General features: G+C 52.2%; 3 protein-coding genes across 5 annotated transcripts; all 3 read right to left on the bottom strand.

The window, feature by feature from the left end:
- Positions 1-2,452: 2,452 nt before the first annotated feature.
- TCEA3 (transcription elongation factor A3) lies at positions 2,453-37,191 on the bottom strand. The gene is made up of 11 exons (XM_037032844.1): positions 36,895-37,191; positions 31,701-31,763; positions 30,828-30,933; positions 30,221-30,365; positions 24,927-24,989; positions 15,392-15,558; positions 15,164-15,220; positions 12,297-12,451; positions 7,297-7,443; positions 5,782-5,853; positions 2,453-3,627 (listed from the first exon to the last, which is right to left on the bottom strand). The coding sequence occupies exons 1-11, from the start codon at positions 36,961-36,963 to the stop codon at positions 3,619-3,621; spliced, it is 1,053 nt and encodes a 350-aa protein (XP_036888739.1). The 5' UTR covers positions 36,964-37,191; the 3' UTR covers positions 2,453-3,618.
- A 3,525-nt stretch (positions 37,192-40,716) lies between these two features.
- ASAP3 (ArfGAP with SH3 domain, ankyrin repeat and PH domain 3) lies at positions 40,717-84,290 on the bottom strand. Of its 3 annotated transcripts, XM_037032840.1 has the most exons (26): positions 84,044-84,290; positions 62,464-62,536; positions 62,221-62,366; positions 59,905-59,979; positions 58,812-58,861; positions 53,270-53,428; positions 52,927-53,038; positions 52,604-52,689; positions 52,089-52,164; positions 51,821-51,907; positions 51,536-51,645; positions 50,353-50,422; positions 49,933-50,020; positions 48,789-48,837; positions 48,482-48,672; positions 48,258-48,391; positions 47,935-48,029; positions 47,527-47,704; positions 46,271-46,356; positions 45,987-46,102; positions 45,105-45,172; positions 44,912-45,019; positions 44,585-44,780; positions 43,561-43,786; positions 42,882-42,978; positions 40,717-41,957 (listed from the first exon to the last, which is right to left on the bottom strand). In XM_037032840.1, the coding sequence occupies exons 1-25, from the start codon at positions 84,170-84,172 to the stop codon at positions 42,882-42,884; spliced, it is 2,805 nt and encodes a 934-aa protein (XP_036888735.1). In that variant the 5' UTR covers positions 84,173-84,290; the 3' UTR covers positions 40,717-41,957. The 3 variants fall into 3 exon arrangements, with proteins under 3 accessions (XP_036888735.1, XP_036888736.1, XP_036888737.1); XM_037032841.1 differs by lacking the exon at positions 42,882-42,978; XM_037032842.1 differs by lacking the exon at positions 53,270-53,428.
- A 10,718-nt stretch (positions 84,291-95,008) lies between these two features.
- On the bottom strand, positions 95,009-117,214 carry E2F2 (E2F transcription factor 2). Its single transcript, XM_037032896.1, has 7 exons — positions 116,663-117,214; positions 111,275-111,380; positions 109,239-109,458; positions 108,314-108,472; positions 104,625-104,739; positions 102,597-102,789; positions 95,009-98,279 (listed from the first exon to the last, which is right to left on the bottom strand). The coding sequence occupies exons 1-7, from the start codon at positions 116,912-116,914 to the stop codon at positions 98,008-98,010; spliced, it is 1,317 nt and encodes a 438-aa protein (XP_036888791.1). The 5' UTR covers positions 116,915-117,214; the 3' UTR covers positions 95,009-98,007.
- Positions 117,215-124,086: the final 6,872 nt, after the last annotated feature.

Here is a 124,086-nt window from a genome sequence, read left to right as displayed (position 1 = left end):
AGGAGGCATGGAGAGGTTACACAAGGTGTCCAAGATGCCCAGCTAGCAAATGCTTAAGGACTAAGAAATGATTGTTGACAGACACTGCCACACAAAGAATCCATCGTTATTATTATCATCTTGGTAGCTTGCAGTATAATTACTAGAGTTTCACAGTGCTCTGGGACTTCTGAGGGGCCAGAAGACTTCACAGTAGACGTGCAGTACATCTGAGATGAGCCCTGAAGAATAGGTAAGATTTGGGTGGGGTTGGAGCCAGACAATCTGGGAAGGCCCATCAGGTTTTCAGGAAGAGGGCAATAGCTCCATTAGGCTGGAGAGAATGGGCAGTGAGGATAGAAGGTAAGCCACCAAGGGCAGAAGGTAGATGGAGGGGGACTTGGAAAGGCAAACCAAGGAGTTTGAATTTTCCTCAGTAGCTGGTATAAAATCCACCAAAGGTGACTGGGGAAGGCCCTGGAGGGAAGATGCAGGTAAGGTAGGGAGTGCTTTGAATTGGGAGATGCGCAGAAAGTCCAAGAACAAAGCAAGCCGGAAAGACAATGTTGATAGGGATGGCAATGGAGAGAGGGGTCAGACAACTGGGAGACTATATAACTGGTAACGGAAAGGGAAGAGGGCAAGGGAAAAGGGTCAAAGATGGTGCAAGTAACGAACTAATAGTTGAGAGAAAAAAGGCAGAAGAGCGGATTTAAGAAAGAAGTTGTGGGACGGGGGGCGGGCAGGGTTGGGAATATAAGACAGAAACCTGTACTTGAACAAGAATTAAATAAAAATTATATTTAAAAAAAAAGAAAGAAGTTGTGAGTTTATTAGTTTCAGATTAATTGTATTGAGGGGGTGGGGAGGGGGGCACTGTTCTTGGGGGAGATATCCAGATAGGCACTTGGTGGCTTAAGTCTTGAGTTCAAGAAAACTCGGGGCTAAAGGTAGAGATCTGGTAGTCTGGACTACTAAGAAAAACTTCTGATTCCATATAGTATTTCAGGTTCCTGTAACCTTCTGAAACCTCTTCTAAATTTGTCATAGGATCTTGAATGTACTTTTGTTTTCAAGTTCTTTGGGCTGTAACACTCCTGGTGAAACCTTCTCTCCACCATCCCAAACCTGTTGCCTCTACATTCACCTCCCCTGACCTTATCTTTTTCCTCCTGTAAGGCAGCCAACTGCCCTCCCTAGAAGGCCTTCCTGGGTGGCAGAAGTTAGTGCTAACTCCCTGGCAGCTCACACCCTTGTCATCTTTGAGATCAGGCTGCTTCTGGATGGTCTAACACGCTGGAGGCGGTTTCTTGGATAAGAAGGTGAAGATGGAGTTAAACTGTGTGTTCCAACCAACGGCGTGTGCAGACTGTGAGGGGCATGGCATGGCCAGTGTGGCTAGAGTACAGCCTGTGGGGGCGGGTCAGAGGCCAGCCCCTCGGGGCCTTGCAGACTCTGCCAAGAACAGTAGGGAAAGAAAGGAAGGTTTTAAATGGGGGTGGTAGAGTCGGAGGCTATAACGGGCCAGATTTTCAACTTCGGAATGCCTGTTCTGGTCTGCGCAGTGGGACGCAGGAATTGCAGTGCGTCGGGGCGGGGTGGGGGGGACACAGGAAGACTGGGTGGGAGGGTATTGACACTTGCTGGTGGGCACAGTCTGAGGCCTATTCATACTTTTCTGGGTCTTTCTATGAATGTCAATGAGTACTATATAGATGGGCAGACTGGAACCAACCAGTTCTTTTGCTGTTTATTCTGACTCATCTCCTCCTTAAAGAGTAAGGTGGTTAAGGGTGGACAGTCAGTTCTGTATTTTTTCCTAGGCTGTAAATCCCTATGACATGGGTAGCACAATGAATATTACACCTTTAAAAAGCCCGAGAGTGACATGTATTGACATTATTAAATTGATAGTAGTTACTCTTTTATTCTGCTTTTGTTTTCTAGACATTTAGATGGAAGATTAGGTAATGCAGAGAAAAATCTGGATATCTAAACCCTTACTACTCAAGTGTGGGCCAGCGGCATGGACATCACCTGGAAGATGGTTGGAACTGAGAAGTCTCAGGCCCCACCCCAGACCCACTGAATTGGACTTTTAACACAACCCCCAGGGCATTCCCAGCCGTATTAAAGGTTGAGGAGCTCCTGGGTGTCCAAGCAGCACCTCTCCACACGTCTACAGGTAACATTCATACCTCCTCAGACATACATCACATCCCATCCGGTATGGAAGTCTGTGCCTGTGATTTCTTTTCCCACCAGGCTGGGAATTCCTGGAAGGTACACAGCAACCATTGTGTATGGCCCTGGGTCTCTCATTGCATCGAGCACAATGACAGGAAGCAGAAGGCCTGGGTTTCGGTCCTGCTTCTGCCATTTAAAGCTTATGTGTGTTGCATCTTCTGTGAGAGGATTTGAAGCCTTCCAAAGGACACACCCCAATCTGACTATTGAAAAACCAAAGATGGTGGCAGATTTCTGTACACAGTTTATTCACAGGCTTCGTCTAGGAGGAGGTACTTGGTGGGTGGAAGGAGGAAGGTGGTCACCATTTCAGAGTGGGTGATGCTCAGGGCATGTAAAGAATTCTGGCTGAAGTTCCTCCGGGAAGCTGTCCTAAGGATGTACCAAGGCAGATGGAGACCCAGCAGCCTCTGCACAATCACCCTGCGAGGTAGGTACTAGCACCACTCCTGTTTTTACAAGGAGGGAAACAGCTCAGAGAGGGTGAGTGACCTGCCCAGGCTCCCAAGAGCTCATGGGCTCCTGCCCGTGAGCCATTTTAGGAAACACAGCACCCAGGAGGCTCAGGCTGGGGCTGCCAGAAGGCCAGGGACAGTCAGAGAAGGAGACCCCGGGCAGGCCCACCAGACCTGCTCCCAAGCCTTTCCCAGAAGCCTTTTGACTAAAGCACCTTCCTATCAGCTGAAAAAGCAAGCCGATGTCACCGTGGCAGAAGCATGACATGGACCCTTGCCCTGAAGACCTTTTTCTGGAGCTTGGGCCCCAGATAGCGCAGGGAGGATGCATTGCCAGGGCCAAGGCAGACTCTGGGGCGTGGGGCTCAGGACCTTCCAGGGGCCACGGAACTGAGGGGCACCACTGTACCCTTCAGGCAGAAAGACTCAGTTCAAGATGATCTGGTCCCTGACTCAAAGACCCCAAAGCCAGCTATGAACAGGGAATAACAGAGCTTGGGAAAAGATGCAGAGTAGGGGAAAAAATCTTCCGGCATGGCATGGAAGTCATGTCCGCCTGAGCCAAATTGCGTGCAAGGGTTCTGCGTGCGTGACCCTGGGGTGCAGCAAAATTTGCATCGGTCTTTCATTTTTCAACTCAAAAAAGGCTGAGAAGTTCAGATGTGAGGGAAGGGACCCAAAGCAAAGGTCTGCCAGCTACTGTCAAAGATTTGAGACCTTAGCATGGTAGCCCAGTCAGGCTCCCTCTGTTAGCCAGTCGTTATCAGCAACCGATGATTAATCTGGGAAAGGATTCTCCCTCTGATCCCTAGTGCCCCATTCAGAGTTCAGCATTTTTTTTTCAGTTTCGTTTTTATTTTTTCTCCAGTTTGATGGCTTAGTGCTTTCTCTTTGTTCTTCCCCAACTTGTTCACTGAAATCCTGGCTGGCAGGTCTGTCAGCAGAACTACAAAACCAGAAAGGCGACACAATTTTAGAGCTTTCCCTGTGTTACCCGAGGCAGCGGCTAGGGGCAGAGGGAAAGGACATGGAAAAGAAGGTAAGGGCTGGATTCATTCACAGACCAGCGTCCGAATCCAAGCTCCGCCATTACTAGCTGCGTGACTTCGAACAGATCACTCATCCTCAAATGGGATCATAATGCCAGCCAATGGGAGAAGGGTATCAGGTAATGAATGAATGGAAATCTGATGCCAGACATGTGGTGGGCCCTCCATTCATGGTCAAAATACCACTGTGATTATCACTAATCACTTGATTAGACTTTAGGCCCTCCCCATGGCAAGGGACACTGTCTGAAAATGGTGTCAGAAGCCATGGAGCTGCTCCCTCGAGTGGGCCCAGCCTCTCCAACGAATGGGGATAAGGGGGAGGAGCTGGTTTTGCAGCGGGCAGACTGTCCTTTGTCCAACAGAGACAGTGGCGAGGGCCATCGCTTAGTGAGCACTCGTTCTGCGATAGGCAGCGTTGGCATGTATTAACTCATGTCGTCCTGACCATTTCCCTGGGAGGTGGGCGCTGTGCCGCTCCCATTTTTCACCGGTAAAGAAGCAACTCAGGTTAAGTGATTTGCCTAAGCTCCCACAATGCTAGTAGGTAACAAACAGAACAATAAGAGTGGTGGTTGCCATGTGCCAGGAACGTATGTGCCCAAGGCTTTTATTATGGTCGTACAGGTTGTTCACCACACGAGACAGCCTGGCAAAGGGGCAGCGAGCTGGGGCTGAAACTCAGCCTCTGCTCTGTTTGCTGAGCTCTGCACCCTGGTGCAAGGCTGTGTCTGCCTGGAAGCAGGGGCACCTTTTCCTATTTTGACAAAGATAACATATGAGCTATCAAAGATCCTATTAATGCCCCATGGACATTATTTCCCTAGTCCCCAAAACACCTCTGTGAGCTAGATATAAACACCTCCACTTTAGAGAGGAGGAAATCCAGCCCGAGAGTGTTCAGTTCACTTAGCCTAGTCACTGTGAGTGATAAAACCAGGATTTGAACCTGATGCCGAAGCCCACGCTCTGAACCACTAGGCGGCCCTACTGGCCCTGTCCCTCAGTGCTCAGTGGACGAAGGGAAAACACATAGTCGCCTGGCTGTAGAAACTGAGCTGACCAGGACTTTGGAGCCTCGTCTCTCAGTGCTCCCAACTGTGTGTGACCTTCTGCTTGTTATGCATTTCGGTAGCTCAGTTTCCTCATCCAAAAGTGAGAGTAGTATGGTAAAGGAACACTTCTCACAGCTGTTTGCAATGTGTGCGTGCATATGTAATCGTCTTCACATCAGTCCTTGGAGAAAGGCATGGGCATCACCCTTTTGCTCAGGGAGGTGAGTATGAAGCTCAGGGTCACACAGTGAGTAGGGCTGAGTGGAGACTTGAAGCCAGGGCTTCCGCCTCCCAGCCTCATGCTCAGTCTGGGGCTCCTTGCTAAGTACCTTCGAATTTTGGAGTGCCCGCAGTCTGCCCAGTGGCCGACACCACGCAGAGCACAAGCAAGTCGGGTGGTCCTGGAAACTGACATTAATCACGTGACCATGTGGCAGGAAGGAGCACCCTGGAGGAGTTTTTGCTTGGTCCCCACCTCTGAAAACAAAACCTCTGTCTTCCGGGGAGCTGGGGCAGCCTAGTGTAATGTGAGCTTCTCCAGGGCTGCCTTGGGAAGGGAGGATGACTCCGTAGTGAGGGGTGGGGGTGGGGGGGTAGCCAGGTTCAGAGAAACAACATCTGTTAAAACACTTTGTAAAGAGGTGTGGTCCACAAGCAGAGCACTATTGTTTTTCCTCTGTGGGTGGGGGGTGGGGGTGGGGAACGACTGATTCCATCTGCGCTGAGAAGACAGTTTTGCCCATCCTCTGATAAAAGGAGGCTGCTGCTCCCATCCCAGCTGGGTGCCTTCCAACATGAAAACGTGCTCGTGCACTCTCTCCCTGCCTCACCATCACCAACCCGCCGCGATCTCTAGCTCTGCAGACCCACTCTGCACAGGCTGCTAAGCCCCCTGTGCACGAGGCCCCTTCTTGGCTGTGGGTACACTACTCCTTATGGGGGGCAGCATCTGTGGATGACGAGGTTGGGGGTAGGGAGACGGAGAAAGATACAGACCTTCCAGCGATTGCCACACTCATTGCATAAGACGAAGGTAGTCATGGGCTCATCAGCGCTCCGTGTCTGCACCTGAGACAGATCACGCATGAAGTCACTCCCCTGCCCCGGGACCTGCCATAGCTCCCACTGTCTGCAGGAGTAGGTCCAGCTCCCAGAGCTCGGCACTGGTATTTCCACCCCACTTTGGCATTCCCCTTTATCACTGAGCACTCTGTGATGGGTATTAAGGTGCATTTTCCTGTCCTCCTGCAGGCCCGTCAGCTCACTCTCAGTAGCTCACTGGCTGGCCTTTGTGCTTTCATTCTTGTTGAGCCTTCTGAACTGATCTCACTTCTCTTGCCTCAAGACTCATCTCCTACAGGAAGTGTTCCCCAGCTCTCCCCTGCACACGCCGTACTGGGTGAGCTGGAGGCACCCCCAGCGATCATGTAGTTCACTCAACCGTGACTGATGTCAGCTGGGAGTCTATGGGGTGGGAGGTAGCCCCCCAGCTAGTGAGTGAGCACAGCCAGAAGGACATGACTTAGCACAGCCTTGTCCCTGGAGAGCAATGACACCTGAGGAAGGATGACATCGGGGTTCCTCTGTGCAGAGAGGGGTTCCTTTGTGCACTGCCACAAACAGTGCACTTGTGGCAGGAGGGCAGGCGCAGGAAGCCCGCCCCTCCACAGGGCAGAGTCTTGGAGGAGAGCAGGAGCTTGCACAAACATCTCCGAATTCCTGAATCGGCTGAATCGGCGTTCTCTGGGGGATGATTCCTGAGTGGTGAGGCCACCTGGCCGGGTAGCCACAGGTCCCCACTGGCAGGGTGCTCTTGATACACCTTGCTTGCTGAGCAGGTGGGAGATTGAATCGACCATAGTCCAGGATGACTAGGTACCAATTAGAATCCAAGACCATTGGTGCCCCAAGGTCATAACGTGTGCCACCCAGAAACGGGTTTCTGGTGTTTAAACCAGAAAAGTGGCCTCCATAGCCTACATGGCTCCCCATACGGGGGCAGGGGGCTTCATGCTCAGGGCTCAGGGCTAAATTCCTCAGGCTTTACACAACGAGTTGGGTGTAATGCAGGCAGAAAGGTCCAGATCTAGATTTATTACTAGCTTTGCCACCAACCATATCTGCCATCTTGGACAAAGCTGCAAAGCTTGTCCCCTGTTGGGGCCTCGGTTTCCCTGAGTGTGAAGTGAGGGAGCTGAGTTGTAAGGTGCCACATTCCCTTCCAGCTGTTGGCGACTCTACAGTTCTGTGCCCGGTGAGTCTGGTCCCTCCTCGTCTTGCTTCAGGCCCAGCCAGAACACGCTGGCCAAGCCTCCCTCATGCAAATCTGGGTGACTGTACATGCAGAAGAACATTTTCTAGAAGCCACACTGGTGTGCAAGACTTGCCCTTTTCTCTGCAGCCTGGAGTGTTAACCCTTTCCCCCTCTGGCTCTTCCCAGCTCTCTCTGGTTCATCATCTCCATGGCCCTGTAGCTTCCTCCATCATGGGCCTCTCCCTTCTTCACCTCACCTGGTTATAGGTACAATTCTTCTTCTTGCATTTCTTGCACTGGAAGAGGTCAGTGGTGGTGCCGCCTGTTTTGGCCATCTGGTGCTCACGGATAGCCTCCTGGGTCATGGCATTCCTCAACTCCCGCAGCTCATCGCTGGCCATTTCCTGAAGAGAAACAAGTCTGCCATTCAGGGCCAGGGGGTCCTAGGGGTCCTGGCCCACATTTGGTTTCTAGACAGCCTGAACAGAGGAGGGGGGACATGTGCTGGACGGAGTACAAGGAGCTGGACGGAGGCCTGGACTCCTGGCCCTGCCCCAGCTGGGAAAAGGCTGGACCCAAAGAGTCTCCATTCTGCCTTTGGGCGGAAGGGCAAACCTTGGGGGTGTGGCTGGGCCGAGTGCAGAAGGGCGTGCACAGGAGAGCAAAAGGCAAACAGCTTCTGCTCTGGGTCGATACTCTTTCATATGTTTCCTCAGAGCTGGTGCTCACCCAGCCTGCCAGGGCCTCGGGCACCTGCCTGAACCCTCCTCTTGGAGCTGACTTGACTGGTGACCATCTGATCTCTGATGTTCTCCTTATCCTTCCAGTCCAGACATGACCGAGCTATGATCACTGTCCAGCCCATTCAGCCTTGTGGGAACCATGGTATCACTGTGACTTGCTGTTGCTGTCTCCACCCATGCAGCACCTAAAGCACCTGGGTTCACACCATGAACTGCTCACCTGTCAGTGTATCACAGAACATCTTTAAGTTCCTACAGAACAGACTCTCCTGTCTTGTGTCAAACACACTGCGGACACCCAGTGTCCTCATTATCCTGGTCCTTCCTTTCTTTATCCATCTCCCTTGCTGTCTGACTCCTCTTCTGCCTCTGCCAGAGGAGAGCGGAGAGGAGGACACTCAAACCAAACAGAGTTCAAGTTCAGGTTGGTTTGGGGGAAGGAGGATGGCAGAGGCTAATGCTAGAATGAGTGAGAATTTGGTAGTGGCTAAACATTTTCATTGTTGCTTTCAACCTTGACTCTTTAAAGATTTTATTTATTTTTAGACAGGGAAATGGAGGGAGAAAGAGAGGGTGGGAAATGTCAATGTGTGGTTGCCTCTTGTGCACCCCTACTGGGGACCTGGCCTGCAACCCAGGCATGTGCCCTGGGAATTGAACCAGGGACCCTTTGGTTTAGAGGCTGGCTCTCAGTTCATTGAGCCACACCAGCCAGGGTTACCCTAACTCTTTAAACTGAGAATGGAGTTGTCATGAAGGTCAAATAATTTTAGTGGCCACTAAATCTAATGCTGACCACTGCACGAGAACCACTGGCCTTCTTGATAAAATGCAGATTCCTAGGAATCTAAAACTTGAAGGGCAGGCCCAGGAATATGCATTTTTATTAGTGTCCCCAAGTTATTCTGGTTCATACAAATGTTTAAATCCTACTGTGTCGCCCTGGCTGGGTGGCTCAGTAGGTTGGAGCATCATCCCATACACCTAAAGGCTGGGGGTTCGATTCCCAGTCAGGGCACATACCTAGGTTGCAAGTTCGATCTCTGGTCAGGGTGTGTACGGAAGGCAACCGATCGATGTTTCTCTCTCCGTTCCCCTTTCTCTAAAGTCAATAATAAAAAATATCCTCGGGGGAGGATTAAAAAAAATAAATCCTACTGTGTTAAATCCAACAAATAGGCCCTAACCCATGACAGGATATACAGAAAAACAAGTCAAGCCAAAGCGATATAAGCAAAGGAGTTTCTAATCTGGGGAGATTATAACCTGACTTTAATCTGGGGAGGTTCCCCAGAGCATAATGCATTTGTTCAATCAGAATCCACCGGAGGCCAATTTATTGAGTGTCTTTAACTGCATTGGTGTGCCAGTAAACCAGTTTTGACTGCAGGGGTGGCTGATCTGTAGTGTTCACCAATTTCCGTGGTGTAAATATTCCCACCACAGCCAATCTCCAGCTACTAATGCGATGTGACTCAGCGCAGAGTTGGGAATAGCTGCACACAGGCATCCTACTGAGCTGCAGGAGCTGGTTCCCCCGCACACACTGCCTCTAAGCCCTCAGGATTCAGATAAGCTTTGGTTCCTGTCCCCAGGTAATGCTAATCTGGTGGAGTAGCCACGCATTTGCACAAGATAGCAAGAGAGCCTAGGAAGTACTGAAACAAAGGCATATAGAGTGCTGGAAAGCACCTGCCCACCCTGGGGTGGGAGCTAACTGCTTGGGAACAGGGTAGGCTCATTACAGAGCTTGACACCTTACCCAGTCTTGATAGATACACAGGATTTGTGTGTGTGTGTGTGTGGGGGGGGTGGCATATTCTAGACATAGAGAATAGTCCATGCAAAAGATCAGAGGACAAGAATGACATGTTTGCGGAAGGGCGTTTGGAATGGCCTCAGGATGAGGAGTACAGGAGACAGGGCTGGGAATCCAATACGAAAAGACAGTCTTCTGTGCCCCCTAAGAAATAAAAACAAGCCCTGGCTGGTGTGGCTCAGTGGATTGAGCACCAGCCTGAAAACCAAAGGGTTGCCGGTTTGATTCCTGGTCAGGGAACATGGGTCGTGGGCCAGGTCCCCAGCTAGGGGCGTGCAAGAGGCAACTGATTGATGTATCTCTCACACATTAATGTTTCTCTCCCTCTCTTTCTCCCCCCATTCCCCTCTCTCCAAAAGTAAATAAAATCTTTAAAAAAAAAGAAAAAGAAATAAAAACAGGAGAAAAATGTGTCTGCTCACTAACCCATTTACCTACCTCTGCCCTGACTCATTTACAAGGAGGCAGCACCAAAGACACATGGAGTAAGTACAATAACGTATAAAGTAAGAAAGAAAAACGAGGGAAAGGAAGGTAGGAGAAGGACCCCAAGGGTGAACTCCGTAAATATTTGCTGCGCACTCATGATGTGCCGGGCACTGGTCTCAGTGCCAGGTGAGCAGTGAGCAGCCAGTACACTGCTCAGCAGTTCCCATGGACATCTCAGAATCTATGCCAGTCTTTGATGTGTCTGGGTAGGGAGGAGAAGACGGAAAGGAGGAGGGAATCTTGTGGATAAGGAAAGAGATGCCGAAAGGGAGTTAGGGAGACACAGGGACGCACGGAAGGATGTCTGTCTGTATGGGCATCACTGTCTCAGGCTCTCCCTAATGGAAGCACACTGCCCTCTAAGCCACAGAACAAACAGCGAGCAGCCCAGCTCCATGCAGTTATTTTTCTTATTGGAGCAAAAATGGTCCTATATTTCTTGTAGAAACTTCCTGTCTGGAGCAAAAGATGACCCCAGGAGGAAGATCTTGGCATCCATGTTGTCTGGGTTGCTGGTGGTGAGGCGGGGGTCCTTGGCAGCTGGCCCTGGCAGCGCCTTGTCTGCGGCCTGCTAGATTCCTGGCTCACTGCCCTTGGCCTGGTCAGCCTCGTTTTGGGCTTGGGTTGATGGCCTGATTCTCTTGCCCTGTTTTAGTGAACAGTCCTTGGGTGGGGCCTGACTTCATCCATGTGTCTGGCTTGGCCAGTTGCTTTGCTGGGACTTCTGGGGCCTGTCTTTGTTCTAATCCAGACACTTAGCTCTGTTCTGACCTCCAGCTTCTGGGAACTTGCAGGGTTTGGCTCAAACCTGTGCCAAGCCTTGCTCCTGGTTCTCCTGGGCTTGCTTTCCCAACATGGCTCTGGGACTGCCTGTAAGACAGTCTCTTGACAGGATTCCCACAACACACACACGAAGAGAAGCAGAAGGACCCAGAGCCACAGAGCAGGGCACAGAGAGAAATAGGCACAAGGCTGGGCTGCCATAAAAGTCACAGCTCACCTCGCAGGGAAGGAGCAGACACTGTAAAGCCAAGTTGCGATTTGTAACTCTGGGCATATATTGCTATTTGCCTAAAAAGATCAGATATTTCAAATCAAGCAGAACTAGAACCCTGGTCTACTTCGGCCAAGTTCCCCACTTTATTCTAAAGCCAAGGGTATTGTCTTCCTTATTTTGGGTATTTGAGGAAGTCAGTGAACCCTCTCCTCAGAAAAAGGTACATACACACTACATAACACGCCCCCCCACATTTACATATGCCCCGCACAGACTAACACACACCAGATACACAGACTAAACACACACGTCACACACTACACACATCACGCACGCCGCACAGAGGCCCACTCTGGCCAACAGTTTTTAGAGGCTCGCCAGACGCACTAGCACAGCCAGACTCCAGGATGTCACGCATTTCCCCTCCCTCCTCTGGGCGCCTTCCTTTCAGCGCAGGAGCGCCCTCTCCAGGTGCCTGTGGGAAATCCCTCAGTAATTTCCGGCAGCAAAGAGCTGCTCATACCTGAGGGTGTGCACAAGGTCTTTCCGAGATGTGGACTCTGAAAGAAACAGCTCTGGGTTCCCATCCTCATCTGTCACTGATGAGTTGTTTGGCCTCAGTTTTCTCATCCATAAAATGGGGATAATATTTCCTCTTTCACAGCATCGTGCTGAGGGTTACATGAAATGGTTGGTGAATGGAGCACTCCTGCCCTTGGACTGTGCTCCATGGAGATGGGGACCCATGTTCTGGCTTGGGCCCGGGCTGGGTCATGGGACAGAGGACTGAACGAGGCAGAGGAGGGAGGCAGATAACAAGGCAGCGGAGAGAGGTCACTCTGAGGCCTGACAGCCTGCCTCCTGGCCGGAGTATTTTCTAGCTGTGTGTGTAGGCAAATCACTGAACTCCTCTGAGCCTCGCCTCCTCATCTGCGAGACGGGGAGAATAAACATTTCTATCTCAGCTGGTGTGAAGACAGAAGTGGCCAGTGTGTCTAAAGTGCTAGCACAGTGCCTAATATGCATTAGGCATGTCCACCATCCTGATGGTCCAGAAGCCTTGAGAGACACGGAGCGGGAGAGGGTCTGAGTGTAAGCGCCCCCGGCTCTCCTCTGTGGAATCACAAGCCCTTGCCTCTGAGACTTGGACAGAGCTGGAGGGGCCTGGCCCCCCACCCCCACTGTGCAGAGGCCCGGCCCGGCCCTCACCTCTGCTGTCATCTTGGCAATGAGGCTGGTGGAGATGGCTCCACTGAGCACGTTCCGCCTCAGGCCAGGGTTCCTGGGGTCCTTGAGGTTGCTAATGCGGCTGCGCACGCGGTTCCGGTACTTCATGTCTGTGCTCTTGAGCTCCTGGTAGATATGTGACACGGTCAAGGGCCAGCCAGCCAGTCGCCGAGGGGTACAGGAAAACGGGGAGCCTTTCCCTGAAGAGAGGAGACTCGGGGCCCACTCTGCCTCTCCCTGGACTTGTACGGAGGTCAGGCACTTCTGTGACATTTGAAGGGACTTCAGTTGGGCATATGGGGTCAGTCACATATCAGAGACAGGAAACAGCCTCCATGTAAGTTAAGATCATAGCAAGCACTGTGGTGTCCGGGACTCCGGGAATGGGCACCCCGAGTTTGTCTGAGCCTCCTGTATGACCTCAGGTGAGCTACATGACCTCTCTGTGCCCCCGTTTGCTGATTTCTGATACACAGGGCGGTTACGAGGATTCAGTGCGTTAAGCTGCATGACCACCTGGCATGGTGTCTGGGTCACATCAAAGGCTCAGCATTTGGGGGCTGTTAAGATGATGATGATGATGAAGATCACCTCTAGTTACCGGAAGGTTGTGGGTCCAGCTGGCAGAGAAACACGAGGTTAGGAACAAAGAAATCGCGGGGCTGCGTTGCATCTGGTGCTCCCGGTTCTCTGGTAGCGCCCGGCACCATTCCCTGGAACCTACTTTGGGAATTGCCGGTCAGAGTTATGTCTCTCTTTAAGAGATGAGGAAGCTGAGGCTTAGGAAGGGTGCAGGCGGTTGCGCAAGGTCACGGGGCAAATTCCCAGCAGACACAGGGCTGGAAGCCAGATCCCTCCTAATGGTAACGCTCTCTCCACTCACCCAGCAGGAAGTTGCCCTGGGCCAAGGCCCACGGTGACCTCTGTCCAGATGCTGCATCCCAGACGGGCCTCCCACCCCCTTCTCTGGAAGAGCTCAGGGAACACAGCGCGTTTCTCCGTCTCCCAAGCCAAGGGGAGTCAGGAAGATGAAGCCTTTGCTGGGAAATACCACACACGAGAGTGACTGCAGGGAATGCGGACAAATGGAAACAGCTGACTTGCTTGAAGTGGTGGGAGGAAGGTGGTATAATTTCTGTTTTTGTTGTTTTAATGTTGTTTGCACAATAAAAATGTAAAAAGAAAGAATATGCCATAATGCATTTGAAAGCCAAAACGTTTGTTTAAAAATCTGTGCTTGGGATACCTGGAGGTGTGTGTCTGCTCACGTGGGGCCCGGAGGGCTGGCAATATCTCTCTCTGTTTCCTGAGATCACGGGGGAGGCAGAGCGCAGGCCAGCAAGTCACTGATCCCTTCAAGGAGCACACGTGAGCCCCACAGCTGCCATGTGAGTCCAGGGTCGCTCCGAAGAGACAGGGCTTTTTTGGGAGACGAACATTCAAGCCCTCAAACCTGACCTCCCACCATCTAAGAACAAAGGGCTAAAGAGTAGACACAGATCTGCTTTCTTTTCCTTTGGGAGAAGGACATTCAGTGGAGAGAGAAAACAAAGAGGGAAGGCCGGGAGCGGAACCATGGACTGGATCACCTTTGTTTCCAACTGGGCTACAAGGTGGAAAGGACCTGCTTGGAGGGACAAGTGCCAGAGAAAACGAAGAGGAAGCTCGTGCTCAGTGTTCTGCATTAGTCAGAAATCATGACAATGTATTTGGTGAGGTACTGGGTAGCTCAGGACATGCTGGTTAGTAACTGAATGATGGCGGAGAGAAAATCCCAGACGATGTGTTAGAGGGTATCAGCGTGGGCCTCAGGCAGGAGATGGAAGCAGGCCCCTGCCCCACTCCACCCCCAGCTGAGCTCCATGGCTGCAGCCTAGAGTGAGGCCTCAAAAGAGTCACTCACACTTCAGCATGACACTCAGATGCCCCCTCTCCTGGGATTCTGTCCCCTCCCTCCACGCAGCCTTGACACCCAACACTGTTCTGGTGAAAGAAATTCCAGTGTTCACCCCGTGGGGTGCGGTGCTGAGGAAGTTTTTACTCCAAGCCAGGAATCTTTTGGTGCAATGGGCCCACGTCACACAGGTGGTCGCCTCCCCTGCCCACAGTGGCCCTTTTCAGAGAGCGAGAGAATGGAAAATATGAAAAGCCCAGGATATGGAATCCAAAGACCAAGGTTTTCAGTCCAGCTCTGAAACCAGCAGTTCCCGAGCCTCAGCTTCCTCATCTGTGATGTGGGAACAGCAGTCCCGGCCTCTCAGAGGCTGTCGTGAGAACGAACAGAGGTAGGAAGTGTGTCCGTTGCCCATCACAGTGCTTGGTACATACCGGGGAGTAAAAAGTGGGAGCTGCCATCTTCACACCTTGGAAGAGGGGGAAGGCTGAGCAGCAGAAATGCTGTCCTCTCTGTCCACTTGATGTCACAAACTACACAGACAGGCACGTTGACACAGCCTGTCTGGCACAGCCGCTGAGCCTTCAGGATCCGGAATCACACTTTCTGGGTTCCAGTCTTGGCTATGCCACTACTATTTGCCGCGTGAGCTTTGGCAAGTGCCTTCACCTCTCTGAGCCTCAGTAACCTCACCAGCAAAATTAACGAGGAAACTTGCCTCGTGGATTGTTCTCAACACTGAGTGAGGTACACTGTTCATAACAGCCTAGCATGAGGCCAGCAGGTGCAAGACAATAAATGTTCACTGGAATTACGAACTCTAGTTCAGGGACAGAGTAGGTGGCTGGTCCTAGAGCCCTTTCCCTCCCTGTCCAGTGTCCTGGGTCCCCTGCACTTGGGAGACCTGCTGCTGGACAGTCCAGGCACCCAGAGCCTGGGCAAAACTCAAGGATATGATCTTCGATTTCTGATGCCATCTTGTCACAGTTGACTCCATAGACCTTGTAATCATCTGAAAGAGATTCCAAAACATGGGCATCAGCCAGACATGACCTTGGCAGTGAAGCCTGCTTGTGCCGGGGACCGTGGCATCCTGTGCCACCCCCACGGCCCTGAGAACGACCACATCTCATCGGCCCTTGGGGAGCCTTCCCTCCCCCTTCTCCAGCCCAGGCCCTCTCACCATCTGCCTTCAAGGCCGCCGAGAGCATCTCCACACACTTGTCCCGGACAGAGTCCCCTGTGAGATAGCAGGGTGCCAGGAGGCAGACGGAGGGGGCAAAGGTGGGGCTCGAGGGGCTGCCGGGTGTTCTGGGGGAGGTCTCTGCTTTCGATGTGCTGCTGTTTGATCTGAGGAGGACAATCCATAATTGACATTCTGACATTAAGCAAGTAAAGCATTTACTGAGCAATGATTCCCTGTAACCCTCATGGCGGCCCTATGAGGTAGGGACTATTTTAGGTGCTTGAGATGGATCATCTCATTCAACCCTCACAACCACCCCATGAGGTTGATACTATTCTTGTCTCCATTTTAGAGTCCCATTTAAGTGCATTTTAGAGAGGATGCATTTTAAATACAGGTCACACATCTGGAAACCAGGAGCACCCCCATTAAAGCCCAGGCAAGTGGACTCTGGGACCCACGCTGTGCTCTACTGGGTAGAGAACAGTGTGACCACGCCCAAACCCCGGCCACTAGGCCCTGTGCGAGCTGCTCTCTGTCTCCCTCTCTGCTCTCACTGAATCCTTCCTTCACTCATTCACTAAATATTTATTAGGCACCTATTCTCAGGGGCTGTGCTAAGAACACGGGACAAAGCAGAGACAAGTCAGAAAAGCTCCCCCCACCCCCAAGGAGCCGACAGTCTAGAGAATTGTGACTGTGCCACCATTGAAGAGGGCTGGCTTCTTCCACGTGCCAGGCACCGTGCCAGCCGCTGGAGGAGCACTTTCCGATGTAACCGTCCCGGCAGTCCCAGGAGGTACGTCCTGTCACCAGCCCCACTTGCAGATGAGGGAGGCAAACCTGGAGAGTCACCCCACGGAGGTTTGAACGCAGGCCTGTATGATTCCAGTCCTTACCATCTTAACTCCTATGAGACACTGCCTAAGAATGGTACCATTTTGGCTTTGGCTTACAAAGCCACAAATAAATATACATACATATACATATATGTGCATATGTGCACAGATGATTGTAAAGATAACTGTGTGTCTTTGTCTGCCTGGGTTGCTATGATAAACACTGGGCTGGGGGTGGGGGGGGGAGCTTAAACAATTGAAATGAGCCCTGGCTGGTGTGGCTCAGTGTACTGAGCGCAGGCCTGCAAACCAAAGGGTCGCTGGTTCAATTTCCAGTCAGGACACATGCCTGGGTTGCAGGCCAGGTCCCCAGTTGGGGGCGTGCAAGAGGCAACTGCACACTGGTGTTTCTCTCCCTCTATTTCTCCCTCTATTCCCCTCTCTTTAAAAATAAATAAATAAAATCTTAGAAAAAAAACAGCAACGGAAATGTGCTTCTCACAGTTTCAGAGACAGGTCAGGTGTCAGTCAGTTTGGTCTCACGTGAGGGCTCCTTCCCAGGTCACAGATGGCCACCCTCTCACCCTAGCCTCACAGGCGGGGAGAGAGCCATGGAGCGCTCAGGTGTCTCCTCCTCTGAGGACACTGTTCCTATTGGATCAAGTTTCACCCATGTGACCTCTTTTAACCATAATTACCTCCATAAAGGACTTAGTTCCCAATTCAGTCACACGGGGGCTTCGACATATGGATTTGGGGAGGGAGGGGTCAGTAACATTCATACTGTAACACCGTATTAACAGCACTTATCTCTCTGAGGTGGCATTATAGGGTATTTTCATTTTCTTCTTTTGCTTATACATATTTCCTAAGTCTTCTACAAAAAAACATATCTACTCTTGTAATGAGAAACACTTTTTTTTTTTATGAGCGTAAAAAAATATGTGTGTTGCTGGCTCCGACAGGCTTCCTGCCTTCCTGCTGTCAAGGAGCTGCCGGCAAAAGATGGAAGGCACCCAACTGTCTGCTGGTGGGTGAATGGGTAAACAAAATGTGGTATTTACCTGCAGTAGATTACTATTCAACCCCAAAAAGGAATGAAATTCTGAAACATGCTACCGCACGATGACCTTTGAAGGTATCATGCTAAGTGAAATAAGCAAGCTAGGGAAGGGCCGATAGTGCATAATTCCATTTACGTGAAGTAGCTGGAAGTCAAATTCCTAGGGACAGAAAGCAGAATGCTGGTTGCCAGGAGCAGAGGGAGGGGGTTTGGGGAGTGGAGGTTTAATGGGGACAGAGTTTCGGTTGGGATGATGGAAGAGCTCTGGGAATGCACGGGCAATACCAAGGGGCTCGGGGCAGCTGGAGCGTGAGGGTACGGAACTGGAGGACAGGATTCGGCCAAACTCTTGGACTCGTTGGGATGGTAACAACAAAGCCACTATTCACTGCCTGTTGCTCTTTACTTCTCTCTGCAGGCGGAAGAGCCACCAGTAGCCAGCCCCACTTCACAGCTAAGAGGAGGGAGTGGTAGCCATACAGTTCCCTCCCTTTCAGAGCCAAGTAGGCACCACTCTTGGGAGGGGCAGGCAGGCAACGTGTCTCTGCCTTCCCCTCTGGGCTCTTCAGTAACCCGTCAGGATCTGCGAGCCAGCCCTCACGCCTCCTAGGAGACACTGAGTCATCAGAGTTGAAGAAATTAGGGACCCCTCCTCCCTCCATCCAGGGTCTGACCACACTGAACCCTTGTGGAAGGTCCCAAAGGACGGCTGTGTTTCCTACCTCCAGGGGGCGCCATTCACATTGTCACCTGGGTACCTCTTGGAGTTGCACAGGGCACAGCTGGGGCAGCTGCACCAGGCAGCCCTGGAGCTATGGATGCACTTCTTCCCTCCAGGAAGACGATGCTGGGCTTCTGAAAAGTCAGACCCAAAGAGCTGTGTCTGACAGTGAGGCTGCCTGGACTGGGGGCAGCTCAGGCTTCCCTGTGTTAAAAATCTGGGGTTCCGACAAAATCCCACCCAACATTCCGTGGAGCACTTTTCACTGTGAATTCTACCGGTGACTTTTCATCTCCCAGACCTTGCTTTTTGGCTTGACCTTGGATCCCCTCTGTCACTACAGATGCCCTTGGGCCACGGGGACTGATGTGTCCTCTGGAGCCTTGAGGTCCCTCCAAGGTGTCTCTCTGCTGCCCTAGGAGTGGGGTGGGCTGGGGAGGGAAGGTTCTGCTCTTAAAAGGTTTACATTTCGAATTCCCAAAAATTTTGTCCAAAGGGACTTCTAGCTTCTCTCTCTCTTCTCTCTCTCTCTCTCATATATATATATATATATTTAAGTGCTATTTGAACCTTACTGTACTATTCTGAGACTAAATTATCCTGGACTCTACCCAACCCTCCCTGACAACTGGGTGGCCTGGCAGCAGGGCACAGGGATGGGGGGGCTGTGATCTGACCAGCTCTCCCCTGGAGTCAGATTTCAGTAGGAGAGGAAGGTGTGGGTGAGGGAAGGCTGGGAAGGGCATAAACTGGAGAGTCCAGGGGCTGCCTGCACCCAACCCTGGTCCCGGCCACTGGGCTCTCCCCTGCACAGCCACAAGAGTCCCGAAACCGGTCTCCCTGCATCCTCTTGCCTCCCCTGCAATCTATTTGCTGTACAACAGCTTGGCAGGGGCGAGAGGGCTTTCAAAAACTCCCAACGAGTCCCCGCATTCCCCTGCTTTTGACATTCTAACAGCTTCCACTTATTTTCAGCATAAAGTCAAACTCTTCACCGAGGCTCGCCAGCCCCTCCACATCCGGCCCCTGACATGATCTCCTGCCCCTCCCCCCTCACTGTTCACTGAGGCCCCCACCACCCTCCTGCTTTCTGTTCCTTGAGCACATCTGTCCCCCCACCACAGTGCCTTTGCACAGCTGGCACCTCTTCCCAGAAAGCTCTTCCTCCTCCGGATCCTCCTATGACTGGTTCCTTCCCACAAGTCAGACCCAAATACCACCTCTGCAGGGAGGCCTTCCCTGGCCATGCCAGCCAAGCAGACTGTCCCTGCCCTGTAACTCGCTAGCACATGACCTAATTTCTTGCATTCACGGCACTTAACCAAGTCTATTATTAACTTGTTTATGTGTTTGTAAATATTGTCTGCCTCCACTGCAGATTACAAGTTCCACAGTATAGGGACCCCATTGGCTGGTTCACCACTGTCTTCCAGCAGCTGTAACAGTGCTCTTGGCAGGTACTTGATGAACCTTTGCTGATGACTGAATACAGAACGGGCTGAGGGGGCTGGCCACAGAGAGGTGCAAGGGACATCCCAGGGGTCTAGCCAGAGATGAGCTAGGTCAGGGACAGGTCCTCTTTGGAAGGCCAGTGACTTTAGAGAAGGATCTCTCTCTGAGCCAGTGTCTGTCACCTTAAATGAGCGAAGCCAGCTCATCTCCTGCAACTGAGATGGAGCTGCAGATTCTCCCTGGGGCTAACCCGTTGCTGTCCTGCGAGGCCCACACCACATCCTCAATATCTGGGACTCAGCAGTAGGGAACCACCAGGGGGAGCCTGAGGGTGCTGCTTGGACAAAGGCATAATAGCAAACAACAATAGTAGCCTGTCATTTAAGAAATGCCTACAAATGCTGTGGTATATTTATTAAGAACACAGGCTCCAAAGCCAAGTTCTCAGGTTCAAGGCCTGACATCACCACTTTGTAGTTATGTGGCCTAGGGTGAATACCTTCCCTTCTAGGTGCCTCAGTTTTCTCACATGGCAGGTGGGGATAACAATAGTACCCATTTAAAACTGTTGTTAAGAGAATTAAAGCACCTAAGAGAGAGGATGAACCATTAGGCAATTTATATAGGTTGCCTACTAAGTATTATGTACTTATTAGCACCTACATGGGTTGGGAACAGTGCTAAACATTTCTTTTTTTTTTAGATTTTATTTATTTATCTTTAGAGGGGAAGGGAAGGAGAGAGGGAGAGAAACATCAATGTATGGTTGCCTTTCATGCGTCCCCTGCTGGGAATTGGCCTGCAGGGAACTGGCCTGCAACCCAGGCATGTGCCCTGACTGAGAATCGAACCGTGATCGTCTGAGTCGCAGGCCCGCGCTCAATCCACTGAGCTACACCAGCCAGGGCTAGTGCTAAACATTTCATTACCTCATTTGATCCTCACCGTATCCTCGAAAGGGGGTCATAATTATCCCCATTTTAAAGGCCATTGGACTGAGACTCAGAGAGCTGACTGACTTGTCCAAGGTCATCCAACTAGCAAATGGAAGGGTCAGACTGCAAATCTAGGTCTGCCTGCCTTCTGAGTTTTTTTCAACACATCTCACTGTGGCTCTAAAAGGCAGAGTTTTCCAGACTTCCCTTACCTGGGAGAGGGTAGGCTGCTTGTTGTGTTTTCTCCCACCATCCTGGCAGGCACCCCTCCCTTCACCCCGGGCCCCCAGGGCCCCCACGGCCCCTTCTTGGCTAGGAGCTGACTGGTAGGCTGGAATTGGTTCCTAAATTCCAGGCAGCCACGCTCATTTTGCTTTCAATGCAGAGAACCGGGAACTGAGTCAAATTGCAGAAAGGGCATCACTGGTGGGGGTGGAGGCGGGGGGCTGGATTGATCACAGCCTCCCTCTGCTTCCAGGCTGCATCCGCGTCAGCACCAGCCTGAGCCGGTTTGATACCACTAAGCGCTTAGAAAATCCTCCAGCCCCAGGTCAGAGTAGAGGCACCAGGAGGCAAGACTTGCTACTCGTGCGCGCCACCTCGAGGGCACTTCCGTTACTGCACTGCCAAGCACGTGTACCGCTCAGGTGAAAACAAGTCAACCAACTGCCTTCCACGGCTGGCTGGGTCCTACTGCCCTGAAAAAGGGCCACCTTCTTCCCGGACACAGTGGTGCCCTTCGTGGTCTGTACCCTGGTACTCCAGATGCAGTTCCCAGAGTGCCATGCTCACTCACACTGCCACACCTTTGCATGTGCCGCTCCCTCTGCCCTCTCTTAGCTTGTCTGCCAGGCAAACTCCTATTCATTCGTCTCTCAATCTTCCACGAAGATGGAAAACTCTCTCTTCCATGAAGTCTCTCTGACTTCTCAAATCATAATGAAATACTCTTCTGACGTTCCCACTGTGTGTTATACCTCCAAAACCCAAGTATCTTGGTGTCTGCCTCTGCACTGGTGATTAGCTCTATGAAGACAGAAATGAAGAGTTTGAACCTTGGCCTGGCCTGAGAGGTTGCAAACAGGAGGGCTACAAATATGTTTTGTTTGCCCTACTGTGTCTTAGAAAAGGTGAGTACGCTGCCAACGTTTGAAGTTGGGAGCCTCATCTAAAAATCTGGTTTCCCCTAAAGAGCGGGAAGACATGGAGCATGGGGCCTGCATTTCCACGAAGCAACAACCGTCTGGGGCTAGCCAGTGGGTGCCCCCAACCTGCAGGCACCCGACTCTCCATTTTTCCATGGCCCCCAAAAGTCACTCACGGTGTGCACATGCTCTTGGCCCCTGGGGGGTTGTTTGCAAAGAATGTGTCCATCAGATAGATGAATGGGTGGATGGATGGGTGGATGGAAGAGAAAGATGAGCTGGAGAGGCAGAGAGCACAGGAAACAGCCTGGGTGGTACATAAAGTAAATTTACAAGACCTGCTTCGGGTTGCCCATCCCCCACACTGAACCAGCATAAAATGGCACTGCTGTCTGTCAGACGTATTCTGTTTGACCTTCAGAAGAAGAATGCAGTATGGGAGGGAGCCGGGAGATTTCCAGGCCCCGGGCAAAGTCAGGAGAAGAGCCTGAAGGTACAAATCCTTCCACAAATGTCGAATGTGCATATGATAGCATCAAACCCAGAACTGGAGTAGAGCTAAGTGTTTTGTTTTGGGATAGGACAATCCTTCATTATACAGCGTTGCCCTTCATGCCTCGAGATGTTCAGCATCTATGCGCCCTGCTTCCTACATGCTGGATTGCTCCTCCCCCACTCCCACTACAGACGGAGTATTTGTGTTCCCCCGAATTCATAAGTTGAAGCCCTCACCACCAATGGGACAGTATTTGGAGGTGAAGCCTTCGAGAGATAATCAGGTTTAGGTGAGGCTGGGCCTCATGATGGGATGTAGTCCTTGTAAGGACAGGACGAGAGACCAGAGTATGCTCTCCCAATTAGGTGCAGACAGAGCAAGAAGCAAGAAGGTGGCCACCTGCAACCAGAAACTGAATCAGCTAGCACCTTGATCTTGGACATCCCTGTGCCTAGAACTTTGAGAAATAAATGTCTGTTGTTTAAGCCACACAGTCCATGCTATTTTGTTATAGCAGCACGAGCTAAGACACCCCCCCGCCAAAGTCACGGACAACAAAAAATGCTTCCACAAATTTCTGAACGACGCTCTGTTGAGAACCACTGGTTTAGGGCCAGGATGGCAGTGGTAGATGCTGCTAATGGACCGCAGAACTCTCTTCTCCAGAGGCAGGGCGCAGCCTCCATCCCTCTCCAAGCAGCGCTCTGAGAGCCTCCACTACCAGCTGAAGCTGGCACTCAGCAGCCAGTGGGACTCAGGCAATACAGTGGCCCCATCAACATCTTGGGCCAGTTTAATCCCCATGAAGCCTTAAACCACCTAATTTTGTGCCTCTTCTTTTCTTTCCGGTGGTGGTTTTACTGGTACACGAAGCCTAGAACAGCTGTGTGCCAGCGTCTTCCACTCATATTCACCTAGAAGTCAACCTTACCATCCCACCCGTTTGTCCCAGCACCCAATGTCACCCTGGGCCCTCATCATTTGCCTCCACCCACCTCCAAGCCAGGTCCTGCCCTGCCCTGCTCTGTTCCCTCTTGGCCCTGCTTCCCCTGCTCTGACCTCTGACCTCCCTCCCGGACTACAGTTCACACTCGCTCTTTTACCCACATTCTCTCTGTAGTGATCTTATCCAGCTTGAAATGCCAGCTACAAGCTAATAGTGACTCAGAAATTCCGGCCCAGACTTGCTTCCCGAATTCCAGCCCGGTATAACCTAACTGCTCATTCAACTTCCGCACCTGAATGACAAGCACACCCTTGAAGTCCAACATATCCACACCTGAACTCTGGGTCTCCTGCTGCAGCCAGCCTGGGCTCCACAGCCCGCCCCCGCCAGTGCCCGGCAGCGCCGTCCTTGCAGACAGATGCCCCTTGGAGTCGTCCTGACTCTTCTTTTCCTCTTGTTGCCCACGTGCAGTCTGTCGGGAAATCTAGTCAGCTCTGCTTTCAAAATGCGCCTGGAGTGGAGTCCATTCCTTCTCCCCGCCTGCTGCCACCCTGGGCCACCGTCACATCTTGCCCGAATTATCACAATAGTCTCCTGGTCTCTCTGCTTCCGCCTCGACAATCCATTCTCAGCACAGCAGCCAGAGGGATCCTGACACGTTTGATCATATAATTTACAGGCTTAATGCCCTACAGCGCTCCTGCTTTGCTCTGTCCTCCAACTCTGCCCCTCACTTACTCGCTTCGGCCCCACTGGCCACCTCACTGGTCCTTAGGTTTGGAATGAGCCCACTCTCTGCACAGGTGCACAGGTGGATTGAGCACCAGTCTCCAAACCAAAGGGTCGCTAGTTCAATTCCCAGGCAGGGCACATATCCTGGGTCGTTAGCCAGGTCCCCAGTAGGGGGTGCGCTAGAGGCAACCACACACTGATGTTTCCCTCCCTCTCTTTCTCCCTCCCTTCCCCTTGCTCTAAAAATAAATAAATAAGATCTTTAAGCAAAAGAACTCACATCCTCGGCGAGGGCTCCTCTGACCTCCCCAATGACCGTTTCCCCCCAACTCCCCTCAGCCTGCTTGTTGTTTTCCTTAACGCTTGTCACCTTCTAAGCTGGTGCACAACTTACTCGATACACGTATTGCTGCCGCCCCCATTAGAATACAGGTCCCATGACTGCGGGGATTTTGGCTTCTTTTGTTCACTGCTATATCCTTGGTACCTAAAATGGTTCCCAGCACATAGTAGACCCTCAGTAAATATTTGATGAATGAATGAATGAATGACTTGATTAGGATATCAACTCTGAAGTAGATATCTTAACCAGTTCAGCCGGAACCAGAGGCCCCACCCAAGGTACAGGCTCTCGAGGCCTCTGTCCTCACGGGGTTCAGGTTGACCTTGAGAATGTCCCCCAGACAGGGATGGGGCAACAGTGACGGTCAGCCACCCCAGTGAGGGGGGCTGCACCTCTGATTCGGGGGCCCCCTTAGTCTTTAAAAATATTTATTTATTTATTATTTATCTCAATTACAGTTTACATTCAATATTATTTTGTCTTAGTTTCAGGCGGACAGTTTAGTGGTTAGACAATGGCATACTTTACAGAGTGGCCCCTCCCAATATTTCCAGTACCCACCTGGCACCATTCATAGGTATTACGATATTACTGACTACATTTCCCATGTGGTACTTTCCATCTCTATGGCTATTCTGTCCCTGCCAATCTGTACTTCTTAATCCCTTCACCTTTTCCACCCAGGCCCTCAACCTCCCTCTCTTCCATCTTGGTTTTACTGTGTGGGTTCTAGATATTGGAGGCAACATAACATACGAAATTTCCTCCTCCCCCAGCCTCGGGCGTCACACATTAAAGCACAGAGAGGGAGACAGGTCGAACAGAACCTCTGGGGTAGAGAAGTCGGTGGCTCCCCCTACCTTTCCATCGAGGGTCTCTTTGGAGAGGAGGTGGCTGAAGACTTGGAATCCACAGAGTCCCTCCTGAAAGAGAAATCGAAGATGAGACTCTCCTAGGCGTTAGCATCGGTACTGGCCGAGAGAGGTCAGAGGCCGGGGAGAAAGCATTCTGGAGCCAGGCCTGCTGGGCCGAGGATGATAGAGCCCACCCGGACCACCGCCGCCTGGGAGAGGAAGCTGCAGGCGGTGCTGGCGGGTCACCTTCGCCTGCCCTCCCTCAGAGGAAGTGGCCAGTGCAAGGGAAGGAAACCGAAGATGTGCCGGATGTGATGCATGTGCTGTCATTAATTGCATGAGTTCCACTAATTATGAAAAACTAAGTCTCAGCAGCCCCTCTCCTCCTTGCTGCCAGGCAGGCCTTGGCTGGCTGGAGTCCACGGAGACTGGAATTGCTGGGGTTGCCTGTTCTCGCGAGGAACTGGACACCACCTCCAGCCTCTCTTGCCGGCCCCGTAGGAGGAAGAGAGGAGAAGCACTTGGGCCTTGGCGATAGAAGAGCTGCGTTAAAATGACTGGGGAGGAAGCAGGATGCAAAACCAGATGTGTTCTGTGCCTAAAGTCTTGCAAGAAAACACCCAGGAAGACAGAAGATTGAAAGACCACCCACCCAAATGCTAAACCAGGGTTACATCGGGAAGATGGGTTGAGAGGTGAAGTTTTTTCCCATTTTCCAAAATGCCGGTAGCTACTTTCTTTTTGATGTAGGATGTGTTTTTCTCTTTTATTGATTTTATAAAGTTAATGTGTGTAAGTTGCACCCCCGACTCCCTAGCTCACCCAGCTCTCCTAGTTCCAGCACAGCTGTCAGCTGTTAGACAGACTATGATTTTCCCACCTATCATATGCATGGTCCAGGCCCCCGCCACGGAAATCCCACAAGAGCAGAGTTCAGGGGGTTCTGTTCACTGTAGTGGACGCAGTGCCTGCTGAGCCTGTGTCCTCTAGGGCGCTCACTCCCCCAGTGCATGGGACGCAGGGACCTCCCCCTGCCATCTGCCTGAGGACCTTCTCCGCTCCAGTCAGCACCAGCAGGCCAGTGGGCTGGAAGCGCTGGTGGGTCTATACCCGACCTTCCTCGGTCCTCCAGTTGGCCAGCCCCCGGTGTGTTCTCCACTGCTACACAGCATTCCGAACAGGATTTAAGCCCTGGTTGCCCAGGGCAGTCCCCTGCTCACTAACACACCCTGGGTTAGCTCCCTTCCCCTCTCTGCCTCCCTTCTTCTTTTTTTTAAGTATACTTTTTGAGATTTTATTTATTTATCTTTAAAGGGAAGGAGAGAGGGAGAGAAATATCAATGTATGGTTGCCTCTTGTGTGTCCCCTGCCAGGAACTGGCCTGCAACCCAGGCACCTGCCCTGACTGGGAATCGAGCTCTGATCCTTTGCTTCACAGGCCCGTGCTCAATCCACTGAGCTACACCAGCCAGGGCTCTGCCTGCCTTCTTTACTCCTCTACCTGCACTTCCAGAAATCACTTCCCAAAGAAACCCCTGAGCTGGGGTGCAGGTCTCAGGGTCTGGTTCTGGGGAGCGCAGTCTGACACATTCACTGACTTATCCCCAGCAAATAGACTAGTGCCTGGCAAAGAGCAAGCACTCCGTAAATATTTGTTGCCGAATGCTGTGAAGTCAAACAGTACAGAAATATAAACACTAAAAAGGGGGGAAACAAACCTCCCCACAGGCAACAACTACTAAGTTTAATGTCTTTCCTTCCAGACCTCTTTCTCCATGCAAACATTCACCACACAACATTCATCATTGTACAGAGAGAGCCGATGACAGGAGTTGTATTCCGTTCTGCCCCTGGGGCGGGTCATTTTCTCTGAGCATCGGGTTCCCTCACCTGTCAATGAGAAGAAAAGAACCTCTGTCTTGGGCTGTCTGGGAGGAAGACATTGGATCATTCGTGTCCCCACAGCAGTTCCCAGCACAGGGCAGGCCTGATGCGCCACAGTCCCAGGCATCTGATTTCTTGTTTTCCAGACTGCGCAACATTTCTGCATGGATTTCCAGCTCCCACCTGGTCCTCCAGATGGTCTGGGAGACAGTAGGCAAGGGAGGTTTAGGGGCAAGTCTTAATTACCCTGGGGACCAGACCCATCCACTCCGCACCTCTGCTCCAGCATGAAGACTGGGGAGGCAGCAGCGAGGGCCAGGGGAAGTCTCACCCCACTTCACGTGCCCGTCCATTCCCATATCGGCCCCGGAGCTGCTCTGGGGGGCTCCTCCCTGAGTGCCCCCTGAGGACGGACGGGTGCAGATCAGAGCGAGAAGCCAGAATGTTACAGTCAGAAACAAGAGCCTTTACCCCACAGCCTCACCATTTTCAGGCCCTTCCTCATTGCTTTTCTTTTTAGAACAAACCAGAAATATTCTGCAGTTATTGTAAATGATCATTGTGAAAACTATTTGGGAAGATGAAAAAAATGCCTGCAATACAAGAGGAAGATGAGTTAAGGAGAACACAGTAGTTTGTACACTCCACCTACAGGGATGGAAAAATTATTATGGATGTGAGTAGCTCAGGGCTGGGAGAAAAGAGGAAAAGAAACTGCTTCTCTTGTTGGCGGTGGCTCACTGTGGGCAAAGATTTTAATCCTTATTTTAATTGCACTAATGTGGTTACCGTGTTTCTATAATAAATAATGATGGTCAGTTATCACTAAGAAAACTAAAAAGGAAGTTCACCAGTTTAGCGGAAATAGGACCCTTGCCAACTGGACGCAACCAGCAAGGTGGGGAGACAAGCAGCCCAGGGCCCACTCGGCCGCAGTGACAGCTGGGAACCCGGCACCCTGGCTGGGAGGGGAGGCTGGTCAACAGTCCCACGGCCCGCGAAACGTTCCTGACATTGCCAGGTGTCAAACGCTGGTTACCAAACCATCGGTAGAGTGTGACCCCGGTTTTATTAGGAAAATATAAATATACATATAGGTGTTCTTAAAAAGTGAGAAAGGTATACATAAAAATGTTAATACGAAGCCCTGGCTGGTGTAGTTTAGTGGGTTGAGTGTGGGCTTGGGAACCAAATGGTCGCGGTTCCAATCCCAGTCAGGGCACATGCCTGGGTCGCAGGCCAGTTCCCAGCAGGGGACACATGAGAGGCAACCGGACATTGATATTTCTGTCCTTCTCTCCTTCCCTTCCCCTCTAAAAATAAATAAATACAATATTTTAAAAAATGTTAACAGTAATAGTATTCTTTTCCTATATTTGCTTTTCTAAACATTTTACACTACACGCGATTTACTGTTGAAATAAATAAATGTGGAAAGGTTACAAAATATTATATAGAGCACAATTCCATTTTATTAATACAATAAGTATTTTATGTGTGTTGATGCATAGCTAAAAGTCTAGAAAAATATGTATATGATTATATATAGTATATGTGTACTTTACACATTATTATATGTACATGATTATATATACACATATATGTGTGTTTCTCTATATATAATGAATGATTTTTAACTTTCCTATTCTTATTTAAAACTATTTAAAATATATTTTTTAACTTTCTACAATGAGCAAGTAATTACCTATATAATAAAATAAATATAATACAAAATAGTTAAGTTAAAACAATAAATATAATTAAAATATATTCCAAATAAAACATTTTATTCTGAAGAAGAAAGAACCAAGATAACAATGCCCACTTTTCAGGCCACGATACAGAGTCTCAGAGACTTGAGGGTGTGAGTACATGATCGAGTTAAGCCCAGAATCTGGCTTTCTGCTTTCCAGCGGTCTCCTGGACCATATCTGCTGTCCTTTTATAGGCCTTTAAAAGAACCCCCTGTATGGGTCACTTAGTGGGGTTCAGAGATGGAGCAAAAGGAAACGTGGAGGTTAGTGCTGCCACCTCTCCCGCGGCGCCCGCGGCCCTGTTCTGCAGCTTAGCTCCCACCCCACTTGGCCTTCTCTCCCAACAGTTCAGCCTCTCGTCTTCCAACGTCACCCCACAACACCCCCCCTCCCCTAGTCCTTCCTTTGCCGCAGCGCCTAGAACCACACGGGAGGCCTGGACGTGGCGGGACCAGCCAGAGTGTGACTGTCCACAGGGGGCCACGTGGGTGCAGCGGCCCAGCAGCTTTCAGTAAAGGACACTCTGTGTTGGGCCCGGAGGGTCAGAGGGTCCAGCAGGCCACCCTGCTGACCGCTCAGGGAAAACAAAACACACCACGTGAAAAGTTAAATACCCACTGGGATTTCTCCCAGTGGGATACAACCAGAAAACGAGCAAGGAAAGGAAGAGAACACAGAAATGGTTACAGAACCATGTGATAAGTAGCGGCATTTTAAAAAGCAGGTTCTAAAGTGAATGGTAACGCCCTGGCTGGCGCAGCTCAGTGGATTGAGCGCGGGCCTGTGAACCAGACAATGGCGGTTCGATTCCCAGTCAGGGCACATGCCTGGGTTGCAGGCTGGTTCCTTGCAGGCTAACTACCAGCAGGGGATGCACAAAAGGCAACCATACATTGATGTTTCTCTCCCTCTCTCCTTTCCCTCTAAAGATAAATAAAATCTTTTTAAAAAAGAGGATCTTTAAAAAAATAATAAAGTGAATAGTAACTACAGACAACAAGTCAAAGAGAGAATAGAAGAAGAAATCATACACCAACTGAGTGATTGCCTGTAGGAGGAGGGGGTGCGAAGGATTTTCCCCCCATTTTTCATTATTTCTACAACAAATTGTCATCACTCTTGCTTATTTTTTAAGTGTTATTATTTTTCTGATTTCAAAAGCAATACAGGATCGTTGTGGAAAAAATACTCAACAATATGAATATAAATTTTGTTGTAGAATATAGAATATGAGGCTCTTAATTATAATCACATACATTTTTGTTTAAAAAGTATCTTTGCCCTGGCTGGTGTGGCTCAGCAGATTGTCAGCCTGAGAACTGAAGAGTTATCGGTTCCATCCCGGGTTGTGGAACGTGCCTGGGTTACAGGCCGGGTCCCCGGTTGGGGGAGAGGGAGAGGCAATCCATAGATGTTTCTCTTACACATAGATGTTCTCTCCCTCTCTTTCTCCCTTCCCCTCTCCCTAAAAATAAATAAATAGAATCTTTAAGAAAAAGAGGGTTTAGAGGAAAATGTTTCAGAAACGCCAGCCAAAAAATGTTACACACAGAACATACATCTTCATGTTTAATCGGATTCATGTCTTAACGTAACTTCCTTATTATGGACACACTGGGCGAAACGGTAGAGATACTCCTTTTCCATCCCAGAAAAAATTACCTGTCTTTGGGCTCCTCCCCTCGTTTCTTCCTTGGTGGAGAAAGGTCTGCCCCTGGCTTCCAACTGGAACAGGAGAGTTGTTTTTCTTTCTTCTTGGCTTTTTCTCTTTCCTCTCCTTTTCCTCCTTTGGGGGACCCAGGGGATTCTGAAAATGAAAGGGTGGCGGTACTGCTCACTCATCTCTAGCTCCATTGAACCCAGCGTAGCTTGGGAGAGGAAAGGGCAAAGGGCAGAGACAGGGACAGCTGCGCACTCCCCCAACACATACACACACTTGTACACAGGTGCATATACAACACGCAAACCCACGCTCACACACGGGGGCAGGAAGGCGTGTGCACACACACCTATGCACATGTTCACAAAAATATGTATATACAGATGTACACACACACAAGCAAACAGAAATGCACACACAGACACATGTACGTGAAAACTTACAGATCTACAAATCACGCCCTTGAGCAAACACTGACACTCCCCACTAGAGGCCACCTGTCATTTATTAAGTCATTCAACAAACACCTGCCTGCTATGAGCCAGGCACAGTCCTGTCCCAGGTGCTGGGGAATTAAACATGGCCCGAGTCAACCTCGCCCCTCCTTACCCAGCAGCCGCTTCCATTTTCTGATGAGGACTTTGGCCAAGGACACTGCCTCCTTGTCTGAGCAGTGCTTTCGGACCCCGTTCACGGCGACTCCGATCCGGGTTGTCTGCCCAGAGAGAGGGTGAGGGACTAGTCTGAGAAGGGACTCTCAGGACTGGCTGCTCTAACTTGCAAGACCTGACCTGGCTCACCCACCTCCTTCCCTTAGCCTCAGTTTCCCCAGAGCCCAAGGCCCGACCTGTGGCTGAGATAATAACCCTGATCCTGTAACTGAGGCCCTGAACTGCCAGCCTTAGTGAGGGCCAGTGCCTCTGCCCTGCGGGCAACGGTGGCTCTGGCGGAAAGCTGGGGTTGTGGGCCTGGCTAAGGCTGAGGGATGAGGACTCCCCCCAACTCCCGGTCCCCTGGTGTGCTGGAGGTATATCTTTGAGCCCAGGTTTCAGCTTAAGGCACAGATCTGGCTACTAAAGCTTGGGTCTGTGCTAATTTGGGGGGCCAAGAGTGTTTGGCAATGTCTGGGGGCTATGGGGGCAACACAGGGCAGACTGAAAAGTGGGAGACTTTTCCCTGGATCATTGGCCTCTTGGACCCCACAAGCCCAGGACCTTGGGAATTATGATATTCAAGGGAAGTACATCAGTCTTCCTCCCAGACCCAGAAGGCCCCTGCGCTTTAAAGGTCCCCTGTCCCCATCTAAATGACCCAGTCCTCACCCTCAGAGCACTCCAAGGTCCCCCAGCCCTCTGCTCAGAAATTTCCCCCAGACGCCACCCTTGGAGGTCTTCCCCGTGTCAGGTTTCCCCCCCAAGGTCTACACTCCCCCCCCCGCCCCCCAGCCAACACTGTCCCCAGAACTCTCCACCCCCACCCCACCTGGAGTAGCTGGATGGACATCTGACAGCTGTTGAGCTTCTTCAGGAGGTCGAGGGCCCCTTCCTGTGGGAGGACACAAGGTGAGAACAGAGGGCCGTGGGTTGTGCCCCAGGTTGTGCCCCACGTGGTCTTCTTAGTAGGAAAGAGGAGGGACGGAAGCAGGAAGGAGACTTCCAGGAAACAGGCAGACACGTGGTTGAAGTATAAGCCAGGGACAGTGAGAAGGAAAGAGAAGGAAAAGATTCTGCCCCAGATCAGCTCTGCCCCTCACCCCTGTCAGCCGGGCTGGGCCCAAGCCCCTCTGTGCCAGGCTTGGGCCCTCCAGATGTTGGTTCTGCCCTCCTCCTTTCTCCTGGGTATGCTCTCCCTTCCCCCTTCTCTTCCTCTAAAGGTAGTTACTTTGCAGCTTATTATATTGCTTTTATGTCCTCCTCATCTCATGGGAGCTTAAGCAGGGCAAGGAGTGTGGCTTTTTTTTTTTTTTTTACAGCTTTATCGAGGTGTAATTGACATGCAATAAACAACATATTTCAGGCTACAATTTGATGAGTTTTGACGTATGTATACACTCATAAAACAGTCAAGATAAGAACATAGCAATCACCCCCCAAAGTTTCTAGTTCTACTTTGCAATCCACCCCTCCTTTTACCCCTGATCCCAGGCCCCCACCACCACTTTTTGTCATGATAGATAGGCTTGCATTTTTAAGGACTGCACGCCAAGAGCACTGTGATAAACTCCCTTTGGTCTGGCTTCTTTCACTCTGCGTAATTATTCTGAGACTCATCCATGTTGCTGTGTATATCGACAGCTCCTTTTCACAGCTGAGTTGTTTTCCACTGTTCGTACACACCACAGTTTGCTTGTGGATTTCCACCTGTGGATGGACTTTCTCTGGCCTCCAGTNTTTTTAAGGACTGCACGCCAAGAGCACTGTGATAAACTCCCTTTGGTCTGGCTTCTTTCACTCTGCGTAATTATTCTGAGACTCATCCATGTTGCTGTGTATATCGACAGCTCCTTTTCACAGCTGAGTTGTTTTCCACTGTTCGTACACACCACAGTTTGCTTGTGGATTTCCACCTGTGGGTGGACTTTCTCACCTGTGGATGGACTTTCTCTGGCCTCCAGTCTGGGGCTACTACAATAAGGCTGCAAGGAGCATTCACATACAAGTCTTTGTGTGGAATTCACTTTCACTCCTCTTGGGCGAAGGGGACTGTTTTGGCCTCTGAGAACTCAGGGCTCAGCACCTGGCTCCCTGAGTGAGTGGATCAAACGGAACGCAGAGGGCGGGAGGGGAGACTGGGAGTGGAAGAAAGGAGACTCGGACTGGGAAACCTGCTGGCTGTCTCAGACCCATTTCCACTTTCTCCTTCCTCCCACCCGCTTCCGGGAAGCCAGCCCCAGCCTCCCCGTCCTGCATGGGGTTCCCTGGGGTGCACCAGCTGACTGCACTGTACGCCCCCACCAGGCTTCCTGGGCCAAGTCCCAAGGGTTGCCTGCCCTCAGCCTCCCTCCGTGAGCCTGGGTTCACGGGATGTCTTCAGAGGTGTGGCCTGTGGGTTTATGTGTGCAAGTAAACTTGTGGGCATATAACTCTGTGTGCAACATGAATTAAAGGCTCACGATGTGCTGGATACTCTTGTTAAGTCCTTTATGTGCATTGTCTCGTTTAACTCTTATGATGACCTTATAAGGTAGTGATCTTACTATCTCCATTTTTATAGATGGTCCCACTTTCACAGAAGAGAAATCCAAGCAGCTGGGAGGCTAAATAATTTGCCCAAAGTTATAAGGAACAGAGCTGGGGTTCAAACTCAGGCATTTTGGGCTTGAACCACTGCACAAGTACACGGGTATGGGCGTAGACCTGTCCAGATTTACGCACTCGTGGCCTGGCAGTGTGGGTGAGTGCGGTGGCGCGGTGGCCAATGTCAGCAACCGGTTCTCAAGGGAAAGGAAAATCTGATTTGTACTATTTGCCGATTGCTGCTGTGAATACCGCCCCCAGAGCCAACTGGAAATCACAAACCCGCTTTCACTGACTGGAGCGGGTACTGAGGAATGACATGGCTATCTCACGGTGTCCCCATCATCTGACGTAAGAGAAGGGAATTACCTCCAGACCATGGGTGATGGTGAAATGCAGTCAAAGAATTAGGAAATGGTAATTCTAGAGCATTTATTACTTGTGTTTTTTTTCTAAAGACCTAAATGTTTTTTATTGTATTTTATTATTATTTTTCAATCCTCACCCGAGGATATGTTTACTGATTTTAGAGAGGAAAGAAGGGAGGGAGGGAGAGAGGGAAACATGGATGTCCGAGAGCAACATTGATCAGCCGCCCCCCACAGGCACCCTGACTGGGGATCGAACCCGCAACCTAGATATGTGCCCCGACTGGGATCAAACCCATGGCTCTTCGGTGCACAGGATGATGCTCCCACCAGGCCACCCACCAGAGCTATTACCTTTGCCTTTGGTATCATTTACTTAACTGTAACTGTATAACTAAATTTTTAAGAAGATGGCTGTCTTAACAACAGACTTGCAAAACTCCTGAAGGTTTAACCACGGATGTTAAACCGGCTCCATCCCATCCCTAGGCACGGGTCACGGTCTGTCACACTGAGCAGCTGGGACATACCGAGGAACAGCCACGAGCCCCCCCACCCCCCGCTTGTGCAAGCGTTGCACTGCCAGGTGTGTCTCCCTGTGTGTGTATGGGATGTGCAGCCAGTGGTACCCAGGCCCAGCTGTGGGGAAGCAGCTTGAAGCGCAGTGCGTTTACTGGCCTCTGTGGTGTGAGGTCTCTGCTGTAACGTCTGAGTGTGGCTGTTAGGTGTGTAGTTTTGCATGTCTGGGTATCGCTTATTGTCTGCATGTACTGGTGTATAGTTGTCTTTGCATATCTTTCTGTAAATATAACTGTCAGCGTATCTGTCGTGTCAGGTTCCGAAGCCATGTCTCATATGCAGTTATGTTCACAGTTGCTCGTTTGGTTGTTGTGTGTGGCTTTGCGTGTAGCTGCATTCATTGCGTGCATTGTGTGTATGTGTAGCTGCGACGTGGTGCGTGCAGGTTGGAAGCTGTTCCAGTGTGTGCGCACCGACAGCATCTGACAAAAGCCCTACTTGCTGGCCCTTCAGTAACTGGCACTAGACCCTGGGCCTGAGCTGCAACGTGGAGGGTGGAAGATCCGTCTTACAACAGGAAGTGTGCCCTCCTCTCGCTAACCACTCCTGGCGGGGCCCATTTGCACTCCCAGAGCAAGCCCCACCTCCCTTGATCGCATGCCCAGAGCTCTGTGCCCACTCAGAGGCTGCAGAAAACCCAGGCACAGACGTGGCTGCAGACTGGCTCTGAGCTGCGAGCCCCTGTGGCCAGATTCGCGCCATTCCTGGAGAGAGCTCTGAATACTTCCACAGGAATGCACTCCAAGGAATGCCATTTCCTCTTCCCTTTTTACAGAAAAGGAAGTCCAGGCACAGAGAGGGGAAGTAGAGGGAGGACCTCTGGCCACAGAGGAGTGAGGGGACGCCAGGACCAGTCCCGTCCTTCTCAACCACAGCTCTACTCCCAACCAAGCTGCTTCTCTCAGGTCTCCTGAGCTTCCTCATCCCGACCCCCACCCTCCACCTCTCTCACACAGAGGCCCGGAATCTCCTGGCCTAAACCTGAGTCCTCAGTAAGGAGCAGGGCTGGGATAACCTGTCTGCTTTCTGTGGAATGTAGCTCAGAAGACCTGGGTTGGGCTCTGCTGCCCCTGGAGAAGTGGCCCCACAACTGGAGGCTCAGCTTCACTGATCTTGGAAGATTCCGGAATGGGGGTGGGTGGGGGCGGGAGGTAAGGGCCAGAAGCTGCCAACTGGGTGCTGTTTCATCTGGCTGTGCAGAAGTCGGTCTGGCCTTGGACTTGAGCTAGCACTATCCTAGGCTCTACTGAGGAGTTCACGTCTCTCCCACCCTCACCACCACTAGTGGAGGCAAAAACCCAGTGGCACCCCTCCCTAGGAGGTAGCTCATCTCAGCTCCTTCTTGCAGATGAAGAAATGGAGGCTCTGGCCTTTGTATCATCAAGGACGCATTACTGTTCATGTCTCCTCTGGGGCTTCCGACAGACATTCCATGGCTCCAGCGACCCTTCCCTTTTCTCCGCTTTAAGTCCATTCCTGTCCCAAGTTCCTAAGGTCACAGAAGGCCCTGGAAACGCAAGTCCTGCTCCAGCACAAGGCTATGGATGGCGAGAGGAGGACGGCTCCAGGACAGGACAAGATGGGGGGACATACCTGCTGGGTCACCCTCCACTCTCTCCCCTGCGCGGGCCTGCCTAGAGCCTTCCTGAAGAAGGCCGAGTTTGCTCTGGCTGGGCAATCCCACAGCGTCTGCCCGAAGGCAAAGATCACCGGAAGGATCAAACATTAACTTCAAATCAGCTTGTGCTCGGGGCTCCGCGTATCCTTAGGTAGGATCGCCGGTCTTGACTCCCCTCAAACTCCGGGTCGGTGAGCAAAGCCCAGGGGTGAGCCCGCCCCTGTCCCCCCACCCCGCCGGCCCCGAGGGCTGCGGCTGTCCCGCACCTGTTCTGCCCCCGCCAGCGCAGGCCCCACCCCTCGGCCAAGGAAAAGTAAAATTGCAAGCAGAACCGCTCCTTGTGCCCGAAACTGTGCGGTACCGGAGTCCGCGGCCCTTTGCTTCTCTCCCCTTGCTTCTCTCCCCGCTGGATCCACTCGCCGGTGCCAGGCAGGCGCGGCTCAGCAGTCCTCGTCAGCTCGAGTTTCTTTGACACTTCTGGGGCCACCAGGATTTTGTTCCCTCCACCCCGCCCTCGCTGCCACTCCCCTGGCTTTGCCCACGTCGTCCGTCCCGGGACGCAGAAAGTCCTCATTCCAGGTCCCGATCTCTCCCCTCGCTTTCCCCGCATAAGCTACCCTGGGACCCCCGAACCCTACTTGTCCATAGGGGACGATCCCCACACCCGGTTCCCCGAGCCACGCGCACGCCCACCCTGAGGTGCCCAGCAGTCCCCAAAAGGGCGCTGAGCCCCGCGCCCGAGCGCTTCCCTCGGGCCCTGGGTCCCGCGCGCGCCTCCCGGGCGCCCCGCCAGCTCGCTCCCCCCGAGACCCTCAGGCTCGTCGGCGCCGCGCCTCCCGGGGTCGGACGCCGTGGCCCAAACTCTGCAGCCTCACCGTGTTCTTCCTGGCTACCATCTTCTCCAGATTTTTGGCGATTCTTAGCAGCTCCTCTTCCTGGCCCATGTTGGCCCTAGACGCCCTGCGGGGCGACGGGCGCTGGGGCAGCAGCTGGGCCTCGGGGGCGGGAGGCGCAGAGACGGAGGGCGTGCAACACGCGCGGGACGCAAATACACACGACACACACGCCTGGCGGGGGCGGGGTCCCCCTCCCCCCCCGCCCGCCTCTGATGTGGGGGAGGGGTGGCGTGCACTAAATATAGATTTCAAGGACTTGCTGGGGCAAAGATTGCCCGCGCCGGCCGGTCGGGCCTCCCAAGCTGGAGGAGGCTTCCTTCTTCTCCTCGGGGGGGCCCTTCTGCAGGGGGTCGAGGTGGGGCGGTGTCGGGAGCTGGGGAAGGTTTGGGGAGGGAGGCTCTGTGGCGGAGTCAGGAGGCCGTCGTCCCGGGACACAAAAGGCTGTCCGGGTGAGAAGGGCGCCTGAGTGTGCAGCGGGAGCTCGGGCAAGAGTTCGGGACTCCCGCGTGTCTGCGCCGTCACCGCGCAAAGCAGGCGGACCCAGCTCCGTGCCTGTGCCCAAGTGGAGGCAGCCCGGTGTGCTCAGATTGCACTGGGGGCGTGATCACTAAACCGAACTCTGCCGGACCCTGTGCTCACTCCCAGCCTGTGCGCACGCGTATCCAGGCCTTCTGTTTCGGACTATTTTGTGACCGTTCGGTTTCGCAGGGTTTCACACGGTCCTGCAGAAGAGCTACGTTCGGTGCTGCCAGTTCAGGGAGGCCTTGAGTAGTGAGGGCTTGGGAGAGTCACAGCGCCCAACTCTGAGAAATACTGACCCAGGCGCACGGGCGCCCTCTATTCTCGGCCAGGGCACCGCCTCCCCAATGGGAGGGCGTCTGGAGGGGTCGCCTTGGGTGGAGAGGAGGAGACAGAATTGTGCCAACACAGCTGTGCACACATCTGTGTTTCCGAGGAAGGACCTCCCAAGGGTCTCCGGCAGACCCAGGCAGGTCTCTTCCTAAACAAGAGAGTTAAATTGACAGATTATTTTTTGGAGGGAAAGGTGCTCGGGGGGGCCTGGGGGAGGCATGAAAAGCGGTCCCCAGTGCGTGTGGGGGTGGGGAGCTGTGGTTTGGAGTGTTCGGTGACATCCTCAGACTCTCCTGGGAGAACCAGGGAGAACCCCAGCCCAGCCCATTCACAGAGACAGTGCCGTGTGGTGTCATCTGGCTTGGGACTGCTGCTGTGTGCCCTGGGACCAAGGTAGGAAGGGGTGATGTTTGTCATTCATTCAGAAATGTGTTGAGCGTTCTAGCAACAAACAAGACAGACCCAGTCCAGCAAGCTTGAGAATGGGTCTGTGGGCAAGAGAAAACCTTCAACAAATGTGGACACCAACCATTCTGTATTGTCACGGCCAGGGTGAGGGGCAGGGAGAAGGGCACACGCCCTAAGGACACACTTGAGGGGGTGTCATCTCCAAAGAAACAAAATTTAAACTTTGGGCAGAAGTGCAGAGTGGGAGTTGGAGGGAGGAGGAAGGGAGCGTTTACATCAGAGAAGAAGCATTCATTCATTCAACACACAGTTATCCAGCACCTACTGTGTGCCAGGTGGATCCAGCCCTGTGCATCCAGAGAGGAAGAAAGCAGTCCTGGAGTTTCAGATGCGCAAAGCGTAGGGATGGGAGGGGGCTGAGCGTGTCAGGGTTGGAGGAACTGAGAAACTGGCGTGGCTGCAGCACAGAGGTGAGAGGGGTGTGGGGAGAAATGGGGCGGAAAATCAGAGGCGGGTGGGGCCAGACCACACAAACCACCTTAGGCTACTTCTCGGAGGTTAGACTAGCAGTTTGGGGTTTGGGGAGGTCTCTTGACCAACCCCCAAGACAGCCCCTCTAGACCCAAGGGACTAGAGTAACTAAGTCCGCAGTTACTTAGGATTGCCTTTCAAAAAACTGCTTTCAGCCTTTGGCTCAGAGGAGGCCGAGGTGCAATTTCTTGGGTCATCAGAATCCAGGTTCATCCCACGCCAATTGCCTCCACCATGCACCTGTGAGGATGTCAGTACCCCGTCCGCCCCGGCCTCCTAGATTGGCTCCCTGGGCCTGTCTCCAAAAAATGTTGGTGATTTCATTGTCAAAGCCGCTGGTGACTGGAAGGGTCTGAGGATCCCAGTGAAATTGGCCATTCGGAATAGAGGCCCGAACGGTGGGCCTTCTGCCCCTGCCCTGATCTCAGCGCCCTCACAGGACCCGCACGGGACAGAAAGAAGCAAAAAAACCAACAAAACAAAACGCCATTAAACACAGTGGAAATACCACTTTCAATAAGGTTGTCAACATCGCCCAACGGTCATGTCACCCATTGCTACCTAGAGAACCCTCTGGAAGCATCAGAGAGATCCTGGGACTGCCCAGTCTGTGGGCTGTGACCCTGATGGCTGCCATCCTCATGACATCACAGGTGACACCAGAGATGACATATGCAGTGGCGCGCCCTGGGGGCTGCCCAGCTAGTGAACAGCTACGGACAGAACTATTTCAATTCCAGGTCATTTGATAATAAATGCACATATTTGGTTTTCCTCCCATTTCCATCTAGTTCCCACTGAGTTGGGCGACAATGAAAGAAGCCAAGATGCCTGCACCGCCAGGGCTCACAGGACCCCAGGAAAATGAGTCGGACCTCTTCCTGGCGCTGGTGGGGAGACAGGCCCGGGCTTGCATTGTTCAAGTGTTTCAGAAACAGCTGGCGCCCATGCACATTCCCTCTGCCTACTGGACCTCCCTGGAGGCCACATGCAGGCAGTGCCTGGACACGCTCCTGACATCTTCCCACCTCTCTGAGCGAGGGCTTCTAGACACGCTGGAAGAGCTTGGGAATCGACCCCCCCCCCCCCAGTAAGGACCTTCCCAACCAACAAGAGACCTGCCCTAACCAGTGTGGTTCAGTTGGTGGCTGGGCGCCATCCTGCAAAGTGAAGGGTCGATGGTTCAATTCCTGGTCGGGGCACAGGCCTGGACTGTGGGTTCAGTCCCCGGTTGTGGGGGGTCAGGGGATGAGCGAGAGGCAACCAGTCGGTTTCCTTCTCACATCAATGTTTCTCTCCCTCTTTCTCCCTTCCTTCCCCCTCCTCTAAAAATAAATAAAATCTTTAAAATAAACAGACTGGAGTTGGTGGTAAAGATACTGATTTCTTCACTCAATGAGACAACCTGAAGGCATGCTCTAATCTATATGCTCCCTCAAAGGTCACCCATAAAGTAAGCCCTGATTGGCACAGGGGTGGGGGGGTGGTAGTGCCTCATTAACACACCCTTCACTGCTTCTTAATCTTCTGTTTCACTTCCTTACTCCCTGGTTATGCTTCCTGGGATCACTTTGCAAATAAACAGCTTGACCCCAAATACCTGCATCAGGGAAAATCAAATTGAGACAAGACCTGAGCGGCACTAAACTGCAGTTCTCCTCACTCCTGGGTCAATGCTCTCCCCCCACCCCCTCCAGGGTTTCTCCACAGCCACCCTTAGCATTTGGGACCAGAAAACCCATTGTTGTGCGGGGCTGACCTGTGTATTGTCACCTGTTTCGCAGCACCCCTCTAGCCACTAGAGGTCAGTAGCACCATCCCATTGGGAGCAGTGACCATATGTCCCTTGGGGCACAATCGCCCCAGGCTGTGTACCTTACAGGGTCCAGAGGAAGATTTCCGAGCCCTAAGGTTCTCTCGGCTTCCCAATTGCACTTCAGATCACATAAATAAAACACTGGGAGTTACTTTAAAAAAAAGGGAAAAGAAAAGACGTTTTTTTTTTTTTTTAATTAGAGATGAGTGAAAGAACAAGTGCAGACACTGGGGCTCAGAAGGCAGCTCTGTCCCCGGGGAGCACAGAGCAGTCTGGGCCTGGCTGCAGCACTGACCTTCGCCGCCCTCTGGCCTCCCCCTGACAGCCTGGCCCATCGGCCACTGTAAAGCAGGGGAGTCAGACCCTGATGAGGGCTCCGTGGGTCTGTTTTCTAACATGCGGCTGAAGGCCTGGTGGAACTTCCGGCACTGGGAAGCAGAGCTGTTAAGTCTCCGCCCTCCCATTCCTATCAGTGTCCTTCCACCGTTCCTGACCCTTTCCTTCCCCGAGACTGGAAGGCTCCTGAGCCAACCAAGAGAAAGAGGAGAGCAGTGAGAAGCCATCACCCAGGATGCGTCCTGATAACCAAGGAAACTGGGCAACGGGGGTGAGTCCTGCTCTGCTTCTTGGCTGGGAATACAGTAGGGGTCCCAGGAAGGCTGTGCCGTCCCTCGAAAGGAGTGACAGTCAGAATGTTTAGTTGACAGGCAGTAACGGCGGCACGGACACGGACCAACCAGAATGGACACGGGCTGCAGTGGCATGTCCGCCTGCCCCGATCCCCAAACCACCTGCCTTGCCCATTCCCTAGCTCAGCCCCTGAGACCAGCTTCCCGGGAGGGACCGCATCCGCAGGGCCCTTGCCTTATCCATGTGGCATCTGCAGTGCCTGGTACAGGTCTGGACATAGAGCCAGAACTGAAGAAAAAAACACTAATGAATGGAGGAGGAGATGGCCCTTGTCTGGCAGAATGGCTGGTCTGGAGGAAGATGAAGACAGGCTGGCCCTATTCTTGGGAAGTCCCCAGACTGAAGGAGGAAGCAGAGCCTTGGTCCTATGGGGGCTGAGGGTCTGCAATGGAAGCTAGCTCAGGGGCACTCAGATCCAGCCAAAGGGCCCCCTGTACCAGTCGGGAGGGGGGCGCGGTTAATGAGATAGAGAGGAAAGAACCGCCATCAGCCCGAACGTAGTGTCCCTGGCAGGGGCAGGGGCGCGTGGCGGGGAGGAAGGCCAGCCACAGAGAGAGCAAGACCCAAAGAAACGAACACCTCAGCTCCCCCGCTTGCGGGCTCAAGTCCTAGCTCTGATCGTGGGGGTCCAGCAAGATGGTGGTTCACGCACGCAAGGGCCAGCGAGGAGCTAGTCTTGCAAAAGCTGCACAGAACTTGCTAGGAGAACTCTGGTTCCTCAGTCTTCTCCTTCAGTGAAGCCAACCTGGGGAGAAAAGGATGAAAATTGGCATTTTTGTACACACGTATTATACACTAGCTGTTTATCTCACTCAGTTTCACAACTGTCCTATGGTGATGAAATTATATCATAATATGGGGGTAGAGAAAAGCATCATCATTTTACAGACAATGAAACTGAGGCTCAAAGAAGTAAAGCCACGTGTCCAAGTCTCCTCACCCTAAAGCTAGAGCTCTTGTTATCATACATGCTTCCACAAGAGGCATCAGCTAAATGCTGGGTAATAGATACCTGGTTGGGGACACTGATTTGTGTTTGGTGCCTGACTTTGACAGACTGAGGATGACAGTCCCCAGGGAGACCCAGCTCCTGCCCTTCCCTTCCCTCACTCCTAACACAAGACCACCCACGCCACCCCTGAGGAATTCCCAGGGGAACAAGGAACAGGCGAGGCTTCCTTCCCAATGCTACTGGCTCCGTCCTTCGCCATTGGCAGGTTCAACTAAACAGACGTGCATCCTCTCTGCCTGGGAGCGGGCGGGCTCAGCAAGCTGCAGGAGACTCCTGCACTAGGGGAGAGTTCAGGCAGACGGGGGGCTGGTCCACAGCCACCCTAATCCTGCCTCGACTGCAGGGGAGTGATTCCTTCTCTCTGAGCAACCAGCTGGCTGACAGAGCTTTGCCCATCCTCTCCTGGGGGGTGTCAGAGCTTGGGCCTCGCCACCTCTGCAGCCCCTCAAGGCCGGGCTCTCCCCTGCTTCACCCAGCCCCGGCTGGGGCGGGGAAAGCAGAGGACCAGGACAGGGGATGGCCCAACTGTGGCCACCTTGGCCAGTGTGTACCCCTATCCTGGGAAGAGGTCTCCTGCCCTAATCCACCCTCTCTTGACCCACTCTGCCCCCCAGGTACTCTGCCATCTCCCCTCAAACCACAGTCCTGAGCTCCTACCTACTGGCATGCTCCTTCTGGGTAGGGGCTGCCTGGCTGAGGGGCAGTCTTCCAGGTTCTGGCGCCCCCCCGCCGATAGGAGCGAGTGCTCTCGGAGCTGGAAAGCAGGGAAAGGCCAATGTGACCCCGATGCCCACAGGGCTCCCCCTCCCCCAGAGCAGAGAGGAAGGGCTCGGGTACAGAACGAGACCGGGGGGCTTAGCACGGGTGGGTAGAGTCCACAGGTCCCTCCAACCTGGGTCTATCACAGGGCCCAGAGGCCTGGAAATGACCTCTAGAGAGTTGGAAATTTCCACTTGTCTACTCCCCGTACTCCAAACTGAAAGGGTTTGTAAGGAAGAGAGGACTGGATCCTGGGCTGAAGGTGGAGACAGAGCGAAGACCCCACTGACAGCCTCTAGGACAAGCCGCACAGATGGGACGCAGTCTTCTCTACTCCAGCGGCAGCTTTCTGGGTCCCAGATTCTTAACACTCCAGGCCAGACTTGGGAGCAAGTGTGCAAAGGGGAAAGAAGTCCAATCACCCTCCGCCCAAGGTCTAGTATTTCTGTGCTAGTCACGAGCCTCAGGGCTGGATGACACCCGTCTTCGGGCAGACACAGTTTGAGTTGGGGAAATAAATGGACGCTCAGAGAGGTGCGGGCACTTGCCCAGGTCGTACAGTGGGGCTTTCACCAACCTGAACCTGACAGGGGCGCACATCTCTGCAGGGGTGGTTCCAGGGGTCAGGCTGGGTCGGGAGGTGCTTGGGGCTTCCGAGAGGCCCTCTTCAGAGCTGGGTGGGGTTTGGTTGCCACCCCCAAGTTCCACGGGGCCCGTGAGGCTAGAGGAGGAGGATGTCGGACTGCCCTGGCTCTCAGGGGCCCCCAGAGGCTCTGAGCTCAGGCTGGGGACTTCAGGATGATCTGGAATCAGAAATGATAACGCCTGTCTTTCTCTCTTATTCTGCTCAATTTCAAAGTGTCCTTTGGCTTCTAGGGTCTCCCCACCCCCCAGCTATCTCTCCTTCAGCTCTTCCCCATCAGGCGGCAGTCTCACCCACCCACGACATTCATTCACGACAGCCAGGGCCACAGCGATATGCTGCTTGGCTTCTGCTCACACATTCTCCTCAGCCTGGGCTCTCCCGTTCATCCCTTAGGCTCAGCTCGGAGGAGGCTGTCCCACCAGCAGGAAGCCCTCCCAAACCACCCTGCAGTCCCAAGAGGACATGCTCTCTCCCTCTCCTGAAATCCCAGAACAAGCCCGTTCATTCACTCATTCAACAAACAGTTCTTGAGAACAGCCAGGCAGCCGGGCATCATGCTGGGAGCTGGAGAAGTGGTGGGTAACAAAACACGCAAAGTTCTTGCTGCCTCGGGACTCATGTTCCTTATACCGAATTCCGGTTTTTGTCTCCCCCACTGGACTGCGTCTCAGTAGCCCCCAAAGGCCTCAGACGTGGTGGGTGCTCAGTGAATGCTTCTCTCTTTATTTAAGTGAAGCACTGACAAGTTTGGAACAAAACAGAGCCGGGTTTGAATCCCACAGAGGGGAGGTGGGTCACTCAACATCTCTGTCCCTGCACTTGTAAGGGGGAGATGATAACCCCTACCCGTGAGGGTGATATGGACTAACAAATGTACTCTGAGCTCAGTGCCCAAGCACACAGTAGGCCCTCAATGAACGGCAAAATGAGCATTTTTCTGGGAAGCCAACCATACCTCCACTGGTATGTCCGGCGCGGCCTTGGACCATGGCCCGAGAAGGGTTTTTGACCGGTAAGGGTGGGGGGCAATCCTCACTCTGGCTCTGAGGGGCAGCTGATCCCAGGCTGGTGATGGCCTCGTAGGTCTTGTTGCTGATGTCCACCCTCCCGCTGGCGCAGTGGACCAGGGCCTGGGCCTTCAGAGCGCAGCCCTGCCGGGGCAGAAGTGTGGGAGGGAGGACAGCCTGGTCCCCGGCTCAGCCCCGCCCCGCCCCACGGCTGGCCCAATCCGCTTCTTTCCCTCTGCTGTCCGGAAGCCTGAGAGGCAGGGGCTGGGACCCACCTTCTCTTCTTCCTCCTCCTCACTGTCCGAGGCAGGCTCTGTAGAAATTCCCCAGGGGTAGTCCACGTGCAGAGGGAAGATGAGGGTCCCAGCCTGGGCCTGTTCCAACTGCCAAACACAAAGCCTAGACAGTTCAGAGGGTCAGGGCCCAGAGGAGAGAAGGTCAGGGTTCCCCTCCTTCCCTAGACCTCACCAGCTCCGCGCATTCCTTGTGCAGCTTCCTCCTGGCTATGTCCAGAGCTGTCTCTCCATCATCGTTCACTGTGAGGGGTAACGGCAGGAGTCCCAGTCAGGGTCAAAGCCACATTAGAGCTTAGAGGTTAAGATGGGCCTCTGGAATCAAACTGTCTGGGTTTGAATCCTGGCTGTGCTACTTCCTAGCTGTGTGAGCCTAGGCCTTAATTTTCTCATCTATAAAAGGAATATGATGGCCCTGGCTGCTGTGGCTCAGTGGATGGAGCACTGGCTTGTGAACCAAAGGGTTGCAGGTTTGATTCCCAGTCACGGCACATGACTGGGTTGCTGGCCAGGTCCCCAGTGAGAGGCACACAAAATGCAACCACACATTGATATTGCCCTCTCTTTCTTCCTCCCTTCCCCTCTCTCTGAAAATAAATTAATAAATAAAATCTTTTTAAAAAATGAGTATGATACTTGTAACTGCCTGACCAGGTTGCTGTGAAAAATGAATGAGTGAATAGGTGCAGAGCACTGGGCACACTACCAGGCACACGTTAAACAGTAGAGAGTGGCTATTATATTCACTGTGGTTCAGGTTCAGCTCATGGTTATTTGGTTAGGTACTTTCAGAAACAATATTTTCTTTTACCCTCTTAGCAGGCCTAGTAGATCAGTGGTATTATTCCCATTTTGCAGATGAGGAGGCTGAGGATCAAGAGCTAAATGGGCAAACCCCACAGTCACACAGGTGGGCAGAGGCAAGCCAGGATTAGGACCCGAGTCTGACCACAAAGCGCGTGCTTGTGACCAGCGCTATGTGTGGGGAAAAGGCAGGGGGTCCCACCCAAGGGGCAGCCGGGGTGGGGGTCTGATGGAGGAGGCCTTCGGGCCCCACCTGTGCCCACGGAAGCTCTTCCTTTCAGCAGCAGCTTGAGGCAGTCGGGCTGGTCGTAGAGAGCGGCGTAGTGCAGAGCGCTGTTCCCATCGGCAGCTGTGGCGTCCAGGTGACCGCTGGGGAGGTGCGGTCAGGGAGGAAGGAAGGGGAATAGAGAGGGGAGGGGTTAGTGTCAGGGTAAGAAGAGGAAGAGGAGAGGAGGGAGGAGGAGTGGGAGAAGAGCAAGGCAAGGGGAGGACAAGGCCAGTGTGCGGACATGGACAGAGAGGCAGGGAAGTTCTCACCCATTCTGAATGATGAAGTCCACCAGGGGCAGGGAGGCCTGGGTGGCGACTCTCACGGCCAAGTGCAGGGCCAGCTCTCCGGGGGCCTGAATATACGTCCACAGCCCTGAGTTTCCTCCAGTTCACTCACCCCCAACCCAATACCACCTGCTTGAACACTTGCTGCCTTCTGATACCAGTAAGAAGCTGCCAGAACCCCTGTGAGATGAGACTGAATGGACAGACCTCACGTTTGAAAGGAGGGTGGAAGACCCTCCCTTCACCTCTTCCTTCAGGGGCTCTGGCTCCTCTTGCCCCAAGTCGAACATGTTTCCCAAACTTGGTTCTGGGCCCTGGGCTCCTCTCTCTGCTCCTCTCTCTACCACCCAGGGCCTCAGCTCACCTCATGCTTTCAGCTATCACTCACATAGGCTGTTCCGAGTTCTGACCTCACCTTCATGCTGCAGGAGCTCAGCCCACTGACAGCCCCACAAAGATATCAGCTCACGGACATGCCACCCCATTTTGGGTGTCCAATCGGTTAGCCAATCCTGTCGATTTTATCTTTCTAGTGTCTCTGATTGCCGCCCCCACTTAACATGTTTGTTCCTGGAAAAGCCATACACTGGCCTCCTGCTCCAATCTAACCCACCTTTATCCCCTTCTAAGGGTGTTCAAGAAAAAAATGATACTAACAATTTATTGCACACCCATTGTGCACCAGGCCCGGCACATAAGTGACTTAATTCTCACGTCAGCGCTGTGAGAATATCATAACCCTGTTTGACAAACAAGAAAAGACTCAGAGAGCCCCGGCTGGCGTGGCTCAGTGGATAGAGTGCGGGCCTGCAAACCAAAGGATCACGGTTTGATTCCCAGTCAGGGCACATGCCTGGGTTGCAGGCCAGTTCCCAGCAGGGGATGCATGAGAGGCAACCATACATTGATATTTCTCTCCCTCTCTCCTTCCCTTCCCCTCTACAGAGAAATAAATAAAAATCTTTAAAAAAAAAAAAGAAAAGAAAAGACTCAGAGAGGTGACCTGCTGTGGCTCGCACAGCTAGGAGTGGACAGAGCCTGGACTCTGGCTCAAGTCTGCTTGACCGAACCTGTGCTGTTCCCATAGACCCCTCTGATAGTGGGGCTCCGGCGGATGTACGAGGTGGGCAGTGGGGAGTCATAGCTGGTCCTGGGACTGGGGAGTATGTGAGTGTGGGTCCTGGGACTGGGGAGTATGTGAGTATGGGTGGGTAAGTGGTCCTCGGAGGGGTTCTCACCTGCCCCTCAGGCCCCAGCAGCAGCTGTCCGAAGTCCTGCCCATTAGCGAAGGCCTCCAGGACAGACAGGAGGTCCCGGTTACAGATGGCCATCTGGAGTCTCTGAGGCTCGGGTGTGGACCGCCGAGCAAACCTGTGTTCCACATACTTGGCCACGATATAGTCCCTCCGGGCACCCCTGCCAAAGACAACCACAGGCTCTCAGAACAAAAGCAGTTTCTGCCCACCAGACCCCGGAACCATTCCATAGCAGACAAGGGATCTCCTTGCCCCGGAATTTGTCCTGGACCCTTACAGATCTGAGGCTCCCCTCTCCCCAGACTTCTGGTCCAAGATGCTTCTGGGACCTCGGGAGCTGGAGGGACAGAATCCCCAGCCAGGACGCCCTCCATCTGAGAATCCCCTTACATGTCACTGTCAGCTGAGGGTTTAGGGCCGCCATGTGAGGGCAGCTGGGCCTCCATGACCTCATTGAAGCGCGTGTTTCCAATATTCAAGGCCAGCTGGAGTCACAGGAAAGTAAGACGAAGTGGTTAAAACAGCGCCCCCTGGAGGACGAGCCCCCAGAGATACCCACTCCCCAACTGTCCCCTTTTCTGGTAGGTCGGGATCCTGCCTCACCTCAGCCACACCCCACTGGACCCCGCAAGCTCTGGCTGAGCCAGTCTGCCCAAGCTGGCCTCCTGATCAAGCCACGCCCTGAAACCCATCTGTCCCCACCCCACCCTCACCAACAATTCGGAGGGGCACAGCAGGTCCAAGGTGAGGGACTGAATGCGTGAGAATCGCACACCCAGCTCGCGGTGGACGCCAGAGCACTGGATGCAGGTGAGCACTCCCAGGTTGGTGCTGAGCCACGTGGGATCTGCAAGGGAGGGCAGCTCGTTCCTGGAGGTGTGGGACCCTCCCCTCCCCTCCCCCTCCACTGCCCTCCTCCGAGGCCCCATGCCCGGACCTGCAGCTCCGCAGTCGCAGCACTGGCCGTTCCCGGGCCTGTTCTTCACCTCCGCAATGAGCAGCTTGGTGAGGTCCTGAAGCTCCCCATCCAGCCCAGCGCCCCCCCAGGGCCCCGGGCTGCCGCTGGGCTCCCCGAGGAAGGCAGTGCTCAGAGCCTCGTCCTTGCTGTTCTGCAGCACTGACACCCACCTGCGGAGAGTGTGTCCGTTGGTGTGGGGACGGCACGGGCCCTGGGATCCTGCCCGTCAGGCTCCCTGGCTCCCACCCCTGCTGCACCCCCAGGCTGGTGGTGGGGAAGCACTCACGCCTCACACTCATGTTCGTCCTCTGCCTGGAAGTGGTATGTCCTGTTGTCTGTGGGGAGAGGAGGAGTCGTCTGGGCCACAGAAGTCCTGCCGGCCTCCCCTGAGCCCAGGGAGACGCACCCAACCACTGGCTCCGGGTGCAGCCCTAGACCCTGTGGGCCAAGGCTCAGCTAAAAACGGGCCAGTAATGGCAGTGGCCAGCAGGGGGGGCAGTGTCTCTGCAGTGACCCACAAACATCTATAAAGTAGATCCCAGCAAGACTGTGCAGCGGGGATCCCAGAGTCAGGGGAGGTCTTCTAGGGCACAGGACCCTACCAGCCTAGAGGCAGTGCCTCCTCTGAACCCACTCCACTGCCACCACCCGACCTGGCCCCACGGCCCCCTATCTGGGCTCTTTGCTCCTCATCTTGTCCCCTCGCCCAGGCTGTACCACCAGCTGCCAGATTGTTGCAGCCGAAGGTTCTGCTGTAACCACACCTCTCCCCTGCTATAAGACCCACCTTGGCTCCCCACACCAAGGAATTAAGACCCACACCTTTAAGGCATTCCTAGGCTTCGTCCCCAACTACTCCTAGGTGAAGCCTACACTCTGGCCAAAGTGGCCAGACCTACGCTCCTGTTTTTACGCCTGTTCTCACGCCAGTCCTGTCTCCGGCAACTCCCTCCCCAAACTCTGCCTCCTGGGTCCTTCAAGGCTCACATCACATGCTCCCTCCTCTAGGCAGCCTAACCTGACTCCGCAGAGCAGGGCAGGCACAGGCCTTCCCCCCTTTCATCTCTGACAGTGCTGTGTCTATCTGCATTTCTCTTCTGCACACCCCCGCTCCCGGGCCTCCAGTCACACCCCTGCCAGAGAGGGCTCCCCTCAGGGTGAGACCTAGGCCGTTCTCAACCTACACCTGACCCGGGAAGGGCTGGCACTGAAGGCTCTGAAGAATGAACAGTAAACATGTTAAAGTAATAATAATTCCAAAAACCAAATTACCCAAACCCATCCAACTGTGCTTTACAGAGTGTCCATAGCAACTGTTCGACAAACAGGTGTGGGATTGGTCACAGGGCCCTAATCGCTGCCACCTGGCTGTGGACAGGTCTCTCAGGGAAGCCTTGGGCTGCTGTGGGGAGGGGCCAGGGACTACTCACGAGTCACCAGGTCAAAGCACTTTTTCTCCTCAGGGTGTGGCCTCACTTGGCAAGTCAGCAGGGTCAGCTTCACGGGGGGCCGGTTTATCTGTGGGAGGTCAGGGGTAGAGGGCATACTTGTTACCTACTGAGCCTCCCAAACTCCTGAGTCCTCTGTTTCTCAATCTGTTAAATGGGCATAATCCAGATCCCATTTCATGTCTCCCCTCTCCCAGCACCCCAGGATTGTAGAATGTGGGCCGAGACGAGACTGGGAGCTTTGGATCCCATCTTTCCCTCCATGGGGGTCTCCAGCAATCTGGATCCAGGTTTGGGGGTTGGTCTTAGAGGAGAGGGCTTGACACTTATTTGCTCAGAACACCAGAAGAAGAAAGGACCTGGGGTGCTGTGACACCCACCCCACCCCACCCCGGGCCTTACCATGCTGTGTGAGATGGTCAGGCAGCCATACTTGACTCCACACTTCCTTTTCTGCCAGACTCTTCGAATTCTAGGGCCCAGAGGGACAGAGAGACAGCGACCCGAGGCTTATACCTAATTCCTCTGTGTCAGAAAAGAGTCCTGGACTAGATCTCCAGCCCCAGCCACACCTCTCCACCTCTTTTGTCCCCCTAGACCCCTCTTCTGACTCCTAGATCCCTCCCTTTCGGGGCCCCCTTCTGGAGGAGAAGACACAGCTCTGCCCAGAAGTAGCTCCCAGTCTGATGGGGGGAGACAGCCTTGCTCTTTGAGAATCCTCATTCTGAAGGCGACATGTGACCTTGACTCTCTGAGAGCCTCTAGTCTGATGGAGGAGACACGGCCCCCACCTTAGAGCGCCCCTCATCTGAGCAGAGGCACGGGCGCTTGACCGCAATGGACGGATTACGGTTAAAGACAAAGCGAGATGAATACTGGGACCCCAGAGACACAAGGGGAAAATCCATGCTCCAAAGCTGTGTAACACCACTGCAAATATTAATCGGCCTAAAGTTATTCTTCTCTGATGAAAACTGATTAGAAAGCAGAAACATGAACACATCCCATAGAGGCCTCGCATTTCACAGACTGATTTTTTTTACACCAGGGAGCAAGGCACAGGCGACACTTTCATTTCCAGGCATGCTCAGTGTACTATGGAGGTTAAGCATGAGGGCGTGGAGACTGTTGCAGGGGTGTCCAACCTGCGGCCCCTGGGCCACATGCAGCTCCGGGTGGCTAGGAATGCGGCCCAACACAAAATTGTAAATTTACTTACAACATCATGAGGTTCTTTTTGTGTGTGTGATTATGTATCGTGATGTATTTAATGTGTGGCTCAAGATAACTTTTCTTCCAGTGTGGACCAGAGGTGCCCGGAGGTTGGACACCCCTGGCTAGGACATAGTAAATGCTCGGAAAGTGTTAGCTGCTGTTGTTCTTCGAGTTAAGAACAACCAATGACTTTCAGAAGTTCCCGTGCCCGGACTGTGATGATTGTGCATTGCCCAGTGGAGGGTCCTGGAACCCTCAGGGTTTACACAAATGATAAGAACAGTCCTTTCGGTCAGCAACTCCGAGTCTGACATTTACCATCTGTGTGGCTTTGGGCAAGTTACTTAAGCTCTCCAGAGCGCTTACTTACCCATCACTTTTCTTGTATAGAAAGCCCACCTTCTCCGTCCCAAACTGCTTGTTGCCTTGGTGCTGGTGGATGCTGTAGCCACACCCTGAGTTCTTCCGGCTCATATTCTCCTGTTCCTCAGACATGCAAAGGTGACCTCAGGTTGGAAGAGGCCCACCGTGCAGTCTCCCGCAAGGAGACTTAAGGGGACTCTGAAAAGTCTCCTTTCTCTCCCTCCCCCGCCCCCCCCACAGCATGGTGTGCCTTGAGGGAAAGCATTCCTTTTGGGATGAATCGGGGGCTGACCTCTCTGTTCTCAAGCTGCAGCATCCCTCGGAGGGAGTCCCGGAGCTGGGTCAGCTTCTGTAGCTCCTCCTCTTGGGCTTGACGCAGCTACGGGACGGAGGACAGGGCCCCATCATCAGCCAGCAGATGTGCCAGATGCAGAGCCCAGAGGCAGAGCAGCAGGGCGGGAGCCCCTCTCCCTGGGCCAGGGCCAGCTCTTCCACACCCACAGATTCTCCCGGAAGGACAGGGGGCTCGACCGCGTGCCAAAGGGTGAGGCCCGACTTACTGCATGTACCGAGGCTGCCAACTTCTCGATGAAGGGGGACAGGCTCTGAGCAGCCTTCCAGCCATCTTGGAAAAAGCTAAGAGGTGTGAGGCCAAACAAGGGACCAGAGAGAAATGAAAATGAGAGATAAAGCACAAAGCAGGGGGCAAGGGCTCTAAAGTCGGCAGCATAGTCTGATGGTCAGGAACAGGCACCCTGGAATTAGAGTGTCTGGGTCCAGACCCCCCTTACTATGTGTGTGAGCTTAGTAAACCTGGGCCTCAGTTTTCTCATCTGTACAATGGGGATAATAAGAGTACCTGCTCACAGGGGTGCTGGGGGGTTGAGTGAGATCAAGGGACACGTGGAGGGTGCTCAATGGAGAAGAGCTGTAACAAACACTACCCACGAGGGACAGACACATGGAGTCCTCGAGGGGCTGCCAGACCCTGGGCATGGGACGTGGTCTGTGTTGCCTGATGGGTTAACGGATGAGGAGCGTGGGGGTAGGGCCAGGAATGTGGGAAGAAACCTACTTGTGCTGGGCATGGAAGAACTTGATGAGGCTCTGCAGGAAGTCAGGACCTTGCTTCATCTGGCTCTCCCCGGCTTTGAGCAGATACTGGGTGGGGGGGCAGGGTAAGACGTTCCATGTGAGCGGAAACTAAGTCCTTGGGACAAGGGGCTGTAGTCCCCTTCCCAGGCTACTCCCCTTGGCCACAAGTGAAGCTTGACACCATCCCAAGGGCCACCTGGCCAGGGCCTGGTCTGAGCCTGTGACTGGGCCCAGGGAGGTTCAGGAGAGGCAGACAGGAAGATGTACGTATCCCGCCCTCCCCTCCCCGGGAGCAGCCGTTACCTCACACATGTGCAGTTGGAATACTCGCCGCTCTCTGTGTGTGTCCTGGGCCACCTCCCCAGGGTTCCCTCCTGTCACCCTGGCCCGGTCCCTTTCCTTCTCCAGCCTGGTCCTAGGCCCCAAGGAAAGAGAAGTCTGAGCAACTCTCGCAGGCCCCTTTCACGTCCTCCTCCCTGCCACGGGCACACGAGCGAGGGGGCCCTCCTGTGTGCCGCCTGTGTGGTAGGGTGGGGTACACAGTGAAAAAGGCAGATTCGGGGAACCCACAGGCTCAAGGGGGAAAAAGACATGAGTCAAGTCGCAGCCTTGAGGAGAGCGGTGAGGGGTAAAATGGGCACTCAACTTTTTCCAGCTGCTCAGGAATTGATGTTTGAGCTGGGATCTGAAGTCTGAGAGGTTGTCTCGGAGGACTCTAGGGCTGGGTAGGAGGACCAGAGCATGTGACGGCCGGAGGCAGGAGGGATCAGGAGCCCAGATGGAGAGGGAGGTGGTTCCAGGAGAGCTAAAGAAGGGCCAGACCACGCAGGGCTACCTCAGACCCTGTCGAGGTTCTTGGTCTTTATCCCAAGAGCAACGTGAATGAGTTCAGGGTTTTATGCAGGGAGGCAACGGGCTCAGATAAGGGCCAGGTGGGGAGCTGGGCCCCTTCTGTCTGATTTTACTGAAAGGGATTTAGTACCACGTGGGTTAGAAGACCACTAAGTACCTTCATTCTTCTGAGCTGTGGAGTTTCCCATGTAAAGCTTAGAAAACCTCTGTTCTTTCTTTTCTTTGTAAGTGAAGATAGAAAGCACTTCCTATCCTAGTAACTGAAAGCAACCTGGGCTTCCTCCCTGCAGATCGCAAGGGCTGGCTGTTTTTCTCTGGAGGTGAGTGGAAGTGTGTGTCCATGGTTTCCTGGAAATCCCATACCCGTCAGACCACCCACTCCCAGCCAGGAGAGTATTTTCATCTCGGAGGCCAGGTGCATGTGACCACGAATCCTGCAGAAAGGAGACATCTCACTTAAGAGTTCTATGCCCAAGTGGGGGGCCAGCCCTGAGCACAGATGTGGGACACACCACAAGTTGCATTACTTTCTCCTCTTTGAGCCTCAGTCTTCTCATCTGGAAAGTGGGGACCCTTACCTGTACCCAGATGAGATAAAGTGTGCAACAACCTTAGCACATGGAAGATACAACAGCTATTATTACTACAGGCCCTCTATGCCTCAGTCTCCCATCTCTAAGCTGAGGAAGCAATGGCCTAGAATGGACTCTGGCATTACAGCGCCAGGCCTCACTGAGGTCAGACCAGTGGGATCCTGTTTACAGGCAGAATCTGTACCCAAAGAAGCATCTCCACCTTGGACCTAAAGATATTTCGACCACAGACGTCTTTGTGGTGGGGGCTGTGCTGTGGATGGAGCCTGCTTGGCAGCATCCGTGACCTCTACCCACGAGATGCCAATCTCCCCCGTGGTGACAACCAGTAATGTCCCCTGGGGGTGAGGGCAGGGGGTGCAAGGTCACCCTTGGGTGAGAACCCCGCTCTAGAGCGGGGTTCTGCAGGCCTTTAAATTTTTATTTAAATTTTCTCATAAGTGGCTACTTTTCATTCCAAATGGGAGTTTGTGGCAGGGTGGTGGAGTCGGGGGTAAGTGGCAGTTCCGTGACATGGGCCTGAGGATTGGGGCAGAAGCTTCTTTTTTGGATCTGAAGGTGAGCAGGAGAGAGAGGGGCAATGGCTGGGCCTGCAGTGTGGCAGCGATGGTGAGCCCAGCAGCTTGGCAAGCAGGCCGGGAGACGGAGTGGGCAGAGCGGCCGAGATGGGGCAGGGGACTCCCCTAAGCATCCATTGTTACTATTTCTTTCAGTAGTAAAAAGTGAAAAATAAGTTAAATGTCCAGCAATAGAAAGGGGTTAAGTCAACTATGCTGTGGCCCTATATGGGAATACTATGCAGCTGTCAAAAAGGAGGGGTGGCTCTATATATACCGGCGTGGAAAGGCGTCTGCTCCAGAGTAAATGGGCAGAAGGGAAGTCTCAATGTAACACAGTGGCTAGAAATGTGGATTCTGGTCTGAATGGCAGCTCCTTCCCTTACTTAATCTTCCTAAGTTCCCGTTTCTCTATTTCAAACATGGGACAAATACTGCCGAGCTCTTAGATGACGCGATCACACAGGAAACATTTACGGCCATTCCCGGCACACAGTCCACCCACAGTAAGTGGCAGGAGCATGCTGATGCTACTGATGTTGATGACTATAATAAGGACTCCTGGTGATTGCTTTGGATAATTGTTTTACTAGAGAGCACTTATTGATTTATTCAGTGTTTTAAGTACAGGGTCTAGTGGGGATTAAAGGACAGGACCGGTTAGCTCAGAGTGCAGGTAAGCTGGGAAGTGCAATCCACGACTTCGTGCATTGCCAGCGCTCTGCCCCTCGGCCTCGGCTCTGGGGGTTTAGAGACTTACCCTACCGCATCTGACACGGCCACCCAAGGGGACCCGAGACCCTGCAGACTAACAGCTGGGAGTGCTTTTTACTCCACTCCCCACCACCCACCCACCCATAAAACAGCAGCTCCTGCTCCTTTCCTGTCCTCAAAGGATCACCAGCATGTGTACTTATTTCACATGTTAGGAAGGTTTTTCTTTCCTTCGAATGGAGTGGCAGCAGAAGGCGTGAAATAAAACAGTGAGTGAAAAGCGCTGGAATGCTGGTCACCGGGACCTGAGGGGGGGGTGCCAGCAACTACACTGGGGAGAGGGGGACCAGGCGCTCCGGGGTGGGGGGGAGCAAAGGAATCACAGTGGATCACGCACCGGCCAGCCTGACCTGGAACCATCTCTCCTGTGATGGCTGTTCCCACCACCCTTCCCTCCACCCAAACAGAACCACCTGCCTTTTCTACCACCCCTGTGCTGGCACTGTCCCTTGGCACTGTCACTTCGTGCTTTCCTTGCTCACTGAGCCACCTCTTTTCTTGCTTATAAACCAGGCAGATCCACCAAGGCGGGGACTGTGGTGGATTTTCCCTCACTACTTACCTGCGGGCTGGGGATAATAACACCACCTGTCCCTGCTAAGGGGACCGAACTGGTCACAGATGTAAAGGCCTAATCACAGTATCTGGTACAAAGGAAGCTCTTTAGTATAAGCTGGTATTATTACTGATTATTATTTTTAAGCACTCAAGCAATAGCCCCATTTTCCCGACGAGGAGACTGAGATGATAAGTCACTTGTTCAAGTCATGCAGCTGTTAGGTGGCAGAGCAGAATTTGAACCCACGTCTGTCTGGTGCCAGAGCCCTGGGGACGGCCCTGGTCACCAATGCTGTGCTCAGACTTGTGCCATCCCTCCTGCCCTGCCTGGTGACAGTCACGGTGCCTTTTTTGGTAGATCATGGTCAGGAGCTATTTTCCAGATGAGGAAGCTGAGACCCGGACGAGGGAGGTGCCTGCCCGTGACCCCGAGCTGGCCAGGGGAAATGCGGGGAGCAGAGGTCTGGGCTCCTGCCTCTCAGCCCCTTGCCGGGTTATTCTGGTCCCAGTTCTGGCTCAGAAGGATGGCCAATAAGTACCCATTGAACTTTGGTGCCAGGTGCTTCATATTCACTGCACTTATTTCATCCCCATGTCAACCCTGCAAGGAATTCCTGGCTCCATTACGCAGACGAGGCAACAGACCCTCACGTGGAACAGCCTCGATACACTTGGCTCCTGCACAGGGCCTGGGATGCCCCAGGTGGAGAGGGAAACCTCCCTTTTATATGAAAACACAGGGATGAGATGCCTGGTGGTGTCAGACGCCTGCTGTCAGAGCCCTGGACCCTTCTAGCTGCTGCCCAGACTGGTCTGGTGAGAATGAGGTGGAATCACTCATCGACTCACGGCTCATCAATACCTCGCTGTACCTGCAATGCTCCCGAAGGAAAACGTATACAGCTGTCTGTGCCAGGTGTGCCAGGACAGGTAGCTCAACCAATGTAACATGCATGTCAGGAGCCCGGAGACCATGTGCATGGCGGGAAGAACCCTGGACTAGGAAGCCTTGGGTTCTAGATCAGGCCCCATTGATAACCCACTAAATTATCTCAGCCAAGTTCCTTTCCCCATCCATCACACGGAATCTTTTCTTTAAATGAAACCTTGTAGGCAAGTTCAGTACATAAACCTGGTAAAAGCAGAGCTTGTTGGGAAAGGTCAGCAGGATAGGGTTTACTCTTTCCATTTGGTACACGATGTCCTGAAAGGCCAGGGCCTTATTCCGGGCAACTAAGGAAGGCCATGTGACCCACACGAAGTCGTAAAGAGAAAGCCTGTGCTGTTCACACCCCTCCCTAGGCCTCTGATGAGGGCGGATGGCCACGCCCATCACAGCTCCCACACCCCTCCCACAGCTGGCGTGGAGATGGAGTTGCTGGGAGGGAGAAGTCCTGCCCTTTATTCAGACTGGAGAGCGGTCCCCATGGCTCTGGGAGCTGGAGGAACAAGAGAGCTCCGGGATCTACTTCTTGGCTTTGAACCTACAGGAATAACTATGCGCAAGAGCAAAGATTTCGTTCTGAGGATGCTTCTCAGTGGTAGGGGGGATGACATACATTGTGGATCGTGCAGATGCTGGCACGCCTTGCATCACGCAAGGGATGTATAAGAGTAGGTGATGATGTAGAGAGATGGTCACAATGCACTCTTCCTCTTTTTAAGCTCTTGTGTGTGCCCTGACTGGGGATTGAACCTGCAACCTTGGCGTATCTAGATGATGCTCCAACCAACTGAGTTTACCTGGGCAGGGCCACAATGCATTTTTAAGTACAAAAAAGATTATACAATGATTATGATGTTGGTTTTGTAAATATCTTTCTTTATGTATAGAAAAATAGCTAGAAAGATGTTACTACATTAGCCTTGGAAATTAAGGATTTTCCTCCTAGCTTTTGGTAGTTCCTCCTTCCCCCACTCTGTGTAAGTGATAAAATTACTGTGTTACCCATGCCATGTAAAAAAAGTTCAAACAACAGAGAAGTACTAGATACTTCCCACATGACCCTAATCCTCTCCTCAGGATAATTAAACTTTTTTCTTCTTATATTTCATATTTTCTAAGTTATTCATCACGAACATGTATAGGTTTTGCAAAATGTAAGAGAAACAAACATACAAAGAAGAGCAAACAGTGCTTTGAGGTATGGCGGACCCGGTTGGGCCCTGGCGGAGGGCTGGGCCAGGACTTGTGCAGATTCCAGAAGGCAGAGCCCAAGGCGTCTCCACTCAGAGGGAGTTGGCCACAAGGTGCCCAAGACTCCTTCTGTCCCCGTGATGTCACTGGTGGTGCACATAAGAGGCCGGGGTATGACACCAACTCCCTTTCCTCCTCTGTGTCTGACGAAATGTTTATAGATACTACCTGGTGTTTCGGACAGAGCATTAAGGAACAGGAAACCGAGCTCTGCCTCTGCCTGGCTGTGTGGCCTTGGGAAAGTGACTTAACCTCTCTGGGCCTCCAGTTCCTCCTCTGTTAACGGGGACACTACTATCTCCCTCACAGGGCTGGGCGACTGTGAAGGTTAAATGACTGGCACACAGAGGTGTTCAGTAAAGGGAATATCTTGTCTCTGCCACATTTGATGCCACCCGGCACGTGAGTCTCTGCTGGCAGCATTCTGAGGTCACTTCACCATAGCTCCCGTTTGGTGGTCTTGTGGTCCAGCCCCCAGACTCCTGTTAGGCCTGGTCGTAAACCACCACCACAACGAGCCCCACCCCCAGAGAGCCAGATGTCACGCGCCTTTGGGCGTCGTGTCCTGGCAGCAGTCAGGCCCTTCCCAAACCCAGCCTCCTGCTACAGCACACCCGTCACTCTCCGGGACAAACCACCCCGGCTGCAACCACTTACATTTTGGCTTCGAAGTCCTTCCACGCCTTCTCCAGCTGTTTTTTGGAATCCTGTGGTTTAAAAAGAACAATTTGCCCAAAGGGGCCCTTGGGGTGTGGAATCAACAGTACACTTCGCTACCTTTAGGGGAACCCTGCACCTGATTTCCTCCCACAGTTGCCAAGAATCAGTTGGCTTTGGTGGGCCCAGGCCCAGGATGTGGGGAGATTTGGGGGGTCTGCCCTGAATTTGCTTCCTCAGAAGATGGAGATTACCATGAGGAAGAGGATGGAGGAGGGGATGAAGTTCAGAGCCCCCTCCTCCAGCTTTATCCCTCCATTTCTCCTCCCCCGTCCCAGATCATCCTCTCAATAAGAAAGGTGCAGGGAGAAGAATGTAAGCACAGAGAGGCTAAGAAATCTACCCAAGGCCACACGGCGAGTCAGGGTGACCTGGCTGATCCCTGGCCTAGTTTGCCTGGACCTGGCTGCTCACATCCTCAGAACAGCCCTCACTTCCGGGCGCCCCAGTCAGCCAGGCGAAAAAGCTGCCCGTCTGGTTTGGGTGGTTCCCAATCTGGTGTCTAGCCTAGGGTCAGGAGGGAAGCCTCTGGGGGGAGGAGAGCTCCTCCCCTGGGTCGTCTGGGGCAGCCTTTCCAGGCAGATTATTGTCACCTTTTCTGAGCTCCTCTCTGCCTCAAGCCAGGAGCTGCCAGGTGCAGAGAGAGCAGCCAAGCACGGGAGTCGTGAGTCTGGATCCCACACTAGCTCCTCCTCACACTAACTGTGTAAACTCCAAGCAGGTGGCCAAACTCCCTGGGCCTCCACTTCCTCCACTGGGGATCACAGTACCTACAGAACCCACTCCATAGCATTGTAGGAATTCCGTGAGCTACTTCACATCGGGCCCTGGCAGACAGTAGGTCGGCCATCCTAGGCTGACCCCAGAGCCAGGTCCTCCTGTCCTTCTGAGGGTCAGTAATATGGGGTCACTACTTCCACTGTGACAGCCTCACTTGGCCTCCCCTAAGGTTTCCTGCCCACTCCTGGCTTGCTCCACCCCACACCCTCTGGGCATCTTCCACCCCACCCCTCATTCCCACATTGCAACTCACCTGTCGCCCATCCCTCAGTTGCCCCTTCAACAGACTGTCCAGTGGAAAGGAGACAATGTTGTTCAAGTTCTGAACCTGGAATAAGCAGACACCCCCATGCCGCACCTTGGGTGACTATCTGTCCAGCTCCAAGGGGCTTGAGTACAGGGAAGCAGCATGAGGCAAAGGACATTGCTGGGGGTCAGGGAAGCTGGGGGTCAGGGAAGCTGGGGGTCAAGGAAGCTGGGGAGAGAAAGGTGAGAAGGTGCGGGGAGAAGAGGATGGCGGAGGTAGCCTCCCGTAAAAGCTGTTACACCTGCCCTGGCTGACCAGCCTCAGCAGCTCACTGCCCCAGGATCATCCGTGGTCAGCCCCATCTCTGTTCTTCTGCCAGAAGCACCTTCCGGCCCCCCTCTGACTTTCTGAAGTCCCCCTGTCATGCCCATGTGTGGTTTTGTCTGGCTAGTTCCTTGTCTCCCTTTGTATGTGGGGAACCCTTTCCCTGTGCTCACATGGGATGAGTACAGGAGTCAGAACCGACCAGAGGGTACTCCATCTTTGGGCCATAGTGGTTGGATCAAGAAGAGGCATGTGACCCAAGCCAGCCAATCAGATCCTTTCTGGGACTTTTCTGCCCAAGTCATGGGAGAAAGACTATGCCTTTCTCCAGGTAAGATATGAACTGGGCCTGCTGGGCTATCTTGCCCACTGAGCAGAGGCAGAGAAACTAAGAGAAAAAAGGAGCCCAAAGCCAGCTGCACTCCTGGACTTTCCATCACAGAGGCCAACAAATTCCCCTTTTAAAAATTAACATAGTTTGGGCCAAGTTTCTCTCATTTGGCAACCTCAGACAGCCCGTCTAACATTTCAGCCCACCTTTCAGGGTACAGCCCAGGTCTCCCCTCCTCCAGGAAGCCTTCCTGACCACGACACTCGTGGCCTACGCCGACCTCCCTTTTTCTGAGTTTGTGCCAATCTGCTGGTGTTGCTGGGTGTCATCCTACACCTCACCTTCTGTCTCTCCCACTGGGCCTCGGCTCTCTGAGGCAGAGGCTGACACTTCTCTGTGTTGCCAGCCCTACAATGCCTAGCAAACACCAGCTTGAGTGACACAGGGACAGAGGGGTAGAGACAAAGGAGGTCACTAATTCAGCTGAACCCAAACACCGTGAGGCCTGTGTGTGAGGGCCGGTGAGGGGGGCACTGCCACTCAGAGATGTAATGACAGACGGCAATGTCGGCCAGCACTCACTGGCGCTTCCTCTGGAGTGGGCACTCAGCTGTGTGGTCTTCATTACAACTCTGCGAGGCAGGTCCCCTTACTATCCCAGTTTTACAGAGAGAGACCTGGGGCTCAGGCAGATTGAGTGGCTCACCCAGGCTCACACACCTAGTGAGCAGCAGAGCGGGGATTTGAGGCCCCCATCTAAGTCCAAGGTCCAGATACCTAACCACAGAGCAAACCGCTTCTTGGAGATGATGCGACCCTGCCAGCCCTGGATGGCACTGGTGGGACTGGAGCCACCAGAGCTAAGAGCCAGTCCCAGGAAGCCTGGAAGGAGAGGGGCCTTCCTGGGAAGGGGCAGCGCCAGGCTCATGCTCGGATGCTAGAGCTGGACAACCTGGGTTCAGAGCCAGCTCTCTGACCTCAGGCGAGTTGCTTAACCTCACGTCCTAGGTTCCTGGCCTGTGAAGTGGGGGCAATAGTAAAACCAACCCCACCGAGCTGCGCTCCAGGATTTGGTTGGTGAATACGTAAGGTCCTGGGACCACGTCTGCACCGGCAAGAGCTTTTATCTCAGGCGGCCTCGAGGCAGGGACTGGTGGACAGGGGAGAAGGCCGTTTCCGGAAGGGGCCTGAGCCACTGGGCACTGTGCGGAGCTGAGAGGCTTGTTGAGACAAGGCAGTTTCTTTGAGGATGAAGCAGATGCGGTTGGGAACGCAGAGGACAAAGAAGGTTGAAGGGAGGTGGTGGCATAAAAATGGGAACCCCAGAGCCTGCGCTCTCTTCTCCCCAACCTCCTCCAGGAAGCCCTTTCTCGTGTGGGGTTCTTCCCCGCTGCTGAGACCCCTCTGCTCCTGGCTAGTCACCACAGAAGACGAAGAAGAGGACAGAGAAGACACCGGTGAGGAGTCACAGAGGAAGAAGACTGCAAAGGTAGGTCGGAACTAGAAAGGGACCTCAGGTCATGGGTCAGAGGTCAAGGGACACTAGAGGTCAATGACAACCTCCGAGAAGGGTGGAAACCAACTCTTTCCTATCCAGGTTCTTAAGCCCATTAGATTTGCCCTGAGCCTGGGCTAGAGGCTGGCTAAGAAAGGACCAGGGTCCTCACCAGGTTCTTAAACAGTGCAGCCACCTCACGGGTGAACACGGCCAAGTTCAGGAAGCCGGTAGACAACTCATGACTGTTTTGGGACAGGTGGCTATTGCCTAAGGATTCCACGGCCTCTCGGTACTGCTCCTCGTTCTCCACGTGGCCTGTGGAGATAGGGAAGGGAGCTCAGAGTTAGCTTCAGTCTGGGGCTGGGGAAGGGACTGCCTGGCCAGGCTGGGCATCAGGCAGACTGCAACTCACCAAGGCCAGAGCTGTGGATCGCCCGCACAGCCTTCTTTATCCTCTGTAGGACAGCCTGGTCTCCTTCCAGGATCTGGAAGCAAACATGGAGACAGAAGTTCAGGGACGCCCAGCTGGGAGGGGTGCCTGATTCCACGATCCCACCCTCCAAACACAAAAATAGACTCCCTCCCTAGGGTCCCCTTGCACCCTCCACCAAACATAAACAGACCCAAAGAGACCCACAGACCAGTCCCACCACTTCAGAAGGACCACAGACTTGTCCCCAGGTCCAATGCAGGCGGAGTAAACACAGTGATTCTGAGGTATGGGCATCATGGGATATGCCAGACCTGGCTTGAGTCTCGGCTCTGGCACTACCCAGTGTGTCAACCTAGACAAACCTGTTAACTTCTCCGAGCCTTGGACGACCTGTCTACAAAACTGTAGACTCAAAGAGCTGCTGAGGGAATGAATGACTTTATGAATACATACAAACTGCTTAGCAAAGACCAGGGAGAGAACATGGACATCGCTACCTTCTTGAAAGACAGAGATGGGGGCAATCTTGTTCTCCAAATCCCAGGCTCAATAAGCAGCTGTGTGAGGACGATGGGGCAGAGGCAGGGTACCATGGGAGGACAGTGAGACCGGAGGGGGCAGAGGGCACACAGTGAGCACCCCACTGGGAAGGACTGGTGAGCCGACATGGAGCAGCTGCAAAGTGCGGGGGTGGCAGAACAAACAGCAGACCAGGGAAGGCCAGTTGTGATGGCAAGAAGCGGCCCCACAGGCCCCCGGTGGGTTCCCCCACACGGAAACCACCCATCTTCCACTGGGGTGTGGAAGCTGCCAACCCCATGAAACCCTTATGAAGTGCATAGTGGAGTTGGAATGTTAGGGCTGCAAAGGGCCCACAGACCCACGGATGAGGAATGTGAGGCCAAGAGCAGGGAAGGCCATGCCCAGTCCCACTGTGGGCAGGCTACATAGCTGGGCTTCCAGGGGCGGCCCAGGACAGTGCTCCATCCACAGCCCCGCCCTGACCCCAGCCCCACCTGTTTTGTCCAGTGACTAAAATGGGATCAGAGTTTCCGCTCTAAAGAGTTACTACACTGTGACACGAGTTAGCAAACACATTGGAATGGTATCTCCAAAGATTCTAAACAGGGCTCACAGAGGACGTGCGCAGGGCTACGCAGAGCATTCTCGGAGCATCGGGGCATGTGGGAAGTCTCTGGGGGCGGGGTCTGGTTTCCAAGCCCAGCTCCACTGCCCAGATGCTGCCTGACCTTGGGCAAGTTGCTGATTCTCTCAGCGCTTCCTGCTCAGCTAGGAGGGAAAGGAGGGAAAATAGTGCCTCCCTCTCAGTCTCGTTATGAAGATTAGTTTGTATGAGACCATGCGGAGAAAGGGTTTACATGGTGCTAAGCGGAGTGTGTCCTCCTTGGATAGTACCTGTGCTCTTTTATCAGCAGCTGCTGCCAATGATAAAAAGGTCCATCAAATTCTGGATACTCTTCCTATATAGAGGAGAAACCTAGTATTTTCCACCTTGAGCATGAACTTGAGACACTTTCACATTTGGAACCCGGGGAAGCTCACTGGTTCTGAACAGGGCTAAAGGAAGAATGTCAAGGACTTAGGGAGACTGGGGACAGGGGCCAAATTGAATTAAGACACTTCTTCCTGGAGAGACAAAGACAGGGGGAGAGAACACGGACGTCTCTAAAGCTCCCAGAGACGTGGCCACCAAAGCCCTTGATCCCCACCTTGAAACTTGAAAAGGAAAAGCTGGGAGGTGATTAACTTCAGGAGCTGTGACTTCACTCCAAAAGTCAATATGAACAAAAAAGATATGAACAAATTCCAACGAGATTTAGAAACCTGTCTAGAAGGTCAATCTGTGTGCCTAGCATACAGAAAGTGCTCAAAATTGTTTACCTAAACGAATGATAGTCGGCAGAGTCCCAGGCCTACTAAGTCCATACTCTAGACGCCTTTTGGGGATTTTCTTAGCCCATGAGGCCCCTTCTCTGGAAACTGCCTTCCTCCCCTCTGGAGGTGAACCCTTGCTGCCTTGTTTGTCCTAGTCAGAGTTCACTGGGCCAGGGCGGACACCTGCCCCACGGTGGGCCAATCAGATTCTGCCTCCAAGGGATCTGGAACTGGGCTCTGGGAAGCGAGCCAACTGATTGGAAGTGGTCAGGCTGGGGGGTCTTGCCCACCGTGTACAAGAAAAAAGAGTAAAGCAGGTGTGTAGAAAGAAGCACGAGACGCGGGCTGCTGCAGAAGAAAAGAGCTGCCCTGGTTTCGGGTAACTTGCCAGCTCCCGATATATTGAGTATTCTGTCACTTGGAGCTGAACCTGGCTGTACGTGGTGTAGACAGGTAAGTCACCCTAATCACCTACGAACTGTCCCCTGATGGCCTTGTCAGACATACAGAGGAAACAGCCTCCCAGAAAGATACGGTTCCTGCCCTTATTGCTTGTAACAATCAAGGTTCACACAGCTATTCATTCATTCATTCATTCATTCATTCATTCAACTAGTCACTGAGTGCCTGCTGTGCATCCAAACCCTGTGCAAAAGACACAGTCTCAGCTCTCAGCACATCTCCATCTAAGGTGAGAAGGAGCCAAGTAAACAGATACTTGTAAAGTGACCAGGGCACAATGTCAGATGGACAAGGTACCTGGGAGCCCAGGGGAAGCAGAGCCATGCCTACTTAGGAAGAGCAGGGAAGGCTTCCCTGATGCTATGACACTCAACCCTTGGACAAGGCAGGAAGAAAAGAAACTAAGAGACTGGCTGCACTGTGAGGCGGGCAGCACGGGAAGCACTGGGTGTAACGGTGGGATTGCTAGAGGAGGGAGGCCTGCTCTGAGAAGAATGGGCAAGACAACATAGTTCACTTGTTTGTGAACTATGAACTATCATTCATTCCAACAAGCATCTATGGGTGCCTCTTTCAGCCAAGCGTGGCCCCTTCCTTCAAGAGGCTTGCAGACATATAAACACACAAGTGCCTGAAGGGGCCAAAAGACGGGAGAGTTCTAATCACCCCCATCTCAAGAAAATATCTGAAAATCATTCACACCAGGGTATAAATGATAATACCTACCCCCTATGATACAATGGGCAAAGATTTAAGCTAAAGAACTATAGTTTTTCTTAGGCTTCTATTTTTCTTTTTTTAAAATTTATTTCATTTTTTTAAAGATTGTATTTATTTATTTTTAGAGAGGGGAAGGGAGGGAGAAAGAGAGGGAGAGAAATCAATGTGTGGTGGCCTCCCACACTCCCTCCCACTGGGGACCCAACCTTCCACCCAGGCATGTGCCCTGACTGGGAGTCGAACCTACGACCCTTTGATTCACAGACCGGCACTCAATCCACTGAGCCAACCAGCCAGGGCAGAACTATAGTTTGAAGGAGGAGATTCTGACCACAGCCTGGGGATGGGAAGGTATCTGGGGAAAGGCACAGGGGCGTCCAGCAGTGATGAGTCACAAGCTGAAATGCTGGCCTCAGACTCCCCCAAACACTCTCCCTGGGAGACACGAGCCCAGCCACTTCTCCAAACCTCCTCTTGGGGAAAAAAACCTCCGTTTTCCACTTAACTCATAGAGTTACTGTGAGACTGACATGAGATCACAGACAGGCGCCAAGGCTTGAGGCTTTGGGGAAAAATGTGTCCGGTTCTTACTGTGGTTTGTGTTCGGCCCCTGTGTGAGATCGACCCTCATTTCCCGAGCCTGGGCAGGGACAGGCCAGGGGAAAAGCCAGGTCTGGAAGTAGGTGGCTCTGTTTAATCCCCAATAGTCAGTCATTCTCAAAGTGGGGTCCCTGGACCAGCAGCATCTCCATCACCTGGGAACAATGCTGGAAATGCAAAATCTCTGGCTGAATCAGAAAATCTGGGGTGGGGCTCATGGATTTGTGGGTTTTTAAAAAAAAAATTAAATATGGCCCCCACTGGTGTGGCTCTGTTGGCTGGGCAGCATCCCGCAAACCTGAGTTGTGGGCCGGGTCCCTGGTTGGGGACATGTGAGAGGCAACCAACAGATGCATCTCTCTCGCATTGCTGTTTTTCTCCCTGTCTTTCTCCCTCCCTTCCCCCTCTCTAAAAGTAAGTAAATAAAATCTTATTTTTTACATGTGTTTATGGATGTGAGAGAGAGGGAAGAAAAAAAAAACATCTCTTGGTTGCTTCCCATATGCACCCTGACTGGGAATTGAAACTGCAACCTAGATATGTCCCCTGAGTGGGAATTGAACCCCCAACTTTTTGGTGTAGGGGACGACACTCCAACCAACTGAGCCACACTGGCCCGGGCTCCATTCGTGTTTGAACTAGGGCGATTCTGATGCGCACTGAAGTCTGGGAATCACTGACCTACTTCTACCCTTCCGAGGTGCAGTAATTCATCGTCGCTAAAAGTATGGGACTGGCCCAAACTACCTGGCTTTAAACATCTGCTCTGTTAGAGAGCAGACCTCTCCGTGCCTCAGTTTCCCCATTCAAAAAATGAGGATGATAATAGTTCCTACTACACAGGGTTGTTGGGGAGATTGAATGAGTTCACATAGGTAAAACGTGTATAACACTACTATTTGAAAGCTAAAAATGTTATCTATTTCCAAATTAAGTTCAGTTTGGCTCAGGAATTTTTCAACTTTCCTGGAGCTAATTAGAGACACCCTGCCCCGAGATGACCCTGCTCATAAGATGTGGGAACCACAGGTGCCGAGGGGCCAAGTGAAACGTCTACCGCTGGGCAGCCACAGAGAAAGACGTCACATGTGCTGGCTCTGTGCCAGGCACGTTCCGTGTCACTCTCCCAGCCACGCTTCACACTTTAGAGACGGCGCTGCCAGGAGAAAACAGATCCAGGTATGTCCAGATCAGAGAATGCTGAAGAGTGGCAGAGTCTGATTTAAACTGAGGTCCGGCCAGTCCAGGGCCAGTGTTTCCACACCAACAAGCGGCCCCACAAAGGTTAGGGGACACGGCTTCTGTGACCCTAGGACTAGACCGGACTCTGAACCCCAACTCCACCACCTCTGCCATATCCTCTCACCATCTTCTCAAACTTTGGGGAGGGAGGGAGGAGGGAGAGGGAGGGACAGGAGACCCATCCAAAGAAAGCAAGGTTGACAACAGTGGGGGGGCCCCCGCTACAAATGCTCCAAGGGCTTTCCTACTGAAGAGAAACAGATGTGTTCAGTGGGGGCCTTGGAGAGCATTCCCAGGACCACGAGGTGGAAGTTCAGGAGATAAAATCAGAGCTCAGCTCAACCAGAGGAAGAAGTTCCTAAGGAAGAATACAGGATCCCTGGAGGGAGGGAGCTTCCTGTTGCTTAAAGTATTCAAGGAGTTCAGATGCTAGTCAGTGACGCAGGCCCTGGATTTGGGGTTCCTACTGATGATCACTCAGATTTCTCTTGAAGCTGAGTCAATGGCTCCATGAAGGAGCCCATGTAGGCCCTGGAGAAAGGCGGCTGGGGCACAGAGCATCGGGGACATGTCTGGACTTGGGAACCAATTGCAGGCCTTCAGATAGCCTCGCCTGTCCTGTCCTAGACAAAGCCTGAATTCCAGCTGGTGGCCCTGCCCCGCCCCATCCAAATCTCTCTCTCTCTCTCTTTCCTTCACAAACACACACACACACACACACACACACACACACACACACCCGTGCCCCGGCTCTCTGGTTTGTCTTCTCTGCAGCCAAAGGCACCGCAGATGGCAGCACTAGGTCCATGCCCAGCTGTCCTGCTTGGAAGGGCCTCCTCCTGGGTCAGGATTCATCAATAGGACTCATTCTTCATTCCTGTGATCTCTCAGAGCCAGCTGTGGTTACCATGGAGACTCTGCCAAGGGGGCAGAGCTCCTAAATCTAAGGCCCTGGGAGCCGAAGATTAAATTCCACCCTTAGACATTCACTCCTTTGGACTATTATAAGGCATAGGCACCACCTTTGTGGCATCATTAGTCAATCACACAAACAGAAAGTGGTGGGGAAGGACACGAGACCCAAACTGCCTGTAACTTCCTTGTTCATTTCCGGTCTGTGGGCCCCAGGCCCTGGAGGTCCATGGAATTACCACCAGGGCCCTAAGAAGCCACACTTACCATGAGCACTACAGATAAAAAAAAAAAAAGTCTCACAAATCTGTATGACCAAATATGTGTGCAGGTGTTATGATTGATAAGACCCAGAAATTTGTAAAAGCGTTTTTGAATTCATGGTAGCTTTTTGTCCTTTTCCACTTCTTGGTCAATCAACTCTAAAAGTACAACTGCTGAGGAAATGAAACCTCGACATTAAAACGGGGTCTTCCCATGAGGTGGCCCGATCCCGGCTCCTTCGATCTTGGACTCCGATGTCCACAAAAGATTAAGTTACATGCGCAAGTTCAACGTGAAAATTAAAACACGATATTTTAATGAGCAAACTAAAATTTAGACTTAAAACATTTAATAAAATGATATATAAAAATGCAAAGAAAACAGCCTTGGTTGGTGTGGCTCGGTAGGATTGAGTGCCAGCCTGTGAACCAAAGGGTCGCCTGTTCGATTCCCAGTCAGGCATACCCCTGAGTTGCGGTCCACATCCCTAGTTGCGGGCGGGGGGGGGGGGGGGGGGGGGGGGGGGGGGAGGGGGNGGGGGGGGGGGGGGATGGGGGGGGCAGTGCGGCGGGTGAGAGGCAGCTGACTGATGTTTCTCTCATACATGTTTCTCTCTCTCTCTTTCTCCCTCCCTTCCCCTCTCTCTAGAAAAAAAAGAAAAAAGAGAGAGAAAGATAGGATGATTAAGAGACGACTGAAAATCTGAAAACAGGATAATTGATGATTTAGGAATTATTGTTAATATGTTAGGGTACAATAATGGTATTCTAGTTATATAAACAAAAAAGTCTTCACTGTTTACAGATACATATTTAAGTGTTATGATGTTTGGAATTTGCTTCAAAATAAGATGAGAGTCAGGGAAATGGGTGGGCATATGTGGAGAGGGCAGGATGGGGTTACCGGTAAATGATGGGGTGGTTCATCATTCCATTCATTCTGTTCTGAATACTCTAAATTTTCCATTATCAGAAAAAAGTGAGGGCTGGTAGATGAAACGATAAAATGGGCAAAATATTAACCGTTGAAGTTGTATAAATCTGCTTTTGTGTATGTTTAAAAATTTCTACAATTTAATAAAGAGAAATTTCTACTAAGTTAATAAAGAGCCTCTTATATTCAGGAAAGTTGGGAACCAAGGCACCAAGTTATCTGAAACTCATCCTTGACACCTTAGCATGTTGATCTGGCCCCTTTTAATAGACAGCTGTCTGGGCACGGCTCTCAACAGAGGGGCGGGGTGGGGAACAGTGGGTTTTGGAGAAGCCAGCCTGAGGGCTTGGCCATGACCGACAGAGGACAAGGGCCAGGCGGGAGGGTCTTTACGGGGCAGGCAGAACGGGTTTAGCTGACCTGCTGGCTAGAGGTAGCCGCCAAGTGCTGTGGCCTAAATATTTACAAAGAGGACACACTGTAGAGAGAGCACAGGATGCAGAGTGAGGAGACCTGGGTTCAATTCAAGCCCCAATTCCTTGCTAGCTCTGAGATGCTGAGCAAGCCCCTGCCTCTCTAAGCGAATCCGTACCTGCAACATGGGAATGAGAGTTGCTGAGGCTCTGGCCCCCTCCCCACTGCGAATTGAGTCACCTGAAGATGGGAACACTGGCAGCCCATGGAGACGTGAGCTGTCCTATTCACGTCATGCTCTAAGTCTGCCTTTTCTCATCCACCTGCCCAGCCACCAGATCCAGAGCAAGGCAGGGAACCCCACAGGGCCCTTCCTGGGTGGCCAGCAAGGAGGGGAAAGGGTGGGACTGAGAAGTATTTGCTTCTGGGCAATCCCAGCTCAGCTCCACTCCCTTAACAGTGTCTACTCCAGGATCTCGTCTGCAAACCTGCTCCTCTCCACCCAGTGCGGCAGAGGGGGAGCGGCTGGGGTAACGTCTCTGACAGAGTCACTGGCACGTAGAAGGAGCTCATTCAAACGTACTGAGTGCCTGGCTGCACTTGCAGGGGCTGGGAGAGAGATGTCAGGCTTGGGCACTGCCTGAAAGTGCTCACAAGGAGACAAGGATACAGTTGCTAAGGGCAGAGGAGGGCTTGGGGACCACAGAGCAGGAGAGAAACCTGTGTGGGGGCGCAGACGAGGAGCACCCACCCCACCCTAGGACGAAGTGATGCTACACCAGAGCCTTGAAAAAAAGGAGACACTGATGAAGCCAAGCAGGGCGGGGAAGATGACTCAGAGAGGAGAGGCGCCTCTGTAAGTCCCTGGTAGGAGTGCTGGGCACATTTGGGGACCAGCCAGGACTTACTGGAACAGGTGCCTACCAGGACTGGAGGGGAAATGGTGAGCGGTGAGGCTCAGCAGGGCCTGAACTGACTCGCTGGGAGACCATGCTCATAAAGAAAGCTGCACAGATGCTTCTATATCATCCCTACTATGTGCCAGGCTCATTCTACGTACATGGCATACTTTATATCATTGGGTGTAATCCTGTCAACACCCCCGGGAGCCTTCGCAGATGAGGAAACAGGCCCAGGGAAGTTACGGCATTTGCCCAGGCTCACACGACAATCGAGGGGTGGAACCTAGGCTCAGGCCCAGGGTGCCGCACTCCAGAGTCTGTGCTTCTGGTCCAAACCTCTACGTGCTACCCCGTAAGAGACCGGAGGCTGCTGGAGGGCTCTCAACAGGAGAGGAGTGACTTGATAAATCTGGTGGCAGAAAGTCAACGCTGGGACTCAGCAGCAGACTCTTGTCTACTAGGCATGACAGGGTGATGGGGAGCACAGCCCAGTCCAGCCCAGAGCATATCACCCAACAGGAAGGACTCAATTCCGGGCTCTGAGGATGCATCCACTTACTAACAGGAATCCGACCTCCGCCCACTTACCGAGTGCTGGCTTTGGGGCAGGCACCTGGGTTATTCCTCCCCGCTTCCCTGGGAGGTAGTTATTATCCTCCTCCTTTCACAGAGGCTGGGGCAGGTTAGGCAACTGGCTCAAGGTCACAGAGGTGGCTCTAGGAAGCACAGAGCCCTCTGCCTCCAGAGCCCTCTCTCACTATCACGCTAGAGCGAAGCACGGGTACATGCCCCCTCGCCGCGCCCCAGCTACCGCTGTAGGGATTGCTGTGAAGACTGAATTGGGTCCCGTTTTGTCCAATGGTGGATGCTGGGCATGAAAGCCAATGTGGAAACACTGTGAGGGAAGGAGGGCACTGAATTTTACACCTGCACCTGCCATTAGTCCCTCTGAGCAAGTTCCTTGATCCTGGGCCTCAGTTTCACCATCTGTACAATTTAGAGCTGACAGACATGAACTCTAAACACCCTTTGAGGTCAAGGCTCTGGGATTCAAAGTCAAGGTTAATCATACCTGCAAGGCTGCTCCAACCTCAGCCACCAGCAGGAACAAAAGTCTCCAAACGGTTTTCATCTGGAGAAGCCCCCAGCCCCAGCACCTGAGAGTCCAAGCTGGGCCAGTCAGGAGGTGTCAGAGGTGAGCAGGACTCTTCCTAGCTGCTCTTTGCACACCCATGTGGAAGGGGCAGCCCCTGCAGTGGCTATACTGCAGGCCTGGGAGCCAGGACCTGGGGCCGGCCCCAGCCTCTGGTGTGACCTCGCTAAGTCTCCATCCCCCTCACCAGGGCCCGACTCCTCATCTGGACTGAAGAGGTTAGGTGGTGACGTGGAAGGCTCCCGCCATCTCTGACATTTGTTATTTCAGGACCCCTCGGCCTCTCACTCTTTTCCTTCCTGCACTGCTGGAGCCCATGACTGGCCGTGTGCCCCTCGGTGGGGCCCCCACAGACTTCTCCCCAGCCGGGGAACCTGTCCCGCCTTGCCAGCCCAGCCTTGCCAGCCGCCCCTTGCAGGGTGGTGGGAAGCGGGGAGGAAGAAGGGTTGCAGGGAGGGGGCCTCACCCTCACCATATGCTGAGGCCTCTGCAAACCCCAAGTTTCCTGGCCAGGACTTTCCTCAGGAGACTGCTCAGTAGGGATGAGCTAAGAGAACAAGAACTCTGCAGACAGACGGCCGAAGATTCCGGTCTGACCCCAGCCTGGCCCCAAGCCCTGAATTCCACCCAGCTCTGGGGAGAGCCCAGCCTGCCCTCCTGAACAGAGAAGCAAAGGGTCCCATGCCTTCCCATCCTCCGGGCCACCTTGCAGGCCTGGATGAATCCCTCCCTGCCCCCACTTGGACTTGATAACCATCACTAATCCCTTAAACCCCAGCCCCGTCCAACTTTTTGCAATTTCCTCAGATTGCCAGGCCTTTATTCACCCTGCTCCCGCTGCCTGGAGAGACCTTCCCATTCTGCTCAGTAAACACTTCATCTTTCCCGATTCAGCTTGAAGGTCACCCCCCGTACCTACCACACAGAACTGACCCCTCCAGAACTCAGCTCGCTCACCTATATGCCTCCCTGTGCCCATTTTAATCAGGACGCTCATGGCCCTTGTTTATCTGACATGTCCGAGTTCTGAAAACTCCGAAAGGGCAGGGATTGGCTCATTTGCTTTTGCATCCACAGCGTCCAGCATAAGGACTGACTGGCACAATAAGTGCTTGTGGAATGAACGAATGAGTAAATGAATGAATGGACGTTAGCAAGGCCCTATGGAAACACAGAAAAGACAGCAGGAGTTAAGGACTCCAGCTTTTACCTCACACTGTCATGAGGTCCAAATTCGGGTTCCAACGTTTAGTTGTGTGACCTGGGGCAAGTGACTAAGTTTCCTCCTTTTTCCCATCTGTCAAATGGGACAATAAGAGCACCTGTCCTATCAGACTGAATGTGAGCAAATATCGAAGCACCTATCCCAGCGCTGGGCACACAGGGCGGCTGCAGGGAGGCTATCCTGCCCAGCAGACATCTCTGTATTCCCGGGCCCTGAGTCACATATCCCCAGGCTGCTGAGTGGAATCACCTGGAACACTTGAAAAAGCAAGGGTGCCACAGTCTCATGTCAGACCTATTAAATCAAAGACTGTGGGGAGGCGGAAGGATAGCCAGGCATCACCAGTAGAGTGAGGAGAAGCACCTCCGAGTGCTTTGGATGGCCCAAGTCCAAATCCCGGTTCTGCCATTCAGTGTTGGTGGAGCTGCCAGATTTAGCAAAAGTAAATACAGGACATACAGCTATAGTTGCATTTCAGATGATCAATGAGTAAGTTTTTCATATAAGTATGCCCCAAATTTTGCACGGCATCCTGTATATTATTTGGCAACCCTGTTTACTATGTTGTTTTATCTCTCTGTGCCCTTGTTTCCTTACGGGGGTTCTATGAATCAACACATGGGAAATGCTTATAACACTGCCTGGTGTTTGCCATCCTGGTTTATTGCTTTTAAGGCAACCCAGATGACACGGAAGAACCTTGAAAACATCACGCTCACTGAATGAAGCCAGACACAAAAGGCTACATATCGCAGGATTCCACTGCTATGACTTGTCCAGAACAGGCAAATCCACTGAGACAGAAAGCTGCCAGAGGCTGGGGGGTGGGGTGGGAAGTAACTGCTATCGAACACAGTTTCCCTTTTGGGGCTGATGGAAATGTTCTGGGATTAGTTCGGTGACTGCACAACACTGTGAATAAAAACCACTGAGCTGTACCTTTAAAACAGTTGAAATAGCGGCTTTCACCTCCGATTTTGCAAATCTACCAAAAAGCAACCCAGGGAATTACAATGTCCAGCCAGGACTGGGACCTGGGTGGGCTCTCAAATGTCTGATGAAGAAATGAGTGGATCAGAGAGAGGCAGGGCAGAGTGGAGGGAAGAACCTGCCCTGTCCAGAATTAGGTTCAGTTACTCGCTCCTGGACACCCCCATGGCTCACGAGAGTTCTCTTTCTGCTCTGGCGCCGCGGCTGCATGGACAATTTAGTGCTCACTTGTGGTGATGACCTCATCCCCGTCGCCAGTGCCTCCCCTTTTCTCTGTGTGCTTCCTGATCTCTTTAACTGTCACATGTGCCGGTCTACTTGTGTTTTTAGTAAAAAGGAATTAAAAAAATTATTAAATATCTATTATGTGCCAGGTATATGCTAGGTATTTTATATATGATCCCCCCAAAAAACCCCATAAGATTGTTATTATCACTCCTGATTTACAGATGGGGAAACTGAGATTCGGAGAGGTTGAGTCACTTGCCCGAGGTCACACAACCAGCAGGGGCTGAAACCCAGGTCCACCTGATTGCAGTCGCTGCAATCTCCAGACCTCAGCCACGAGCCCATAGGCTGTGGGTTGACAATCATTTTTTCATGGACTTGAGTCCTTCTTCCCAGACGAAGAAGGGGATTATATGAATCAATATTTGGGAAATGCTTATAACCTACCATCTCCAGCTCTCAGAACCTGCCTTCCCCATGCTCTCAGAACCATGCTCTGAGAACCTACCATCCCAACGTCGTATACAGGGGGTGTTCAAGAAACAGAGTTTAAAGGATTACTAACCGTGAGCGGGCCTGCAGTAGCTCCCACAACTATTTTCACCCCAACTGCTCCTCAGAGTCACGGGGGAACTGCCGAAACGCTCACTTGTCCAGGCCTCACATCTCAGAGATTTTGACTCAGTAGGTCTGGGTGGAGCCTGAAGCTCTTAAAACGCGGTCAAGGTCAAAACCCAGCTGAGACAGAGAACGTTTAGCAGCTATTCCCAGCTCGGCCTTCCAGACCTCCATATTGAGGCCCAGTCACAATGTTCCCCAGACACACAGAGCCCAGAACTCTGCCCCAGAGTCCTGGGGAACCCACTGTGCCTCCGTGGGCCTCACCAACTCCTGTGCTCCGGGCCCAAGCACTGGGCCCGTCCAAGGGGACGCCTAGCTCTGTCGAAGGACTAACCCAGCGCACGTGGTTTCATCGTGCTTCACTTTACTGTGCTTCACAGATGTCGCATTCTTCACAAATTAAAGGCAAGACCTTCCACCAGCAAAAGGATTATAATTCCCTTTTTTGCCAGACTCTCTCTGTTGCTGTGGTCTGGAAGCAAACCCTGAATATCTCTCGGGGATGCCTGTACTACCGAATTACCTTCGAGGGAAAGCATTTTCCTTGTGCTCTGACCTAAAGTTCCCAAATCAGCTTATGTCACCTCATTGGCCAGAAACAGCTGAACACAAGGAAAGAAATTAAGCACAGAAGACTGAAATTTGAGGAGGGGAGGAGACTCCGGAGACTGGACGCAAGGCTGACAACTCCTAGAAGCCCCTCTGCCCTTGCACAGAGCCAGCTGGTATGGGAAGAGGCTGGGCTCAGAGGAGCTGGATACTGAGTCCATCCTGGAAAATTCTCTTGGTCCAGGCCTCCGCTCCCCTATGTGGGGGAGAACGTCTCATCTGCCATCTCCTGAAATCAGTCCAGGCTGGTGTGGAGGGGAAAATAGCACTAAATTGGTTCTTAAGGGCATCAATGACTTCTATGGTGTTAAAGCCAGGGTCATGTCTGCCATTTTCTTATTTTATTTATGGACAGGTAGGCAGCATGTGACAGAGCTCCCTCATCGGAACATTCCTCTCCTGGCTTCTGAGGTACTGCACTCTCTTGATTTCTCTCCTTCCCCATTGGCAGCCCCTTCTCAGTCTCCTTCATTAACTCCTCTTCCCATCCTAATCTCTCAACACTGGGACTCTCTGGAGCTTGTGCCTGGGCCCTCTTCATTCCCCTCCCTGGGTGATCTCATCCATTCCCACGGCTTTAAACACCAGCTAATGCAATGGACTGCCTGCACGAGCAATCTCCTGGTATTCTTTTTTTTTTTAACTTTTTTAGAAAGGGGAAGGGAGGGAGAAAGAGAGGGAGAGAAACATCAATGTGTGGTTGCCTCTTGTGTGCCACCTACTGGGGACCTAGCCCACAACCCAGGCACGTGTCCTGACCAGGAATTGAACTGGCTACCCTTTGGTTTGCAGGCCGGTGCTCAATCCACTGAGCCACACCAGCCAGGACATGGCATTCTTGTTAAAATGAAGATTCCCAGATAATGTCCTGCATGTTGGCAAATCTGCTAAGGATATTTGGCTTCTTTCCTTTTTTTTTTTTTTGGTTAGTCTGGAAAATTACCCCCTGCACAAATCTTGGCAGAGTTTGCCTCCTATAAAAGCTGGTAAGACCAAATTCTTGCTTTTCCAGCCTCCCTTGCAGCTAGGGTACAGGTGTACGAGCTGGGCTTGGCCAATCAGAGGCACTCTCTGGAAACTGAATCAGGAGCAGAGAGAGTAGAACATCTATTCTTATGCTGGTGGCAATAGCACTGAAGGTGCCCAGTCTCCAGGCATGGTGGCAGTGCAAGCTATGACATTAGTAGATAGTAGCAGTGTCCTCACCAAACTGGCTCAGTGGGGTGATTTTGGCTGAGACCCTGCCTGATGCCCCACCCTAGTCTCTGGCTTCCCAGAAATCTTGTGAACTGCTGAATATTCCTTTTTTGTTTAAATGAACTCCTTTTTTGTTTAAATCAGCCCAGGATGGTCTCTGTTACTTGCAATAGGAAGCCCAAGTAAGATACAGCTAGTGAATTAGACTCTCTGGGAATGATGCCAGGCGACTCTTACACAGATGCAAGCTTGAAACCCAGCATCTCAATGCTGACAACTCTCAAATGTGTGTTTCCAACCCACTCCTTTGATCTCCAAACTCATATATCCAATGCCTTCTTGACATCCCCCCTTGGATGTCTCACAGGCCTGTAAGATGTATAATCTGAATTCTTGATTTTCCCCCAAACCTGTCCCTCTCCCAGATTCCCCCTTCCTGAGAAGGGCAAATGACATTCCCCCATTAGGAATTTGGGAACTGTTTTTGACCGCTTCGCACATGTACTCCATCAACGCACCTTGATGATACTTGCTATGCATCCCTTAGTAACGCGGATGCAATCTGAGAACTGAGTCGTTCGATGATTCTGCCACTGTGCAAACATCACAGAGGGCACTTACACAAACCTGGATGGTGGAGCTTACACACACCAAAGCTCTATGGTCTAGCCCACTGCTCCCAGGCTACAGGCCTATGCAGCGTGTTACTGTACTGAACACTGTAGGCAATCGTGAACCACGGTGCTGTGAACCACTACGAGGGCTATGATGTCACTAGGGAATAGGAATTTTTCAGCTCCATTGTAATCTTATGGACCCCCATCATACACGGTCCGCCACTGACTGAAACCTCGTTAGGCAGTGCAGGATTGGACAGTGGACCCTTGAACAACATGGGGGTTCGAGGCGCCAACCTCTGCATCCCCGCGAGGTCAAAAATCCACATATAACTTTGGAATCCCCCAAAACTTAACTAACAATCGCCTACTCTTGCCTGGAAGCCTAACTGATAACATAAACAGGCAATTCACACATATTTTGTATGTTGTATGTATTACATACTATATTCTTATAATACACTAAGCTAGAGAAAATGTTATTGAGAAAAATCATAAGAGAAAAATAAATTTACAGTATTTATTGAAAAATATCCACATAGAAGCCCACCCACACAGCTCAAACTCATGTTGTTCAAGGTCAACTGTACCTATAAAACACCTGTAGAACCTGCCCACCTCCCTCCCCTAACCATGGCCCTGTCCACACCACCCTCATCTCCTCCACGAACAACTGCAACGGCCTCCTCGGTTCCTCTCCTGCCTCCTCCAATCTAGTCTCCACACAGCGCCTGCTGTGTCTTTCTAAAATATAATTCGGATCCTATTGCTTGCCTGCCAAATAAATAAAATCCAAACTCGCGATCAGGGCTTGGACGGTTGCACAGAATCCAGCCCCCACTTAGATTCCCAAACTCACCCAGCGCCGCCCTTCCCTTTGCCCATGGCTATGCTTCTGCTCCTCTGGACGGTTTCCAGGGTCACAAACACTGTAGGCTCTTCACTGCCTCAGGGCCTTTGCTTCCCCGGTCCCTCCTCCCTCCGCAGCACCCTCGCAACATTATTCTCTACGAATGCTCCTTTTTAGTTTTCTTCTTTTATTTACTTTTTATTCAGCCAATGCGTTCTGAGCACCTCCTATGGTGCCATGGTGAGATACATTCTATTCTCCCGGAAGTCAAATAACTAGTAAAACATCAGATTTTTAAGAGAGGAATTATACAAATAAATGTCAACTTTACCTATGATGTGTGCTACAAAGGAGAGAGAAACAGAGCTTTAGGGAGAACTGAGCTACAGTAAAAGTGGAGAGCCAAGTGAGGAGGCCACGCAGTTCTCCAGGGGAGAGGTGATGGCGGCTTGGACTAGGGCAGAGTACAGAGAAAAGGGTAGACTGTAGCAATGCTAAGAATGTGAAACTGAGGACCTTCCGTGGTGAGATGTGCATGTGGAGTGCGAGACTTCTGGACTGTGTAACAGATTAGAGGGAGACACAACTCACCGAGAAGGGAACGCTGGAAGGACCAGCCTTGGGGAACTTAGTCAAGAGTGTGGCTTGGGACAGGTTGAGACGTCTCAGGGAAATAGCCAAATGAGCAGTTGGGCATGAGGGTCTGGGCTGGAGGTACAAATGAGTGAGTCATCTAAAGCTGGGAGAGGACTGGAGCCGGGGATGTGGGTGAGATTGCCGGGGGTGGGGTTCCGTCTGCATCACTAGCAGAGAGATGTGGACAGAGGACCAAACCTCAAGGGAGGCCTTGGCCAGGAGGATGAGCCTTCATGCCACTTATCATAACGTGCAATTACTGACTTATTTGTTTACTTGTTTACTACCTGTCTTCTCCAGATGACTGTAAGCTCAATGGAGCATCTCTTTTAATGAGCTATGTGTTACCCAGTGCCCAAAAAGGGCGTGGCACGGAAAGGTCCCCAAACTCTACGCTGGCTGCTGTGTCTCTCAGCAGGACTAGCCTTAGCCATTCCAACATGATTGGGTCCACGGGTCCCTACTGCCCAGCAAAAAGCCCAGATGCCTAATTAGCACTCAAGGCCCTCCACGTTGTGCTGTAGCCACTGAGCTCTCCAATCCAATTGTAAAATTCTCCTACACCTGAGGTTCCCAGACTGGGATTCATCTGCACCTGGATAACTAGGTGAGCACAGAACGGGATGAGCGCAGCACCTCTCCCCGGATCCTCCATTGTGCCACATGGAGCAGAACTGCCGTGGCCACGTGGGGGGATCTTTCCAGGCCCTGCCCCTCTTCTCTGAGAAATGTACCCCCCCAACCCCTCCACAGTGTGCAGATCTCTATGCCGTGCTTACCCTCTCTGCATCTATTTCTCCATGACCTCTGTGGACGAACCCAGGGTGGGGACCAGGCTTCTGGAACGAGTCCAGAACTGGGCCAGGCCATTAGCCTCTCCACCAAGAACTTGGATGCAGCACACAAGACTGGCTTGATTACCGTTAGGGGCTGGACCAGTGTGGTCATGTGAATATGGGGGCTGAAGGTGCCTGTCTTCCCCAGAAGGCTCTGTTATGCCTTTTGGGGCCTGTGTGATGACAAGTGATTGAAAGTGCCATTCAGACACGCAGAAAGAAATAGAGGCAAGAGACAGAGAGAATGATGAAGCAGCCGCCTTTGTTTCTGACCGACTTCCCAGCCTCCAGTGAGGCCTTGGTGAGGTCTACTGTTACCCACGGCTCCTCAGCCCCTGTAGTACCTCTGGTTCCCTAAAACAAACTTCCCCGCCACGTAAACCAGCTTGAGAGGAGTTCTAGGCTTCGTACACACAGTCTCTAAGATTACACAATTTCTATTATTTTCTTGTAAAACAAATACAGACAAAGCAGAATATAAAATTCACAAGAGTATAAAGAATTAAGAATAAATTCCTTTCTAAATAAGATTCCAAAAAAGCAAAAGTCACAAAGGAAAAGACAAATTCGACTCCAATAAAATTTAAACCTGTGGATTTTCAGACATGATACCAACTCAAGCAAATATTTCTCCCAACCACCACTCCCTCCTGGGTAGTATATTTTTCTCGGAGGGCACACACTGGGGTGCACGCACACCTCCCTAGCAAGTGCCTCTGGGGAGAGTATAGGGATTGTGAGACGCAGTCAGAGGTGACTTCACAGTTATGTTTTTAAAATTCTTAATGAAAAACTATTATCTTTTGTGTAATTAAAGCTTCATTAAATTTTTCTTTCTCTCTCTATGTATATAAAACACAAGCCTTTGAAGACCTCCTGTTTACAGTAGGACTGCTTCACCTGAGAGCCACTAGGAGACAGAAGTTGACTACCAGTGTGAGAGGCACAACACAGCATGAATTCTCAGCACTGGTCCAAACGGCTTACCTGGTTCCTGAACACACTTTTCCCCCACCATTCTCAAAATTCACTCACTTGTGTTCTTCACTTAATACAGTTCTCCACCCTCCACCCCCCCCCCCCCCGGCTGGTGTGGCTCAGTGGATTGAGCAGCGGCCTGAGAACCAAAGGGTCGCTGGTTCGATTCCCAGCCAGGGCACACGCCTGGGTTTCAGGCCAGGTTCCCTGTTGCAGGTGTACGAGAAGCAACCAGTGGATGTGTCTCTCACACACCGATGTTTCCCTCCCTTTCTTTTTCCCTCCTTTCCCATCACTCTAAAAATAAACAAATAAAATCTTGAAAAAAACCTTCTTCCCTCCTTTAATACCCATCTAGAAGTGTCACTTCCTCTAGGAAGCTCTCCCTGATTGTACCAATCCTCACTGCTCTCTCCCTGCCCCACTTATGGGTCTCTCATGGTACTGACTGTACCTTTCTCTGGGCACTCAGGACAGTTTCCTAGGGTTCCTACTTATCTCCCTGAGATAGGCTACATGTCCCCACCCAGCCAGCTAAAAAGAGCAGCACTTTAATGTCCTTGGTACCTAGCACAGAGACGGCGTGGAGAAATGGACAGGCCTTGGAGTCAGACAGACCCACTATGTGGCACGAGGCAACTGCCTCACCCTCCCTGGGCCCATTTTCACTCGTGTTATTGTAACCATCAATTAGATGATGGATGTAAAGGGGCCAGGACAGGGAAAAGGTGGTTGACAGAATGATGACCTGTCTTCTTAAGACTCCCTCATATGTCTACAGTGTTGCACAATTAAAAACCAAAAACTTTATCGATCCAGAGAGGTAAGCAAGGAGGGATGAGCAAACCCATTTTGAGGTTCCCATAACTGAGGTTCAGAGAAGTGACATAGGGAAGACAGGCAGCAGGACTTTGGAGGGAAAGAGAATAGGACCAGGGGTTAGAACATTTGGGCAGAAATGCCGATTCTTCCCCTACCCAGCTATGGGAGCTTGGACTATTTCTTGTACTCTTGGCACGTCAGTTGCCCCATCTCAAGTGCGAGCCTTCCTAGGTGGTCTTGATCCCAAAGGGTTCCTCCGCGCTGGTATTCTGGATTCCTATGACCTGCCCGGGGTCCTTCCCAGCAGGACTGCAAAAGAGGGTTGCAAGTCCCAGGATGGAGACTCCCAGGAAACCAGCAGGGATTGGAAGGCTTGATTTAAGAATCAGTTGCATTTTGATTCAGTCAAATTCCCCCCCTTCGAGCCTGGGGGTGGGTTAGTCATACCCAGAAAAGGGGAAGGGAAATGCCAGCTTCAAACGACATGTAAATACAAACACAAATGCAAAACCAAACAGGAAACCTCAGGAAAGTCCAATCCAAAGGTCAGATTCTAACTTTGGGGCAGTGAAGTGCTGGAGGGTAAAGCTGGGTCTGGGCGCCACAGGCCCTGCCGTTGTAAAAAGGAACCTTGCGTGCACCACACCAAAGTCCCAAAGGCAAAGGAGACCTGTTTTTGTTGGGACTGAACTGGGGCAGAGCTGAGCCCTGACCTGGGTCTGCTCTGGCCCCCAGGCCCATTCCAAGGCCTCCTCCACCCGCTCCAGGCCCATGCAACTGCTTACACGCACCAAGCCAGGCAAGAGCAGGTGCAGGGGTATAAATGACCATTTCTGTCCCTGATGAAGGGTTCATAGTACAGCCTCTTCTCTACTCTGGGTCTGATTTAACATTTTAATGAACAGCCCAGAGAGGAGTGTGAACTGTGACAACCCTAAGGGTACCAGCAATGAACTCTTCCAGGTCCTGAAATGTGAGACTATGGAGACAAACCTCGGAGCGCTGTCCCCTCAGGATGAGGCTCTGTGGCAGTTTCCCTGTTAGCCTCCCAGTAAAATACAATTCATATTCTTAGGTGGTGGACTCCAAACTCCTGGTTCCACCCAAGGAAGGAAGCCAAAGATCATTGGCTGCTTCTTATTTAAATTAAAACCTGTGCCCCTACTATGTGCAAAGCACTAGGCTGGACTCTGTGAGAGAAATGGACAAAAGAGACCCAGTCACTGTCTAAAGAGGTCCATCAGTTAACCTGATCACCATTCCATTTACCAAGATGCATGCCTTACATGCATTGCCTCGTGTAATACCACAGCCCTGTAAGGTAAATATTATTATCTCCATTTTACAGATGCCAAAAGCAGGGCCCAAACAAACCAGGTCACATGCCCAAGCACACACAGCTGGCCAACTGCAGAGCCAGAATTTGAACGCAGTCTGCCTCCCCCAGAGGTGGTGCTCTTTCCACAATCCTCTGTCACCCATGACAAAGGGACAGACACTGACTCTGAGATGGGGGTTCAGCCCACCAGAAGAAGGGAGGAAGAGAAGTTTTCCAAGAGACTGATTCAGGGTATCATGAACTACTGAGCTTTGTGTCAGCCACACAGTAGGTGCTCAAATACTCTTCCGGTGAAGGATGGAAGGTGAGAGGCATGGCTGAAGTCCAAAACGTCACCCAGATTCAGGGCATCCTCTGAAAGGGAGCTGCAAAGACACACTTTTCTCCTCTGGCCCAGAGAAGCAGGGTGTCTGACCTAGAATATTCCCTGCAGGGGAAGCCCGGGAAAGTGCAGCAGGTCGGAGAGGAATGAACTCCAAGAGTAGGGGAATGGGGTGGGGCAGCCTGTAGGGGTGAAAGAAAAGGCCTGGGACTCGCTGCTGGGAAAGACAAAGAGGAGAGGGGAGGGAGGTGGAGACTAGAAACTTGCCAACAGCCAGGCCAAGGTGAACCCCGTCTCCTGGCGCCTTCTCATTCGCATTCATTCCACAAACCCCAGCCAAATCTCAGAGCCAGCAGCCAGGGGGAGGGGGCCTCCCTGCAGCCGGGGAGAAGTAAGTTCATGACTGAGGCGGGAAGGCCTGCTTCCCAGAAGGGGAGAGTAACTTGGGAGCCAAGCCTATGGGGCTCCGAAGATGAAAATCCAAACAGATGTAGTGAGGCGCTGAGTAAACACATGCGATGGTGCAGGTCATCAAGAGCATGGGGGGTATGTCCCTCGATCTGTCATCGAGGTGCCCTCGAGGCCCCCCACAAACAGTCCCTCCAGCCCTCCCCAAGACCTCGACGGTGAGTGAAGACGCGGATGTTTGAGATGCACTAGGTTCTCACAGATCTAGAGAGGGAGCAGGTTTCTGGGAAGCGGTAAGGGCCAACACAGCTCCGGTCGCGCCAGTGAACTTCAAGGCGAGGCCCTGCAGAGACCCCGGACCCTTCCCTCCTCAGCCCCCTCACCTCCTCCCGCGCCAGTGCCGCCCCCCGGCACCGGGACATCTTGGCGGCGAAGGCAGCGGCCCCGGCCGGGGAGCTGAGGTCCTCCGCGGTGACGGCCAGGAACTCGGCGACGCTGAGCTGCTCCGGCATGGTGGGCGCGGGGCGGAGGCTCCGGGGCTGCGGGAGTGGGACGCAGGGCGCTCTTGCTACTCAGAGCTCGGCTGGCCTCACTGCACTCCGCGGGCGCCGTCCAGGCCTCCGCACGCCCCACCCCCTTCGCCCCGCCCCGCCCCTGACTGCCGGAGCCGCGTATCGCCAAGTTCTCTCCGGTCTCGGGAGCCCGGAGCTGAGCTTCCCCACCCAGTCCTCTTCTCGGCCCCGCCCTGGTCTTCGAGCCTCTCTTCCCAGCTTTGCCAGAACAGCCGTCGCAGGCCCACCTCCCAGCTCCTCAGCTCCGCCCCCTGGTCTCTTTGCCTCGGAGAGCTCGGCTCCTGGCTCATTGCCCCGCCCCTGGCCTCCTCGACCACGCCCCTTGCCTCTCGGCCCCGCCCCCGCCCTCACTTTCGAACCTCCTCCGGCCCGGAGTCGCCCTCTGGACCCCTCCAGGGGCCGTTCTCTTTCTTTCCGCCCCTTGGCCTCCCAAGTTCTTCTCTCTTCCCATCCGCCTCCCTTCGTTTCCATCCCCCATGGCCACGTCCCTTAAGCCTCCATCCCATCCCAACCCCCAAGCCCTGCCGGCATCCTTGTCCCGCTCTACCCGGAATTGCCTCACTTCTCCCTGGGTGCGCGCACCCAGCTGTCAGCCTCAGGTTCACTGCGCCGTCTGGGCCGCTCACCCTCTCTTTGGCTCGGCCCCCAGCCGCGTGCCCAGCCTCCAGGGTCTGTGTAGCTAGGCACCCCGGGTAACTGTGTGATCTGGGAAAAATGGCATCCCTAATTGGAACCTCTTTCCTTCTTTGCAGAATGGGAAGTCTCATGCCCACTCTGTTATAATGTTGCGAGTGAAAAATCTAACTCGTGCGTGTACCCAGTAAGTGGTCGGCAACCCTCTCCTTCTTACCTGGCCTTCTCAACCACTCCCTTCTTTCTTCCTGGGCTTAGTCTGGGCCTTTCACCCCTCAACTCCCCCTCACTGTCCTACCAGGCTAAAGATGATCACTCCTAGCCATGCACTCACTTCTTCCTCTAGGGAGCCACCTATGTCTTTGGGTGGATGATGGATGGGGTCAGAACAGAAATCGACTTTGATTTACTTCTGGACCCTGAAGCCCTCTTGAAAGGATTCCTTCAGGTGAATTGTCAAGGAAGCTCCGAGGTGAAGAATATTGGCCTTGGAGTGTGATGCATCTAAGTTCTCAGCCTGGTGCTGCTGCTGACCAGCTATGGGCAGCCGGGGAAACTGCTTGCTTCTCAAAGGCTGAATGTCTTCTGAAGATAGCCTAGTCGTATTTTACCCCATAAGGTGACTGAGAGAATTGTACATTTTGCATAAAAAAAGAAGACTTGAAAAGTTTTCTTGAAACTTGAAAAAATAACACCGTCTGAGGACATTATGAGTCATTTATTTTTCTTTTGGCTAATTGTGCATCTTAACTTTTTTATGAGGAACATAACACTACTTGTGTAAAAGAATTACAGGTTGAAAAAATATGCGCAATCTCGGGAAGGAGACAGGACAAATGTGCTGTGAAAGACAACTCTGCTTGACCCATCGGCCACCTTTCAACCCACTCCAAGCTGTTTCCAACCCCAACCAACCAGAACTAGCTCAAGGTCAACTAGGACCTTCTCTTACAATATAACAAGCACTCACTTCTCTTATTTGACTTTGTTCTTCCTCCGTATTTTTTAAAAGATTTTATTTATGTGTTATTTATTTCTTTATAGGGGAAGGGAAGGAGAAAGAGAGGGAGAGAAACATCAATGTGTGGTTGCCTCTCATGCACCTCCTACTGGGGACCTGGCTCACAACCCAGGCATGTGTCCTGACTGGGAATGGAACCAGCAACCCTTCAGGTCACAGGTCGGCACTCAATCCACTGAGCCACTCCAGCCAGGGCTGTAAGTATCTTAAAGGCTGGAGTCATCGGGAGCCCTCTGCTGGACACTTTGCTCTTCTCACTCTACACAGGTTTGGACACCATCCAACGCCACCAGCTTCCTTTACACCATTAATGTTGATGTTTTCTGTATTAGTTTCCTCTTGCTGCTATAACAAATTACTGCAAATTGGTGGCTTAAAACAACACATTAATTCTCTTATGGGGCTGGGGGTCGGAAGTCTGAAATGTGTTTCACTGCGTCGAAATCAAGGTATCAGCAGGGCCGCACTCCTTCCAGAGGCTCTAGGGGAGCATCCATTTCCTTAACCTCTTCTAGCTCCTAGAACTGCATTCCTTGCATTCTTTGGCCTGTGGCCACCTTCTTCTATCTTCAAGGGCATCTTGCTTCTGCAAAGGCATCATATTGCCTTCTTTTGGGTGGTCAAATCTTCCTGAGCCTCGGTCGGTCTTACTAGCACATTTGTGGTTACATGTAGGGTCCACCTGGATAATCCAGGATAATCTCCCCATCTTGAGATCCTTAAATTAATCACAGCGGCAAAATTCCTTATGCCATATGGGATAACATTCATAGGTCCCAGGGATTAGAACTTGGATATCTTTGGGGGCCATTACTGAGCCAACCACACCTCCCAAATCTCCCTTTCCAATCTGGCCCTTTCTCCGGTTTGAGCTCTGTGTATCCGACTACCTCTGGGATGATTTCACGTGGCTATCTCACAGACAGGCACCTCGAACTCGCCATGTCCAAAACTGAACTTGACATCTTGTACCCTGGCCCCGGCTTCCTTGTCTGTACCTTGGTGGAAGGCACCACCTGAAAGTCATTCTCGCCATCTCTCTCCACCAACCTCCACTCCGTCATCATTTTATCATTGCCTCCGAAACGCCTCACGTATGTGACTGCCTTCTCCATCTCCACGCCAGCCCTAATCCAGGTCACACCACCTGCTCACTGGTCTCCCTGCTCCCAGTGTTGCATATCGGATCTATTGCTCTCTTGCTTAAAACTCTTCAGTAGCCCCCATTACTGTCTGGATGAAAGATTAACTTTTTTTCGTGGCTACTTGGTCCTGCATGACCCGAATGCCCCTGCCACTAACAGCCTTATCTCTCACTCTTCCCTCCCTGTGGTGATCTGTGCCCTCTCACTCTTCTTTCCTCTGCCTGTGACACTCCCCCACCTCCTTTCAACCGGGCTAATCAGATGTCAGTTCCTCCAGAAAGCCTTCTCCAAAAACCTTCTAGCGATCTAGTATCCCCTGCCACAACTCGCTCTTGCTCTCTCTCTCTTTAAAGATTTGTTTATTTATTTTTAGAGAGAGGAGAAGGAAAGGAGGAAGAGAGGGAGAGAAACACCAATGTGTGGTTGCCTCTTATGCACCCCCCCACCCCCCACTGGGAACTGGTCTGCAACCCAGGCCTGTGCCCTGACTGGGAATCAAACTGCGATCGTGTGGTTCGCAGGCCTGCACTCAATCCACTGAGCCACACCAGCCAGGATTCACTCTCTCCCTCTCTATTTGAATATTTTTATTTATTTATTTAATTTTAGAGAGAGGGGAAGGGAGAGAAACATCAATTCGAAACATCAATCTGTTGCCTATCATTTGTGCCCCAAACAGGGACTGAATGAACTCTTACCAACACACCCTAAACCCAGGCATGTGCCCTGACCAGATATCAAATCAGCAACACCTTGCAGATCAATGGTTAATCAACTATGCCACACTGGTCAGGCTCCCACAGCACTTCTCATTGTGGACAGTATTCACCTCTTTGCTGGTCTGGGTCTCTGGCCCACCTATTTACTGAGCACTTACTTTGTACCAGCCCCAGTGCCAAGGGCTATACAAGCAATAGCTCACTCAGCCCTGGCTGGTGTGGCTCAGTGGATTGAGCTCTGACCTGTGAACCAAAAGGTTGCTGGTTCGATTCCCAGTCAGAGCACATGCCTGGGTTGTGGGCCAGGTCCCCAGTCAGTGGCATGTGAGAAGCATTGAGAGGCAGCTGATCGATGTCTCTCTCACTCATGGATGTTTCTCTCCCCCTTTCTCCCTCCCTTCCCCTCTCTCGAAAGGTAAATAAATAAAATCTTTAAAAAAACAAGCAATGGCTCACTCAATATCTATAACAACCCAGTGAAGCAAGTAATATCATTTCCCCATCTCCATGTTGCAGGTGGGAAAACTAAAGCTTATCGAGGTCGATGCGCGTGAAGTCAGAATGAACAAGCGGTGTAACCAGGACTCCAACCCAGGTCTGCACAACTCCAAAGCCTTCATTTCATTTTGTTCTGTTTTATTATCAGTCGCTGAACTAGCTTCCTAATTAGAAAAGATTGCCTCTTCTAAATCAAGTAGATAGAACTCTTCCACATAGTCTCTCCTATAATAAAACACGCCACCCACCAGAGAGAGAATTCTGTCACCGTGTCCTGCAGGGCAATTCCTACACAGCCCTTGATATTTCCTAAGGAAACTGCTCCAGTGTCAACCCTCGCATCGGTTACTGAGACCAAGGCACACGCACTGCTTGCTGATGGCGAGCCCTTTTCTGAAGCATAAGTTTTATCTCAAGGGTTTGGGGAGGAAATGGGAAAGCAAATGGTATATAAATTACACTATTATATGGAAATAAGATAAACCCAGGTCAATATCACAGTAGGTGACACAGTTTTAGGAGTTTTCAGAGAAAACGTGTATCTTCAAGGAAGTTTCCCTTGCTTCAAGCTGATTCCCCTATGTAAATATTCACTTAATTTTTAAAATTGATTTTAAAGAGTGAGGGGAAGGGAGAGAGAGAATCATTGATTTGATGTTCCATTCATTTATGTACTCATTGGTTGATTCTTGTATGTGCCCTGACCGGGGATCAAACCCACAACCTTGGGGTATCAGGAGGATGCTCTAACCACCTGAGCTATCTGGCCAGAGACTATAAACATTCACTTTCCTAGGGCTTTTTCAAGGAGAGAGTTTGAGACCAACTATAATCGAATAGATGGTTTTTGGGTCCCTGGAAGAGACTATTCAAATCTGGCTTTCTGGAATTTCATTGTTCATGCAAAAAACACTTATCAAGCAGTTTCTAAGTGGACAATGAGGAGTGGGGAGGCTGTGGATACAAGGATGGACAACATATGGAACACTTAGTTCTAAAGGACCTTGTACTCAAATAATCATCAAGATGCACATTGCAAATGCCCTTCAAGAACACCTATGCCATAGGTGCCTATGCAGGGGCGTCAAACTCATTTTCACCAGGGGCCACATCAGCCTTGAGGTTGCCTTCAAAGGGCCGAGTGTAATTTTAGGGTTGTATAAAGGTAACTACTCTTGAACAGTTAAGGGAGAGCTTGGCACTCCTGCCGGATGAAAACCAGGTGCTGGGCCGGGTGGAACAAGGTGGAGGGCCGGGTTCAAACTTCGGGCCTTGTGTTTGGCACCTGTGAGTCCTGTGGGAATCAGGGTCCAAGAGGGAAAAAGAGAATTCCTTCGATGTCTGGTTCAGGAAAGCTGGGAGACTTCAGAGAAGAGGCACCTGAGTGGAGCCCTGAAGGATCTGAGGGAGATGGGGACAGAGTGAGCAAAGACAGGGCAAAAAGGACAGTGCAGAGCGGGTGTAGCTCAGTGGATTGAGTGCAGGCCTGCGGGCCTGCGAACCAGAGGATCGAGGTTCGATTCCCAGTCAGGGCACATGCCTGGGTTGCAGGCCAGTTTCCAGCAGGAGACACATGAGAAGCAACCATACATTGATATTTCTCTCCTTCTCTCCTTCCCTTCCCTTCTAAAGATAAATAAATAAAATCTTTTTTTAAAAAAAGGACAGTGCAGAAAAGCCCATTCCCACCAGCACAGATGCTGTAATGCCTCCCATAACAAGACAAGTTCTCCTGACCTTACTGCTTCCTCCTGCTACTGCCCCTCTTCCCTGCTCCCCTTTGCAGCAGGAGTCATTGAAAAGTTGTCCCTGTATTCACAGTATCCAATGCCTCTCCTCCAATATTTTCTTTTGAGTAAAATAACCTTTTGCTGTTATTTAAATATTATGTGAACAATTCCATTGCATCGGAATCTTCCTTAAATTTCCAGGTTTGGGGTATCTTTTTTTAAAAGATTTTATTTATTTATTTTTAGAGAAGGGGGAAGGAAGGAAGAAAGAGAGGGAGAGAAACATTGATGTGTGAGAGATACATCAATCGGCTGCCTCTCGCACGGCCCCATCTAGGGACCTGGCTCACAACCCAGGCATGTCCCCTGACTAGGATTCAAACCAGCGACCCCATGGTTCACAGGATGGCACTCAATCTACTGAGCCACACCAGCCAGGGCAGGTTTCGGGTAATCTTTATTTATTTTTATTTTTTTAGAAAAATTTTTAAATTAAATTTATTTATTTATCTTTAGAGGGAAAGGGAAGGAGAGAAGGAGAGAAATATCAATGTATGGTTGCCTCTTGTGAGTGCCCTGCTGGGAACTGGCCCCTGCAACCCAGGCATGTGCCCTGACTGGGAATCAAACCGTGATCGTGTGGTTCACAGGCCTGTGCTCAATCCACTGAGCCACACCAGCCAGGGCAGGTTTGGGGTAATCTTTAAATAATCTGTATTTGATATCATGTCATGGCCTAGTTTATGTTTACACTGAGCATTTTCCTTCTATGCCCCTTGACCACCCAGTACAATAATAATCGCAGGTATCATGACAATGGACAGCAGATCAACTATGTCGTGATCAACTATGTCACGGTCATTTAGCCAAGAAATGTTTCCCCAGCACCTGCGAGGAGCTTGCCTGCTGCTGACTGCGTGCCTCAGGGGTTACACTGCCTACGGAAGGAGACTCCCTGTGCTGTGGCTGGTGCTCTGCCTTCAGTCGTCCCTGAGACCTGTGGGGTTAGGACACAACACACACACACACACACAGTATACTTCCTTTGCTGCTCCCGGAGCAAGCAGTCTTCTCACAGTTTACATGTGCAGGACATAAGTTATGCTCTCATGGATAAAGGGGCGCGTCTTTGTCTCCCCAGCATCTAGCACTGTAGTCACAGAGGAAACACCCAAGGTCAAAAGGGAACCTCCTCAGTGCCAGTGAGAAGGTTAAGCTGCATGATGGTTAAGACTTGGGGTTTGGTTGGCCCAATTCCAGGACCCGTCCATCACCGGGCTGGGGCTAGGGTGAGGCAGACGAGGTGCCTCCCTTGGCTCACGCTACTGCTTCACCCTATTCAGGATCCTGTCCACAGCTTCCAGCGGTGGCCTTAGGAAGGTAACGCCTCCTGTCTGATCCTCAATTAGAACAAACCTATTCAGTAAGGTTTCTGGGAGATTAAAAAAATAAATCCTGGTCCTTAATGATCCTTAACAGTTTCAATAAAGGGTAATTTCCACCCCCAATTTCAGCATTTATCAAAGTGGCCACCAGAGGGCAGTAGTCTCCCTGACAGGAAAATAACCTGCCTTGGTGATCTATCAGTGAGTGATCCCTTTGAAGAAAACACACCCGTTAGTGTGTGTGTGTGTGTGTGTGTGTGTGTGTGTGTACGCATGTGTGCCAGGAGGGTTGTGTGGTCTTGACTGAGTCAACACAGCAACCGGCCAGCAGATGCACAGGGCATCCTATCCTGCTGGTCACTTTCCCACTCTCCACTGTAGTCACAGGAGGGTTGGTGTGAATCTGAGACCAGTGAACTGGGATTTACTGGGTCACCCTGTTCTATACACTGTAACTGTGGAACCACCTGGCCTTCCCCAGAGCACTTCCTTCTGCCTGTTGCACAGTCTTCTCCCGCCCTGTCCTTTGGCAAAGGTCTCTTTCAGGTCTAACCCCAATGTGACCTCTCTGAGTTCCTTCTTCCATAGATGGAGCCCTGGGCTCCTGAGTCAACCTATTCTTTTCTCGATGGTAGCATTCCTAACACACCATTAAATCGCTCATTTAGGTGCAGTTTAACTAGAGACTCTTGGGGACCCGGAGCCTGGGCTCTGTCACTTCCTTGTAACCACATGGACATCACCTAAACTCCCTGAGTTTCAGTTTCCTTGTTTGTAAAACTGGGGCCTATAACAATATCCAGCTCACGGAGTTTCCTGAAAACTGATGGCATTATGCACGCACAGTCCTGCTTGGTTGAGCGAATGCCTATCAAAAGCCACTGAGCTATAAGGTCCTCGGGGGTAAGGACTGTTTTCTTTCTTTTTCACAGGGTGGAACGCCTGAATCTCATTGCGGGGAGGTGTCTAGTGCAGAGTTCTGAAAGTAGGGTGCCCATGACCTCAGGAGCCTGTCCTGAAAAATGTGCAGAAATGGACATTTTCAGGCCCCGCCCCTGACCCACTGAAACAGAAACTCTGGGGATGGGGCCCCACAACTCGTTTTTAACAAGCTCTGTGGTGATTCTGCTGCGTGCTGAAGTGTGAGATGCATCTGCGTAGAAGGAGGCGGTAAAGTATTTGTAAAGCAAATGAGTGAAGACCCTCTCTGGGTTTGTTTTGTGGCCCTTCAACTGTCCAAGCTTTGTTACCTGTTCTCTCTCCCGGGGTTGATGGAAGGATCAACAGGCAAACAAAATATATGAGTCTACATAGTAAAATAGTATTGTTGTCTGCTGGGCCTGTGAGAAACTCTCCTCTAGACCCCCGGCGAGGCCTGGTGTTCCCTTCCGGTCACAGTCCAAAACGTAAGGTACGTCAGGCATGTGTGTGGCAGGCGCGTGTCTGCCAAGCCTGGTCCGCTCGTGGAAAGAGGAAGCCGTTTCTTCAAGCATGCTGACGGCCTCGGCAAGGCAGGAACAATGGTTATGGCCCCCCAACCCTGGCACAAGGCAGATGCTCAATAAACGTCTGACAAGTAAGTGACCCTGTCCAGGAGACCACAGTCTGCAAACCCAACTGCAATGGGTTTGGGGGCTGTCGGATCTGGGCTTCCCCCCAACCCCCTTGGTCCTATTGCTTTGTCTGGGATCAGCAGGAAGACGTCAATTTGTAGAAGTGAGTGATAGGAGGTGTCATTGTCTTGTGTCTAATACTTTACCATCAAGAATGATATTTGCATTCAAGAGTTTTTCACTCCAGCCCTGGCTGGTGTGGCTCAGTGGACTGAACACCAGCTTGCAAACTTAAAGGTTGCCAGTTCGATTCCCAGTCAAGACATGCCTGGGCTGCAGGCCAGGTCCCTAGCTGGGGGCATGTGAGAGGCAACTGATTGATACATCTCTCAAACACTGATGTTTCTCTCCCTCCCTTTATCTCTCTAAAAATAAATAAAATCTCAAAAAAGAGTTTTTTACTCCAAATGATGCCAGAGCCAGACATATGTACTGGTGTTTTCTATCTTCCATGTAAACAGATTCTTTTTTTTTAAGATTTTATTTATTTATTTATCTTTAGAGGGGAAGGAGAGAGGGAGAGAAACATCAATGTATGGTTGCATTTCGTGTGTCCCCTGCTGGGAGTTGGCCTGCAGGGAACCGGCCTGCAACCCAGGCATGTGCCCTGACTGGGAATCGAACCACGATCCTCTGGTTTGCAGGCCCGCGCTCAATCCACTGAGCTACACCAGCCAGGGCCATGTAAACAGATTCTTGATGTCAAGCTCCAGGCCCATCTCATTAGTCAGTTAGTCCTCTATGGCCTAACAGGACCCCCAGACCTTATTCCCCCCCCTCATCCCACTGCCCTCAGGGTCTGTGTCAACCTCTTTGACTCACTGGACCTTCCTAGCGCACAGGCTCCAAACTGGCAGAGTTGGAGCAGCAAGCAGAGCTCCATGATACCCACCTTTGTCTGCTGGACCACAGGACAGGATACATTGATCACTCTGATTGGATTGGAGGACTCCCGTATGTCCCCATATGCCCTAACTCCAGGCTACTTCTGCTTATCCTTTAAGATATAGTTTGGACATCACCTCCTCCAGGAAGCCTTCCCTAATAACCCCCCCAACTGCTATAAAGTATATTACTACAACTGCAATGTCATTTGTGATTATACTTTTATGTCTGTCCTGTGAGCATCCTGAGGATGGGGACTTTTCTTATTCATTTCTCTCTCCCCACTGCTGAGCAAAAATAACCATATCCACGTGCAAAGTATTAAAGGTTACATGTTAGTGTCAAGGAAAACTACAAAGAGAAGACTTTTGAACTGGACCTTGAATAGGCAGGAGCCTGTTCAGCTGAAAAGAAGGGCATGCCAAGTTGAGCGAGTGCACAGCACACGGAAGGGCCCAGAAGAGAGAAAACGTATTGTTTTGGGGAACTAATATAGAAGTCCCATGTGACTGAGTGGCAAGGCGTGGCCAGTGGGTCTGGGAAATTGGAGCAAGCCAGTCATAAGGTTGTAAATGGACTTTCTGGTCAAGCAAAGGGAGAGATTTCATGCTCTGGGCAGAGAGGAGCTATCCATTAAGCAGGGGAGCGACCCCATCAGAACTGTTTGAGGAGGAGCTCTCCGGGGTAGCAGAGGACGTGGCTCTCAAACTTCAGCTGCGTTAAAAGCGCCTGGAGGGCTTATTAAGCTGTAGTTCTGGGTCCAACCTCTGAGTTCCTCCTTCAGTTCAAGTGGGGCCTGAGAATATGCATTTCTCACAAGCTCCCAGGTAATGCTGGTCTGAGGACCACACTTGGAAAACCACTGCCAGAGGGGCTGAAATGGAGAAGAGTGGGCAGCAGAGAGAATATTAAGGAAGCTACTGAAATAGCCCAGGTGACAGGTGATGGCGGCCGAGCAGGAAATGTGCTCACCTTTTAGATCAGGGTGCAGCTGACTTTTTGGTCTTAATGGTGAGATTTCAGGCTCGGTAATAAGCTAGTATGGAAAAGGGAGAAACCAGCCAGTTGGTCAGATAGTCCCCACACCCGGCCTGGTGGAACCAGAACCACAATGGTAATGACCTTCAGAAAGCACAGCAGAGACCAGGCGCCAGAGTTGCTGTTTAATGCCCGATTATCACACACAGGGAGGTTCACACGGCGCTCATCAAAGCTGGACCCAGGGCGAAAGCAGGTCGGCAGTAAGTGACCCGTCCAGAGTCCCCGCACAGAGGCCGGGTTCCCTCGGATTTGTTCGCCCTCGGGACCCAAGTGCCTCGCACCAGGCTTCTTCGCTCACCCAGGCGGGCCAGGCTTCTGGTTACTGAGGGTCCTCATGGGAGAACAGGGTCCCAGGACAGGGTGGGGACCCTGGAGCACAATGACGAGAACCAGACAGCTGCTTGTAAACAACCCTGAAAGGCTTCCACTTCAAATGCGCTAAGCCACACAAGGCTCAGACACAGGACATGAAACCTCTTTCACTAAAGACACTACACACTGCAGAGCTGATGCTCGAAACACTTGCGAGGAGAAAATGAAGCCTGAACCTTCCCAGAGCCAGTTTAACGAGCTTCCTCTCCCTTCTTCCTGCAGCCGTGCTGGTCAGACCAGCTCTGCGGTGGGGAGGGGACGCCACTCTGGTCCAGCCAACACTGTCAACGGGAAGGGACACAGGTGCATGTCCCTGGTTTTAAGGAATTTCTTAGAACCTGACTCTATCAAACTATGTAATACTACTGGGTTCCCTGGGGCCCTGAGTCTTTGATGTCCCTGGGGACACAGGTGACTTGGGGCTGAGGAACTTCCTGGCAGAAATAACGTACCTTAGGGAGAAACTGGCTTTTCTTCTGCCCTAGTTTCAATGTTTCCCCAGCCCCTAAAGGAAAAATACCCCTCAAAAATGCATTCTTAAAGCACGTCAGTGAACTTGGGGGCGTTTCAAGTGTCACTGGTATGAAAGAGGCTCAAACTTGTTTCTTACACTGAGCCTGAGAATGGGCCTGGGTGGCCCAGCCCCTGGGCCAGGCAGGGGACCACATAGGAGGTGACCGAGGAAGCTGCTCAGGTGACGGGCCATGGGCCCAAGGGGCAGCCCCTCAGCCCAACCCTGTTGCGGGGCATCTGGAGAAGGAGCTTGTATTCTGGCCAGATTTCAGCACTAAACTCATTCCCAGTGGACCCTGCAGGCCTCTTACTCCTTTTTTCTGATTTAATTCTAGGAGAGAGCTCTAGTTAGAGCCCAAGGCATGAAAATCAAACATGCCTGTCCTCAGAGATGGTGAGTGGCCAAACAGCAGCCCAGTGAAGAGCTCGGCCATCTCTAGCCCCCCAGGCCCGGACCACACCTGCGAGGGCCGAGGTGGTCCTGGGCAGCTGGCTGGGCTGCAAAACAGACTTTCAATGAAAGCCTGTGGAGCTGTGGGGGAGGGGAGACCAAAGGCATTTCTGTAAATTATAGGTTAGCCCTGTTTATGGAGCTGGATGCCTTTGACCTGCAAATGACAAGGCACAACTGCCCCCAGCTGGACATTAGTCACATTGGACCCCACTCCCCAAAGACACCCACCTCCCAAACTTCAGATGCCTATAGATCATTTCGAGAGCAATCACACGAGGCTGAATTCATACTATGAACTAGCTTAATGCTACAAACTTAGGAAAAACAAAGTGCTGCCTGCTGAGCCCCTGAGAAAACAGCTCCCTGAGGTGGAGAGTGGGCCTCTCAGACCACCACCCTGGGCCGCCTCCCTCCAGAAGGCACCCCACCCCGGGCTGGGTGGGGAGGAGAGCCGACAGCCCCCCACCCAACTGGGCTACAGGGACAATGTGAGATGGTCAAGCCCCTGGGGGTGAGGGTGGGGGAGGCCAAAGACCTCAGAACTCCGGATCTAGCTGCTTGGTCTGGTCTGCAGTGAAGACCCTCTATGTCACTTCTGCACTCCTGACAAAAGGAGCCAACATACTATCAAGTCCTGGTCACCTCTGTCCCTGGGGGTCCATGTGCGAGCTGGGGGGAAGGGAAGTCCTTAAAGAATTACCCCCTTTAACAAACAAGGCAAAAAACCCCAAAATCTTTCCAAGGAAGGAGAGAGAAGGGGAGGATGCCGGCAGCTACAGAGGGGCGTGTTCTGGCAATTTCCTCCTACCTCACCCTTCTCTGCGGTGCCGCTGCGCCTGCCTCCCAGGTCCTCAGTGTGCAACAGCCCCCGTCCCAGGCAGAGGCCCGAGTGGAGGGGCAGTACCTGTGACGGCCATTCAACCTGCTCCCACATTCCTGTCCGCCCGTCCTCCACAGCTCTGCTCAGCGTCTCCCCGGAGGACCATTTTTTACATTCTAAGGGAGGGAAATAAGGAATTCCACAGGGAGGGAGGCTCCTTAATTGGCTGGTCCTGTTTCCTCAGGGGCCTCAGCGCTGCCTGAGCTGGGATGGCTCCCTGCAACCACCTCTGGGACAGAGGGGACCAGGCAGCCAAGGCTGGGCCTGCAGCCGCCACTTACTAGAATTAGGAACCTAAGTGCAATGAACGGTCCAGCAGATGGGATGGAGCTTCAGAGACCCAGCTGCCACTGCTGTGGGGGGGCCAGGGGGTCTGCCTGGGTGCCTGCAAGCCCAGGGCTGCCCTTGGACAGCGGCCGGTGTGGGCCTGCCTGAGGAGCCTGACCGGAACACATCCTGCTAAAACTCAAGGAAGATACACAGACTAAAGTCAACCTGAAATAAATACACAAGGCATTAAGTGCTTTCCAATAAACTGAGGGTCCTAATTACCCCTCAGAAGGCCGTGGCAGGGCCTTTCCCTGGACCTAGTCAGCTCATCTGCGGCCCTTCATGTGCAAGGTCAGAAGGCTATAGGGGCCTTCGGAGGCCCGGCTTCCACCAGGAAGGACCGTACTCAACCCTTGGCACAATCCTCACCCACACCCTCCACGACCCTCCCAGGCAGCCTCGGCTGGTGCGGGGGCTGAGGGCACAAAGGAGAGGAGACCCCTGTATTCGAAGGGTAACACCTGTGGCCAATGTCCCAGTGCAGGCAGAGGGCCTGTCAGTCCATCTGCGAGGAGGTAGAGACAGTGGCAGGGCTGCTGGGGGTGGGCAGGGTCACTCAATTAATCAGCAGGTCCCCAAAGTCATAGAAGTCAAAGAGGTCACTGATGCCCTCGCCCTGGTCCAGGCCCCACAGGTAGTCGTCCTGGTCCAAGGGCGGAGAGAAGCTGATCAGAGGCGAGCTGTCTGTCAGGGCTGTGGACAGGAACTGGTCCTCCGTCTGCTGCAGAAGTGGGTGTGGCAGTTCCAGCATGCTGTCGGTGGCCTCCAGAGGGACGAGGGATGGCGGCAGTGGCAGGACACCTTCCTGCTGGGAAGTCAGCGATGGCGCTGGCGACAAACAGACAAGGATCAGGCCTGGCCCTGGTGCCCAGAAGCCTCTGGCCAGGCCCCAGGGCATGGGAGCAGCCCTCCAGTTCTCTGGACGACTGCGTGCCCTTCTCTTCTCTCCCACCCCCCGCACGCTGCACGGCACAGGACACCCTCCCTTTCCTGGCACCAGCCCTAGCAGCTGCCCTCCTCCTCCCACACTCTCCTCTGTCCTCTCCCAGTGGGAGGGGTCTCCTGCTCTCAGAACCCACCCTCTTTCACTATGGGGTCCCTGACATTATTTTCTTTTTTTCTGCGTCATCAATTCCTCTCACTCTACCAGACCATTCCCGTCCACACCTGGACAGATCTGATAACTCCGTCTTTGACAAACTCTCCTCCCCTGGCCTCACGACTCCAGTCACCAGCGCATGTGACTGCCCCCTTTCGGAGCACAGTTTCTCAAAGGTGGCCTGGGCTCACTGTCATAAGGAATGAACCAACACCGCCCACTCGGTGGGCTGGGCCGGAAGGCCCAAGAATCCTGGAATCCAGCCCATTTCCCCCGCATCCAACCCAGCTGCAAGCTCCTCTCCGTAACCAAGGGAGTTCTCCAAGCTGCCCACCCTCTTCAGTTCCACCGCTGTGGTCCTTGTCCTGCTCTCTCCTCTCTCACCCACACCACTCCTGACCAGCCACCTTGCTTCAACTTTTGTCCCTTGCCATCTGTGCTCTGATATAAAAAAAACTTAGAGACCTGGCTGGTGTCGCCAGTGGACTGAGCACCAACCAGACTGTAAACAGAAAGGTCGCCAGCTCGATTCCCAGCGAGGACCAGGTCCCCAGTAGGGGGCATGTGAGAGGCAATGATCAATGTTTCTTTCCCTCTCCTTTTCCCTTCCTTCTCCTCTCTCTAAAAAAGTAAATACATATTTTTTTAAATAAAAGGACTTAGAATGAAATGCAAGTTCTGACAAGGGTTGAGAAGGCCGGATACGATCAGGCCCCTGTCTGCCTCCCTCCCATGGTCCAGCTCAACCACTCTAGCTGCACTGGTCATCAGCCGGCCTTCGGACACCAAGTCCACTTTCATGCAGAGGTAAGGTGATCTGCGACTGAGGCGTGGAGTAGGGCCCAGGACTCCCCTGCCCAGTGCACCCCGATGCCTGCATTCTCAGCACTCAAGTCATTCCTTAAGGCCCTACCTACTTAAGGGATTGCTTTGGAAGTGCAACCGGGCTGGCGTGCCTGAGTGCCTGTGAGGAAGAGACTTCATGTGGCTGAGCCCCCATGCCCTCACCTCCAACCAGGGGTGGTGACGCAGACCTCAGAGGGTGGTGGAGAGGGTGAAATGCCAAGTGCAGGTGAAGCACAGCTGGCGTGCAAAAACCCCGCACTGGGTCTGTCACTGCCCCGTCAACAGTTACAATGGCTCCCATTCACCAAGGGCTTACAGGGCCCAGCTCCGCTCTCAAGGGCAGGCAGGTGTCACCTCCACATGACACTCAAGTGTCAGTGTTGTTACCCCTATTAAAAATGGGGAAACTGGCCCTGGCTGGTGTGGCTCAGTGGATTGAGCACAGGCCTGTGAACCATAGGGTTGCCAGTTCGATTCCCAGTCAGGGCACATGCCTGGGTTGCAGCCAATTCCCAGTGGGGGACCCATGAGAGGCAATCACACATTGATGTTTCTCTCCCTCTCTCCTCCTTTTCCCCTCTAAAGATAAATAAATAAAATCTTTTTAAAAAAGATGGGGAAACTGAAGCTCAAAGAAGTCAATTAAATGTATTTTTTTTAAAAACCCACAAATGTTTGTTTCTTGTGCTGCAGAGGCCTGCAGGTATTATAGCAAGAGGCCTGGCTCAGGAGTCGGGAGGACGTGGGCTCAGATCTCAGCCCTGCCTCACCAGCTGGGTCCCCCAGCGCCTCCGTTTCACCACAGGGAAAGTACGGGTCCCCCTCAGTGAGCTGCACGGGGCAGCAGCTGGCAGGACCCGTGAGAGCCTCTGCCGCAGGCCGGACCTTGCTCTCGCTCTCTCGGGGTTTCCCACGTTCTCCAGAGAATTGCTCTCTGTAGCATCTGTGCCTCCACCACACTGAGTGGCTCACATTCACTTCTGCGCCTCCCAAACTGCACGTAGTAGGTGCCCAGTTCACATAAGCTTTCTTAAATATCACACTCACACTGTGTCATCTCCATAGCCCACCCAATGATCACGAGGGGGTCATGAGTACGGGAGCAGGCTCCAAGAGGCTGAAGTGACTCACCCACCCTCACCAAGTCCTGGGAGGCGAGGGGCAGGTGAGGCCCCGGATTTTAACTTCTGTCTGTCTGCCACATTTAGGTTTACGTCGGAATGTCAGGGCCTGCAAGGATGGTCTCAAAGGACAACTGAAGTGAAAGCGGTTCGAACTTTGGAGAGCTGTGTACTTGTTGACAGTGGAGTGAGAACAGGGTGGGGCACAGGCCTGGAGTGGGAGATAGGCACTGGGAGGTGCCCAGAGGGACAGATGGTTGGTGCAGGGGGAAGCCCTGGTCCCCAGACCAGGCCAGGACACAGGAGAGGTCATTAGAGAAGAGTTGGGAGTCTGGGCTGTTGCCCAAGCTCCACCACCAACTTGCTGTGTGACCTTGGAGAAGTCACTTGCCCTCTCTGGGCTTCTTTTATTCATTCATATGCAAAGTGAAGGGCTGAGTTAGATCAGGGGTCAGCAAACTTCTGTACAAGGCCCATAGTATTTTCAGCTTTGCAGGACAGTTACAGTCTCTTGTCACCGTCACTTTCTTTTCTTTTTCCCCTGTAACTCTCACAATGTGAAAACCATTCTTAGCTCATGAACCATATAAAAACAGGCCAAATTTGGCCCGCAGGCAACAGCGTGTCAATCCTTGAGTTACATAAAGAAATGGAACCCAATCTGTATGCTATAGACCCTCCCAAACAGACCTCTTGCAGCAGACCAGTTCTAGCTCTGCATTTGTTTTGTTGTTTTAAGGTTTTATTCATTTATGTTTAGAGAGCGGGGGAAGGAGAAAGAAAAACAGCCAATATGTAAGAGATACATTGATTGGTTACATCTCACACACACCTAACTGGGGACCCTCAGCCCACAAACCAGGCGTGTGCCCTAACTGGGGATTGAACCGGTGAACTCTTGGTTCGCAGGCTGGCACTCAATCCACTGAGCCACACCAGCCAGGGCTCTGCATTTGTTTAAACCCTGGGATTCTACTTAAGGAAACTCTGCCGCTAAAACACACAGAGTGGAACGCTGGTCTGCACAGCCTCGAGAATCCTGCCAGTCTGACCTGGAGTGTGATCCCAGCAAAGAGCAAAAACCACGCTGGTGGCGGGGCCTCCCCAGGTTCCCACTTCCACTCCTTCCAGACGCCCACCTTCCCTGGGAAGGACCTCTCCCACCTCTCTCCCCAGCAGCTGCCTCATGCTACTTCCTGCCAGGTGTAGCCAGCGTTTAGCTGGACTGTCCACCTCCCAGCCCAGGCTGAGCCAGGATCCCCCGCCTGATTTGTTCTGTTTCTCGCAGAGACAGCACTGGGCTAGGGATGTGGAGACCAAGGCTCAGGACCCAGCTGTGTCGTCCCCCAGATGGGAGACCTCGGGCAGGCCACATCACCTCTCTGCCTCAGGTGATTATGTCTACCCTGGGAACAAGAAAACCCATAAGAATTGCTGTGAGGAGTAATGTGAAAATGAGTGTCTCCCAGTAACCTGGCAGAGTCATGGTTCAAAAACCTTAGTTATTATCACCCCAGAAAGCACTGAGCCTTCCTCAAAAAAAAAAATTATAGTTTCCACTTCCTGTGGGCTTACTGAGCTCCAGAGGCTCTGCTCTCAGTAGCTGTCACAGAAGCAGCAGGACTGGTGGTGGCCGCAATAATCACAATAGCAGCAGCTAGCACTTACTGCCAGGCACAGTTCTAAGTACTTTCATGCATCCACTCATTTGACTCTCACAACAGCCCATGCAGTGCATACCATTCATTACTAGGACCAACTTACAGATGAGGAAATTGAGGCAAAGAGAGGTTAAATAACTTGTCCAAGACCACGTAGCTGCTAAGTGGAAGAGCTGGGATTCAAACCCAGGCCCCCCACTGCCCTGAAGCAGGATCGGCCTGCCAGTGCAGGCTGATGTGTATGTGAGACAGCAATGCACACGTGCTTCATAGCATGTAGAGTGCAGAGCACACACACCGGGGAGGACTATATCCTCTGCCACTGGGCAGGTCGGTACCCAACAACCGCTGATGTGGAAGAGGGAACTAGGGCCAGTGGCTCTCCCCGCCTCCTACTCCCCTGGACAGAGGGCCCTACCTGGGGGTGCCGTGGGGTCCAGAATGCCAGGGTTGGTGCTGCTGCTGGGCTGGGCAGAGTCAGGGCTGGGGCTGAGGGCAGACGTGGAGGGGACGGGCTCCTTGGCAGGGCTATCTGGTTCCTGCATCTCCTCCGGGCACAGGTAGACTTCAATGGGCCCCTGCGTGCTCTTCAGGTATATCTGCAGGTTCTCCTGGAGGAGGAAGAGAAGCCATGCCATGGCTCTGGGCAGCTGGACACTCACTCAGGGGTCAGTGCACATGGACGGACACACGTGGCTTCCACCATTCATGAGAGCGAGCTCAACTCCTTTGCTGGGCAAGGAGGCCTGCCCCTTCTGGCCTGTGGTGACATCTGCTGCTTCCACCTGCCCGGCTCCCAGGCCCCCTTCTTTCAGAGAGAATGCCTGGATTTTCCCTCGGGAAATGCCTCTATCCCCACTCTCAAGCTCCAATGGGTGAGCTTGGGATGCAGGATGAGAAAGTCCGAAGGACAGTAACTGGTGCAGGATGGCACGTGACTCAGGCCAGTCAACCAGCATCAGGCCCAGGGCCTGGCAACAGAAGCTCCCTTCCCATTGGGGTTGCCCAGCTGGTATCACGAAGGCTATCTTTGCTACAAGCAGGGAGCCCACCCGGGAACAGAGTCAGCACAGAGAGCAGCACAGTGAGAGATGGAGAGTGTGAGGTGGACTTAAAGTCATGGGAGAGCCCCTGCAGCCAGCCTGGCCTGCAGCCTCCGCATCCTCCCCCGGGTGGACTTGTCTTTCTGCTACTTGTAACCATGAGTCCGGATACACGGCTTTCCCATCCCTGCCTCTTGTCTACCATGGACCAGCAGCTTCAGCCACAGCCACATGTGCCACTTCCGCACGCACTCAGCTCTCCAGGCCGGGGCTCGCAAAGCACCCTCCTCCCCCCCTCCACTGGCAAAATCCTGTGCAATGGATAGGTTTGCACAGTGACAGGTGATTACTAAGCTTAGTGTGGCAATCACATCATAAGGTGTGCAAATGTTGAGTCATTATATTGTACACCTGAAACGGATACAATATTGTATACCCACTATATGTAGGTAAATGACTTGATTTTTAAAATCCTCTTCATTCTTTAGGACCCAGTTTAACTGTCCCCCCTGACGGCTGCTTCCTCCAACTCTCCTTCCTCCCGGCCCTCAAAGCCCATCTTCAGTCTATGACCCTCTGCTTGCTTGGGTCTTCTGAGCTCCTCCAAGGTGGTGAAGGCAGGGCCTTATTCATCTTCATGTTCTTCCATTAAACAAATTATTTCTTGAGCACTACTGAGGCTCTGGGTTGGGGTACTACAGGAGGGGAACACACTTTTTGTGGAGGGCACACTCTAATGGACAAAGCAGAACATTGTCATGGAAGCACCAAGGGATTCTGGCAAATGGAGGTCACGTGTGGTAGGCAAGCACACGTGGTCATGAATTCTGGGGGTGATCAGGGAAGGCTTCTAGGTGGAAGTGATGTTTGAGTTGAGACTTGCAGGCTCAATGGCAGTAAACCAGGGGGAGAGGGAGGAGTATTTCGGCCGGAGGGAACAGCCTGTGTGAAGTCCTGTACTGGGGACAAGCTTATGGCAATGGGGAACCTGCAGGCAGGCAGGTGGCTGAAGCCAAGACGAGGGGCAGTGCATGAGCAGAGGCTGGCGAGGTCAGAGTGCAGAGGGCCTCACAGGGAGTGTTAAGAATTTCGGTCTTTAATCTCGCACAGCATGGTCAGCATGAAAGGATTCTTGTGAGTGCTACCACTGCTGTGTGTGGTCACATGTGTGCGTGTGTACAGGCACGCAGGGGCTGGTGGGATGCAGAGAGCAACCAGAAGCAGAGGTTTCCCTCGGGCCAGAATCTGTTGTCCTTTCCACCTTCGGTCATTTCTGCCTCAGCTCAGGGCTTGCCGTGGGCACTACTAGCAAGGCCTGGGGGAGCTGGGGCTGGGCAGGGCCAGGGCCCGCAGAGCTGCCCAGGACCCCCCAACCCTGCTCTCCACGAAATGGCCCTGCTCACCTCACTCTTGTCGGGCACTTCCAGCCTCGTCTGCGGAGGGGCCTTGACAGCGATCACTGTCTGTTCCTTAAAGGTGCCAATAGCTCGGATGTCCTGGTAAGTCACATAGGCCAGTGTAGGGGGCAGCAGAGTTAAGGGAAGTCAAAATCCACACCCTCAGCCCACGAGGCAGGGATCCCACCCCCTCTCCTAAGCCTTTGAATGTTTTTCCTCAAGCCTTCTATACCTTAGAAACAACCCAAAACTGTAACCTCTTCTGTTAATATCATAAGCTACTTTGGATCTCTTTGGAAAGCAAACAAAGGTATAAATCATTTTTTTAAACGGTGCCTTTTATTAGTTTTTACATAAAGGCTTCAAAATCTACACCCTCAGCAAGGGTGTGGATTTGTCACTTATCATTTATCACTCAACAAGAGAAGGCAGAAAGACATGTCTTACTTTTTTAAATTTCTCACAATGCCTAGCATCCTTCCAAATATACAAGGTCATATACAAAAAAACAATTAGGCCCTGGCTGGTGTGGCTCAAGGGACTGAGTGCTGGCTGGGGAACCAAAGCGTTGCCAGTTGGATTCCCGTCAGGGCACAGGCCTGGACTGTGGGCCAGGTCCCCAGTGAGGGGCATGCAAGAGGCAACCACACATCCATGTTTCTCTCCTTTTCTTCCTCCCTCCTTTCCCCTCTCTCTGAAAATAAATAAAGGAAATCTTAAAAACAACAACAATTAAATGGTAAAAACTATTTGGGAAAAATGTATAAAAAGCCTTAACAAAGTTCATGTTCTGTGACATCATCATTTCTGTCCTAGTTATCTGTCCTAGGGAAATAAGTAAGAAGTCAGGAAAATATTCTATATACAAAGGCATCCATCGTATTGCTTCGTAAAAACAGAAATCTGGAATAGATCTAAAAGCTGATTTTAGGACTTATCAACAAACCAGAGTGTCATCTGAGTAGGACATTCTCAAACCATTTTAAATATGAGGTTAAACCACCCCGGCTGGTGTAGCTCAGTAGATTGAGTGCTGGCTTGCAAACCAAAGGGTCACCAGTTTGACTCCTAGTCAGGGCACAAGCCTGGGTTGCAGGTCAGGTCCCCAGTGGGGGGCACACTAGAGGCAACAACACATGGTTGTTTCTCTTTTTCTTCTTCCCTTCTCTCTAAAAATAAATAAATAAATTCTTCTTTAAAAAATAAGTAAATAAATAAATATCAGGTTAAACCGTGTAAGGCTGCTGTTTCTGTAGACGAAAACTGGTTCACTATCAACAATTTCACATGGATCAGCCAAATAGTCAGGAAGGACTTGTACCCACATCAGAACTGTCCATGGTGATACACTGAGTGGAGAAAAGCAGGATACACATCACGCACAGCAGTCACACATTATATTCAAACATAACCCGTAGCCCTGGCTGGTGTGGCTCAGTGGATTGAGCGCCAGCCTGCAAACCAAAGCATCCTGGGTTCGATTCCTAGTCAGGGCACATGCCTGGATTGTGGGTCAGGTCCCTAGTATGGGGGTGTGGGAGAGGCATCACCACATTGATGTTTCTCTCTTTTTTTCTCCCTCCTTTCCCCCTCTTTAAAAATAAATAAATTCTTGGGACTTCTGCCAAGATGGAGGCATAGGTGGAAACACTGTGCCTTCTCCCACAACCAAGTTTGGATACAACAAAAGTTTTGGAGAACTAACACACACCCAGAGGCCAGAAAACCGAATTATACGGAAGTCCGACAGCTACGAACAGTTCAACGAGGACGGTAAGAGGTGGAGCCAGCAGTGGAGCTGGGTCAGGTAGGGCAGACCTAGGAGCGCAAGCAGCCCAGAACTAGTCCGGGTGCGGAACAGACTGACCAAGGTCGCACATTTGCGTGCAGTGAGACGGACCACACAGGCCCCAGGGGGCAAACCCAGTGGTGGAGGGCTGACAGCGGTGGCACACCTGCGTGCCGAGGAGCAGGGCACGTGGCCCTGGTGACGGTGGTGGCTGTGGTGCTGGTGGGGGTCGCGGCGGTGGTGGCGGGCGCCAGAGGGAAGTCATTGTCCCTCTTTGACCCCGCCCCCACATACAACGTCACAACCCAGCGACTGAGTTGCCCTGCTCTGGTGAAAACCTAGGGCTCCATTCCTGCTACTTAACAGGCACAAACAGCCCAAAGGATGGCTCAAGAAGAACTCAAAGTCCCAGAGCCAATAACTCTAAGCGACCAACAGATTGCCAGGCTCTCAGAAGCCCAATTTAAAACACTATTTATCAGGATGCTCACAGAATTGGTAGAGTACAGTCACAAATTGGAGGAACATATGAAGGCTAAACTAATTGAAATGAAGGGAGATGTCCAGGAAACCAATAGCGATGGAAAGGAAACTGGGACTCAAATCAATGGAATGGACCAGAAGGAAGAACGAAACATCCGACCAGAAAGGAATGAAGAAATGAGAATTCAAAAAAATGAGGAGAGGCTTAGGAACCTCCAGGACATCTTTAAACGTTCCAACATCCGGATTATAGGGGTACCAGAAGGGGGAAGGAAACAGCCACGAGTGGAAAATGTATTTGAACAAATAATAAAGGAGAACTTCCCCAGTCTGGCAAAGGAAATAGACTTCCAGGAAATCCAGGAAGCTCAGAGAGTGCCAAAGAAGTTGGACCCAAGAAGGAACACACCAAGGCACATCATAATTACATTAGCCAAGACTAAAATGAAGGAGAGAATCCTAGAAGCAGCAAGGGATAAGGGGACAGTCACCTACAAAGGAGTACCCATCAGACTGTCAGCGGATTTCTCAAAAGAGACCTTACAGGCAAGAAGGGGCTGGAAAGAAGTATTCCAAGTCATGAAATCCAAAGACCTACAGCCAAGATTGCTTTATCCAGCAAAACTTTCATTTAGAATGGAAGGACAGATAAAGTGCTTCTCAGATAAGGTCAAGTTCAAGGAGTTCATCATCACCAAGCCCTTATTATATGAAATGCTAAAGGGACTTATATAAGAAAGAGATGATGAAAAATATGAACAGTGAAAGGACAGCAAACACACAGTTATTAACAACCACACCTAAAACAAAAGCAAACCAAGAGGACAGCTAGATCAGGAGTGGAACCATAGAAATGAAGAACACATGGAGGGTTAGAAACAGGGGGGTGGGAGGAGGAGAAGGGGGGAGAAGGCACAGAAAATAGCATAGATAGTAGGTAGAAAATAGATAGGGGGGAGGGTGAGAATAGTGGGGGAAATATAGAACCTAAAGAACTTGAGACACGTGGTTATAAACTAAGGGGGGAGAAGGGTGGGGGAGGGAGTGTGCGGGTGGAGGGGAATGAAGGGGGGGAATAGAACAACTGTAATGGTATAATCAATAAAATATATTAAAAATAAAATAAAATAAAATAAATAAATTCTTTAAAAAAAACCCATAACCTGTGGGAGGTTCAAGAACAATGGTGCTGTTGCAGTGGCAGCTATTTTTTTCTTTTCTCCACTTTGCAGATTTAAAGAAATGCACTTGTCTTACTTGTACTATGAGAAAGTCACTTCAGTAGAACCAAGAGGAGAAGCCACCCGGAAAGGAAAACACGGATATGCCAGACCCTGAGGGAGGCGCCGCATCAACTCTGGATAGATGTGAGTGTGCAACAGGCCCCCACGCCCGACAGCCTTCTCCCAACCAAAGAGGATATTTCTTGTTGGCCTTGTCCTCCGTCAGGTGCTTGAAGCTCAGAGAGCAGCTCTGGATGTGCTGGTCCAAGGCCTGCTCCATCCTCGTCAGCTCCTTCAGCTCCTGCCCCAGCTGCTGCTGCTTCCTGGGCCCAGTGGGGTCTTCAAATATTCCCCTGCCTCTGGGAACAGAGCAGCCCCCCAGTGTCAGTCTCCTTCCACACCCAGGGGCCCCAGCCCAAGGGCCGCTGGGCCCAGCTGCACAGATGGTGCACAACCCCAGCACGAGACCGTTCACGTGGTGTGCAGTGGTGCTCCTGGGCTGTGCAAATCAGCTCCCAGGGAGCTGCCAGCCACCAAACCTTGTTGTTTGGGGGTTGGGTCAGGGAAAAGAAATTAATCAGAGCGTGACCTTACTTATAGAAAGCTTTCAACTCTGTCCACCCTATGCCCCAGCCTCCCGCAATGGCAGGGAGATAGAATGACCTCAATCCTGACCCGCCTGCCTGGGTTCTTAGGATTCAGGCCAGAAGACCTTGCTCTTTAAGACCTTGTGGAAGTGAGGAGAGGAGCCTGGAGTCCTCACATCTCTGAGCCACGAGGAGCTTAGGTTATTACCACTCAGCAACCAGGGGACTTTCCTACACTAGAAGAGGGAAATCTTGGGACTCTGACTCAAGAGGATGCAGTCCTCCACACTGCCCCACCATGCTCTCCAGGACGGCTCCAGCATGTACACCTGCTCTTCCGCTCCAGTCTTAGTACCCTGGCTCTGCCCCCAGATTATAAGCCTGGTGGATGTTGCTCGTGGTCTGCTCCGAGCACTTGTGCCCATTGGATGCTGCTCTCAGCCCCACCCCCGACCTCAACACCCACTGGGTATTGCTCCTGGTTCCCCCTGCGGCACCCGCACCCACAGGTGCCGCCAGCCCCAGGCCAGGCACTTACACCCACTGGATGTTGTTCTTAGCCTTCTTGCGGATGAGCTGGATGCCCTCCAGCACGTTGGTGATGTCATAGATGCGCCGCTTCTGCACGTCCAGCACCTCCGCAGCCCAGTTCAGGTCCAGGACCCCATCCTTGGACTCGCTCAGGAGGTAAATGAACTTCTTAGTGAGCAGCCCCAGGGATGTGTCATACCGAGTCTTCTCCCCGGGGGACTTGGGTGCTGAGGAGGGAAGGGGCGTGGTCAGTGCTGAGAGAAGGCCAGCCTGAGGAGCCTCCTCCGTGGACCGGGACCCACTCAGTACCAGCCTTCACAAGAGCCCCCACTTTCCAGCAACACAGCACTGTGAGGCGGGGGGTCACTCACTGCCATTGTCCAAACAGGGAGCCTCATACCTAGAGAGCGAAAGTGATTGGCTAAGGTCTCACAGTCAAGGGCAGTGTCAGGGCTCAAACCAAGCGTCCTAACCCCTGGTACAGAGCACCTTTCCACCATAGCTCAGGACAGCCACACCACCACCATCACCACCACCACCGATGACGACAATGACAAACGTGTACTGTGTGTAGGTCATTGTGCTAAGGACTTTCCATACACAACGAATGTAATCCCTACGACACCCTAAAAATTTGGTGCATAACCATCCCTATTTTATAGATGGGTATACTGAGACACGGACAGGTTAAGTAAACATGCTCACCTCACTTGGCCAGAAAGTGGCAAAGCTGGGATTTAAATCCACACAGTGTAAATGTAAGCCTTCCCTCTTATCCATTGTCCTATCCCGCCTGTTATATCAGAAATGTGGAGTTAGGATAGGGAGCGAATGACAAGCTTGCGTTTGAGAACGTTCTTACAGACTTGCCTTTTCTTTCTATGTACTCCAGTGGGGCAGGTTCGTGAAAAAGGTCCCTTTGTTAATGAAGCTGATGTCACAAGACCACATCTCAGCTGCAGCATCTTAAACCACAAGAGGACTTTTGCAACCAAGTGACTTGCAAGTCACACAGCAAGTTAGTGTCCAAACTAGTTCAGGAAACTGAGTTTGAGAGAGTCTCAGATTCCTCTAGAAGGGGACCTTAGGATCCCTTAACATAAAGATGACAAGTATTTGGCACACAGGTTGCTTTTTTTAACTTCTGCACTCAGGGCAGGCATCACTAATGGATCAATGCACTTAGGATCCTTCCATAAAGAGCTCTGAGCAGCTTCTACCCATCAATAGGGAAGGACACTTTCTGCTACTCACGATCTAGCTGTACCTTGTTTTAGAGATGAGACACCCAAGGTTCACACAGGAGGAATGGCCAGTTGGGTCAGGGCACAGCTCTGCCTGGACCCCCAGATTCCTGAGCCTCGTGCTTCCCACCCAGTCATATACTCTCTTTATTGGGTCTCTGACCCCCAAAATCAGCATTCCCTCCTAACACAGGGGCTGAAACTCCCTCCCTAATCAGAATGACTGCAAACACTGAGGCGGAAAATCTCTACAACTTAGCTTTAGGAAGTCGCTGCCTGGGCAGCCCCTGGATCTTGAAAAACTCAGAGGTAGCATGAGTTGGATTAATCCCAGCTTCACTTCCCCTTGAATCACTTATTTAGCTCTCTGTGTGCATGCGGGGGGAAGAACTTGCTCCCCTCTGAGCCGGATTCTCTCAGAGAAAAGGTCAGACTGGACTAAGAAACTTTAAAAACAGTAAGCTCCCAAACAGACTGTCGTTCACCCTGTTTGGCACCCAAGGGCAGAGGGGCGAGAGAAGCAGAACAAGACTGGGCTGCAGTCCTGTCTCCACCTGTCAGCAGTGTGACCTTGGGCAAGGCACACAAGCTCTCAGTCTCAAGTCGCTTATCAGTCAAAGGGGGGTAATCCTACCTACCTGGCGGGATCCACGGAGAGAACACTCAGCAAACGGTTCTATGCACCAGGAAGTGTGCTACAAATATTACTTCTAATGATTTGGGCAGGGCTGCTGCCCTGGGCCCCTGGCCACCCCGCCCCCAGTCTCCTGCCCCCAGGTGACCCATCAGTACCACTCACTTTTAGGGCTGGGGAGGCCATCCACTCTAATGTGCTTCCTCTTGGGAGTCTGGAGTTCCAGGACCGCAGGCCTCCCGATCCCTTCCAGGTCCAGCTTCCTTTTGGCCTTGCAGAGAGAGAAGAGAGAGAGGCAGAGTTTGAGAATCATTCCCCCTCCAGCCTTTCCCCAACCTGGGGCCGAAGCACTGAGGCCACCAGCAGCTACTTCCTGCCTCAGTTTACCCCCAGTCCTGGTGAAATATCACTGTACTTGGTGAGGAAATATCAATGACCTGACAAATGACCTTTCAGGGGAAGGAAGTCCTATTTTGTGAGAGGCGCACAACACTCCCATCCTCTGAGGCCCGGGCACGTGCAGACCCTACCAAAGTCAGTCTGACCACAAGGTCGGAATTCCTTAGTAACAGGCTACAAGGTCACTTCTACATCTGCCCCCACCCCCTATGCACAGAGGATGATGCAGGAAGGAGTGGGTGGGGCCTAAGCCACATCAGACTGGGGAGAGCACCCCCCACCCCCCCACCCCACCCCACCCCGCCCCGCCCCAAGCAGCTGGCCCAGCCATACTGGGTGCCCATCACGGCCCCACAGCTGGCCCTTATCAGGGTGGGGCTGGGCATCCGCCCAGGCCCAGGGGACTTCCTGGATTGATGCCACAACCCAGGGAGGTGCCCACATGGGGAAGCAGTGCAAACATCCCCCACCCCGATGTTTGGGCTCCAGCTCAAGGGCTCCAGGGCCTCCTGAATAGACTCCACTTGCCATTCTTTCTTAGTGGAGGCGGGCAGACAATGAATCCTTCCCCTATGTCTTAAGGACAAGCAGCTGAGGTCCCCTGCTCCCCCTCCCTGTTCCCGCCAAGCTTGGGAAACACCTGCTGGGGAAATCAAACCACAGACCCATCTGCTCCTCTACACCCCATTGCCGCCAGCCCCAGTTAGGCCCAGAAGCTGCGCTGGCCCGGAAGGGGCCTCGGTCCTGCTGGTTAGGGTTGGGCAGGGGCAGGGCTAGGGCACTGGGGCACTAGGCCGCTGGAGTCAGAGCCCTGGGCCTGCACCTCCCAGCTCCTTCACAGGCACACACAACTCGACTCGGAGAAATGCCCCACAGCTAGCAACCTATTTCCTCCTCTGTAAAATGGGGCAGAAAAATACCTCCACCAAGGGGCCACTGTAAGAACTCAAGATAACCTCTGCAGGGTGCTCAGCTTGTGGCTCAGCATGTAGTGGATGTTCAGGAAACGCACAGTCCCTACTCCAAAATCCAATCTCAGCCTCTTCCTCGGCACACACTTCTGGGGGTCACTGAGCCTATGCTCTTCCTATTTTCTGTCCCAACCAGTCACCCCTACCTACCCTGGTTGGGACAGAGAGGCCTATTTTAACTTTTGGTAATGAAGTCATGCTCAGCAGGGCTTAGAGTTCTAACCGCTACTGAGCACAGCTGGGCTGGCAGGTGTGGGAGGTGAGGACAGTTCTTGCTCTACGCTCCCCTCCCCCCTACACACCTCCTCCAGGAAGTCTTCCTGGATTGATTCAAGGAGCAATGCTCCTTGTTTTGAGGAACCTAGATATAATATTTCTCTCCTCCACACCTACCCAGATGTGGATATGGTCCAAATGCCTCCCTGCTCATTCCTCTTGAAGTCTCTCTGGAATATTCATTTTCTAACCTCCCAACTGGTGACATCCTAGATTCTAGGGAAGATGACCTGCTCTGGCCCCATCTTGTCTCTAGAGAAAGGACCAATCATCTGCTGAAACCTTCCACATGCTCTGGTCCAGGCCTGAACATTCATCACCTCATGGAATCTTCCCAACACCACTCATTCCCATTTTACAGCCAAAGTAACTGAGACTCGGCAAACTCCAAGGCCTTTATCGATCCTGATCAAGGTTACTGATCCCAGAATCCTTCATCCAGTCCTCAAAAGGAATGCCAAGGGCAGGGAAAGGAAGGGAAGTCAGGCTGAGTTCTGTTGGAGGCAGAGGTGGGGCGACCCAGAATCTCCCAGCCCCACCTACCTCCCCTACCTGGCAGAACATACCAGGAAGGACCTCACTACCTGCAGAGTGGGGAGAAATGGGGGAGGACCTTAAAGAGAGTCCCTGTGAAGAGCCTGTCCCATGCTCATCAGTCCTGAGACATCAGTGTTGGCAATCTCTCTTGGTAGAGAAGTGGAGACTCAGAGAGGCTAAGCCACGTGCCCCAAGGTCACACAGAGGAAGGGAAGAGCCGGTTTGAACCCAGGACTGACTGATGCCAAAGCCACATAGCAGGCTTCCTCAGCTCCATCCCACACACATTCCCTCAGAATCTGCGGGAATCTGGGCCAAGGCCTGGCTATACCCACCTGCCTCCATCACTTTACACACATGCACGCACGCATGCACGCACACCAGCCCCCCTCCCTTCTCACTCTCTCACCCTTATCCTGCACTGAGTCCCTAGGCAGCAAAGTGTCCCCCACCCAAGGAGATCTCTGACACCTTTGTGTGCTGCCCAGAGGAATGTCAGCGTGTGGATGTTCCTGAGCCTGCAGAGCAGAAGTGGCTAAGGACAAGCCCAGGAGGAGGACCAAGGAGAGGCTGAGCACAAGCCTCGGAGCCAGGCCCGCCTGGGTTCCCCTCTAGCCCTCCTCCCCTGCTTCTTAGCTGGGCGAGCTAAGCAAGTCAGCTGACAGCTGACCTCTTGCATCCTTCCCGTGAAGTGGGGCTAAGCCGCTCGACCTCTGCTGTGGATTCGGTGAGACAGTGCAGCAAAGCACTCTGCGCACTTGGGGAGCTGCTGTCACTAAAGCGCCAGAGGCACCCGAAGAGGAAAAGTTCAGAGGTCAGCTGAAAAGACAGGGATGTGCCAAGAGCAAAAGTCTGGGACCACACCCAGAGGCCAGGTTGGCTCTGACCCGGGCCCTCCTGGGCCGCCCCTTGGGCTGCTTCTTAAAGGCCTGGTTAAAATTCAAAGCCACCCAGCCAGTCCTGAGGGAGAAGAACAGAGGTCCTTTCTAATGCAGCCCCAGAAGTGAGAGAGCCAGACACAACCCCACATCCAGATCCCAGCGTGGGAGTTGCACCCTTGACTCTCAGCCTACGTTTCCTCATCCCACCCGTCTTGCAGGGTTGTTCGTCAAAATGTTCACTTTCTTTCATGGTTCTCAGAGGAAATTTGGAAAATACAGAGGAATTCAAAGGAAAAAAAGAACAGTGCAGAATCCCGCCCTCTTCCCAGGTTCCTGCAGGTACGAAGACCTGCAGTGCATTGTCTGGCCAGAGCAGCCAGCCACCCAGCGGACAACCATCCCAAGCCTTCTGCACAGAGTGGCAGAAAAAGCACTAGACAGAGAGTGCAGAGACCTGGGCTCTGCTCTTCATTCTGCCATTGAACTTGGTTGCCATCCCTAGGCAGTGCCTGAGGTCCCTTTAAACAGCAGCTCACTGACAAATCCTGCTCACCCTGCACTTTGCAGCCTGGCCGCAAAGCAAGCGGCCACACCCAGGGTTGGGTTTGGAGCTACTCCAGGTCACACCCTATCGAATGAGTAAGCAGGGGGCCAAGGCCTGCCCAGGGGCCAGGGGCACCAGGCATCTGAGGGCTGACAGGCAAGAGGGAGCTCTGGGCTTGGTAGGCCTTTGAGTGGTCTGATGGGAAGAGATTCTACCACCTCTTGGCTTGTTACTTGGAAGAATGACTTCACGTCTCTGCTCAGTTTCCTCATCTGTAAGATGCCTCATCCCAGGCATCTTCACCAAGATAACGAACTCGAAGAGTGCCAAGCAGTGCCTGGCACCCAACAGGCTTCAGTAAAAGAGAGCCATTCTTGTTGTGATTAATGAGCCCCTCTTGGAGGGAGGTACAGACAGATGCACCCGGGCTCCTCTGGGAGAGAAGCAGTTCAAAACCACAGCTGTTACCGAAACTCCGCCTGGGAGCCTGAAAGCAGCTGGCCAGAGGAGACGGGGCCAGCCACTGAGCCCCTTCCTGGGATGCGCCTAGCTTCTAAGTCAAGCAGTGCTGGGCAAAGTCAAGGCTGCAAAGAACAGACTGATGACCACCGACCTGTGGCATCATACATCTCCCTGTATGTCCTTGGACAGGTCGCATCCCCTCTCTGAGCCTCAGTTTCCCCCTACTGCTATCTGCTTCACAGGGTTCAAAATTGTTTTAGGCTGTAAAACGCTGAACACAAGGCAGAACCCAGTCTCAATTATCATTGACTGCTTGACCTATAAAATGGGACTAGCTCTCCCACCTTCTCCCTCCTAGTTGGAAATAACATGAGGAAGGGCATCTGGGTAGGGCAAAGCCTAAATACAGCCAAGCACGATTCCAGTAGCAGGGAGTGAAGGCTCTGCCTGCATCCAGAAATGGCCGGGGTCTGTGCCTGTTGATTGACACAGGTCTGACTATTTCTCAACCTGTACCTAATTCATCAACTCACAATTAAGCAAACCTCCTGGAGCCAGCACCTGGAGCTGGAAGGGACCTGAGATGAGCTAGCTCCTCAGCTACTCCACACACATACACATTTACAAGAAAACGAAACTGGGGCTAAGACTTGTTCAAGGACACACAGTGAATTAGTGGCAGTTAAGGCCAGAAACCAGGCTCTCCAACCTCCCCGCTTCCCCTAGGGCTTTTCCCACTCCACCCTCACCCTATGGTTGTTTAGATTCTCATGGGCTTCAGCCAGGAATTCCACTCCCACAACACACACCCTTGTGCCCAGTGCGCCACACTTCGGGCTCTCCCTGGCAACAGGCTTGGGGGCTTAAGGAGGGAACAGTCCATATGAACAGGAACCCCAGGGAGCTACCCCCAACTTGCACCTGCTACTGGCTGTCTGGGAGGGAAGACTGGGCCTGCGGGGAGGACCCAGGGCACATAATTAGGAAGGAGTTGGCTGGATGGAAGATTTGGAGCCTGTCCAAGCCAAAGTCGACTGAGAAGACACCCCCCACCCCCGCCACCCATTTTAAAGTCCCTACAGTATCCGCAGACCTAGCTTTGTGCCAGCATAATAGCAGGTGCCCAGTACCGGTTACTGAGCCAAACAATGAATGAAGAATGAATGAATGACAACAAAGTTGGCTCCCTGGACTTCCCCAAGGTCACATAGTGCACGAGGGATGGCGGGATGGATCTCCACACTCTCAACCCAGTGTTCATTCCACTCCATTCCAATGTTATTTCACCTCAAGTTGGAAAATCAAGGGCTCTTCTCCACGGGGGGCAGTGAATTGTTGTGGAAGCTGAAAGCTCCCCTTCTCCCTCCCCAAACTCCACCTGCTTCACTCAAACCGGGTCCCAGGCGCCTGTCCCTCCTTGACCACAAACGGAAAGCACAGAGGGAAGCGGTTAGTGGGGTGTGGAAGGGGTCCCCAGAATTACCGGCAACCGGCCAGCCGGCACGCATCGCACAGCTTGGCCCTCCGGTCCGTGGGGGGTGGCGTCGAGGCAGGTGCCGGGCACCGCTGCCGGAGGCACAGTCTGCGGGTACAGCGAGGTGTAGTAGGTGGTGGTGACCGGGCAGAGCTGGGGGCTGCGGAGCCCGGGCGGCCACAGTTCGGTGGGGCTCATCGCCGGCAACCCCTTCAGGGACGGCCCAGCGGCCGGAGCCAGGGCTCGGGGCCCTCGCAACATGGCGAGCGCAGAGCCCCCTCTCCTGGCGCGCCCGCAGGCACCAGCGGGCTCCAGAGCCAGCGGCGACTCACAGGGCCCGCGGCATGGTGCGGAGGCTCAGGGAAGCGGCCAATGGACGCCTGCGGGGCAAGGCCGGACCCTCCCCTCCTGGCCCGCGGCCCAGCAGAACAGCGCTTGGAGATCTCCGCTTGGAGATCGCCCCGGAGCTGGGGCTGCCCCGCCCCAAGGGCTGCGGCGACCCGCGACCGCCCCACGCCCCTGAAGGCCTCGGTGCCTAGGGTGCAGCGCCTAGGGGGTCTCTGGCGTACCCGCGGGCTGGACCGAGACGTGATGCGCTCGAGCGGGGTAAGAGGACCGACTGCACGGACTCTCTCTCGCCTTGCTCTGTAGTCCCTGAGCCTTTCTCTGCCTCTTTTTTTCCTTCTTCTTCTTTTTTTTTTTTTTTTACCGCCAAACTGCGTGCCGCGAAATTCGGATCTCCCGCGGAAAATGCCGCGCTTCCGTTGGTCGCTGCAACAAGCATAGGCTCCACCTCCCGGAAAAGACTCGTCCCCCCCGTAGGCGGTGATTGCAACAGGAGTTTGGCTGCTTAAAGAGACAGCCACACCTGCTGTCGTTTGAGAAACCGACTGGGTGGTTCCGGTACTGTGCCGAAAGCACCTGAGCACTGCGGAGTGTTCTGGGTAATAGGCCCGAATTCCCTGGGGGTGGGTCCGCAACAGAGTCCTGACCTGAACCCAGACCCAGCAATACATCACCCAGGCGGAGGGGGTCTTTTGCTAGTTGGCATGGTTGCCTAGCTAGCATACATGCATTTCTGTCCTTTTCTCGAGAAATGAAGGCCAGGAATCTATTCTCTTTCTTGGCAGCAGAGAGGGGTGGGGGACAAGGGACGGAGCCTAACATTTATATCTCTTAGCGAGCGATACTAACATCTATTGAGCGCCTACAGTTGCCAAGCACTCTGCTAGAAGATTACATGCATTGTTTTGTTGGATTTAATATAACAATCCTGGGTCGAGTAATGCGGATCTTCCCGGTGAAGATGGAGAGGCTGGGAGGCTGGGTAACTTGCCTCAGGTCACATGGAGAGATTTGCTGATTGAGAACTGGGACAGGCCAGCTGCTGAGCCCTTGTTTGTTCCAGCAAGAGGTTCCTCCTCAGTTCTCCCAAGCTGTGCCCCGTGCCTGGCCCCACGCAGGCATGGGAGTGTGCGGGGTCCAGGGTGCAGAGCTCTGTCTTCCTCACAGTTGTATTCCCAGAGCCCAACACCCAGTGAATGCTGGAACATCTCTAGGGTTCTCCTAAGCAATCCTCTAGTCACAAGAGCCTCCCTCCTTCATTCAAAACCTTTGTTGTTGAATATCCACTACATTCCTCTTCTCTCCAGTTAAGAGATGCTGAGGTTCAGAGAAGTGGCCTTGGCTAATGAATGGCAATGGCAATTTAGCTGCTAGGAACTGCAGCTAAATTCTAGGTCTGCTGATTCCTTCCTGGTGCCGTGTGATTTTCTGCAAGTCTGAGCCTGGCGTTTATCACCATTCAGAGTCGGTTCCCAGCTTAATATCTAGTCCTCACCCTCAGATAGTGAAGCTGAGGTGGCAATAATCCATAGTAATTAAAAGCCCAGACTTTGTAAACAGCCTTGGGTTTAAACTTGACTTAGCCTGTGTGACCCCGTGCAAGTTTTGTAAACTAGGTTTTCTCGCCCCTAGTAACAACACCCACCTTGTAGAATTCTGGGAAAGTTTCATGAGATTATGCATGTAAAGCTCTCAGCATAGAGCCTGGTTCATAAGGAACCTGGCAGCTTGGCTACATCTCTGTCATCCCCAGCACACACACCCCTCACTCCAGTCACATATTTTACTGGTCCTCCAGCTCCTCCAGGAAGCTTCCCTTGCCTGCCACCCCCTTACCTTTTGCACTTTCAGCCTTTAGTGTGTTCTGCCTCAGTGAACAAGGCTTTGTTTTCATGCCTTGTTTAGTAGTTAGGTTCTAAGCTCTCTCAAAGGTGGGAACTGTATCTGAATGCCCCTCATGCATCCATGGTTTTGCATGCAGAGTGTGGGTAAGAAGTACGGACTACATGATTCACTCACCTTCCCCGCAGAGAGGCAAGGAGGCCCCGAGTCAAGCCCTGCTCTGCACTTCCCAGCTGGGTGAGCCTAGACGAATGGCTGCTTCACCTCTCAGCCACCAGACATGGGTAATGCTCCCACCAGGCCTATTTCTCAGGACTTCAGAGACACCATTAAAATAGTGGTGGTAAAAAAAATTTTAAAAGATAGCCCTGGCTGGTGTTGCTCAGTGGACTGAGTGCCAGCCTGAGAACCAAAGGGTCATAGGTTTGATTCATGCCCCAGCACATGCCTGGGTGGTGGGCCAGGTCCCCAGTTGGGGGTGTGTGAGAGGTGATGTTTCTCTCCCTCTCTTTCATCCTCCTTTCCCCTCTAAAACTAAATGTCTTTTTTTTAATTTTTAAAAAATTTTAAAGATAGAAAAAATGGTGGTGGTGGTGATGATCGTTAATATTTACGAGGACCTACTGCATGTTGGGTTCCAGGCTCTTGGGAATCTCCCCCGATCCTCACAACAGCCCTCAGAGAAAGACACTCTTTTTATCCCCATTTTACAGATGTGGGAGCCTGGAAGAAATTGTAGCAGAGCAGGTTTGGGGAAGAAGCAGTGCAGCCTCAGGGCCAGGAAGGGAAATGAGGGTAGCAGGGTGGGGCTGAGACCAAAGAAGGGAGCCAGCAAGGGGGCTGAGAGCCAACTCTGCGGTTGAGTTTCAGGCGGCTGAGGTTGGCTTTTGAGTTTCACTGCCTGGGAACTAATTCCTGCAAAAGGTGTGGGGCACAGACCTGCAGTCTGCCTCCCTGAACTTGAGTTCATGCCCCATCCACCCCCAGCATTATATATATTCTTGATCTTGGTCGAGCTGCTGGACCTCTCTGAGCCTCAACTTCCTCATCTCTGCAATTCCAATGGCAAAAGTGACCTTTCCCTTTGCTGTGTGGATCCATAAGGTAGAGGATAGAAACTACTCAGAGGGGTGAATGCATAGTGGGTACTTCACATGTTTTAGCTAAAGTTCATGAGAGATGAACCAGACCAGGCTGTCTAAAATACTTGGAGATTTCCATTCATGCCTGTGGACAGAAAAAAAAAGGGGGGTAGGGTTTTATGGAGAGTAACCTCACAGGGTGGTCTGATCATAAATTCCTAAGTGGGCTGGTCATGGTGGGTAGTCAGGCCCCAGGCTTGCAGCTCCGGTAGGGAAAGGTTTTAAGCAACCTCTGCCCATTGTTTTTGAGCATTTAGGTAAACACTCCTTTGAAATACCAGAAGTTAACACCCGTAGGAGGGGATACTAACCCTCAAGAGAGCACATAATCTTGTTAACTGTCCTGTAATCCAGTCCCCATGCTGCTTTCTCCCACCTCCACCTGCGTTCAAGTGCAAAACAGTTATTCTCCAGAACGTTTGAGATCTCGCTCCCTGACATATGCTGTCAGTGTGACTCAAGTAACCTCATAAAAATTCTCTACAGGTGTGGGCACTTCTTGATGTCGACATGCTCTACACTTTCCCATTTCCCAGGCTTTGCTAACGTGGCTTCATACACCCGCAAGGCCCCTCCTCCCTTCCATCCCATGTGCTCAAATCTGATCTATCCTTCAAGGGCCCAACTCAAAGGGCGGAGTGGCAAGAGCACATTCTGAAATCAGACATTCGGTGAGACTTCAGACTCCTTGGGAGCTGGACCCAGGCTCTGTCTTCACCCGTGTGCTCTCCTCCCTGCCAGTGCCAGCACATAGGAGGGCTGCAGTGGGCGAGGGTGGTGGTAAGAGCTCACGTCTCCCGAGCACTTTCTCTGTGTAAAGCATCCCACTGGGCACTTTACATGCATTGGTATGTTGAAACTTCCTAACTACCCTTTAACATAGGTACAATTTGGACAGATGAGGAAACAGAGGCTCAAAAAAGTAAAAGGACTTGACCAAGGGCTGAAAGATGAAACCAGCAACAGAACTCAGATCTGTCTGGCAAGGCACTGAGGAATTTTGCACAAAGAACTTAACCCGGGGGACCCACGTAAAGGAAGGTGTGTTCTGCCAATGAACCAATGCAGCAGGCGTTGTTGGGCATGGGAAATGCGCCCCACAGCTAGGTGAGTTAGGGATGCATAGCCTCACGTTCCAGGTGAAGAAGCAAGGCCTGGGGGACATTAAGTGACTTATCCGATGTTGCACAACTGGTAAAGGAGGAAGCCCCTGATCCAGCCAGGCCCAAAGCAAAACTTCCTTATCCTTGGTGTATCTGTTCCTGAAGAACGGATGCCTCAGTTCCCTCCGCTCAACATACTTTATATCAAAACACAAAATGCTGGGCCCTGGCTGGTGTAGCTCAGTGGATTGAGCGCGGGCCTGCGAACCAGATGATCACGGTTCGATTCCCAATCAGGGCACATGCTTGGGTTGCAGGCCAGTTTCCGGCAGGGGCCAGTTCCCTGCAGGGGATGCACTAGAAGCAATCATACATTGATGTTTCTTTCCTCTCTCCTTCCCTTCCCCTCTAAAGATAAATAAATAAAATGTTAAAAAAAAACACACAAAATGCTGCATATCAGCCTCAGGGAGACACGGATCTCCTGTTCCTGGCTTCCCCAGTGCATTACCAGTTCACGTGAACCCGCAGTCAGAGAGAAGCCACGTTGGAACTGCGGGAAGGAAGAAATATCTGCTCCGTCTTCTTTGTGCTTCTCTGTACAGTTTTTTCAACCTATTTCCCAATAAGCATGTATTCCTTTGTAATTGGAGGAAAAAAGCATACATTAAACAAAAAAACAAGTTGACACTTCAGAGAAGTCCTGCTCGTGATAATAATACTTTACTGGAAAATTGTTGGAATGTGAGGTTCATGGGTTCTCTGGACTGACACCGTGTGAATACTACATGAATGTTTGTTAAATAAATAAAACTCTGGGCTCGACACCCCTTAAGCTGTGTGCTTCAGAGCATATCATTGCACTACTCTGGGCCTCAGTTTCTTCACCTGAGAAATGGGGCTAAACATGGCTGCCTCGTAAGGCTATTGTGGTGGCTGGAGTCGTATTGTGGTGGCTGGAGTCGATCCGGGGTAGTGGGTGAATGCACTTTGTGTTAGTGGGTGTGTGATGTTACTAAATTGCATTGAGAAGGTAAAGGGCTTGAGTGGACAACTCTCCAAAGAAGATGTATAGAGACCAAGTAAGCACATAAGAAGATGTTCAACATCCTTAGTCATTAGGAAAATGAAAATCAAAACCACAACGAGATTCACAACCGCTGTGATGGCTGTAGTCGAAAAGACTGAGAATAACAAGTGTGGGCCAGGATGTGGAGAAACTGAAACCTTCCTATCCTGGGAATGTAAACTGGGGCAGCTGCTTTGTAAGACAGCCGGGCGGTAAACTTGCAGTGTTACCATACGATGACCCAGGAATCCACTCCTAGACACATGCCCAAGAAGATGGACAACAAACACTCACACGAAAACGTGTGCATGAGTGTTCAGCAACATTTTTTATAATGACCCAAAAGTAGAAACAGTGCAAATGCCCATCAGGTGATGAATGAATAAACAAACATGGTGTCTCCGTACAAAGGGATATTATCCAGCCGTGAAAAAGGAACGAAGCCCCGGCACATGCTATACTATGGCTGAACCTCGAAAACATGACGCTAAGCGCATGAAATGAGACACAAAGGGCCATATATTGTATGATTCCATTTACATGAAATGTCCAGAACAGACAAATCTATAGAGACAGAAAGGAAATTAGTGTTGCCAGAGGTGGGTCAGTTTCCTCTCACAGATAAGAAAACTGAGGTCAGAGAAGCCGAGTTCCGCTGTGCCTGCCTAGCTATGTGACTGTGAAAAGTGGTTTCACCCCTCGGAGCTGTAGTTTTCTCAGTTGTAAAACAGAGATAATGATGCACACGGGGGTGCAGTCGATTGCACATCCTTCCTACGTGTTATGTTCTTTCCTTTTCCCTTCTCTCTGACCTTCGGGTGGAAACTGATGGGATTCGAGGGTTAAGGCTGCCATCTAGAGGTGAACTCCAGCACCTGCCGAGGGCCTGCGAGGTTGTCTAGTCAACTCCCTACAGGCTTGGGGAGGAGGAAAAGGATGTGAAAGATGCAACCCTACTGGGAAGGCCAGGCTACCAGAGTGGTCAGATTCTTTCCAGATGTTTCCAGACCTGGAGCTGTTTTTCACAGATGTTGGTCCTCTGGTGGTGGTCCCACAATGCGGGATGCGGGGGCAATCGGGTTCCGGTCCCAATAGTGGTGCCCAGAGGAGCTTGATCAATATATTTGTCCTTTTTCCTGTTGGAACTCTAACATGCGCACCTGACCTTGTTACTCTCTAGCTGAAGGTCTGGCAAGGAGTCCCCCACTGTGGCCTGGCCACCCCACCCCAGTCTTTCTGATCTTCAGCCTCCTTTACGGGGGGGGCACCTTAGGCTCTGGTCATACACACTTTTTCAGACGCCCCCTCAGACCTCCCTGCTCTCCTGTCTGGCCATGCTGTTCCCTCTGCGTGGGGTGTCTGTCTCCACCTCTCCCACCAGGAAAGAAAGGCTTGCCCTCAGACGCACGATTCTCCCACGCACAAGTCACTGAGAACGCTGTGTAACCCCCTGTGCACACGTGACAACATCAGTAAAAACAGGTATTTTTGACTCTTCATACTAACAGAACTGAAACCTGGGACAGCAAAAATCAAGAATCCAGAGATTTCAAGTTACACTGGAAAAAAAAAAACGGACTCAGAATTCTTTTGAAATAAGCAAGACATCCAGCCTTGGAGTCAGGTGGCCCTGGAAGCTCCCACCACCCACTGCTCAGAAGCTGACCCCGACCTCGCTCCCCACCTCTGTCAGGAATCCCAGTCTGTCATCGTATCCCACTGTAGTGACAGCCTTTCTGTTCTATCATCACCAGATTTAAGATGCCCCTTCTCTTCCTTATCTTCACATCCCAATGTCCAGCCCAGTGCTCACTGCAAGGCAGAAGTGCCTCAATGAGTTATTGAAGCAGAGTCAGTGAAAGGGTTTGGGAAGAGTTGAAAGACCATTCCCAGTCTCTTCCCAGGAAAGTCTCTGGCAACACTGTCAGAGTC

Source organism: Sturnira hondurensis, unplaced genomic scaffold, assembly GCF_014824575.4.
Source record: "Sturnira hondurensis isolate 20B ecotype Veracruz unplaced genomic scaffold, ASM1482457v3 Scaffold0021555, whole genome shotgun sequence".
NCBI lineage: Eukaryota > Metazoa > Chordata > Mammalia > Chiroptera > Phyllostomidae > Sturnira > Sturnira hondurensis.
The sequence above is the reverse complement of the archived record's forward strand: the minus strand, read 5'-3'. Positions and strand labels throughout refer to the sequence as shown.

What these genes read in the sequence shown, in the direction of transcription:
- TCEA3 (XM_037032844.1), bottom strand. Translation starts at nt 36,963, where the DNA reads ATGGGCCAGGAAGAGGAGCTGCTAAGAATCGCCAAAAATCTGGAGAAG. An exon ending in TGTCCATCCAGCTACTCCAG is followed by an intron (nt 30,934 to 31,700) that starts GTGGGGTGGGGG and finishes CTCTCTGGGCAG; the next exon opens with ACAACCCGGATCGGAGTCGC. An exon ending in GGCATCAGAAATCGAAGATC is followed by an intron (nt 12,452 to 15,163) that starts ATATCCTTGAGT and finishes TGACCGTGTCAC; the next exon opens with ATATCTACCAGGAGCTCAAG.
- E2F2 (XM_037032896.1), bottom strand. Translation starts at nt 116,914, where the DNA reads ATGTTGCGAGGGCCCCGAGCCCTGGCTCCGGCCGCTGGGCCGTCCCTG. An exon ending in AAGTGCCCGACAAGAGTGAG is followed by an intron (nt 102,790 to 104,624) that starts GTGAGCAGGGCC and finishes TTCCTCCTCCAG; the next exon opens with GAGAACCTGCAGATATACCT. An exon ending in GGACCCCACGGCACCCCCAG is followed by an intron (nt 98,280 to 102,596) that starts GTAGGGCCCTCT and finishes GTTTGTCGCCAG; the next exon opens with CGCCATCGCTGACTTCCCAG.
- ASAP3 (XM_037032840.1), bottom strand. Translation starts at nt 84,172, where the DNA reads ATGCCGGAGCAGCTCAGCGTCGCCGAGTTCCTGGCCGTCACCGCGGAG. An exon ending in GATCCACAGCTCTGGCCTTG is followed by an intron (nt 62,367 to 62,463) that starts GTGAGTTGCAGT and finishes CTATCTCCACAG; the next exon opens with GCCACGTGGAGAACGAGGAG. An exon ending in TGGCAGCCTCGGTACATGCA is followed by an intron (nt 51,908 to 52,088) that starts GTAAGTCGGGCC and finishes TCCGTCCCGTAG; the next exon opens with CTGCGTCAAGCCCAAGAGGA.